This window comes from Cannabis sativa, chromosome 4 (genome assembly GCF_029168945.1).
Source record: "Cannabis sativa cultivar Pink pepper isolate KNU-18-1 chromosome 4, ASM2916894v1, whole genome shotgun sequence".
NCBI classification, from domain to species: domain Eukaryota; kingdom Viridiplantae; phylum Streptophyta; class Magnoliopsida; order Rosales; family Cannabaceae; genus Cannabis; species Cannabis sativa.
This window is the reverse complement of record NC_083604.1, coordinates 15,641,999-15,774,110: the sequence shown is the minus strand read 5'-3', so window position 1 is coordinate 15,774,110 and position 132,112 is coordinate 15,641,999. Positions and strand designations below refer to the sequence as shown.

The 132,112-nt window shown below is 32.9% G+C and overlaps 10 protein-coding genes and 1 long non-coding RNA gene across 16 annotated transcripts; 4 read left to right on the top strand and 7 right to left on the bottom strand.

Moving 5' to 3' along the window:
* Positions 1–17,620: 17,620 nt before the first annotated feature.
* LOC115713388 (mitogen-activated protein kinase kinase kinase 20-like) lies at positions 17,621–19,110 on the bottom strand. The gene has a single exon (XM_061113558.1). The coding sequence runs from the start codon at positions 18,857–18,859 to the stop codon at positions 17,621–17,623; it is 1,239 nt and encodes a 412-aa protein (XP_060969541.1). The 5' UTR covers positions 18,860–19,110.
* Positions 19,111–19,259: 149 nt separating this feature from the next.
* Positions 19,260–26,108, top strand: LOC115714886 (uncharacterized). Of its 3 annotated transcripts, none has more exons than XM_061113328.1 (10): positions 19,260–19,438; positions 19,518–19,730; positions 21,553–21,615; positions 22,369–22,440; positions 22,562–22,663; positions 23,214–23,288; positions 23,585–23,695; positions 24,191–24,307; positions 24,905–24,961; positions 25,708–26,108. In XM_061113328.1, exons 2-10 carry the CDS (start codon positions 19,707–19,709, stop codon positions 25,765–25,767), a joined length of 681 nt encoding a protein of 226 aa, XP_060969311.1. In that variant the 5' UTR covers positions 19,260–19,438; positions 19,518–19,706; the 3' UTR covers positions 25,768–26,108. The 3 variants fall into 3 exon arrangements, with proteins under 3 accessions (XP_060969311.1, XP_060969313.1, XP_060969312.1); XM_061113330.1 differs by having other exon boundaries at positions 25,656–26,108; XM_061113329.1 differs by having other exon boundaries at positions 19,266–19,438; positions 19,530–19,730.
* Positions 26,109–31,826: 5,718 nt separating this feature from the next.
* LOC115713389 (mitogen-activated protein kinase kinase kinase 20-like) lies at positions 31,827–32,684 on the bottom strand. Its single transcript, XM_061113557.1, has one exon. The coding sequence runs from the start codon at positions 32,682–32,684 to the stop codon at positions 31,827–31,829; it is 858 nt and encodes a 285-aa protein (XP_060969540.1).
* A 565-nt stretch (positions 32,685–33,249) lies between these two features.
* On the top strand, positions 33,250–34,555 carry LOC115714512 (uncharacterized). The gene is made up of 2 exons (XR_004011073.2): positions 33,250–33,635; positions 33,727–34,555. It is a non-coding gene; the product is annotated as an uncharacterized LOC115714512 (long non-coding RNA).
* A 211-nt stretch (positions 34,556–34,766) lies between these two features.
* LOC115714505 (uncharacterized) lies at positions 34,767–41,883 on the bottom strand. Of its 2 annotated transcripts, XM_030643232.2 has the most exons (11): positions 41,607–41,883; positions 41,085–41,216; positions 40,178–40,780; positions 38,777–40,024; positions 38,339–38,663; positions 37,274–37,535; positions 36,797–37,013; positions 36,356–36,720; positions 36,142–36,264; positions 35,267–35,357; positions 34,767–35,012 (listed from the first exon to the last, which is right to left on the bottom strand). In XM_030643232.2, exons 2-10 carry the CDS (start codon positions 41,166–41,168, stop codon positions 35,288–35,290), a joined length of 3,297 nt encoding a protein of 1,098 aa, XP_030499092.2. In that variant the 5' UTR covers positions 41,169–41,216; positions 41,607–41,883; the 3' UTR covers positions 34,767–35,012; positions 35,267–35,287. The 2 variants fall into 2 exon arrangements, with proteins under 2 accessions (XP_030499092.2, XP_030499091.2); XM_030643231.2 differs by lacking the exon at positions 41,607–41,883 and having other exon boundaries at positions 36,797–37,031; positions 41,085–41,346.
* Positions 41,884–51,403: 9,520 nt separating this feature from the next.
* Positions 51,404–54,632, top strand: LOC115713386 (enolase-like). Its single transcript, XM_061113556.1, has 14 exons — positions 51,404–51,540; positions 51,955–52,012; positions 52,100–52,180; positions 52,368–52,469; positions 52,556–52,636; positions 52,721–52,795; positions 52,908–52,970; positions 53,096–53,173; positions 53,408–53,602; positions 53,686–53,736; positions 53,846–53,934; positions 54,022–54,073; positions 54,171–54,227; positions 54,333–54,632. The coding sequence occupies exons 1-14, from the start codon at positions 51,404–51,406 to the stop codon at positions 54,411–54,413; spliced, it is 1,200 nt and encodes a 399-aa protein (XP_060969539.1). The 3' UTR covers positions 54,414–54,632.
* A 3,411-nt stretch (positions 54,633–58,043) lies between these two features.
* LOC115711945 (uncharacterized) lies at positions 58,044–62,538 on the bottom strand. The gene is made up of 8 exons (XM_030640141.2): positions 62,118–62,538; positions 61,303–61,812; positions 60,076–61,221; positions 59,660–59,984; positions 59,274–59,532; positions 58,973–59,189; positions 58,545–58,891; positions 58,044–58,372 (listed from the first exon to the last, which is right to left on the bottom strand). The coding sequence occupies exons 1-8, from the start codon at positions 62,235–62,237 to the stop codon at positions 58,276–58,278; spliced, it is 3,021 nt and encodes a 1,006-aa protein (XP_030496001.2). The 5' UTR covers positions 62,238–62,538; the 3' UTR covers positions 58,044–58,275.
* Positions 62,539–65,936: 3,398 nt separating this feature from the next.
* LOC115712187 (probable helicase MAGATAMA 3) lies at positions 65,937–71,683 on the bottom strand. Its single transcript, XM_030640436.2, has 10 exons — positions 71,161–71,683; positions 69,897–70,427; positions 68,455–69,816; positions 68,025–68,349; positions 67,637–67,898; positions 67,342–67,558; positions 66,897–67,225; positions 66,640–66,753; positions 66,409–66,477; positions 65,937–66,286 (listed from the first exon to the last, which is right to left on the bottom strand). The coding sequence occupies exons 1-8, from the start codon at positions 71,317–71,319 to the stop codon at positions 66,657–66,659; spliced, it is 3,282 nt and encodes a 1,093-aa protein (XP_030496296.2). The 5' UTR covers positions 71,320–71,683; the 3' UTR covers positions 65,937–66,286; positions 66,409–66,477; positions 66,640–66,656.
* Positions 71,684–75,905: 4,222 nt separating this feature from the next.
* On the top strand, positions 75,906–77,392 carry LOC133036681 (uncharacterized). The gene is made up of 3 exons (XM_061113326.1): positions 75,906–76,027; positions 76,170–76,666; positions 76,799–77,392. Exons 1-3 carry the CDS (start codon positions 75,980–75,982, stop codon positions 76,986–76,988), a joined length of 735 nt encoding a protein of 244 aa, XP_060969309.1. The 5' UTR covers positions 75,906–75,979; the 3' UTR covers positions 76,989–77,392.
* A 9,942-nt stretch (positions 77,393–87,334) lies between these two features.
* Positions 87,335–94,245, bottom strand: LOC115714517 (uncharacterized). Of its 2 annotated transcripts, XM_030643245.2 has the most exons (12): positions 94,070–94,245; positions 93,525–93,657; positions 92,325–92,885; positions 90,740–92,131; positions 90,340–90,664; positions 89,937–90,195; positions 89,633–89,849; positions 88,669–89,024; positions 88,365–88,493; positions 87,975–88,106; positions 87,789–87,887; positions 87,335–87,672 (listed from the first exon to the last, which is right to left on the bottom strand). In XM_030643245.2, exons 2-12 carry the CDS (start codon positions 93,639–93,641, stop codon positions 87,537–87,539), a joined length of 3,723 nt encoding a protein of 1,240 aa, XP_030499105.2. In that variant the 5' UTR covers positions 93,642–93,657; positions 94,070–94,245; the 3' UTR covers positions 87,335–87,536. The 2 variants fall into 2 exon arrangements, with proteins under 2 accessions (XP_030499105.2, XP_060969308.1); XM_061113325.1 differs by lacking the exon at positions 94,070–94,245 and having other exon boundaries at positions 93,525–94,025.
* A 27,454-nt stretch (positions 94,246–121,699) lies between these two features.
* On the bottom strand, positions 121,700–124,530 carry LOC115712093 (reticulon-like protein B22). 2 transcript variants are annotated; one of them, XM_030640325.2, is made up of 4 exons: positions 124,124–124,530; positions 123,689–123,830; positions 123,055–123,124; positions 121,700–122,071 (listed from the first exon to the last, which is right to left on the bottom strand). In XM_030640325.2, exons 1-4 carry the CDS (start codon positions 124,351–124,353, stop codon positions 121,941–121,943), a joined length of 573 nt encoding a protein of 190 aa, XP_030496185.2. In that variant the 5' UTR covers positions 124,354–124,530; the 3' UTR covers positions 121,700–121,940. The 2 variants fall into 2 exon arrangements, with proteins under 2 accessions (XP_030496185.2, XP_030496186.2); XM_030640326.2 differs by having other exon boundaries at positions 123,055–123,096; positions 124,124–124,390.
* Between the last annotated feature and the right edge of the window lie 7,582 nt (positions 124,531–132,112).

Genomic DNA, 132,112 nt, shown 5'->3' with positions numbered 1-132,112 from the left:
GGGGTATACTGTTACCTAGTCATGCCTTTCGGACTGAAAAACGCCGGAGCAACCTATCAAAGAATGGTTAACCGGATGTTTAAAAGCCTCCTGGGACGAAACATGGAAGTATATGTAGACGACATGCTCGTCAAATCCAAAGCATGCAATAGCCATGCAAACGACTTAGAAGAATGTTTCGAAGTCGTCCGAAGATACGGCATGAAGCTCAATCCGAAGAAGTGTACCTTCGGAGTCAAGTCGGGAAAATTCCTGGGCTTCATAGTCAGCCAAAGGGGGATTGAGGCGAACCCGGAGAAAATCCAAGCTCTCTTGGACATGCCGTCCCCCAAGAAACATAAGGACGTGCAAAGTTTGACCGGAAAGGTGGCCGCGTTGAGCCGTTTTATCTCACGATCCACGGACAAGTGCATACCCTTCTTCAACATACTGAAGAAATGCCAAAAGTTCGAATGGACGGACGAATGCGAAGAGGCATTCAAAAGGCTAAAAGACCATATGGCCAAACCTCCTATCCTATCAAAGCCCGTCCTTGGAGAAGACTTGTTCCTTTACTTGGCGGTCTCCGAACATGCGGTCAGTGCTGCATTGGTCCGGGAGGAAGAAAAGATCCAGCATCCCGTGTACTATGTTAGTAAACGCATGATAGGGGCCGAGACAAGGTACCCGGTCATTGAAAAGCTAGTATTCTGCCTCCTGATGGCATCGCGGAAGTTGAGACCATACTTCCAAGCCCATCCAATCAGAGTTTTGACCAATCATCCACTCCGGCAAGTCCTCCAGAAACCTGAAGCCTCCGGAAGACTCCTCAAATGGGCAATGGAACTGAGTCAGTTTGACTTGCATTACGTGCCCCGGATTTCTGTAAAAGGCCAAGCCTTGGCAGACTTCATCACCGAATGTAATGAAGCCGAGGCAACAGCCAATACTCCGGAGCCACCCATCCCCACTTGGAGAGTATTCGTGGATGGAGCTTCAAACGAAAACGGTTCGGGAGCCGGAGTGGCTATGATATCACCCACTGGGTTGCGGCTCCAGGCAGCACTCCGATTCAACTTCACAGCTTCGAATAATGAAGCCGAGTATGAGGCCCTGATAGCAGGACTAAAATTGGCTAAAGCTGTAGGAGCCAAGAGGGTGGAAATCTACAGTGATTCCCAGCTGGTCGTAAACCAAGTATCCGGAGAATACCAAACCCGCGGCGAAAGAATGGCCGCATACGTAACAATAGTCCGAGAACTGCTCCACGAGTTCACGGACTATAAAATAGAAAGAATCCCCCGAGAAAAGAACGCTCATGCGGACTGTCTGGCTAAGTTAGCCTCGGATAGTGAGATCGAAGAGCTGGGGGTAGTACCCGTGGAACGCTTGGCAGAGCCAAGCATCAAAGTAAAAGAGACCACACAAACGGTTGGGCAAGAACCCAGCTGGATGGTCCCCATCATAAAATACATAACCACAGGTGAGTTGCCCCAAGAGAGGGCACTGTCTCGAAAGATTCAGTATCAGGCTCATCGTTATGTAATGATGGATCAAATTCTCTACCGGAGAGGACTCAGCATGCCTTATTTAAGGTGTGTATCGGACCCTGAAGCTAGACAAATCATGCTGGAGGTCCACGAAGGGTTCTGTGGAGATCATACGGGAGGACCCAGCCTCTCAAAGAAAATATTGAGGCAGGGATACTTCTGGCCAACAATGAAAAAAGATTGTATAGACTATGTCCAAAAGTGTGACTCGTGCCAACGGTACGCGAACATACCGAGAGCTCCTCCAAATGAGATCACGGCCGATGACAAGCCCCCGGCCCTTCGCGGTGCGGGGCATAGATCTCATCGGGTCTCTACCTACGGGAAAAGGAGGAGTAAAGTATGCAATGGTAGCAGTAGACTACTTCACCAAATGGACAGAGGCTGAGCCTATGAAGACAATAACCGCTAAGAAGGCGTTGGACTTTGTTGTCAAAAACATAGTGTGTCGATACGGCTTACCTCACAAAATAGTCTCAGACAATGGAAAGCAATTTGATTGCGAGGAATTTACTGACTTCTGCAACCGACACGGAGTAGTGAAAAGCTTCTCCGCGGTAGCCCGGCCTCAAACAAACGGCCAGGCGGAGGCAGTCAATAAAATCCTAAAGGTCACCTTGAAAAAGAAGCTGCTGGCTTGTAAAAATAACTGGCCTGAAGAATTGCCAAGGGTATTGTGGGCCTACCGGACGACCCCCAGAACCACAACCGGTCATTCGCCGTTCTCAATGGCATACGGTTGTGAAGCAATGGTCCCGGTGGAAACATTATTCCCATCCCACAGGAGAACGACTTATGATCCGGCCACCAATCAGGCCCTGCTCCAAGAAGCTCTGGATCAAGTCGAAGAACTCCGGGATGAGTCCCAAATACGGATGGCCGCTTATCAAAAGAAGGTGACCAAGTATTTTAACTCCAAGGTTAAAAACAGAAAATTCGCTATCGGTGACATGGTCCTAAGAAGGGTCTTCCCAGCCACCCAAGAACCCGGAGTGGGGGTACTTGGACCAAATTGGGAAGGACCATATGAAATCGAGGACGAAATCGGCTCTGGCACTTACAAACTGAAAAGAATGGACGGAACTACTGTCCCAAGAGCCTGGAATGCCGATCACCTCAGAAAATACTACCAGTAGCGAATTAAACTTAGCTTTTGTTCAAAGGGTTTGTACCGTCCAAATGTATGCCTCCTCTATATTAAATAAAGCTGAGTGCCTTAAAAACAAAGTTTCTATGCCACTCAGGGGGGTACTAGGGTATACCGCACGGACAAACAAAAACAAGCTAAGTAAAATATCCTGACCCAAAGGGCAGGTCAAGCTAAGTAAAACATCCTGACCCAAAGGGCAGGTTAAGCTAAGTAAAATATCCTGACCCAAAGGGCAGGTCAAAAACACGCGCAAAAATAAAAGGCGTAAGTATGAAATCCTGAGCCAAAGGACAGGTTGAAATATATAAAGTGTGGAAAAAAGATCGCACATATGTATAAATAAAAAATAAAATAAAATATCCTAGCCCGAAGGTTAGGTCATACACATATAAATGGCCCGGGGACAGGCCTTAAAATTGTCTCCCCTTCAAATAAAAGCTGCCGCCTGTAAGTAAATTGTTCTAAGGCAGCAGCAAGTATGTACAAAGAAAAAAAAAGAGTTATGAAAAGAACGGGTACAATCTGGGTCAGTAATATGGCAGCTCAGTCAGCCCGCGGCGGAAGACGAGGTCCGATCCATGCCTCAAGCTCAGCATCAAGTCTCTTCTTCTTCTCCCGAAATTTGGCAATCATGTCCTCGGGTTTGGGATAGAAGGAAAGCTTGATACTCTGATCGTTGGTGGCCCAAGCCATGTAGACACCATCATCAAAGCGCTTCGGGCACCGGCACGAGGAGACGGGAGAAAGGAGCTCGGCCCTCTTGGCCTTCCCCGATAGGGCGGATCTTTGTAGTCCCGAAGCTCCTTCAACTCCGCAGCCAGAGCGGCCTTGGATTCGATATCCGACTGGTGAGTCTCCTCTAGAGACCTCACCTTGGCGGCCATTTCGTCCAAAGCCTCCCTGGCCTCCCGAAGGTCTCGCCTAGCCTTCTCGGCAGCCTCAGTCTGAGCCCTTAGCTCCTCCTGATGGTGGGCCTCCATCCTGCCTCTCCGCTGGGCCTCGGCCTGGATCATGTCCTCCGCCTGAGCCTCCCTCCGGATGGCCTCCTCCTCCCACGGCCTTGGCCCTCTCTTCCTTAGCCTTGGCCGTCGCTTCTGGCGCTCGGCGGCCTCCCGCGGTAGATCTGCACTCTCCGCCGTAAGGTCTTGGAGGACCTTCTTGACGTCGTTCATGTCCCCAAAATCGGACAGAGCGAAGCCATGGCTTATGATATTCTTGGAGAGGCGACCGGCCCTCGGTACCAAGCTGAACCATAACGGGATGTAAGGAAAAATTTCTCAAAGGAAGAAAACAAAATACAAACACCAAAAAGGAAACGCAAGAAGTTGCAAAGTACTTACCACTGTGAGGGAATGGCTGAGGTCCTGGACTTGGAAGATGGAGTTCAGGGAAGCGCAAGTGGCAAACCGCTTGGGCGCACAGCGTGTAAGCTGAGAAGCGAACTCACCGGTCATTTCCGCGGCGAAGGGAGCCAGAGTGGGCCCTAGGAGGGGACGGAACCAGTCTGCCAAAGGATCCAGGTTGAGGTTCCACGGATCATGATAGTCCGGATGGTTAATACTCGCCTCAACCTCCGCTCGCAAAATCCTCCTAAGGGCCTCCACATCGGCATATCCCCGGAAGTACTCGTCCATAGCGTAGTTGTGTTTGGCTATGCGAAGCTCCTGCCTTGCCTCATCCCCCGGAATCGGGGTAAGCTCAATGCGAGGAGGAGCAGGATTTTCCTCCATCGGAGAAACCCCGCCGTCTAGGCCATGAGCGGGAGTGTCGACCCTCCGAGGCCTCTTCGGCTCGTCCTGGGCGATCATCTTGCCCTTACGCTTGCGAATCAGAGCCACTTCAGACTCCTCCTCGTCCTCCTCTGCTACCACTGGAAGAGCTTGAGGTTCTCCAGCACCCTCGGCGGCTTCCTCCGAGAAGTCCCACCCTTTCCCCTGGCCTTCTCCCGGAAGCACCTCCTCGTCATCCACCAAGTCGATGGTTTCGGGAGGAACGCCGGAAGAAACCTTCAAGGAAGGGGCCGGGGGAGAGGGGGTGAAAGCCGGAGGAGCCACCGGAGTATGGACCCCAGCCAGCTGTTCCAGGATGGCATCCATGGAGGTACCTGTTCCAATAAAACAAGCAAGTGTTAAAAGTCCGTGAGAAACTACTTACAAAAAGGTGCAGCAAATAAACTACTCCTACCCGGACTCCCTAGTTCGGCCCTAGCAAAGTCCCGAACTTTAATGCTGGCAGCATCATCTCCAAGATAACTGTCCGAGGGCCGAAACCAGCTGGACGCTATGTAAGCCGACGGACCTAAGGGAATAGGTTCCGGAGGGCCGGGGCCCATCCGGGACCGACCTAGGTAATCTCCTAAGTTTGTAAAATAAAACTCCTTCAAATGATCCCCCCACCGGGTCGACGGCATCTTAAACCTACGGAGACGCTCGTCGAACCCTATGGGCCTACGACTGGTATACTCATCAACGGAAGGGACATATTGAATTATCAAAGGAGACTTACCACCAGCACCAGAAGTGCTAGCACCGGGAGCGCCCGAGTTTGGTTCGGGGACTGAAGGCTGAGGCCGGGAAGTCTGGTTCTCAGAAGAACCTTCAAGACGAAGGGGTCCCCCGGCGGAAGGACCTCCAATCTCTTCTTGAAGAATCTTGTCAAAAAATTTTGCCTCGGACTTCCCGCCAATGGCTTGGCTCCTCCGCACCACCGGGCTCCCCACGCGAAGCCCTCTCCCAGAGGCAGCCTGGGCACTGGAATACGCCTTCTCCTGGGCCTTCCGGTAGAGATAATCTTGGTACTTCTTCTCTGCCGTAGCAATAAGCTCATCCCGGAAGGCCTTCTCCGCGACTGGCGCCCTCACGTTAGGGCAGATAACCTTGGAAAGGTTGGAGTCATCCACGGATTGGTGAGAAAGGATAAGTTTGGCCTTTCTACAATTCTCCGTGGTGACCAGGCCCCCGACGTCAAGATCGGCATTGTCGTAGGAGGCGAAGGCTTGGGCCCTTCGAAGGAAAGCCTGAGTGGTAAGCGTCCGCTGGTAAGGTGGGATCCGCACCCACTCCGTGAGAAGCTCCGGATGGTCCACGGCCCTAAAACCGGAGGAGAAGAAAAATCGGTGGCGGTACTCCTTAACATGAGTCTGCCTGTTATACGGAACCTTCCCTTCGTTAGCAGGGTGGATCCGGAACCCATAAAAACCGTCCTTAAATTTGTCCCCTTTCTTGGGGACGGATACAAGTTCGTAAAAATATAAAATCTCCGCCGGGCTGGGAGACCCCCAGCCGCGTGCGGCGTAAAAAATAAATAAGCCTGAGAGCAGGCGGTATGCTTGAGGAATAAGTTGGTATGGCGCAAGGCCGACAAATACAAGAAAATTAACAAAATAATCCTGGAGCGGGAGCATTGCACCGGCCATCAGATGGGTCTGACTCCAGGCCCCGAAGCCATCATAGTTGAAGTTGGGCGTCTCCGAGTCACGGGGAGGCCGGTGGAAGGTCCCTGAAGTAGAAGGTTTGATTCCAGCTACGTTAATGATGTTCTCCAGCTGATGAGGGCAGGTCAGGGTCGATCGAAGCTCGGCCGCCTCCCAGCCAGTGGCGCGGGATTTGTACCCTTCCTGGGCAACAGGTCCCAGAGAAACCTCCTCCAGGGTGGCAATATTCTTCCCTTTCTTCTTTGAAGACTTCGAGCCAGAAGCAGACATGTTATGCTCTGAGAAAAACAAAAAGAAAAAACCCAGCAGTTAGGCCCCGTATCAAACCCTAAACCAGAAAAAAGGGAGTGGGGGTCCCCTAACCGCTGGAAAGAGGCCCCCTCCGGACACGTGTCACCTGGGAAACTCGAAAGAGAATCCCTGAACAAGTGTCGGGTGCAGTAAAGTCGCAGTAACAGTGGTTTTGCAAAAGGAAAAGAAAAGTCTTCCTATGCCCTAAGCAATCGCTAAACGAAGAATACACGGCCTTCTTCAAACGAAACTGTACGCCTACAACTAATACAGTAAAACGTAAAAGCAGAACTCAAAGAACTCAAACACTCACACTCCAGAAATCTCTAAGTACGAACCCAGAAAACAGACAAAATAAATGTAAGCATGTTAGTGTCTAAAGATGCGAAAAACTTACAGTTGATTGTTGAACTGGGGGTACTGGGTATGGTTGAGCGAGAGTTAAGAAGCACTGGCGAACTCGAACACTGGAAGATTACAGAGAGTGTTTAAGTGTTAAGACGGTTTGTGCTACTTTGAGGAATTTTTCTCTCTGAGAAATTCGAGCAAAGATGGTAAGGAATGGAAAGTAACCGAAATGAAGGAAAGGTGGTGGCTTTTATAGGCAAAAATGCATGAGGAACAGGCGTCTTCACCTACCAATCGTACGGTAGGGGAAACGCACGATTCGAATTCCCAACAGATCAACGGGCCAGATCAATCCGCCATTAAGGCGGTGCAAACGTTTGAGTATCCGCCTGACACCATCAATGCGCCGCATCAATCATGGGGCGTGAAACGAATCGACCTCTGCAAAAGTGAATCACTGCATTTAATGCCATTATTAGACACATCTTCACGCGCCCCCAAGTCGTATCATAAGACCGAGGAGGCGGCTGGAAACATTCCTGCGAACAAGCATATTGTCGCATTAAATAACATCATTTAATGTGCCCCCACGCGCTCAAGACTCGAGCTGGGGAAACGAGGAGTCAACTGGAGACACTTGAACAAGCCTTGGTTTATTTTTACTAAGTAAACAAGGCTTGGGGGGTAAATGTTGCTCCTAAAATCGCCCAATGTACGTGGACCAATCAGGAAGGGACACGTGGATCAAATTACTTGGGAAGAACTGCTAAGTCTTTGTATGACACCAGGAAGCATTATTCGCATGGGTCCCGGATGATGCACCCGGAGTACAAGGTACTCCCGGAAGAGAGCATAGCTTAAAGGCACTCCGGGATGCGTCAGGTCTCTCCCGAGACATCAAGTCGCATTTAATGCTGCATGGGAGGAAGCGTGTTGGGACTGTAACACGCAATAAAGTCTGACGGCACATCCCCCAAACAGCAGCGCTACAGTAATGATCATTTAAGTCTAGCGACGGCTACTCTGCGAAGAGTCACGTCAATCATAAGACAAAAAGGACATTCTCCATAAAAACCCTACAGCACCTAGGGATTTGACCATGCATCACCCATGGTATATTCATCGGAAATGCCCAACTTTATGGATACTTACAGACACATGTGTAAGTAAAATTCTAGGGATTACCCCACCAAAACACTATAAATACCCCCTCAAAGCTCATTTAATGGGGTCGGAGAATCTTGGCTGCTTAAGAGCAAACAGAGAAAAAACTCACCAAGAACATTCTCTGTATTAAAGAGAGAAACATTCTCCCAAGTGTAGAATCTGTATTAAAGATATCCATAAATATCAGTGGCTCGTGGACTAAGGCTCATTAACGCCCCAACCACGTAAAAAGTCTTCATCTCGCTTTCTTACAGCTCATTATTATATTCATATTTTATTAGTTGCCGAAAACCTCGGTCAACAAAACTAAATCAACCACAAAATAAATAATCTAAAATAATAAAAAAAAAATTAGAGAGTCAATTCATTATCTTTATAGCTTTCACTAATAAGGAGCATTAAAAAAAATAGAAAACGCAAAATCTAATAAAAAAAAATTAGCGAATAAGCATATCTTTTTTATTATTATTATTATTAAGATGCCAAGTTTAGAATGTTACAAAATTAATATAAACTATTTAAATATTTTGTTTATGTTTTTTTTACTACTAAAAATTAAGGGAAAAAAACAAAAAAATACAAAAAAGGAAAAAAAATTACAAAAATACTTTGGGCCGGCCCATTAAACATTTATACAGTCCACATACAAATATTTACAAAAATACCACATGCACTAAGCCTTCAGCTGTGCAGAGCGAACCATAAAGATGAAAATACACGCTCGTTTCAAAACTGCAAAACAACCAAAATGAAACCAAAACGAGAAAAATACAACTATTAATTCAATTGATCTGATTCAAATAAAACTGATGAAAAAGCACAATGACCACAACTATATTAAATTGAATTAAGTGTTGTGGCTTTTCAAGTTGATTTACAGTTGCATCATTATTTTATATTAGTTTAATTCAATTGTTTGCAAGAATTTATTTTGGAAATAAGAAAAGGAGAAAACACTTTGAGAAATAGTTAGTTTCTGAAATAAATTTAAACGTTTCTTAATAGTTTCATTTTAGTTTTATTATAGTTTATTAACAGCAATAAATATAAATTGTAAATAAACAAGTATACAAACTATAATAAAACTATAAAAAAACTAAAAACAAACTGACAAGCAGAAACAACTCTACGAATATAAACTACAAACATCTAAATCGAATTGTTACCTAAAAAAGAACAGCAAACAACTATACCTAATAATATTCCCAAAACACATCATACATAAACATATTAAACTATTAAAAAACTAGAAAAAAAAAAAACTAAAACCCACTGATTAGAGACACTAAAACAAAAACAAATGTTTCAAAATATCTAAAAAAAACTAGAAACACAAACAGAACATAAAACACAACAAAAATGAAACGAAAGTAATAAGAAACAAACTAAAATGCCAAACCCAAGAACAAAATAAAATTGATTAAAGAAAATTAAAGTCCTAAAAATCCAAAGAAAACCAAACGAAATTTTAAAATGAAAAACCTAAAATATCACAAACCAGAAAAAACCAAAACGATGAAATGGAAATACAAGAAAATGTTTAAACTGGGGGGAAACGAAAATGAAACCGAAAACAAACCTCGGTTCGAACAGCAGCACCAACATTATTGTTTTTCCCATAAACATCTTCAACCATTTTTTCTTGCACACAGACCTTTGTTTTCTTCTTAGGAGGAGCTCTCCCACGCTTCGTTAATGGAGGAGCAAAATCAGAGTCTTCCTCCTCAATAAAAGGACGTTTTCCCTTAGCTTTATTAGCTAGTGATTTCAAACCCATTTTGAATTTTTTTTTTTGAACATGGGAAGGAGATGAAGAAGAACGGGTCACATCCATTTTATATAAAGATTGGGAAACAAAAAGAAAGAGAGAAAAAGGTTATGGGATGGTTTAGAGGGAGTTGAAAAAATTTTGAAGAACAAAAATGAGAGGGAAAATGGTTGAGGAATCGTGGGGAGTTAAGGTTCAACAATGGAGGTTATTTGTTATTTCAAAAAAAAAAAAAAACTGAAATGAAATAAAAAAATCAAAGGAAAACAAAAGAAAAAGAGAGAGGGAAGTGATTGAGGGATGCATGATGGTTGATAGGTGAGTTGACGTGACTGGTGCATAGATGTGATGTGTATGTGGTATATGTGTAATAAAATATAGAGAAAAGGTAAAAAAGTTGATTTGACCGTGTGTAGGTTTATATGTAATAAAGTGTGTAATTTGTATTTTTTGTGTAAAAATTTCAAAAATTAATGTGTTTTTTTATTCTAAAATAGACTATTTATTTTTTTAGAAAAAAAACCTATAATAATAATCATGGAGAGTGTTATAAAATGAAAGGACATTAATAATAAATAAAGACAGTTAATTATAATTTAACTCTTAAAATTTAATATTTATATTAATTAATAAAAAAAAATACACATTAAAAAAATATATATCTATCAAATTATATTTTTATAACTGTCAACACTAATAATAATAATAATAATAATAATAATAATAATAATAATAATAAAATTAATGTAAGTTGCCTTTTCATTTTTTTTTATGTTTTTGTAATATATAGATAAATATAGATCGATATTTATATTAGTTAAAAAAATTAAATAATTAATATAACACAAGTAAAAATATAATTGATTATAAAGTTATAATAATATGATGTTAGAAATTAAATTATAACCTTTCAGGGTTTTCTATAAAAAAAAAATACTGATATATAATCACTAAATAAATAAATTTCAAGACAAAAAATATGTTACTGCATCACATTAATATACCTAATCATTCTCTAAACTGTTAATATATTATATATGAATTTCTCAAAGTAATAACTTTATCTTTTAAATTATAGACATACATCATTACCTTAAAGAATTGACTAATAATATAATTAAATATTCAATATAAAAAAAATACAAGTGTGTCGTTAAATAACAAATATAAAATTTTAAAAATATGTATTTATAATTTTTTTAAAAGGTAAATTCTATGTGTATCATTATCAAAAATAGCTATAAATAGTCTTAATATATATAATGATATATTACATCATGCAATTTAATACAATCTTTTATGAGTAAATAAGCAATATTTTTTTAAAAAATATATATAAAATAAAAAAAAAATATGATGCTTACCTCCAATATCCAATTTAGATGATAATATATATCATCAAATTGATACAAAATAGTAAAAATTCTTTTCAATTTTTGATAAAAACATATATATATATAAAAGTATAAAATTAATTATATATATTATATTTGTATCTGATTAATATATATTAGAACAAAAAAAAAAATATGATGCTTATTTCTAATGTCAGATCTAGATGATAATAGATTTCATCAAATTGATACAAAATAGTAGAAACCTTCTTCGATCTTTGATAAAAAAATATATTTATATGTATAGGTATGAGATTAGTTATATATATTATAATTGTATCCAACTAATATATATATATGTGCATATTACATAGTGTATATAATTATATATGATCTACAATTTTTTATTGAGTGAAAAACATAATTTACAACAAAAAAATTAAAGAAAAATAATATAAAAATATGATACTTACCTCCTATACCCAAAGCTAAATGAATGAATATATTATATTTTTAATTTTATTATTATTTATTTTATATTTTTCACTATACTCACGCTGCGAAGCTTGGTTGATCCGTAGATGAAGAGAGTTTGATACTGCAAGAGAGAGAAAACTGAAAAAATAATTGAGATGACCCCAAATATAAATTAAGAAACTATTTTTGTTATAATAAGAATGCAAAAAGTCTTTATAAATTCATTGAAAATAGGTTATAAAATTATTTATTGTTATAAATATTAATAATTATGTGGATGTCCAAATCTTTTATTTATTACCATGAATTGTAATGAATATTCCTCTTTTCCTTAGTTTCCCTTTTTCTTAGTTTCTTAATATCCCACTCTTGTATTTGTATAAATAGGGGTTCACCCCATTGGAATAAACAACTTAGAAATTCTCCTTCACTTTCTCTTTCTCTCTACACCTTCTTCTTCTTTCTTTTCATCTACTTTATATTATATTATATTATTTTATAACACGTTATCAGCACGAGTCTCTGCCCAAGCTTCAAGCATGAGTCTCTGCCCAAGTCCCAATGTAAGTATCTTGTTAAAGTTCTTGAATTGTTTCAAAGTCAAAATACACTAAATATATATTTATATATATACTCCTCTGACTGAAACAATTTCAAGAATCATTTGGTTTCTTTTTTCTTTTTATCTATATATCTATATATTATATATGTATGTATATATTTTTATATATTTATTATTGATTTCATATATATATATAATGGTCTTATCATTCATAATATTTACAATATATGTGTGCCTATGATATGATAGAGAAAATCTATATAAATTATACATATATCCAAAAGATTATGTATTATCGATAAAATATTGCATATATCCTAAAGATTATGCATCATCGATAAAATATTGCATATATCCTAAAGATTATGCATCATCGATAAAATATTGCATATATCCTAAAGATTATGCATCATCGATAAAATATTGCATATATCCTGAAGATTATGCATCATCGATAAAAAAAATTGTATATATCCCGAAGATTATACATCCTCGATAAAATATTGCATATATCCTGATGATTATGCGTCCTCAATAAAATCTTGCATATATCCTGAAGATTATGCAAACGTAATATTCATTATATAATTGATGGATATATAATGAAAGAGATGAATACATATATATATATATGTTCTTGTATTCTTTGAGGACAATGAAAAGTAATCTAATATCGATATAGATTTTGACAAACATTTCCTGAAGTAAATGTTTTATATTTGTCAAAAAAAAATGATTGTATTTATGTGAATACAACTAAAGAATCATTAAAAATGATTATTATTGATGCAATTTTATAGTGGGTTTTGAATACCTAAAAAGAATATTAAGAAAATTGCATTGAAACATCAAAGTATAAGAATAACAGTGAGCATGACTAATGTTATTTAAGTACATGAGACATGTATTTATTGTTCATCATTCCCTGCAGAGAATGATACGAATTGAAGTCAACTACTTTTAAAGATTCTTTGTATTAGTCATGTTATTATACACTGTTATTTCTTGCAATGTTGAAAATTATTGCATGTGACATATATTAAAGATCAAATTTTGCATACATCTTGGAGACTATGCAAAAATTGCATTCATATATTCTTTGAAAGATCGTAAAAGAAATTGTTGAATAATTTCTTATATTTTTATGAATGAACAAGTAATAAATTTTTAAGAAATTTATAATAATGTTCTACTTGTTCAACGTCATTCCCCGAAGTGAATGTAATGATTTTAAATAATCAATGACATTATTTACTACTCAAATATTTCCAGAAAAAAGTGGAAACAACCAAAAGATGAGATACCACACACAATCAAAGTGCATGAAATTTATATATCATGTGTGGAATTGAATAATAGTGGTCGCGTACCTGTAGTACGGACATACTTATAATCAAGATAAAAGTATACTTGATTATTGAATAGAATGTAAATTGTACAAATTTATTGTACATTTAGAATATTTAAATATCATTCCCTAAAGAGAATGAATAGACATGAAATTCTATTTCAAAGAATATAGATTTCACATATATTGGTAATGCCAGAAGCAAATTAATATATACATATTTTATTATTTCTTGAAATCAATAGTTTCAAACTATTGTTGGTACATGATATGTAAATATATAGTTACCATATAATTCAGTTTGCATATTCCCAAAAGTGGATATATAATTTACTAATATTTGTTAGTGATCCAATATAATCAAAGTGATAAAGAATCACAAAATGATTAGTTGAAAAGCTTCCTGAAGAAGCCTTACATACAATTGCTACTTTGAGTAGTAAAATGTCTTTGTATGTACCTAGATGTGTAACTTTTATCTAGTTATGAAAGTGATAATAAATAACTTATTATATGTACTTGTTGTACATTTAAATATATAATATATCAAGTCATGATAATTAGACTGATGAATAGTCTATTAATAAATTAGACGACTTGTTAAAAAGATACCAGGAAAAATGAATGATATATTATGGTTATATCTATTTGACCATTATGACAACATGATGAAGTTGTCATATACATTTTACATTATACAAATCATTGAATTGATGATAGTGATTCCTGAAGAAATATAAAATTTGATAAACATAATAGTGACTCCTGAAGAGTGTATATGTTTTGGAGAATAATATAATTATATTATTCGTGTATATAAAAATGAAACTTGTAATGATTATGTTGTAATGAATTTACATTACATTTTGAAAGTTTCATTGAAATACAAATTATAGTGAACCTGTAGTTCATGAATTGAATTATTTTGACATGATCAATCATATGCAATAAATTGTCAAAGAATTTGACTAAATTTTGTTGAAGAACCAAAAGATTCTTCTCATTGTTATTTATAAGGCTCAAAAGAAGAATGTGCATATATTTGCACATAGAAAATATTTAAATTATATTTCCTTAACAATCTTGAGCTATTGTTAGATTTTTATTGCATAGTTTCTTATCGATGTGATAAGATTATATAATCATGCATTTACAAAATGTGTAAATTTATGTATTTCTAATTATACACGTATGACTCATTCTTAGAAATGAATTAAGTTCATAAGGATTAAACTTGAAACTAAAGTTTATTGAACCTAAAGTTCAATGTCATATAGTATATATGAGTTTAAACAAATATTGATTCATTGTGATATACTGAAATCCCTACAGGTATATTAATATTATTAGATATCACAATTTTTAAAAATTCTCTCGATCAGGGGGAGAGAAGCAGTTGGGATGATGATAATTTTTGAAAAATGATCCTTGCACAAAGTATATAAGAACAATATAGTTCAAAATGATATATACCAACTGCAAATCAATATTATTCAAAGTTGAGATAGAATGAGTTGAAAACGCCTGAAGCGTAAATGAACAATGTATAAATTATTAATAAATGTTCATTTGATTTGCCCTGAAGTTGTTAAATCTAGAGGTACTCATGGAGATACCTTAATGTTATAAAGTATTAAAATGATAACCGTGATGAAAACGGTACTCGAAAAGACTCCCAAGAGAAGTTAGACATAACACATTTGATCATAATTGAATCCCTGAAGTGATTCTATATAGGTACCTATAAATGATAAACATATTTGAAAAATATGTAATTTAAAGAGATCTCTATAAATTATGTCAATATGGGAGGAAATTATCATTTATTGAAATTTTTGTCGGCAATAAATATTGAATGTTTGCATATGCAATAAACTAACATGAGATAGCAAGGATCATGGTATTAGATTTGTCGAGAATCATCGACTTACATTTTGATTTTTGGCCAAAATATTTTGACGCAATCCAGGCAAATTTACTCACATAAAGTGAAGTAAGACCTGTAGGGTGTGCAAATAAATATTTCTAATGAGAAATTTGCATATATGTATTTGTACATAATGAATTGTTGTACAAAGTTTGCATAGACATGAGATTGATTGAAGTAAGGCTTAAATATTGAGAAAATATAATCATTATTTGATTATAGCCTGGAATATATTTTATGAGGATTTATAAGCGTCACATAAATGTTGCAACAAAAGGTTATTTATTTGGAGCTCCTAATATAGTGAGAATTTGAAATAAGCCTTATCTAAAAATTCTAGAAGAATTTAATACATGTCTTAAGTGATATAAATTCTAAGTCGCGCGCACTATATGACAAAGATCTTTGTATGAAATAAAGACATGTAAGTAAATTATTGTTTGAAAAATACGTATGGTTGTCTATGCAGTATAAATACGTAAATTATACGTTGTGATAGACTCTTGAAGAGTTTTTGATTAATTGAAGAACAAACTTTTATTTCTTTTGTATATCGAGAAATATTAAATGTATAAAGTTTGTTATGTATCAAGAATTATAGATATATGATCATTTGATATGGAAATTAAGATCATAAAACAAGATGGAATAAATATATGGTCTTGGAGTACCATCATTGTCACAAATGAAAATTTGTAATACCATTAATGTGTTATGTTCATATCTACTTGAAATTTTAAATTTTCGTATGAACAAAGTTGTGTACACACATGAATGATACAATTAGTTGGATAAAGACTAATGTTTCACGAACCCCTCATCTATAATTTAGATGTCCATACATACTCTGTAAGAGTTATAGAAAATATATGATCAAAGATTATATATGGTGATATTTTAAAAGTGATAACAATAATCTTATGAGATCTATTATCACCAAAAGAATTATGGATCATATGTGCATGAGGGGGAGACATATTCATGTTGCACTCTTTTTCCCTTAGCTCAGGTTTTGTCCCACTGGGTTTTCCTAGCAAGGTTTTTAACGAGGCAACTTGCAAATAGTTATGAATATGAAATATATATTGTACTCTTTTTTCCCTTAGCTCAGATTTTTTTCCACTGGGTTTTTCTGGCAAGGTTTTTAACGAGGCAACTATAAATCATGTTAACATACTTGCATTTTATGAAGCAAGTAAAGAATGTGTGTGAGTGAGAACATTGACATAGCATATTCGGGAAACATATGGATTGCACTCAATAAAGAAGCATCAACCCAAGCAATTCTCTATGGATAATACTGCTTGCATCGTTCAACTAAAAGGAGGTACATTGAAGGAGATAGAGTTAGAACACATTCCACGAAATTCTTCTTTATACGCTTCAAGAAAATGCATATTGGTGTTCAACATATTCAATCAAGTGTCAATCTTACAAACTTATTCACAAAGTTATTACCAACATCAACATTTGAGAAGACGGCAGACAAGATCGAAATTCGTCGATTAGAAGATCTCCACAAATGCCTAAATGAGGGGGAGGGAGTTAGTTTACACTATACTCTTTTTCCTTTGACTAAGTTTTCAGCAAGATTTTTAATAAGGCAGCTATTATGGACATCCAAGGGGGAGTGTTATAAATATTAATAATTATGTGGATGTCCAAATCTTTTATTTATTACCATGAATTGTAATGAACATTCCTCTTTTCCTTAGTTTCCCTTTTTCTTAGTTTCTTAATATCTCACTCTTGTATTTGTATAAATAGGGGTTCACCCCATTGGAATAAACAACTCAGAAATTCTCCTTCACTTTCTCTTTCTCTCTACACCTTCTTCTTCTTTCTTTTCATCTACTTTATATTATATTATATTATTTTATAACATTTATTAATTTCTTCAATTAACCAAATAATAAAGTATGCTTTAATTATTATATTATTAGGTTGTATGGAATGGAACGGTTATATGAGAATGAAGAATTAAAGGTTATAATTTATGAAACTTCCACCTTTTAAAAAATAATTAATATATTGAAACTTCCACCTTTTAATTGAACAAATTGAATAAAACTTGAAACAATGAGAAATTAAGAAAAATAGTTTTCTCAAAAGGTAGAGCGCCACATCACCTGCTTAAACAACAGAATTATATAGATATATAGATTTTCCTTATAATAATGATTACAATGTACATACAAAAAAAATATATTATAGATAATAAAAAATTGTGGAATTGATGTTTGAAGTTGAAAAAATGAATTAATATACGAGTATAGAAATGGAATGTCAGGGACTACTGCTAAACCAAGAATCATAAAAGGGAGGCTGCTCATCATCATCGTCGTCCTCGTATTCTTCTTCATCATCATTACCATCGTCGACGTCTTCAGAGTCTTCACCATCACCATCACCATCACCATCACCATCACCATCACCATCACTATCACCATCACCATCACTATCACCATCATTAGCATGATCTTCATCAGCGTCAATATCATTGTGATTTATTTGTTGATCATTTTCTTGGTCATCTTCTGAGAGAAGAAAGGGATGGTTTAGTAACATGTGAGCAGAAGGTCTATTATTAGGGTTCATAGTAAAGCACTTGAACAAGAAATCCCAAGCATTCTTGGAAAGCCAATCCGAAGGTAAACCACTACACGGAGTGTCTATACTAATTATCTTTTGGAAAAGGCGATTTTCGGTGGGGTTATCATACCATGGCAGCACTAGTCCAGTCAACATTTGCAAAACCACACACCCAACTGCCCAAATATCACTCGCCTCTTCTTGAGTATTTTCTAATAAAGCTTCGGGAGAAAGATAATACAGAGTTCCTCCAACCTTTGACCTCCTCATGCACTCATCATCACCAGTATTACTCCTAACACTACTAGTCTTAGCCAGACCAAAATCAGCAATCTTCGCCACAAAACCATCGACGCTATAAGGACTATCATCATCATCATCAGCCACCAGTAGAATGTTTGCGGGTTTCAAATCACAATGCACAAAACCCTTTCCATGAATAAACTCAAGCCCTTTAAGAATGGAGCAAGTGTGTGCCTTCACTTCCCACTCACTCAATCCATCTCCATTATTCTTACTCTCGATCGCACTAGCCAATGACCCACCTGATGCATACTCCATCGCCATATTTACCTCCCCTTTATTATAATTATCTAATTGACCGTAGCACTTAACAATGAAAGGACTGGAACCAAGAGACTCATACACTTTCATCTCCCTAACTAGATCCTTTGAACAAGTATCATTTAGTGCAGATTTTACTGCCAAAAGCTCAGGCAAATCTTTATAGTGCGGTGGTCGAGGTTCTTTAAACTTAATCAAGTTAACACATCCAAAACCTCCCCTTCCGAGTAACTTTTCCTTCACCCATCCACCATACTTGCTACGTTTATTATTTATAGAATCTTCATCTTCTCTTTGTCTCTTATTATATTTTATTACAAAAGTACCTTTCTCTGAACGATATTCCATTACCATTCTCTTCATCTTCATATTTTATTAATTTGTTTCTTAGAAGAAACAATAGTTTATTAAGAAAAACTAATCAATGCGTACGACTAAAACTAAGGTTGATATAGCCCCACTAAACTAAAGTCTAATTACTAATTATTTGTTTAAAAAATATTGTCTCTCGTGACTAGTGACTAGTAGCTATATATAGATGTACATGTAACCTATTACTATTAGGATTAGGATTATAGTTATGTAATTTTGATTTTAAAAATGATTATGTTTTATTTTTTAATTAAATGATAGATACTTTTATTGGGATAATTTATTTGTAGTTTTCGTGTATTATGTATAAGATTTTTGCTTTTGAAATGATCATATTAGTATTAGGATTATAATAATTAATTATGTAATTTTGATTTAAAAAATAATTAATATCTTTCTTCTTCCTCTTCTTCTTCTTCTTCTTCTTCTTCATCTTCCAATATTGCAACTTCGCCAAATCACAGATATCTTTTGATTTAATTCATCACAGAGGTCAATCGAGCAATGATGTCGACGATTTTAGACTGAAGAAGCTTGCAGCTTTCCAAAGAAAGGCTGTGGAGCACGCATTTTCCTGTAAGTATCCATTTAGCTACTACAAATCTCTTGAGAAAGAGCTATTTCTATTTTCTAGTTTCCTACTTAAAAAACGCAGCTGCTTCTACAGATATGTGATTCGAGTCCCTTGGGAAAACACATATCACACACTCGGCAGCTTATAATCAGTGGAGAGAATAGTCTACAGCACTTGCTCCATCTACGAGGTCGAAAACTACGCAATCATCAAATCAGTTCTGTCTCTGGCTTCTTCTTTTGGATTCCAACTTGAAGCTCCCATTCCTCAATGGCCTTCCGGTCTCTGAAGGCTGTAAGTACTCTCTCATTACTATCCTTCCACATATATACACAGATTTTTCATCTTTTATAACTGGCAAGCTCTATCTGGGTTTGTGAGTGAGACAAAGAACGTGTTAACATTGGAATGTTAAGATTCAGAAACAGGACCTAAACATCGGCACCCACACCATACCACACCACCACCACCACTACCACTACCACTACCACTAATTCTATCTCAGACTCGGTCTTTACTCCCACTCGACGCGGCGCTCCTCTCCTCTTCCTCACTTTGATCTCTCTAAACTCTCTCTTCCTTTTCTGCTTTCTATCTGATGCGAAATTGATTCTCAGCTAAAAATGTAAGACATATATACACTTTTCTGTTATTGTGATGATGGTTGAGTAAGTCTTCTGCTTTTATATGTGAATCTGTGTGCGTAAAATAAGCTTTGATTAAGTAGCGAATGAAAAAAAAAGAAAAATAACTAGAGAGAATAATAATATTAAGAAAATATCGTGTTGGTCTTTGTAACAGTTCATAGGGATATAGTGATAATTTCAATAAGTTTGTTCTTATTTTTACCAAATGTTTCGTTTCAGACTGTTGAGACTGTATTCTATTGACTATTAACAATTATTCACTTTCAAGGTCATACATTGTTTCTGTAGATTCTATTCTGCAAATTAAGTATTTCTATTATCTATATTCAATGGTGACTGGTATTTCTATTTTATTTCACATCCTTGTTTTGATTATTAACTTCCAACTATTGAAAAGATTGAACTGAGAGTATTATTGTAAGAAGTTATCGAACTAGTTTAGAGCAGAAGCTTCAAATGAATTGGATAATCATAGATGACGAAAGATTCAAGTCTATTTTTTGTAGTAACAAAACAATGGTGAAACATGGTCTATTTCACAGGATTAGTTACCAACCAACTCAAAAAATACGCACTCACAACGATGATTAAGTACTTAGGCAGTATGTCTAGTTCTAGCTTCGAGAGTTACAAACTACAATTTAGAACCATTACTTTGTGGTGTCTTCCCTCTTTGGAAGGAATGTTGATAGAATAAAAGCTAAATAACTTGTTGCACATCCATTTAAAGGAAACCTGATAAGTGAGAATTTAATGACTGACCTTTTGCTAGTAGAAAAAATAATTGCAGCTAATATATATTTTTTTCTCTCTATTATTTTTAATTCGAATAACTTGTGGAGTAAGTTAAATAACTTGGGAGCCATTTAAATATATTGGTAGTAGGTTGAGAAAGTTGGAGTGAACATAAAAATAAACTGAATGACATTGTGTGGATTTAAATTAGAAAGAGTCACTCTATCATTGATTAATTTAACATCACTGGTCATTTATAAGACTGAAAATATTCCATTGTACTGTTATGCCCTCTCTTTTCTTTGGCTCGGTGATTGTTTCCCTGATTTTTTTTTTTGGTGCAGTATACATGTTCCCTTTTGTGTATACTTTGGGATTTGAGTTCCCTTGGCATCCTCTTAAATTTAGCACACTAAAACTAAAATCTGTAACGCTTTTCATTTCCTGCTGTGTAACTACTTTTAATACTGTTGCTGTTTCTGACAACTCATTTGATCGTTGTGGTATGTAAACAATTTTTCTTTCTTATACAGCATGTTTTAGGTTTCTTTGCTGGATTTCTAGTCTTATATACATTTTATGCTTTCCTTTGCTGCTGAGCTGGGTTATACTTCACATATTTCTGGTTGATCCTAATGGACCATCATTGTATGCTGTGTATTTTAGAGAAATCATCCAGAAAGTGGTCAAGAGCTGCCTAACAGGTTAATTATTTTACTTCTGATTCATTGCAGACTCAACTGAGAGAATTCGAGGCAACACTGAGCAATTCCCCAAAAGACCCAATTGCTCTTGAGGTGAGTCAGAAATGGTTAATTTTAGATTATGTTCTTTTGTGAGTCTCCCTAACTGTCTCTCACAAGGACACAGATTATTAATATGAGAAAAGATTATGAATACAAAAAGGGAACAAGGTTAACTAGGTGTGTCCTACAGGAAGATTGCAATATTTTATGTTCTGAAAAGTGATAAAACTTGTCTAATAGTAATAAGCTATTGTGCTGATTGTTTTATTTCATCCTAGCTGGGTTTAAAAAAGAAGTCATCTGCTTAAATCACTTGTTATTATCTGGTGAGGGTTAAATGTAAACTGAAGCCTTGATTGCTTCTTATTTCAAACCAAAACAGCTGAGATGATTCTACATCTTATATGTTTTTGTAGAAAATATTAAGATTTTCATTGCTAATTTCAAGCTGGCCAGATGTAGGATCACTGTACCCTGAGGTTGAGAATAATCCTATATTTTTTATATATATTGGACATAATAAAGACTGGAATTGTTCTTATTCTCTTTTAATAAAATTATAGTATAGAGTAAAAAGATAAAGAAAGCTGGATTAGTGTTTAAACTCTAAAAGTTAGATAAAGAATGAGAAAAATAAAAGATGCTACTAGCTGCAACATCATCTGATTTAAATTTACAGTAACAGTGCTCTGAGTTGGGTATGGTGCCAAAGGGTTTTCTTAATTTGACTGTTTGGTTTACCATGTATATTCCTGTTGTCTGTTTAGCATCATCCATGGTAAATTTGTTTTGGGCTATTTTCAGGGAGCTGCTGTAACTTTGGCTGAGTTAGGAGAATATACTCGGGCGGCATCTTTGCTTGAGAACTTGACAAAGGTTTGCTTCTGTTCTTCCTGAAGAGTCATGAGCTGTACTTGGATGATGCTGGTCAAGTGAAGGGTTCAGTAAAAAATTATGATCTAAGCTTGCTTGTATTTGTGTTTTTTGTGTTACACAGGAGAAGCCAAATGACCCTGATGTTTTGCGTTTGCTTGGAGAAGTTAAATATAAACTAAAGGATTATGACGGAAGCGCTAATGCATATGAAAGTTCTGCAAAGGTGTTATTTCTGTTTATGCAACACATTTTACTACTCTTCTTTTGCTTAGTCCACTGATATCTTTTCTTGACACCAAGTTTATCAGCATCAAATACCTGTACTTGATAATTACAGGTTGTAGATTATAGCTTATACTTTTAATTTCTATTATGTTCATTGTACAACAAAATGATATGTGATTTAGTGAATCATAATGAAAAATATCTGACCACCCCCACCCACGCATAAATTAACAAGAATAACTGCTGGATTAATTTACTTTTATATCGTTTGTTTTTCCTTTTCCATAGTACTGTTTCATGTTTTATTTATTTTACATTTTATCTTCCATTTAGTTTTCAGTTATCTTTTAGTATTATGAACAAGAAACATGTTAATGTGGTGCTCCCTTGAAATGTAATGGGAAGAGATTGAAGAACATAAAAAACATGATATTCATTTCTCAAAACTCTTTTAGGATTAATATTGATAGTTAATGAATAAGACATGATCATACTACTGAATTGGATTTAATAATATGGTCCATTGACATCTTGTTACTATGTGGCAGGTGTCTAAGTATCTCAGTTTTGAAGTTCTACGAGGCCGAGTAAATGCATTACTTGCTGCTCAGAAACCATATGAGGTTTGTTGTCACATTGTGGACCACATTACTTTACAATGATCCTTTGATAAGAATTTCATAGAAAGTAATATTATGTAGTTCTCTACATGCATGGTTCACAAAGTTTTGTCGAACTTTTTATGTATGTTATTGATTCAAGGCACTGAGATGAACTGCAAATGACTATGAAACTATTGTATCTTAAATTCAGTATGATTTACTGTCTCTCTCTCTCTCTCTCTCTCTCTCTCTCTCTCTCTCTCTCTCTCTCTCTCTCTCTCTCTCTCTCTCTCTCTCTCTCTCTCTCTCTCTTTTAGGCTGTACGGTTCCTAGTTGCTACCCGAGAAGACCTAACTAAGGAAAACTCAAATGCAAAAGCTGACAGAAGTACTGAGGACTCAGAAATACAGAAATTAGATCCTATTCAAGTGAGTTAAAGTGCTTGTTTAAATATAAATGATACCTTTAAATGAAATCACAAAATATAGGAAATAACTATGAGTTGTGTATGAAATGTGTCATGCCTCATTGGTTGCTCTAGCTGTGTCTAAGTTGTTGAATTTTTGGGCAAATGATACACATTGGCATCTTGTTAAATATACTTCTTTTTAAGTAAGCTGTTAATTATTTATGCTGCCTTTAACAGAAGTGCTATACCAATAGTATTAAAGTTTTTTCTTTTCTTTCTTTTTTGTATTGCTTTACACTCTCATTGATTTTGGTTTCCGTACCATCATTACGGAATTTATATAAATTGTATCCTGAAATGAGTTAAGAGATGAGTTACCTATGTATATATTCATGTTTTCCCCACATTTTGAATTGCACAATATCTGTATGAGGTGAACTATTTACATTTATGGAAATCCTTGGTGTTTTGTCCTTCTCTTTTTAATTGGATGTGATGGTGAGTATTCATTCAGGTTGATTTACTTCTGGGGAAAGCCTATTCAGATTGGGGTCATATTAGTGATGCTGTATCTGTCTATGATCGGATTATCTCTAGCCACCCTGAAGACTTTCGCGGTTACTTGGCAAAGGTTCTGTAATGCTACTTAATTAGTTATGATTTTTACCTTTATTTTTGGTTGCTCTTAGATGCAATTTTTTGTGGATTAGCTAACTATCCATCTCACTCCCACTGCAACAAAAAGATAGTCTTGTTATAGTTATAAGTATTTAAGTGGACCTAGACAGAGAAAATTGCTATTAGTTGCTAAGGGAAATATAAACCCAACAAACAACAGTCACATGATGTGGGACAGAATATACACACACGTCTTTCTTTTTTGATAAATTTAATTACACTAAACACAGGATTTATGTGTCAGTTATGTTAATAAAGGTATACATTAATAATAATAATAATAATAATAATAATAATAATAATACTAATAATAATAATAATAATAATAATAATAATAAGCAAAAAGTTTATCAACTGTTGTCTGCTAACTTGTAAAAGGTGAATACTCATATGCCCTAGACCTCTAGTATAGTACTAAATATTTGGTGAATACCTGCATAACATTCTCTTTTAATATGCGACTTCATGTCTGTAGTTAAAAGACCTTTCAAATTAAATATCTAGTATGAAGAGAATTTTCATTACATTATTTCTGTGATTCTTTTTCCAGGGAATTATTTTGAAGGAAAATGGGAACAATGGAGATGCAGAGAGGATGTTCATACAAGTAAGTAAAGATTATAGGTTAACACTTCTGTTTCTTTCCTACCGTAACCCTAATGGTAATCTAATGTCTAATATATTTTTTTTTAAGAAAAAAAATTACAACTATGCTAAAAAATTGCAACTATATTTTTTTTTAAGAAAAAAAATTGCAACTATGCTAAAAATACTTTTAAATAAGGTTTAACTATTGTTTAGATATTATAATAAAATCTCTCTTTCTCCCTCTCTCTTTTTATTTTTAATAAATAATAAAATCTCTTAAATTAAAATAATTATAACATTTTCTTCCAACGATGTTGAAGTAAAAAATGTTGAATTTAAAGGTTGAGAAACTAAGTGCAAAAGGATGAATAGTTTGGAAATTTTAGTTGGATGGAAAAGTAAAAAGGACTAATAGATGCAGTATTTTTAAGAAGTTGGGGATTTAAATGGTAAAGTTTTGAGATTAGGGATCCAATTCCAAGGTTAAAAGACATAATAAATTGGAGATTTTTGCTGCAAATAAGCCCCTGTTCTATGAGGTCAACAAGTTGAAGGATATAGCTTTATCACTTAACTGTTTACTTGTATTATAATGCTCTATTGCTTTGTTCTTGATATAAGTTTAAACACCTTCCTTTCTATGTTGAGACTTTTTTTTTTAAAATCATTATGTGTATACAACAGAGAAATAAAGTGTATCATAATTGCTGCAGGAAAAAAAAGTGTTATAGTTTCAAGTATAAAGTTTGTTGCTGTTATCTACAGGCACGGTTCTTCGCGCCGGAGAATGCCAAGGTACTTGTGGATCGCTATTCCAGAAGATGAGGCACCATTGTCCATTGCTGCTTCTGTCTGTCTGCGTAAAGATAATGGTATGGCACTGAGTCTCACTATTACATATCTTCGAAGAAGTATGTTTCATACTTGTGCAGTTTTGACCATGAAATTTCAGATGAAAGTTCTTCAAGAGACCATTAACAATATTAGAAAAAATTCTATTAATGACAAGGTTGAAAGTGGTTTTTTGTTATTGTCTCTTGAAGTATAAGCTGTCAATGAAGAGTAACATTAAATTTTAATTAGTAGATAAGGGAATGTATAAATTGTTTTATTAGAATCAGCTTGTATAGTTTCATAACTAAGTTTAAATTCTTTGTTTGGATGTAGTTAGAGTATACATTTCATTGTCATGCTTGGCAAGTCGCACAGTAATTAGACCGTAAATAAATACTGTGATAATTAATATTTAAAATTAATAACTGTTGAATAAATTGCTAGCAAAAATAAAAGAGGAACGATTTTACCGAATGAAAAATTCTAGGTTGAGTCGCGGATTCGGTCGCTCTTTTTAAGACGTTTGCGGCACTGCCTAGGAGTGTGCAAGCAGTCGAAATTTGCCAAGATAAAACAGTCCAGTCGTACTGTATCGGAATCCCACTGTACTGTAGAGTACCGTCGAATACACCCAAAGATTTTTGATATCGCAGATGGAATTTTAATTTTTATGAAAATTGTATTTTTTTTTTCGATATAAAAAAGATGTATTCTTCCCATCAGTTTCAATCGCATTATATAGACGAATAGATTGAAAAATCATAATGGAAAGAAGAACATTTTCTGAATCGTGGGGTATAGTTGGTTGAACGTGTCCCATTAATTGATACGACTAAGTAATCAATTCCAATTAACTACGTTTTTCAATTAAATTAAAAATAAAAATAATTATTTTATTAAATAATTTTTTTGTAAAAATAATAGAGTGCCACACCACACCAACTAACCCAACCTGGCTCGGATCGGACGGTGCACGTGTGTGGTGGGTCAAGTGTGTGAGTCCTCACCCATTCGCATAAAACTGGATACCCCTTGGGACCCAAATCCAAATGCTAAAGTTGCATTCTATATACCCTTGTAAATAAGGGTTCATATCCCATGCGGGACTCTTTCCACTTCACACACACTAGAACCCATATATTTTTTGTTAAAAGATTCATCAAAGATCCAACAATTCCCTACTTAAATTTTTTTAAGAAAATAATTCCATCTACCAGTATCATTCAATAGTAAGATTGAGCATAAACAAAAGTATTTTTCGATTTGAACCTTTGCGTAGTAAATACGATTTAGATTTTACTAGAGTAACCCGTAGTCTTGAACTCTATCTCTAACATTGTACCACGCAACAACTTTTTCAAGGGTGTAATCAAAAGCTCGTGCGTTAATGGTCATACACGTCTATCCCAGTATAGTAAACGTTTTAAAAATTTTGTTGAAATTTTATAGGAAGCGGCCCCACTCCCACATTTCACATAGGTGAGTCTATTAAGAGTACTCTCGTAGCTCGGTACTCCACTCCACTTGGAGTATAGACAGGGGCGGAGCCACATAGGGGCTGCCCCCCCTTCAATTTTTAAAAATTTTGCACTACTAAACATATATAACATATATATATATATATAATCATATATAAAAAATATTAATACATACAAGAACTACAAAATTAGTATTTACTTATTTAAATATAATTTTATTATTAAGAAAATATCTACAGTTTTATTTTATATATTAATGTAGTAAATTATTATATTACTATTTTATTAGACTTAATTAATTTGTTTTAATTTAATAATATATTTAGTAAATTATTTAATAAATAGTAGTAAAATTAACTAATTATATTATTCTTAAAATCAATATGAGTATTTTTTCTTTAAGAAATTACATATCATTATTAATTTTGGTAATATTAAATTAAACTCCGTCAAATTTTAGCGTAACACTCGTATTTTATTTTTAATTTAATGATTTGATTCATTTTTTAAAAAAATTATTGTATAAAATTTAAAAATGTAGTATTTTTTATAATTGACACACATCCTTAAAAGGTATTAAAGTCACCAAAATTTAAATTTATTGTATATTGCACTGTCGGATATTGGCCCCCCAAACTCTTTAGTTCTGGCTTCGCCCCTAAGTATAGATCTCATTAAGAGCTTTTATTAACTCATCCTTAAATCGCTTCAGGAATTTATGCTTTTCTTTTCGGATAATTATAGCATGATCTCACTTTTATCACTTCATAACTTGTTATTACCCATTGAACATATTTCCACTTCACTTCTATATACTCTTGTAAATAAGGGTTCATATTCCATATGAGACTCTTTCTACTTCACACACACTAGAACACTTATATATTTTGTTAAGAGATTCATCAAAGTTCCAACAATAACGTTTATTAAAAAAAAATTAAACTATATATTATCAATTAAAAATTGAAATTATATATAGTATAACTGGCCCATTGGGTAGTTCGCCATTGATATTGGTGAAGGGAACAAAATAATAAGAGAAAATTATATTGTATATTCACTTTTTATTTTTTATTTTAATTTTTACCTTTTTTTATTAGTTTTTAATTTATATTAAGTTTTATGGGTCATATCCTCGTTATATGCGTTAGGGGCTCTAATTTTAACAAATTATGAGGTTATATTTGACACTTTGATTATAAAAGAAAGTATTTATCAATTAAAATTATTTTGCAGTTATATTTGGTTAATGTGTAATAAAAAATGGTAGTTCTCAACTTATCTCACAAAATAATTGCACCCATTGCAAATATTTTTTTTGTTTGTTTTTTAGGAATAATTACATAATGCACTATATTTTGTAAAAATTTTACATTTTTACGTCAGATTTTTTTTATATATATTTTTACGGTGTTCTATAAAAACTACACGAAAATAATAAGAAAATTACATTAAAGTAATAGAAAAATAACATCCAAACAATATTAAAGCAATAACAAAAAATAACATACAAATAACAACAAATTAACAAGAGTACAATATAAAAATACATCAAAAGACTATTTTCTATAAATAAAATCATAAAAATCGTAAAAATATTTAAAATTTTATACAATCGTATTTTTATAATTTTTTTTGTTGTTTTTGTCTATTTGTGAATTAATTTTTTTTAAAGTAATGACCAATATCATTGATAAACTAATAATGTTCAAATAATTACTATACATCCCAAAGAAAAAAAAAAATAGAAAGTCATCAAGCCAAACAAGTTGTTCATCCATTCAAAGAGTATGCATAGTTAATCCATGTCCAGTCCACATTGGTTGTCCAATGTACATGGACTAGGAACACTCTTGAAAATTTGGATAAGAAATTTGTTGCATCCTTTAACAATGGTCTTAGATCACTGAAAAAAGAATGTCCCCTAACAAAAAGAGACACAACTGCTAAGGAGTCTGATTCAACATGTACAACAGAATTTGAAGAAAATATCCTATCCAACGTTGTTAAAATTGTCACACATTTTGCTTAAATTACTGAGAAGCTTTTATCTTCCACTCACTCCTAAGTTAACAAACGATGTTTCTTTTACTTTTTTCAAATATTTCAAATGAAAATAATTAGATGATTCAAAACTGCATGAAATACAAAGAAAGCTAACAACTAATAAAAATTATTAAAAGCTAGTTCTAATGAGAATGAAAGTACCATAAAAAAAGGACATATCTGCTAAAAATTTCGTTCTTTAGCAAAATAATCATATCATTTAAGTCACCAAAATTCTAAGACTTCCATTTTAATAACTCGATAAATACTCAAAAATTAATACGAAGTCCAAATCACAATACATATTGGGATAATTGCATAAAGCATTATTTTTTGTAAAAATTTTACATTTTTACGTTGAAAGTTTTTTTTTTTTTTTTTTTTTTTTTTTTTTTACATTTTACGGTTTTTGAAAAAAACAACACGAAAATAATAAGAAAATTACATAAAAATAACAGGAAAATAATATCCAAATAACAACAAAAAATAACATACAAATACAAAAAATCAACAAGAGTACAACATAAAAATACATCAAAAGACTATATTTTATGTAAATAAAACAATAAAATAAAATCGTAAAAAAGTTTAAAATTCCGTACCAACCGTATTTTGTATTTTTTTATTGTTTTTGTGTACTTATGAAATACTTATGAAATAATCCCAAGATTATTTATGTCATATATATATAACATTGTTTAAAAGTGATTTTTTTTTTTTTTTAAAAAAGTTAATAATCAAACTTCATTAATTAACATCCTTCAATAACAAGGATAACAAATCTGTAGGGACAATCCCTCTACTAATTATACAACCAGTTTTAAAACAAGACGCCCTTGCAACACTATGAGCGACATTATTTATTGATCGTTTAATAAACTTGACCGACACATTAACTAATTCAGACAAAATCACCTTGCATTCCTTAATAACCAAGCCATATGGAGATAACATACTGGCATTCTTCATAATTGCAGAGACAACGTTTACGCTGTCGGACTCCAAGGTAACATTTGACCATCCTTTTTGCTTAATCCAACTCAATGCCTCCTTCATGCCAATAGCTTCCACCATGTCCAAATTGAAACTCCCTTTTGTGCTAGACTGCAACGCCTCAATCAAATCTCCATCACTATCCCGAGCCACAATTCCATATCCATAATAACCCACATTTTCAAATATGGCCCCATCAATATTGACCTTAATCATTCCACTTTGTGGTTTCGTCCACTGCTCCCGACTCCCATCATTATTTTCATTGTTTGATGGAGAGTCAAAAATCTTTTCTTGAGCAGCCTTATATTGATTAAGTGTAGCTTTTGTCAAAAAAAAAAAAACATATTATGAACATTTGGATCTTTCTTATTCCACACAAGCTCATTCCTTGTCTTCCATATTACCCAACATAGAACAAAGACCCAACTCCATCTCTTCCAGTTGCCACAATTGAACACTATTTTGCCACCAATTTGCAAAGCTTTCAGCAGTAACCGCCAACATTCTTGGACTCTCGGGCAGTCGACTAACACATGCACTGTTGTTTTAGGCGTACTTTTGCACATCGGGCATAGGATATCCACACTAACATGTTTCGTTTTCAATTGCACATTTGTTTGTAAGCATCCCGAACAAGCTCTCCATACCATGAATACAAACCCAAAAAACCACAAATCTCTTTCACAAATAATGATCATCACCCTTCCTAAACCAAGAGCAGATTTATTAATATCCCCTAACCATTAAATGACGATATCAATTGAACTTGGATAGTGTAATCTATAAAAGGGTATAGATTAGGTGCGAAGTGGACAGATGTGATAGTTTGGAGGATTGATTTAGGAATTTTTTGTTTTTTATTTTAACCCAATCAATTTAGGGATTTAGGTTCATTGATTATTTTACAATATTTTACAAATATTTTAGGGTGCGAAGTGGACAGGTATTTTTTGAAAAAATATTTTACAAATTAATTAATTTTATATTTAGTTGTAATTTTAATTTAATTGGTTTTAATTTTTGTATGCAATTAATTGGTTTTTATTTAATTTATAATTTTATTGTAATATAATTTAATTTTTTTTATTTATATTACAATCTAAATATTTTGGAAATAATGTTTTTGATTTAATTTAAAAAAATTTATTCTTTAACCAATCTGAATTAGTGGCCACGTGAACTAGCAAAAGAATGACCAACTCATGCACCTAAACGGCATTAGCAAGCCTTATTCCACCAAAAAATTTACAACATAGACATTAAATTGTAACAAAGTGAACTAGTTAGATATTAATACCCCAAATTTCTCTTATAAAAATGATCAGAATGTATATACAAAACAAATATATTATAAATTTCTGTTATAATAATGTTGACAATGTACATACAAAATAAATATATTATAAATTTCCCTTATAATAATGATTACAATGTACATACAAAAAAAATATATTATAGATAATAAAAAATTGTGAAATTGATGTTTGAAGTTGAAAAAATGAATTAATATACGAGTATAGAAATGGAATGTCAGGGACTACTGCTAAACCAAGAATCATAAAAGGGAGGCTGCTCATCATCATCGTCGTCCTCGTATTCTTCTTCATCATCATCACCATCGTCGACGTCTTCAGAGTCTTCACCATCACCATCACCATCATCATCACCATCACTATCACCATCATCATCACTATCACCATCATTAGCATGATCTTCATCAACGTCAATATCATTGTGATTTATTTGTTGATCATTTTCTTGGTCATCTTCTGAGAGAAGAAAGGGATGGTTTAGTAACATGTGAGCAGAAGGTCTATTATTAGGGTTCCTAGTAAAGCACTTGAACAAGAAATCCCAAGCATTCTTGGAAAGCCAATCCGAAGGTAAACCACTACACGGAGTGTCTATACTAATTATACTGGAAAGCTGATTTTCGGTGGGGTTATCATACCATGGCAGCACTAGTCCAGTCAACATTTGCAAAACCACACACCCAACTGCCCAAATATCACTCGCCTCTTCTTGAGTATTTTCTAATAAAGCTTCGGGAGAAAGATAATACAGAGTTCCTCCAACCTTTGACCTCCTCATGCACTCATCATCACCAGTATTACTCCTAACACTACTAGTCTTAGCCAGACCAAAATCAGCAATCTTCGCCACAAAACCATCGACGCTATAAGGACTATCATCATCATCATCAGCCACCAGTAGAATGTTTGCGGGTTTCAAATCACAATGCACAAAACCCTTTCCATGAATAAACTCAAGCCCTTTAAGAATGGAGCAAGTGTGTGCCTTCACTTCCCACTCACTCAATCCATCTCCATTATTCTTACTCTCGATCGCACTAGCCAATGACCCACCTGATGCATACTCCATCGCCATATTTACCTCCCCTTTATTATAATTATCTAATTGACCGTAGCACTTAACAATGAAAGGACTGGAACCAAGAGACTCATACACTTTCATCTCCCTAACTAGATCCTTTGAACAAGTATCATTTAGTGCAGATTTTACTGCCAAAAGCTCAGACAAATCTTTATAGTGCGGTGGTCGAGGTTCTTTAAACTTAATCAAGTTAACACATCCAAAACCTCCCCTTCCGAGTAACTTTTCCTTCACCCATCCACCATACTTGCTACGTTTATTATTTCTAGAATCTTCATCTTCATCTTCTCTTTGTCTCTTATTATATTTTATTACAAAAGTACCTTTCTCTGGACGATATTCCATTACCATTCTCATCATCTTCATATTTTATTAATTTGTTTCTTAGAAGAAACAATAGTTTATTAAGAAAAACTAATCAATGCGTACGACTAAAACTAAGGTTGATATAGCCCCACTAAACTAAAGTCTAATTACTAATTATTTGTTTAAAAAATATTGTCTCTCGTGACTAGTGACTAGTAGCTATATATAGATGTACATGTAACCTATTACTATTAGGATTAGGATTATAGTTATGTAATTTTGATTTTAAAAATGATTATGTTTTATTTTTTAATTAAATGATAGATACTTTTATTGGGATAATTTATTTGTAGTTTTCGTGTATTATGTATAAGATTTTTGCTTTTGAAATGATCATATTAGTATTAGGATTATAATAATTAATTATGTAATTTTGATTTAAAAAATAATTAATATCTTTCTTCTTCCTCTTCTTCTTCTTCTTCTTCTTCTTCATCTTCCAATATTGCAACTTCGCCAAATCACAGATATCTTTTGATTTAATTCATCACAGAGGTCAATCGAGCAATGATGTCGACGATTTTAGACTGAAGAAGCTTGCAGCTTTCCAAAGAAAGGCTGTGGAGCACGCATTTTCCTGTAAGTATCCATTTAGCTACTACAAATCTCTTGAGAAAGAGCTATTTCTATTTTCTAGTTTCCTACTTAAAAAACGCAGCTGCTTCTACAGATATGTGATTCGAGTCCCTTGGGAAAACACATATCACACACTCGGCAGCTTATAATCAGTGGAGAGAATAGTCTACAGCACTTGCTCCATCTACGAGGTCGAAAACTACGCAATCATCAAATCAGTTCTGTCTCTGGCTTCTTCTTTTGGATTCCAACTTGAAGCTCCCATTCCTCAATGGCCTTCCGGTCTCTGAAGGCTGTAAGTACTCTCTCATTACTATCCTTCCACATATATACACAGATTTTTCATCTTTTATAACTGGCAAGCTCTATCTGGGTTTGTGAGTGAGACAAAGAACGTGTTAACATTGGAATGTTAAGATTCAGAAACAGGACCTAAACATCGGCACCCACACCATACCACACCACCACCACCACTACCACTACCACTACCACTAATTCTATCTCAGACTCGGTCTTTACTCCCACTCGACGCGGCGCTCCTCTCCTCTTCCTCACTTTGATCTCTCTAAACTCTCTCTTCCTTTTCTGCTTTCTATCTGATGCGAAATTGATTCTCAGCTAAAAATGTAAGACATATATACACTTTTCTGTTATTGTGATGATGGTTGAGTAAGTCTTCTGCTTTTATATGTGAATCTGTGTGCGTAAAATAAGCTTTGATTAAGTAGCGAATGAAAAAAAAAAAAGAAAAATAACTAGAGAGAATTATAATATTAAGAAAATATCGTGTTGGTCTTTGTAACAGTTCATAGGGATATAGTGATAATTTCAATAAGTTTGTTCTTATTTTTACCAAATGTTTCGTTTCAGACTGTTGAGACTGTATTCTATTGACTATTAACAATTATTCACTTTCAAGGTCATACATTGAAACGTTTGTTTCTGTAGATTCTATTCTGCAAATTAAGTATTTCTATTATCTATATTCAATGGTGACTGGTATTTCTATTTTATTTCACATCCTTGTTTTGATTATTAACTTCCAACTATTGAAAAGATTGAACTGAGAGTATTATTGTAAGAAGTTATCGAACTAGTTTAGAGCAGAAGCTTCAAATGAATTGGATAATCATAGATGACGAAAGATTCAAGTCTATTTTTTGTAGTAACAAAACAATGGTGAAACATGGTCTATTTCACAGGATTAGTTACCAACCAACTCAAAAAATACGCACTCACAACGATGATTAAGTACTTAGGCAGTATGTCTAGTTCTAGCTTTAAGTTTGGAGTTTCTTTTATATAGTATGCTTGCTTGCATTAGATGCATACAATTGACTTCCCAATCACAAAGACTATGCCAATCAAGTCCCACTAGTGCTGCAGAGAAAGGAAAGAGTCATTTCATAATTTGGTAAAGGAAAAAAAAAATAATAATAATTTTAGAAGATAATGCAAATTAGTTCTGAGCAACATGCATGGATACAATATAAGAAAAGTGATATGGTCTTAACTTAAAAATATAAATGACTAACGTTGTTATAAGTGTGTGCAATTTAAATGAATCTATTATTATTACTCATGTAAATATAATGTCATAGTCAGAAAAGTAATTCAAAATTCATTACTGTTACCTCATCAATGGAATTGTAATGCTAAACTCTTCTCCAATAATGGAAATCACTCCTTCCATAGAAGTTGTCATGTTCTTTTCGACCTGTTCTTCTGGGATTCATTTGGGAATGCATCAGCATCAATACATAAAAATGTTTAAACAATCTTATTTTCTTGCATAAGAGTTTTGAATCCCCTACCATTTCTAGATAATATAACTTTCTTTTATTTAAAATGAGGAGCAAAAGCTACAATATTTATTTATGTAACACCATCACCAACCGAAAATGTAAAAATTGTACTATATTTGACCAAAAAAAAATAATTGTGATATATTTGTATTGATTTGAGAATCACTAAAATGTACTATTGGTGTCTAACACCCTACTCGGTATCATACCGCTATTGATTTAATTAAGTATTGGGTCCCATATAACTTAAGAAAATAAGTTTCAGAGAATATCGTTAACCAATCATGCGGCGCCACCTATAGAAGGTGCTAGACACCACTTGTACCCAATAGCAATGTTTATTAATGTTTAGCATTGTGCTCCAATATACAATTGTAAAACTTGATGCAAAATTTAATATTTATTATTAAAAATAAAAAAAAAAATATAAATAGTTCATAATTACTATAACTAAGTATACTATTAAAATAATAAAAAATGCATAAAAGTAAATATAAAACCAGTGGTTTATGGTGATGTAAATTTTGTGTTATAGCAAATATTGTACTAAATTTGTTCACTTTTTGTTATGGGCCAAATTTACGTCACCTTTTGGCGCACCATTAAAAATATATTTTTCATGAGTTATATTTTAGCATTGTATCACTTATTTGATGGAGACGCTCTAAGAATGTATAACAATATTGTCTCATAGTGGCACTCACCTATTAGTTCTTGATGTGTCATCCCTTAGGCTCAGTGCATCCAGTGAATTGGACAAGTACTGCACAGAATTTGCTTTATAAGAGCTTGGTTCTACTGGCCATCTCATTGGAACCACCAAATTCCTGTAGAAATTTCAAACAACAATAGCTCACTTATTGAAAATGAGTCTGAACATACAAAAAGATCAAAGCTAGTGTTTGAAAAAATTCATACCCTTCATTAGATATGTGCTTGCAGCGAGTTAGCTTGTCCACCGTGTAGTCTTTATAGAAAGTGTCAAGCTTCTTTGATAGCTTCGGTAAGTCAAGTAATGGCAAAACATCCCAAACCTTCAAAACCTGAATGTCATGAGACCTTTCCCTGATAAAGTCTACAGCCCAGATTAAGAAACAATTTTTGTTAACCATGTAATGCTCAACAAATAGGGAGGAACTTTCACCATGCACAACATGGTTTTTCTCTCCTTGTGGTTGGCGCCAACCACTCGAAAGCTTCTCCAGCAGGCTTAGTACTTTCTCAAACAACTCGTCGTTTCTAGCTCTTCTCATTGATGTCCAGAAGGAATTAGTGAAGCAAACCTACATTGAAGTGGATGTAAGACTTGATATTCGAGTTGTAAAGAGGGCATATATATTAAATAGGGACCGGTAATACCTTCCATTTGGCGTTTCTAAACAGAAGTGAATCAGCATTAGCTAAAACATCGTGTTGGTTAAGCTCAAGCAAGGTAGCTATAATAGCATTTGTTAAATTTTTGTCCTCTTCGGCATTGTGAAAACAATTGCGCTCCTTAGCATCAATTACTAGTTTCTTCCAAACAGAGCCACTCTTTACCAAAGTTGTTCCACTCCCCACTATCCAAAGGCAATACCTACACCATAACATATAGCTATAATATTTGTATATACCTGTTTCAATACCAACATCCAATGAAGGAGAAACATAATAGGATGATTTTCTGCCATTAGTGTTTAGTCTTCATTATTCTGTTAAGTGCATTTACTTTTGAAAGGTAGTTGATTATTTTAAAAATTAAAGCTAGAAATGTCATGGGGAATAAGTTGCAAACTCAAATGGTAAAGAATGATTAACTGCATTATGAGCTTATGAGAGTGTATGCAAAAGTGTTACCTTGCTCGAGTTAGAGCCACATTTGATCTCTGACGATTGGAAAGAAAACCAACTGATCCATTAACATTACACCTAACTGTAGAGATTATTATTATGTCTTCTTCTCCACCTTGGAATCCATCAACAGAACGAATGCTTAAAGAAAAATCACTTTGAGCATCTGAACTATATTTTTTCCCAATCTTTTCACTCATTACATGTACTTGTGCCTTGTATGGTGATATAACTCCAACTCTAACCTTCTTCTTTGTGCGACTAGATTCTTTTCAAAACAAAAAATAAGACAACCATTATTCTCTTGATATATCCAAAGTTCAAAATTGTTGTGAAACAAACACCTCAGCAAGAACATTCAAAGACAAGAATTACTCAATGAAACCAATTAGAGATGTGTAAGGAATGACAGCAAGCAATAACAATAGCAAAACAGATTCAAACAATCATAATGAACACATGATTTTAACGAGGTTCGAACAAGGTAATGGTGATTCAACTTGCCTACATCCCCGGCCAGAAACAGCCATAACAGCGCTGAGAGATTCTTTTATTTGCTGATGGACAAGAAGAGATTACAAGTGTTCAATAACACAGCTCGAGAAGCTTAGCTTCTGGTACAAACAGTTACACTAGTGGTGATAATCATTCAAGATACATCATACCATCACAACCTCAAGAACACACTACTCTCTCTCCCTCTCTTTTCTCTCTAAACAGCACCTTCTAATCCTCTCTCCTTTGATCTGATTCTCTTGATGTGTTAACCCTTAGCTAGTTTTGAATGTGAGTCTTATATAGGCAGGACGCGAGCACCAACTGTCATAACAGACAGTTGGTTAAGTTAGTTGAGCTAGGGGTAGAATAGGGAGAGAATGATATTTGGCCAACAAACACAACAAAAATAATAATTCAAAACAAAAAGTGCAGAAAACATCTTCAGCTAATCTAATCCTACAGAGAAATTGGCCTTGTTTTCCTGTAGGATCTTAATAACATTAGAAATTATAAGGATATAAGATAAGTGAAACAAACTATGATTTTCCTGCCAGAGATAGATTGTGTATTTACCTTTATAAATACTTCCAATTATATCAGAGACCACAGCAACCTCAACCATGTTCATTCTACTGTGCTTGTAATCAAATTCTTCTTTTCCATGTGGCACATTAATGAAGGAGTAAGTTCCATACATTTCTCCTGGAAGAAAACGCCTACTGTAAGCTCCATGTTTAACATTGTGACCATCCAAAATCTGATTATTGTAGAACTCCCTATTCGGAAATAAGCTTATTGAGGGATGCATCCTATGCTGGACATTGAGAAGGTATTTCTTATGGTCAAGAATAGTTAGCCTCTCAAACAAACTTCTTCCAAAATTGGCTTCTTCAGAAATCTAACAGCAACCGTGAAATTCCATTATTACACAGGTGAAAACATTAAACAATTAACCAAGAAGTGAAAAAACATACAAAGGAAATACAAGTATGGTAGTAAAGCTCAAATTACCTCGCTTCTAACCATTGCAGGGAGTTGCCTTTCGTCTCCAATGAGAATAGCATGACGCAAACCATGAAGCTGCAAGGGAATGGCTGACTCACATTCTTTTAGCTGAGCAGCTTCATCGATGACCAACATTTCTGTACTGTCCAGCTTAGCAGAACTAGAAACAGTACAGAACACCATGCATGCATTTTGCAAGCAGAATTTTCTGATCATCATCATAATGTCCATAGAAAAGTCCTCTGTAGAATATAGAGGAGGAAAGTTTTCAGGAAGTGATTGTAGTGTTTGCAGGTTCTTTGTTCTTGCCAAATTGAATTTGACAAAGTTGTAATCTTCATCCATTGTAGACTTGTTCATATTCTTTAATACATCACCTGAAACATTTTGTACCAGATTTTGAAAAGATTTGAGAGAGCGGTATGCTTCAAACATCTTCTCCACTTCTTCAAGTGAAATTAGAGAGGTAGGTAAGTGTTTATACAAATTCTCAACGCAAAAGTACAGCCTTTCTGCAAAGCAATTGAACCTTTCCCTTACAAAATCCTCAATAGTCAAAGGAGCTTCCTTGTCCTCATTGTCCTCTTCTTTATTTCCAGAGTGGCCATTACCCTCCTTTTCTTTTTTGCTTGATCGCTTTTCTTTCTGTTTACTTCTTGATTTTGACTTGCTCTTATGATTTTTCTCTGCTTCCTCATTCTTCACGGATTGCTTCGCTTTCAAGTATAGAAGATATTGTTCATCAGGGTCCTCTAGCAAAGAAATCATGGAAAGTAAATTGTTGTTCCATCCAGATTGTCCAACATAACACTGATAAAGTATTTTGACACGATGATCAAGAAAGACATGATAAAGTTCTTTATGATCCTTAATCTTCATTCGCTTCTTATTTCCAAACAAAACTACATCTCCTAACCCGTATCCATTATACTTCGATGACTCTGCAACTCCTTTCACAAGCCGCTTTGTTACCTCTAACACTGCAGTGTTTGTTGGAGCACATGTACAGGTTCTACATCTTATCTTAAGGAGAGAATGCAATAGAAAACCAACTGTCTTAGTTTTTCCTGTCCCTGGAGGCCCCCAAACCAATTTAACAGTGTTATGATGATTACATTCTCTAGTCTCAAAACAGCTCCAAACTGCAGCTTTCTGGGACTCATTCAAATCTGAATTGCTGAGACTGGCCTTCATAGCTGAATATGCATCACTGCATTTTTCGTCAGCACAACAGAGAGTACAATTTTCTGCCTCCTGCAAAAACCAGATCGAAGTTATGCTTGGGAATAATAGAAAGAAGTATAAAAGATCTTAAGTTAATTAACACACACACACACACACATATTCCACAATGACATAATGATGTGTAAGTGCAACATAAAAGCAAGCAAAGGGTAACTATCTTACAGAAAATGGGGGATGCAGAACTTGTTTAATGAGGTTCATATTTCCTGTTTCTGGATCCGAATGTAGTGCATTCCATATACGGATATTTGTAGTCATGTTCATCAGCTTAACAGCAAAAAGGGTTTCCCTCTTTCTGTTTTTACCCATGTTTTCTTCAATCAGAATAGGTTTTGACGACGAAATTGAAAGTACAAGACAACTAGACTCATCCCTTAACCTTCTATGCTGCACAAAAGCAATGAGGTAAGGTCTTCTTGGCCGATCCAGATCATTGATGCATTTTGGTCTTACATTTGTTATGGCAATGAGGTCTCCTACAACAAGATCATCATCCTCATCCTCATCCTCATCCTCATCCTCATCCTCATTGTCTTTATTACTTTTCTTCTTTTCCTTACCATAGTTCAATTGAAGAATGTAAAACAAGTCATGAGGAAGTTCAAAATCATTACTTGGTTCAATATCCACAATTTCATAACAGAGTGACTCTGACAAAGTTGCTAAGTTTGAAGACAGATCCGATCGAGTTTCTTCTATAAGCGGAGTAGTGAATGATTCCAAGTATTCACTTGTTGAAGAGAAGGTTTGAGGAATCTGCTTCACCTGTGCTCCCCAACAAGCTTAGATATTTCAATCATAAAAGTATTCAAACTTATCCTCACATAACACATACATATCATTATTAGCTATAATGCTCTCACTAGAAAATGACAACAACAGCTAAAACAAGAGTACTTTGATATAGATACATATTTATAAGAAAAGTGAAAACTCTACTTCATTCCAGGATGGAAAAGAAAAACATCTCATATTATATGAAACAAACAATTGTCATAATTAAAACCACCATCATTAATCAAATCCATTAAAACCCTTTTTGTGTAACTATAAACTTACATAATATTACCTGGGTTTTATAGAGATCATTGTTTAGAACATCTTGGATGGACCAAGAAAAGACATAATCGATTAAGCTGCTTCTCATTTCCATTACTGTTAACTAGTTGACCCTTTTTCTTCCAGGTATCTTCGTACAGAGCTATAAGGCAAAAGAAAGATGAGTGAGAGAAAATAATCCAAAGATGACTTACCACTGAAGGAAAAGAACTCTAATTGGAATTATTCATACATTTTTATAACATACAACAGTTACTATTACTACACCACTACTAAGCAATGTTCTCCTTTATGAAAACCATGAAAAAGAGACACTCCATTATCAAAACATGCTTTTTTGCTTTACACATGGGAAGAACAGAAACACGGATTTTAAGCATTGGATCATAGAATCAAATGTCTTTTTTTTTTCCTAAAAAAAAAAGATTTGCAAGTTGACTACATTCAATTGACAGTAACATATGCTATTAAATATATATATATGGGAATCTTAGTGCTAATTATACAGTGGTTTATAAAATTTAGAACTTACCTTAGTTAGAACGAGTAGTAGTCATTTGAAAAGGACCAAACTCTGTTCAACTATTCATATTTGCGATGTACAAATAAAAAACACAGAGCAAAACAGTAGAAATGGTACAGTAATTTGAGTGTTGAAGAACTGAAACAAAATTCCACTGATCAAATTTTTTCAGGAGAAAAAAAAACTGATCAAATTCCAGTGAACAAAATACAATTGTTTAAATTCATATTGGAAGTTGAAACTAATTAGAAATATCCTTACCATTTACCAAGAGGGCTTTAATTAGGGTTCTATAGTTTTTTTCATTTAGGAAGTGTAAACGTTATTCTTTTCTGGTACGTATAACAGTTACCTATTCTATCCAAATTAGCACGTCCATCAAAATTGAGCGGGAAAATTTTACTCATTAGTAGGGGTGTACATCAAACCGCTCAAACCGCTCAAACCGCCCGCACCGCACCACACCGCAAAAAAAATGCGGTTTGAAATTCTTCGCGGTGCGGTTGCGGTTTGAATTTTTCCCAAACCGCGCGGTGCGGTGCGGTTTGCGGTTTTGAATTATTAAACCGCGATTCAAACCGCACCGCACCGCATCTTTTAAAATTTCAATTTTTATATTTATTTTATTAAGCCCATACATATGAGCCCAACCCAAGCCTATAAATCTTAGGGCAAAATCCATAACTCTTCACAAACCCTCTCTTCTTAGCAACAAACCCAAGTCCATACATGTGTATTAAAATTTGGAGTTGGAAGTTTGTGTTTGTTTTATTTTTAATCTATTGATGTAAGTATGTTAGTTGTACATTTATATTGTTGTTAGAACTTAATTAGTTTCAAGTTTGTTATTTTGATTTAAGTGTGTTGTTGAAACTTTAAAAAGATTATTGATTTATTGTTGTTGTTATAACTTTTATTAGTCTCAAGTTTGTTGTATTTTCTTAAGTGTTTTGGAATAATTATATTAATGATAGTTTAATTATTTTATGATTATTTCAAAAAAAAAAATTGTGATAGTTCAAACCGCATAAACCGCTAAAACCGCACCGCACCGCATCATTTTTTGCGGTGCGGTTTTTGCGGTTTTTTAATATCGCGGTGCGGGTGCGGTTTGGAAAATTAGAAAAACCGCATGTGCGGGTTGGTTTGAAAAAATGGTTAAAAACCGCACAACCCGCACCGCGAACACCCCTACTCATTAGTATGCAAGTTCCCAAAATGTAGACATTCTTTTTTCTTTCTTCTTTTTCATTTATTTATATTTTTTTTTCTTTTTTTTCTTTTTTTCATTTAGAACTCCAATCTTTAATTAAACTCTTAAAAAATTCTTTTTTTTTTTTAAGAGTTTAATTAGTTAAGAAAAAAAAATCATATTTTATTTTTTTCTCCAATCAACTTTCTTTTAGAAAAATTTGCACTAGGAGCGACTTAGAACTTTCGGCTTAGGCCTAATATCCTTTTGAGAAGGATATCTTTAATGAATAACTATAACGACACATTTACTAGATTGTAATTAGAATCCAAAAAAGTGAATGAAAGAAAATGAAAGTACAAACAGAATCATTATTTTATTATTTTGTTTACAAAATTGATGAGAAAAAGAATTAGAATTATTTTATTTTATTTACATAATTAATAAAAATCTTCTAAATACTTTAAATTAATTAAATTATCCTTTATAAAAAATATTTATTTTATTTTTTTATTTTAAAATTAAATGATAAAAATAAATAAATAAAGGGCTTTTTTCATAAATGTACAACAAAAATAATATAATTAAAAAAAATGTGCAAAAAAAAATTATTTTAAAAACTTATTTATATATTTTGAAAACTTATTACATCAAACCATACATTTTAATCATTAAATAATAAACAATGTTTATTAAAACTCAAAATAAACAATTTCTTAAAATTAATTAAACAGTTTTATAAAAATAAACAAGTTAATTTTTTTTTATTAAAAGATAAATGTTTATTATCTATTTTAGTATAAATTATTATAATTTAATAAGATTTTTTTTAATAAAATACAATATCAAAATTATAAACATTAATGTATATAAATATAAATCAATACTTAAAATTACTAAAAATAAACATGACACATAGAGTGATATAATAAACATATCTGAATATTATTATTTTGTTTATTAAATTAGTATGTTAAATAAATAGAAAACAAAATAAATATATATATACAAAGTATTTTATATTATTAGTATGTTTATTATAATTGTAAACATAGAAACAGACATAGACAATTTATACTATACTAAAATAAGTATATTTTTTTCTATTGTTTCTATATATTGATTATTTTCTAATGAATTAGTGAACGAATTTTCTATTGAAGTATAATTCTTACATCAAAAAAATAAATAAACAAACATAACTTTATAAACTTCAAAAATTATTTAATTAGAAAAAATAAACATGACACAATAAACAAAGAAAAAGATAAAGATAAACAAAGTTTTCATATATATTATTTATTTTCTAAAAAATTACTAAAAAATAAACATAACACACATAGAGTGATATAATAAACTTATAAGAATATTATTATTTTATTTATTAAATTAGTATGTTTAATTAATAGAAAATAAAATAAACACATATATAAAATATTTTATATTATCGGTATGTTTTTTATTATAATTGTAAACATAAAAATAAACATAGCCAATATTACCATATATATAATAATTAATAATTATTACCATATATATTATAAGAGATGAAAAACCGTGTTTTTGCAAATGTCAGTTGTATATACGAAAATATAAAAACTGTAAGCGTTTGCAGCAGCAGAAAGTAATTCTGCTACAAGAAATCGAACAAAAGCGTAATATAAAATATTTGCAGAAAAATAAATAACTTGACACAAGAGATTTGTACGTGGTATCAGTGTTCTCCCGAACACTCCTAGTCCACGGGGCCACGCCCAGAGAATGAAATCAATTAATAAAGTATCAAAATTACAAAGACAATTGACTTAAACAAGTTTAGACTCCCTCTAAAGTATTGCCGAAATCCTTTGTAATCCACTTTATGAATCTGACTTCTTGAAACACCTTCAAGCCCGAACTCCCTTCGTCTTTGAAGTGTGAGTGCTTACTTCCTCCCGAAGTAAGGCTTTAACAAGTCTTCTCCCGAAGACCAAGTGCTTACTTCCTCCCGAAGTAAGGCTTTATCAAGTCTTCTCCCGAAGACCAATCTCTTGTTCAGTCAAGTAGTTCTTCACAACCTCTAGGATAGAGTAAGAACAGAAATAGAACAACTAGAACCTAGGTGAACAACTAGGCTCTCACAAAACAAAGAAATACTCTCTTATCTCAAAAGATAAATGTAAAAAATGAATAATGGAAGAGGTAATTCGAATGGTTGCTCTCTAGGCTCTATTTATAGATCATAGAAACCAAAGAGGCAACCACAAGTTCGAATTAGCAGCTGTACAAAAACTTTCCAAAAGAAACACGATCTGCTACATCAGATTCGGATGCTGACGAAGCAGATCTGCCCAGAAACGGGAAACTTACTCAAATCGGGTCTGATCTTCTATCAAAGCTTGATTCCTGCCAAAAACAGATTAGATATTCTGATTGTATCAAGATACAATCGAAATTAATAAGGAAAAGGCAATAATCAAGGTTTCCCTAAAAAAGACAACTTTCCAAAAGAGAATTCCTTCTCTTTTGAGAAGTTTTCAACAAAGGAAAGTTCAGCTGAAAGTGCAACTTTCCAAACAAGGAAAATGGCAACTAATAACCGAATAAAAGAGGTAAGATTTCGAAAATGAATGCATAGCAATCTTACCATAAAAAGGAAAAATTATTTTGTCACCTAACTTGCCAAAAAAGGACTTTACAAAAGAAATTGAAAAAAAAGTTTTTAATTATATACAAAAATGCATGAGAAAATAATAATAAATTTTTTTGCACATATTTTATAATTAATTAAAATAATGTATACAAAATTGTAAATGCCCATAAATAAATTTATAAATAATTATATACTATTGATATATGTTTTTTTATCAATGATATTATACTTGTGACAAATGTTGTATACTTAAATACCATAATAGAAAATAATATTTTATTTCTTAACCAATAATATTACATAATAAAAAAATTAATAAATATAATGAACAAACATAATATAATACTCAAAAAAAAAAAATCTATACACATATTATTCAAATAGATAATATAACTAAACTTAAAAAAAAAAAAAAAACAATATTGTTCTAATAGTTAAACACTAACACAAACGCATAAACTATATAATTATGCATCATTTTGCAACACATTCATAATATAATACATTTCATTTCATCTAGTATGGCATAAAATACTCGCATCAATAAAGATTCTTTAGCTAATATGTTAGTGGCTTGAATACACGCATAACAGTTAGGCCATTGATCTTGCTTATTTCATTGTAGAAATTGTCTAGCATCTCAGTTACTTTCTTATCAAATATTACATCGATCAATCCTTGAAGTTTCAGGACAATTTCAAATAAGAATTCTGCCAATGCACCAATATTTGTGGAAATACATCCAGGAACTCTTTTACTACTTTGACAAAACTCAAGCCCAAATATTTCAGGTCTACTGGAGTCAATCACAACTGCTAAAAATCCTACACATCCACTGTACAGTAAATCTTTAGCCTTTAAAACTAAAATGATCGAAATCTGAGAACCCTGAACAGACCCGACATATACAAATGGTTATTTGCCCTCTTGCTAAAAAGTTACCATCTTCCATTTACTATCAATACTAGCCAAATATTTTGATAGGAAATCCATCCCAAGTATAATGTCGAACTCGGTTAATTCCAACTCCAGTAGGTCAGCACTTAACTCCATGTTTTCAATTCTAACTGGCATAGACCTAACCCACCTTTTGGGGATAACCAATTCTCCTCTAGGTAGTAGGGTTCCAACCCCTATTTCAATAAACTCACAAGGCCTAACTGTTGGAAATTATTTTACCAGGATCTTAGATCTACTCACAAGTATGTTGATTAACACCCTAAATATGAACTTTCTAAAACGATGAAATAAACACATATAAAGTTTAGTAAACCTTACATTGTGTGCAGCGGAATAATATGACTCCTTCCGTTCAGATATCTAGCCCTTGATTCCTTTCTGTAGGAGAGCATTATCAATATCTGAACCTGGATCTCTTTCTCTGATTCTTTAGTGTTGCAACTCCTTCTTGCTGAAAGTCTTTCTTCACGATCTTCCTCATTATGGTTGAGGTATCACTTGCTGTGTGTGGGCATTACTCTCACACTAAGAATTTCGAAATTTAAGAGGGAAGAAAGAGAGAGGGAGTGGTCGGCCAGATAGGGAGAGAGAAGGCTCAATTTTTCTGAATCAGAAGTGTCAGAAGAAAAGTGTAATTTTCCTGAAGCCTTCACTATCTATTTATAGCATTCCACTAGGGTTAGGTTTGAATTATTTGGCATTAAAATAATGAAAATATCAGTTTAAATTGCCAACAAAAGTGGTCGGCCATGCTTAGTGGATTTGGGCCTCACTTTTTGCAATTTTGCAGTTTTACCTTTTCTGCATCTAATTTTCTCAAAAACGCCAATTTTCTAATTCAACTATTTAAATGCCAATTCTAACTATTTAATAACTATAAATAATTATTAAATAATATTTTCATTTATCATATTTATTAATTGAACCATACAAAGTATCATAATTAACAAATATGCCCCTATAAACTCTTTCTTTACAATTTCGCCCTTACTTAGTGAAAATTTCACAAATAGACATAGTCTAAATTGAGAATTATAATTGATTAATCAAAACCAATTACATGAGTCTTACAAGCAATATTATCTCAACTAGTGCGGGGACCATGGGTCTATATAACTGAGCTTCCAATAAGTAGATTAAGAATTTATTACTAAAATTCACTAAGTTATTAATTCTTCGTTGAATCCACGCATAGAACTTAAAATTGCACTCTCAGTATATAGAATGCTCTATATGTTCCACCATATAGACACATCATTAGTTATCCATTGTTATAATCCTAATTTGATCAATGATCCTCTATATGAATGATCTACACTGTAAAGGGATTAGATTACCGTTACACCCTACAATGTATTTAGTCATTAAAACACTTAACCCGGTATAAATGATATTTCAGCTTATGTGAAATGAGATCTCCACCATTTATTTTTGTTTGGTCAAGCTCGAAGGAGATCATCCTTTACTTACTATTTGTCAGATAGAAGCTATAGATTCCATGTTCATGTTAGCGCTCCCACTCAATTGCATTACCGTGTTCCCAAAATGTACGTATCACCCTGACCTAAAAGTAGGCTTAACTAACAAATCAAAGAACACAAATAGCCTCCTGAGATTGAGCCTAATCATAACAGGATTAAGATCATTTGATCTAGGATCAACTAGGCGATATTGACTTGAATAGATATTACGGTAAGTTTAATAAATCTAAGTCAAAGTTCAATATCGGTCCCTTCCGATGCATACTCCATGCATCCAACCTGAGCTTTACTTTAATCAATGCTCTGGAAAGAACATAGCATTTCTCCAAATGCAAGTAAACTCTGTTGTAGATTATCATATCAGTAAAACCCTATGTCTGATAAATCTAAGAAACTTTATTCACATAGTCATGTTTACTTTCTAATGTGTTGACAGCACAATAAACAAGATCAAGTATGTGAAACGGGTTTCAGATGAATTTATACATTATATAATCATGAAATAAATCACGTGAACCATGCAACATTAAATGTTATTTCTGATCTATATTAATAAGTTAATCTGATTATATTGAAATGAGTTTTATTTAGGGCATAAAACCCAACACTAACTAGTTTATTAATTACTGTCGATGCCATATATGAGTGTGTAGCTCCAGAGTCAAACAATACAGTAAAATATGAATCATTGATAGGAAGTTGACTTGTTACCACAAAAGGGCTGGTTGCAACATCAGCTTGGGTAATGGCAAACACCCGAGCAAGTACGGGTTTCGCCTCTTGCCTCTTTTATTCCTTTTTCATCTGAGGGCAGTCTTTCTTAAAATGCTCGACCAGGCCACATTGAAAACATGTCGTCCGATTGCAATCCTCGGGATGATATTTCTTACAACAAGGGCAATCAAGATATACAAAATTAAAGTCCACCTCTACCTTGGTTCCCCTAAAACCTTTTATTCTGACCCGAGCTACCTGATGTCGGGAAGGTCTTTCTCTTTTCATTAACATTGGAATCACCACCATTGTTACCATATCCAGAAGTAGGAAGGGTGGTGATCCCACCAACACTTGGAGTCCCTTGGGGCTCTTGAAGAAATTCCATCGCACCCTTAGCTCAAAGAGTTTTCTCAACCATCTCAGCTTAGTTTGTTGTATCATTTGTAGTAATCACCAATCATGCCTAATCTTGGCATTCAAACCCGCCAAGTATTTTTCCTTCTTACTGAAGTCTGTAGGCACTATGCCCGAAGCCATCTTTGCAAGTCGATTAAACTTTGTTGTATACTCTGTCACCGACATGGTCTTTCCCTGAACCAGTTCATTGAACTCTTTCCTTTTAGCACTTCGAACAGCCTCATTATAATATTTGGCGCACCATTTTGACATGTACAATCATCCTCGAGCTCTGGACTCACTGTTGTTTAGCCTTAGCCTTTCCTTTACCTGTACATGGGAAACAATATCCGTGAGTCAACAGACTCAGTAAGAAAAGCCTAAAACATATAATATATTTCTAACTTGTATTTGGGCGCTCATACACCTATCCACGAGGCTAAACAGATGATCAAGAATGTTCTTAATAAAAGTACGACCTTTGTACCACATGCACTAAGTACCGCTACTGTACTAGTGTTGGTAGGGCTGAACCGTACCTCGAGTACCCCTGTGTGTTGTACCACATACACTACGTACTTAACTGTACTAGTGTTGGTAACACTGGATCGTACCCTTTGAACATCATATATTGTACCAATGCCCTCAGTACCGCCACCATACTAGTGTTGGTATATGAATCACATACACAACTTGGAATTTACACACATACACATATACATATATATATATATATATATATATATTCTATGCTAGTCTTACCTCATTTCCAAACTCAAGTGTGCAGGTCGACATGAATGGAAAATCATGTGTTGAATGGAGGCATTATGGCACAATCACATAAACAGGTAAACAACTTGCTAAAACCCTTTTCAGAGACCTAAACTCAAAGCTAAAAGTTTTCATATTGATAAATAACAAGGAAATACCTTAAATATCGAGGAAACATCAAATTAAGGCTCTAAAATTGCCCAAATCGGTAAATCGGATTCCCCAAACAAAAAAATGGTTCCTAGGGTCCTTCCTAGAGAAACGGTTAACAGGTTCTACAGAACTAGCAGAATCGGTTAACCGGTTCCCTGCACAAAACCCTCATATCTCTTTCAAAACATTCTCAAACTCAACCAAACTTTTTAGAACACCTATAATATCATCCTAGAACAGATTTCAAGCAAAAATAGTAGCAATTATTCATAGAAACTCAAAGCACCATTGTTGAGCCAAGTTTGTGTTTTCAAACTCAAACTTGCTCAACCACTCCACAAACCAACAAAACTCACCCAAATAAACTAAATTCAACTAAAATATAACTCAGAAGTCGAACCAGAACAAGGCATAGATCAAACAGATCCTAAATTCCATATAAGCAAGATCAAACCTAACCAAACTTCGAAAACTCAAACAAAGAGAGTGAAAGAGCTTACCTCTGGTTTCTAGTTGCCAAATCCCCTAAAAATCTTGCTAAAAAACTGAGATTGAATGAACCAAAATCTTTTATTCCCGCTAGTTTTGCTTCAACCGTAGGAAAGAAAGAGAGAAAGAGCTAAAATATTTTGTTTTGTCTTATGTTAGGTTAAGGACTTAATTAATTCTTATGAAAAGCTAATTATTAAACTTATATCACAAAAATGGCCAGCTTCCATATAGTGGAATTATCCACTTATCCACTTATCCACAAAGCCAAATATCTAATTTACCCTTCATTAATGCTTAAATAACAAAATGGTTTAGGGGTAAAATGGTCGATTACCAAAACCCTGCCTAATTCCGATATCAAACATATCACACATAATTGTCCCGTTAGATAAAAGGTTCTAATCTCACTTATGTGACTCTAATGGCCATCCGTTACATTTTCTATCGTCACCGAGCAAAAATCATAAAAATTATAAATTTCACATATAGTATAAATAATGCACTTAGAGTTTAATAAAATCTCAAAAATTCAGAAATTATAACTCTAATACCCATTTTCTAAAAATGGAACCCACAACATAAATATTCATATGTAATTATAAGATAAAGATAATTAATGTTAATTGCCCTACTAATCCATATTTTAATCATGTGGTCATTATAATATCGTACTTTACTCGAGCTCATCCGTTTTTCTTAAATAGGTCAACCTATTTTCTTATACGAACTCAAATTTATACTCCACACATATATATCTATTCCATATAAAGTGTGCCTATAAAATTAAAATTCTTGGTTTTTGAGAAATTTAAGGGTTTTTTATTTAATAAAATAATAAAATATTATTTATATATAATAAAATAATAATAAAACAAATCCTATTAATATTTGAAGTGATATTAAATATTCTACAATCACACCCCATTTAAAAAAAAAAGGTCACTTGAATCACCTCTGCCGCCAACTAAATCAGGGTTATGACTCAAGAATGGGCGACCTAATTTATCAAACAATGAAGATAAGGAAAAAAGGAAAATTTAAAAATATCGACAGCGACGAGGATGATGATGGAAAGAGAGCAAAAGTATCCGACGGTGAGAAGAAGCACCGTGCTCAAGGCCACACAATGCCAACCATGGACATGGCCAAGTTCTTCGCTTCACGAGGATTAAAAGCCACCATTCTTACAACCTCTTACTACGCACAAAACTTTTCTAAAACAATCGAGAAAAGCAGAGCCTTTTTAGGCACACAAGTCGAAGTCCTTACAATCAAAATCCCTTGTAACGATGTTGGATTACCTGAAGGGATCGAGAGTGTTCAAATGGTCTCTTCACCCGAAAATACTCAAATTTTGATAAAGAGAAAGAAAGAGAGTGTTTGGCTATGATTTGTCTTGGGATTTTGGGATTTTTGAGTTTTTTCCCAAATTTTGATCCCAATCTCAATCTCAATAGTCAATATTTATCATATATACATATACAGATACATATATATATGTATAATTAGTTTCTCTTAGCCATTAAAGCTAACAATTTAGTACATTGATTATTATTTTTGCAGAGATAACAATGTGAATGAGATGAATTTTCAAAAGGGTTTTGTTCTCTGCACTGTGGTGGTGGGAATTTGATGAGAGTATGAAATTGGTGGTGTAATATGCTTATTTTTGTAATTTGTATTAAAAACGTTATTTGCATCTTTTCAGCTTGGCGCAAATGCCATATTGGCTGTGTCTCTTGCACTCTGCAAAGCAGGTGCCCATGTTGCGAAAACCCCCCTGTACCAGGTATACTATGGTGAACTTTAAAATCTAATGATTATGCTGTTTTCAATGAGGTCTCTCATCATGATTTCGTTGGAAGTCAAGGAGTTGAGCAACGAAGTTCAGACAAGTATATTTTGATTTATGATAAATGCATTTATTTTTTATCACTAAATCTAATATCTTTATTACCTCTTATTGTTGAACGCAGCACATTGCAAACCTTGCTGGAAACAAGAACTTGGTTTTGCCTGTTCCTGCTTTCAATGTCATCAACGGTGGATCACATGCCGGAAACAAACTTGCAATGCAGGCATGCCTTTTGACTGATTTTCATAGAATTCATTTTTGTCATGAATGGTTCTTTAGTTAAAGTATCTGATTTTTATGTTCTTGCAGGAGTTCATGATTCTTTCTGTTGGAGCTTCCTCATTTAAGGAGGCCATGAAGATGGGAGTTGAAGTATATCACAATTTGCAGGTAAATTTTATATTTTGTATTTTTAAGGACTTGTACTTTTGTCTATAATTGTTATTTACCAACTTCTGTTTTCCCCTTTTGTAGTCTGTAATTAAAAAGAAATACGGTCAAGATGCAACTAATGTTGGTGATGAAGGTGGCTTTGCACCTAACATTCAAGTGAGATTCTTAGAATTGCATATGCACTTAATTCCTGAAAGTATTCCTCAAATTATTTCGCTTCTCTTTTACCAGCTTACTAATGTCCCCTTTTTTTTTTTGGTTGATTTAGGAAAACAAAGAAGGTCTTAAATTGCTTAAGACTGCCATTGCTAAGGTTGGATACACTGGCAAAGTTAGTTTCATTTCCAGTAATACTATATAAAGAAGATCATAATGATTTTCTTATCTATATTGACTTCAAAATCACAAGATATTTATTCAGCTTAACTGATTAAGAATATGGTTTCTCTCTTGTAGGTTGTTATTGGAATGGATGTTGCTGCCTCAGAGTTTTATGGATCAGATAAAACCTATGACTTGAACTTTAAGGAGGAGGTGGGTAACATGTCACTGTAAATGTGTTGTAGTTTGTTTTAAACAACCTCTGTTGTTGATTTAGTTAAAAATGACAACCTCACATGAAGCAAAAGTTCATTTTATTTTCAAGATTGTGAACTCCTAAGGCGATCACTTCATGGAGTGGTTTGACTGATTAATTAGTTACCTTTATTCCTATTGAATATTTTGTTGCAGAAGTTTTTGATTTACCTTCATCTTTCTTTTCTTCAGAACAACAATGGCTCCGAGAAGATCTCAGGAGATGCTCTCAAAGATCTCTACAAGTCTTTCGTAAGTGAGTACCCTATTGTTTCCATTGAGGATCCATTTGACCAAGATGACTGGGAGTACTATGCCAAGATGACCGCTGAATGTGGTGAACAAGTACAAATTATAGGAGATGATCTTCTTGTCACCAACCCAAAGGTTTACATTTGTTACCTTTTATTATATTTCAGTTCTTTTTAAAAATAAAAAATCTAACAGTTTTGTGCTTCTTATTCTTTCAGAGGGTTGAGAAGGCAATCAAGGAAAAGTCTTGCAATGCTCTTCTTCTCAAGGTACTCACCAAATTTTGTTTAGTCATGACTCATCCTTGAGATGTGTTGATTCGAGTTCTGTTGAAGTGGTATAATTTGAAGTGAATAACCCTGTTGTGATTTGTTTCAGGTTAACCAAATTGGGTCTTTAACAGAGAGCATTGAAGCTGTAAGAATGTCTAAGAAAGCTGGTTGGGGTGTTATGGCAAGCCACCGCAGGTTAGAACATCAAACCCTGACAAGCAGCCTTGCTAATTGAGTCTCTTTCTTGATAATTAATTTAATTATTGCATTACTTGCTTGCAGTGGAGAGACTGAGGACACCTTCATTGCTGATCTCTCCGTGGGTTTGGCAACGGTAACCATCTAACGAAATGCTGTGTTTGAATGAATTAAAACCTTTTTCCAGTCTTCAATTGGCTATCTAACTACTTTTCTGAAATCTATTTCTGTAGGGTCAAATCAAGACCGGAGCTCCCTGTAGGTCGGAGCGTCTTGCCAAGTACAACCAGGTTTGATCTTCTAATCCTTGTAAACTGTATCTTTCTCATATGTTCAATTTGTTTGTCTATTCTTCACTGTTTTCTCACATCTTCCTTTTGATTTAATTCTTGTAGCTCTTGCGAATTGAGGAGGAGCTCGGTTCAAAAGCTGTGTATGCTGGAGCTAAGTTCCGCGTCCCAGTTGAGCCCTACTAAATTATGAAGCGTTGATATCTTTTGCGGGATCCTAAAGCAATGGAAGTTGACTTTCCAGTGATTATGTAGAACGATTTAGGCTTCTGATTTGATGATACTTGTTTTTTTTTCTTGCAATATTGCTCAGAAAAGTTTTGTTTTGAGAGCTTTGAACAATGTTCAACTGATATTTATGCGGATGCTATCAGTTATTGAGTTGCATTTTGATTATTACAGTTATGAGCTGTTTAAATCCATTTCACCATGCCATAACCTTTTGTTTTCTTAACGATCTTTAATTTGAGTTTCTATTTCTACAGTTCTTAACTATAATTTTGAGCGTATAAAAATGAACTATAATTTTGAGGGTATAAAAATGATTCCAAATGGTGTAGAATGTGATTAACGCATATAACTATCTTAATCTTTTCTCTTTTATTGTTAAATGAACTATAATATTTTAGTTAAATGCTAATTTTGATTATTAATTATAATTCATTTTAATCTTTTCTCTTTTATTGTTCTTAATAATTGTATAAAGAAAAACTCTTATTGATAATATTGATGATATAAAAATTAAAAGTTCTGTAAGAGCTGTTTTTGTGATTATTAAATTTTTTTTTTATCTTAACTTTGCATTTATTATGTTTGTTGTGTTTATATTTTTGTTCTGTCAACAATGTTGGGAATATTTGTACTGTTTTTCTGGTTTATTAATTTTGATACAGTGAACACTATTGTCTCTATCAAAGAAAATGAAAATTGAAATCCACCAATGACTATCATTAGTTTTCTTATCTACAATTTTTAGACTAATGCTATCTTCAATTATCAACAATTTAGAGATTGAATTTTAATTTTCTTTTTATCTTACCCCCAATTAAGTAATGTTTCTTTAAGTATTGGAACATCAATTTTTAGTTTATTTTTGGATTACCTTAATAACATATTTAAATCATTAAGTTTTCTTAAACACTAATATATTGCATTCAGTATTCAATAATAATCTCACTTTCAAATAATATATAAAAAACCTAGCATAAAATTTAATATACGTGCCTCGCACATAATTTTTTGCTAGTATATATATATATATTTTATAGCTTTCATTATTTTTATATAATTTTTCAGCAACCCTTACATACAATCATAAAAAAAATTATTATAATTATTATAATTTAAATATTTACTAATAAATATTAGCATTTTTAATTCATAACTTTTTAAAATAAATTAATATGATTTTTTTTTTTTTTCATTTTTTATAGTTTAAATTATAGAATTATAATAGTTGGTGTTATATTTGAGTTTTATTATCATTTTAGTTTATAAATAATCGATAAATAAGTATTTATTATTGGTGAGAATTATAGATTTTATTTGTTTTTATAAAATTTGTGCAATATGATTTTTTTTTTCAAAAAAGTTATTTTATGAGATTTTCTTTAAAAGAAAAAGTTAAAAAAAAAAAGACAATATAAGGTAATTAGTTACCATAAAGTTTTTCACATACTGTTTAACTTCTTTTTTTTTTTTTCACATAATAATATTTTCGAAAAATAGTCATATTTTCGTAAACTGCCAAAAAAAAGGATGTTTTCAGTTTTAACCAATAAAAGTAACAATATTACAAAAAATACTTTTAGCTGGCCAAATAAAAAAATATACATCCCAATTAAAAAAAAATTACACAAATACTACTTACACATACCTTTAACCCAGGATCTATGCATTCTAGGCAATTATCACGCAACCATCGCGCAACCATCGTGCAACTACGCAGTAACCCAACGCAACGGAAACGAAAATTCAATCAGAAAGAGAACCACCATTAATTCTGGTGACTTCACCTGAGAAGACGACCAGAATCAATCAAAACAGAGACTGTTTCAAATTCATAAAAGAAAGTGTAGAAAAACTATTACGAAACTAAAATTTAACTGGAAATCCATTTAATTTGCATAAAAATAAAGTTCTGACTTCATTTTTAAATCCATAAAGGCAGATCTCAAAAAGTTGAATTGGAGTTCCCAAACAATCCAACTCAAGTATAATCCCAAAAAAAAAAAAATACATCAATACTATAGTAAAATGTTTATCCTGTTGTATTTTGTTGTTTTCTAAATTTTTAATGGTGAATTTTGTTCATATTAAATTATAAAAAGACATATAGATAGAGTTATGTACATGAAAATACTGTTCTGGTTTTTAATGTTTCACAACAGTTGCATTACAGTTACATAAACGTTTTGCTAACAGTTATTTCGTCTGATTGAAACCTTCGTTTGATGCAACCTTTGGTTAACCACCCAGCAACCACCCAGAAACTTTCTTCTAAATGAAACCTTCGTCTGATGCAACCTTCGGCCAACCACCTAGCAACCACCATGCAACCATCATTTGATTGAAACCTTCGTCTGATGCAACCACGCAGCAACCACTCTACAACCATCGTCTGATTGTGTAAGTGATGATAGTGTAAGTGGTATTTTGGTAATTAAAATTACATAAAAGATATAAATGTTGACTTTACCTTATAGAGGTATTTTTGTAAATAAAATATCAATTTATATTTTTTATGTAATTATTCCAAAAAAAAAAAACATAAAAATAAAAAGGGATAATTACATAAAACACCAATTTTTCTAAAAATTTTACAATTTTATGTTCAAAGTTGTTGTTGTTTTTTTTTTTTTTTTTTTTTTTTTTACATTTTTATGGTATTCTATAAAAACACAAGAAAACTACATCAAAATAACAAAAAAACAACAACAAAATAATATAAAAAATAAAATACATATTATAAAAAATCAACAACAAAATAACAAAAATACAACATAAAAATACCCCAAAATAACGTATTTTATGTAAATAAAATTTAAAAAACCGTAAAAATATTGAAAACTCCGTACATGCCGTATTTTTGTAATTTTTGTGTTGTTTGTGTATTTTTTTTTTAAATTATCCCAATAAAAAATCCCCCAATTATTATTATTATTATTATTATTATTATAATAATCATCGAATCATCAAACTTTGTAAAAGTCGTACTTTTTGTCTAGTCTATTTTGCGTCTCGTACTTAAATTTATATTTTCGTATCGTGTCGTGTTAATTTGTAGCATATATCGAGTTGTGTCATGTCCAAATTCATATTTTTCGAGTAGAGTGATTCTCATACTGATTTCTAATGGCTTTTATTTACTATTACTATATTTTTACCTTAAGTTGAGAGAATTTACAAAAAGTGAAAATTCTTATAATTGTTTTGGTCAAACTTAACAAAAAAAATTCTTTAATGGGGTGGTAGCCCAAGTGGAACTAATACCATATTAGAATTTGGAATAAGATAAATAGGGTCTATCTCAAAACTAATTGACAATGAGAGGAGTAGCTCATTCATGTTATATATAATAATTTATTTCCACACATTAATAATGTGGAACTAATTCTAATAGTATGTTTCTTTTGTCTAACACGTATATTGGTCCCAAGTCCCATGTTTTGTAACTGAATTGTTTACCATTTTCTCTGTTCTTATAATTAATTATACAGCCAAAATTTCCATTGTGAATTTGTTCCTTTTGAACATAAATAATGAATATTGTGATACTTGTACTGATAAAAATGAAGAAAATCAAAACAAAGGACATGTCTAACAAACACAACATAGTGTCCTTTATTTTAAGTAAATGTCATTAGTAGGACTTTCAGTTTTAAATTTTGTGCTTCGCTAAACTAAGTCCGTTGCCTAAATACAACAGTACATATAATAACAAAAGGAAAGGAAAGTACACATTGAAATTCAGTAGTCATTATAACAAGGATAGCCTTTCCCATTGGCAATCTTGACTCAACTCTTACTTGTTGATGATGTTTCTGGTTTATCCTCTAAGACTCAATGCAGCAAGTGGATTTGACAAGAAGTCATCAAGATCTTCTTCATCGGAATTTCGCCACATCATTGGAAACACCAAATTCCTATATCAAATAAGCAAATGAAAAATTATGTATTTTCCAAGTACCCTAAACTAATTTTGAACATTTTAATGTTTGATCACCTAGAAAATGATAAGAAGTAGGCAAAAAAGTAAAAGCATACAGAAGTTTTATGAGCTAAAATGAGTTATATATGCATGAAAAGAATAGGTACCCCTCTTTCTTTTTGTACTTGCATCGATGCATTTTATCAGTTGAAAAGTTTCCATATAGCATGTCAAGCTGGTTTGTAAGTTTTTGTACACCAGATTGGACTAAGACATCCCAAATCTTCAAAATCTGAACTTGATTTGAATCTTCTTTAACATGATCAACACTCCAAACAAGGTACATTTCCTTAATAATGTAATGCTCTACAAAATGAGATGAAGTAAGGTTGCTGTCCTTGTGCTCTTGACGCCAACCGCATGAGAGCTTCCTCAACAAAGAAAACATTTCATTGCAGAATTCTTTGTCTTTAACACTTGCCATGGAACTCCAGAAAGAATCATTGAAGCATACCTATATTGAAAATATACAATATTGGTGATGAAAATGAAAGTAAGCTCAAAAAATTGAAAGGGTTTATAATGATGAGCAAACCTTCCACACTGAATCTTTGAAAAGAAGTGGATCAAGATTTGGTAAAAGATGGATTTGGTTTGACTGAACCAAAGCACTAGTAATAGCCAGAGCCAAGTTCTTGTCCTCATCAGCATTATGATAACACATTCGCTCCTTAGCATCGATCACAAGTTTTCTCCAAACAGTGGAGCTGTTAGCTAGTGTTGATCCATTTCCCACAATCCAAAGGCAGTGCCTAGATCATTATCAGCAAAGCTAATTAATCCACAAAAGGCATGTTTCAAAGTTCTAACATTTACTCAGTGTTTGAAAGTGTTACCTTGCACGAGTTAGCACCACATTTGCTCTTTGATGATTGGAGAGAAACCCCACTGATCCTTTACCATTACTCCGAACAGTTGAGATGATTATAACATCATCTTCACCACCTTGGAATCCATCAACAGAGCGAACACTCACAGAAAAATCACTTTGTGCATCTGAACTATACTTGTTTCCAATCATTTCACTAATTTCAAAAACTTGTGCCTTGTATGGGGAAATCACACCTACACTGACCTTCTTTTTGCCTTTAACTTCTTTAAGACCGAAGATGAAAAAGGCAGAAAAAGAAAGCACTCTATTACGGGTCTTACTATCATAAGAACCGAAAAATATTAAGAAGTTTAATATGACAATATTTCATGAGAAAGTGAAGGAAAATACCTTTATATAGGCTATCAAGTATCTCAGAAACAACAGCTACTTCTACCATATTTTTGCTACTATGCTTGTTATCACAAGTTTCTTTCCCTTGTGCCACATTAATGAAAGAATATGAGCCATACATCTTTCCCTGAAGAAAAGTTTTGCTGTAACTTCTTAACTTCACGTTATGACCATCCAAAATCTTGTTGTCATAAAACTGACTATTTGGAAATTGACTAATTGCTGGGTGCATTCTATGTTGTACATTGAGCAGGTGTTTCTTGTGGCCAAGGAAAGACAACCTCTCAAACAAACTTCTTCCGAAATTGGCCTCTTCTGAAATCTGAAAGAAGCAATAAGATCATAAGGACATTACAATAAGATCATAAGAGAAAAACATCATAACATTATAGGCTCTATAAGGCTTAAAACACCTTGCTTTTAACCATTGCAGGCAATTGCCGCTCATCTCCTATGAGAATAGCATGACGAAGTCCAGGAAGTTGTAAAGGAATTGCTGATTCGCATTCTTTAAGCTGTGCAGCCTCGTCTATGACCAACACTTCCAAAGGACGCATTCCTTTGTTATGAAGTTCAGCAGAACCCGAGACAGTACAAAATACTAGGCATGCCTTTTCCAAGCAAAAATCCATTACCTCTTTTGTAGAAGAAAAGTCAGGAACAGAAAAAGTGGAAGGAAGTGATTCCAATTGACAAATGCAATTTTCCCTTGCAACATTGAACTTTTCAACGATGTGATCGTCATTCATTACATTTCTCTCAAAAAGAAGTTTCAATGTTTCACTTACAACACCATTGAACAGCACCTCAAAGGACTTTAATGACTCAACAGCTGCTACCATGGACTTCACAACTTGTAATGATATACAAGAGGTTGGTAGGTGTGTATACAAGGAAACTACACAGATATTTAATCTTTGTAAAATGCAAGAAAAATTCTCCTTGAAGAACTTACCAAAACTCAAAGGCCTAGAATTACCACACTCATCTGAATTTTCCTTCAAGCCTTGAATTTCTCTTTCTTTCAAGTACAAACGGTACTTATCCACAGGCTCCTCAAGCAAGGAAATCATGGAAACCAAGCTATCTTTCCAGCCAGTTTTTGAACCAAAACAATAGTTAAACACATCAACTCGGTTTTGAAGAAACACACTTTGTAGTTCATCGCGTTCTTCAATATTCATTCTCCTCCCATTTCCAATCAAAACTATATCACCAAGTCCATAAGTATCATGTGTAGAAGACTCTATAACTCTTTTGACTAGTCTCTCAGTTACCTCCAACACTGCAACATTGGTAGGAGCGCATGTGAGTGTCCTGCATTTCATCCTTAGAAGGGTATGCAATAAAAAGCCAGTTGTCTTTGTTTTTCCTGTCCCTGGAGGCCCCCATATAAGCTTCACACTATTCTGATGATGACAATCTCGAGCCTTAATGCAGCTTAAGACCGCCTCTTTCTGCGATTCATTCAAATCAGACAATTTGATTCTGATCTTCACATCAGAATAAGAAAATATACTATTTTGCTCAAAGTGGCACATCATACACTTTTCTTCTTCCTGCAAAAATGGGACTAAAAATCAGAAATAGAAGTACTGTTAGTGGCTGCAACATCAAACAGTTAGTGGCTAATAACTTACAGGGAAATCAGACTTTATAACTTTATCAATAATCTTCATATTCCGCTCTTTAGGATCAGAAGTTAGTGCTTGCCATATTCGAATATTAGTATTCATATTGATAAGATAAACAGCGAAAAGAATGCTGTTTTCGAACAAGATTGGCTTAGACGATAGCAGTGTAACAACATCATCTTTCACTCCTTGAACTGAAGCAATGACAAAGTGTCTATGCAGATCATTAACTGATCTTGGTTTAACACTTGTTATTGCTATCAAGTCTCCATTTTCAGGTTTGTATGCCTTAGGATGATTCTTCATTTCATTGCTTCTCAATACTGCTTTATAGAAAAAGTCTTTGGGAGGATTGTACTGTTTGGTTTGCTTCACAGACCTTATTTCACACCAAACTGAGTGAGCCACTGCTTTCACTCCTGATGACAAATCTGCATGTGTTTCTTCCACTAATGGTACAATGAAGGCCTTAAAGTACTCTGCTTTCGACCCAAATGTATCGGGGATTTGCTCAACCTGCATATATCCAAACTTGTTCAAAGTTAAATACAATAATTAAGTTAAAAAAGACAGCTAAAAATGTAGATTTTGTGCCCAGGAAAAGACCAAATCACTCTTTTTTTTCATAACAAGTCAAATTCTCACGTCTTAGAACAAAAATATGAAAGAATTACCATGTCTTCTCATGATTTTGCACTTAAAGAAATAAACATAACATAACCTTTCTGGAACTGAAAGCTTACATATGCCTCACTGGAAGTCATGATATATACACATACCACATGTTAATATATATACATATATAGATGATATATAGTTACCTGGTTTTTATATAGATCATAGTTGAGGACATCCTTGATAGACCAAGAGAAGATAAAATCAATCAAACTTCTTCCGGTCACAACTCTCTTACTGTGTGAGTTATTAGTATTAGTCTGCATATTTTAATCTTCAAGGTGACACTGACCAAAAGATTAATGTAACGAAACAAAGAAACCTGCGAGTAATAAACAAATTTATGAAGTCTCTTAAAGGATGTAATATTAAGTACTTTAATCCAATACTTTTTTATAATAAGAGTTCATGCACATTTCTTTTTAATAAGCCATTTATATACACATTCATTATATTTAAATATTTATAGCAGGGAATTTGGAAATGTAGAAGGCAGATTTTGATTCCTCAGATCAAACACTAAACACTAAAAAGTCTCTAAAACATAACAAGTTACTTGAAATGAAAGTAATAAAAAGAAAGAAAAGAAAAGAAAAGAATCAAAGCTAGGAAGGACGCCTTTTCATTTTCTTTTTTCTTTTTCCTTTTGCTGTACTACTTTAATAATTTAGTTGTCTAGTTAGACAGCTTACTTCCTCTCCTGGAAAATACTAGCTATATATAGTACATATATGTATAGACATACATATATACTACTACTTTATAAGAATGGCACTGCTTGATTTCCAGAATGGAAAACGTAGGAAAAGAATATAGAACATATAAATATATAAATGTATCTAATATGTATGTATGTATATATAATTATGCATGAAAATAAAGTTGGTTTATTTACTGAGAGTAATTATTATTATTAATAATAGTATGTAGCGTAGCCTAGCTAGGTATTTTGGTAAGAGTAATCGACGTAGTACCAACTTTTGGTATTCATGTTTGATTAATGCATACATTATGTTTTAGTAATAATTAATTGATTAATTAGAGATAAATAGCCACAATGAGCACAGGGAATACCAAGGGGTTTTGTCTTCCATGGTCATTTTATGTTATATATATTATTATATAAGATTAATTAGTAATTTTGTTTCCTAAACTTCTTACAATACTCATACTTGTTAAGAATTCCTTGAACTTTTACATTCACAGAAATTTAATTCTTATGTTAAGTTCTATTACATTATTCCGTTTAAATGCTAATACGTGTCTTTATAAATTAGCAATTTTACCCCTAAACTTTGACAACTATCAAATCATATTCCCTGAAAATAAAAATGAGAAATATTCAATATTTTTTTAGTAATCTTAAAAAAATAATTTATACCTTGAAAAAATAATCATTTTGAATGATAAAGAAAATTAAAAAAGAAATTAAATTTAAAAATTAATTTAGCGATTTAAAAAATTATTTATTTTTTATTGAAAAATTCATTTAAATATGAAAAATAAAATATATTAAAAAATAAATTTTTATCAAAATTTAATTTTACGGGAACAAACTTGAGTCTATTTTATTCTTCTCAAAAAATATAGATTTGTTCAAGTAAACATAACATTTTTTTAATTTAATGTCTAACTTTTTTTTAAAAAAAAAATTATATTTTTATTGAATTTGTAATTATTTTTCTTTATTTGTTAAGATATGATTTATAAATATAAATAAGTTTGATTTTTTTCTTCAAAAAATTTAAGAACAACATAAACTTTACTGGGTTTTTGTTGTTTTTACTAATTCGGTTTTTTTTCTTTTTTCTTTTTTGGGATTGTAGTTAAGCTCTGATTTTGTGAGTGGTAATGTTGTATCGTTTGATGACTCTCTTGACTTATTTTGTTATTGTTTTAATGTTGTTTTACTGTTATTTTCTTTCATTTTTTAATCACATTTTTCTAAATATTATTGTATTGCTCTATTTTTAATAGTAATAGGGAAAAAATAAAATTTGTATGCAAGTTATTTTCTTCAGTATCATATACTCCAATATATGTTCAGTTTTTCTCTGTTGTTCCACTGTTGTTTTTTGGTTGTTCTCCTTCTTTTTATTTTTGATGTCTTCTCTTGTATGTTCTCTTGTTGTGCCCCAGCTCCCCACATTTGCTGCATTTGGTAAGTTGTTTCTTTTCCCAGCTAGCTTCCATCCTCTTTTTTTGTGGTCTTCTAGATTTTACCACTTTAATGGAAGGTAAGATTATTACTGTACATGATTCTTTCATTCTGGTTACCTCAAACAAATATTCAGTGGTTGGTTTAACTTGTGTAATTTAAAACTAACATTTGTTAAACATACGAAACAATAGTGGAACAACCCAAAAACAACATTAGAAAAGTCACGACAGCCCCAATATTAATAGTTTTAATGTTTCTGCTTCATCTCACCTGATTTAATGGTTATTTTTTGGTTGTTCTGGTGTTGTTGTGATGGTTTTGTCTGTGGGTGTGAAAGATGGAGATCTCTTTTTTTTTTATTATTTATTTTTTATTTTTGGTGTTTACAATATAAAAGAAAAAAAAAGTCCCAAGACACTATAAAAGTTATTTTTGCCATGTGGCAGTATGTTTAGATTATTTATTAAATTTTTAATAATTTTGGTTTGATTTTTTAACATATGTGTTTATAAATAAAATAAAGTTGAAATTATATATTTAGGAATATTTAGGTTTTTTTAAGTGAAATTAATATGTTTTAATTAATTTAATATTTTTTATTATTGTTTTCAAAATTAATAGAATATTATAATTTTTAAAATTATTATTTTTTAATAAAAAAGGGCAAAATTTTGTATTGGTCAAAGTTTAAGGAGTCAAAATATTAATTTTTAACAGTAAAAGAAACAGAATCTAAAGAACGAGTATAATTATGTAACTGTTATATTTTAAAGAGAATTTTTAACATGTCGTATATTTTAGAAGATAAAATCAAGTAGTACTGAAAGTTTAGGTTGCAAAAAATACTAATCTTTTATTAAATCATATTTAGTCAACTCAAATACATATATTCTGTGTTAAATTGGAATTATATAATAATTCAAATAATAACTTAATATTTTTTAAACAAATACCTCTAAAATCATATTTATTAATAAAATATATTATAAAAAATACAAATATTACATCAGTAAATAAATTTTATTCCAAAACAAATAGGCTAATTTGTAATTTTTTCCCACACATATTAAATCGCGATCTCTGAACTATATTTTATGTTAAAAATTCCCCCTAAACTTTTGACAATATTTAATTTGTGGTATTCTATTTTGTTCCGTTCATTTTAATAACGGAGTGCTGACGTGGCTCCTATTATGCACCACCCAGTAGGAGAAGAAGAATAACACCCCCACCCACCACGAGAAGACAAAAAAATTTAATTATTATAATTGAAAATAGATTGGTCCAATTGATAAGGTTTTATTTAGGGGTGTTCATCAAATCGCTCAAACCACCCGCACCGCAAAAAAATGCGGTTTGAAATTCTTTGTGGTGCGGTCGTGGCTTGAGTTTTTCTTAAACTGCGCGGTGCGGTGCAATTTGCGGTTTTCACTTGTTAATATGCGGTTCAAACAATATCGCACCACACATTATAAAAATACCAATTTTTATATTTGTTTAGGTACAATATGTGAATGTCCAGCCCAAAGCTCACTAATTGTTGTATCGTTGAAACTTTTTCATATTTATTTTCAAGCCTTATAGTATTTTTGACAAGTGTTGCTCAAGTTTTGTTGTATTTGTGATAGTTTAATTATTTGGTGACAGTACACACTGCAGAAATCGCAAAAACTGTACCGCACCGCACTATTTTTTGCAGTGCGATTTCTGTAATTTTCTAATTTCGCGGTGCAGGTGCAATTTAAGAAATTGAAAAAACCACATGTACAAGTTAGTTTAAAAAAATAGTCAAAAGTCGCATCACTCGCACTACGAACACCCCTAATTTTATTAATAAAGTACCATATAAGGTGCAAAATTTGTATTTTGATAAAAACACAACTTACCAAACAAGTAAATCTAATCATAAATTTGCTAGCTAATTTTTTGTTTGTTTTTTTTTTTTTGTGGGGTGGGGGGGCGGTACAATAATAGATGTTTCATTTGGTCCAATTATCAACTAGAAGAACATATTTAAGAACATAACTATTATATACAATTTAAGGTCAATAATGGGTGAAGGGTGATGGAACAAATAATGATTAGCATGATAAGTTTGCTAGTACAAAATACACCCATCATCCTTGTCTACAATCCATATAAAATCTTCGTATCCTGGTTCACCAAGGGAAAAAAACAATGATACCATTAGTTACTGTTACCATGTCCATTGAAGACTTACAAAATTAATCACATTGGTCTCAATAGCTCTTCTTGGATTAAAGAGAAAATCTTACCTTAAATCACCTTTGTGTGCAAACTTCTATCCTTGGTTTTCTCTTTTAGAACTTTTAAAAGCTTTGAATCTGACATTCATCAATTTATGGTAATAATTTACCAATTTAATTTAGACAGACTTGACATGAATTCTAACTATTTTGGGTTAATGCATTTAAAAACTGTTACCACTTTCTTTTACAACATTGGAAAATTTGACCAGGTTTGATGGAACATTAGAAACCACTGACCTATTATTTTTTGAAGTTCATGTTTCTGGTTCATCCTTTAGATTGAGTGAAGCTAGTGAATTTGATAACAAGCCAACAGAATCCACAGGCCATTTCATTGGAACATCTAAATTCCTGTTAAAAAAAAAAGAGTTGGTATTCAACACCAAAGTTAAATCATTGCATGCCTATGATACAGATGGACATTATAGTGTAAAATTTTAGTATGAGCCTTTCCAGAAAGTTACTAAAAACAGAATGACATAAAAACTGCATACCTCTCTTTATGTTTGAACTTGCATTGACTCATTTTATGAAAGGAATAGTTTCCATATAGTAAGTCAAGCTGTTTTGATAGTTTTGGTACTTCAGAATGAGCCAAAACATTCCAAACCTTCAAAATCTGAACTTGATGAGAATTTTCTATGAGAAGATCTACAGTCCAAACAATACACATTTGCTTAACCTTATAACACTCTACTAATTGGGATGAAGCTCCTTTGCGCCAGCCACATGAAAGCTTCTCCAATAAAGAAAGTATTTCCTTACAAAGCTCGTAATCTTTAACTCTTGTCATCGAAATCCAGAAATCGTCATTGAAACAAACCTGTGTCAAAATTATAGGACACAAACATGGACTCATGGAGTGGTGAATAGGCAATCATAAGTACATAAAACAGACTTAGATTGAAAGAAAAAAGGTCTATCAAAATGAGATTATACCTTCCATCTTGCATCTCTAAACAGATGTGAATCTAGATTTGGTAAAAGATGGATTTGTTTAAGCTGAACCAAGGCAGCAATGATAGCCAAAGACAAATTCTTGTCCTCACTAGCATTGTGAAAACAACTACGCTCCTTGGCGTCCATGACTAGCTTCTTCCAAACACATTCACTATTACCTAAAGTTTCTCCATTGCCCACAATCCAAAGGCAGTGCCTAGACAATTATGAATGTGTCAGTGAACTTAAACCACTTACCAAAAATGTATTTTTTCTTCTAGAATTTGTGTGTTACCTTGCACGAGTTAGCGCCACATTTGCTCTTTGACAGTTGGAAAGGAACCCAACTGATCCTTTAGCATTGCTCCGGACAGTTGAGATGATTATAACATCTTCTTCACCACCTTGAAATCCATCAACCGATCGAACACTCAAAGAGAAGTCATTTTGAGCATCCGAGCTGTATTTTGTTCCAACTATCTCACATATTGCATAAACTTGTGCCTTGTATGGTGATATAACACCAACTCTAATCTTTTTCTTTGTTTTTTTAACTTCTGAGAGATCAAAACCAAAATAATAATAATAAAAAAATCTTCTTCTCAATATTTGATCATTCATCTTATTAAAAAAAAGAAAGAAAGAAAGAAAGAAAAGAAGAGTATGCATCGGTTATTACACACCTTCATAAAGCTTTGCAACTATCTCAGAGACAACAAAGGCCTCAATTTTGTTCTTGCTACTATGCTTGTTATCAACAGTCTCCTTTCCATATGGCACATTTATGAAAGAGTAGGAGCCATACATCTTTCCTTGCAGAAAACATTGACTGTAACTCCTTTGTTTAACATTCTGACCATCAAAAATCTCATTGTTATAAAATTGCTTATTTGGAAAAGAACTTATTGAAGGATGCATCCTGTGCTGGACATTGAGAAGGTGTTTCTTATGGCCAAGGAGAGCCAATCTCTCAAACAAACTTCTTCCGAAATTGGCTTTTGCTAAAACCTGATACAAGAAGTTTCATAATGGACAGAATACATAACATGAACACAGTTGACATAATAAACAAGAAAAAAGAAATGAATCAAATTACTAAAGCTTAAATAAAACCTGGCTTTTAACCATTGCTGGTAATTGCCGCTCATCGCCTATAAGTATAGCATGACGAGTTCCAAGAAGTTGTAAAGGAATTGTTGATTCACATTCTTTCAACTGAGCAGCCTCATCTATAATCAATACTTCAAAAGGAACCATTTCTGTCTTGTGTAGTTTAGCTGAGCTTGAGACAGTACAGAAAATCAGACATGCATTAGCCAAGCAAAAATCTTGAATCTCCCTTGTATCATAACTGCTATTAGTAGATTGAGGCACAGGAAAAGTAGAAGGGAGTAATTTTAGTAGCAAAAGGCTCTTTTTTCTTGCAGCATTGAGTTTTGTTGAGCTACCACCTCCACTTACTACATTCTTGCTCAAACATTTCCCTAAAGCTCCACTTGAATCTCCAGACAACAACTTTTGTAAGGATTTGAGATTATCAACAGCTTCTGACATCATCTTCACAACTTTTAATGAAATAAGAGATGTTGGTAGGTGCGTAATCAAACTCTCGACACAAAAATATAATCGTTCTGCAATGTAAGAGAATCTCTTTTGGAAAAACTCCTCAAATGTCAAATGTATAACATGTGTTTTTTCTTTAAGATTTTCCTTTTCATATGAAAGATCGTTCACTCCCTTCCTCTCCTCCTCATGCTTTGATTCTTTTTTCTTTTTGTTGTCTTTCATCTTTTTCTGATTCTTCTTGTTTTCTTTCAAGGTTTCTAGTATAACTTGCTTCAATGGTTTCTTATTTATCTTCTCTTGATTCTTTGAATCTCCAGTTCGTGTCAACTCCTCATCATTGTCATTTTCTTTCAAGTCTTCCACCACAGTTTCTTTCAAATACAATTGGTACTTTCCCTGAGGATCTTCAAGCAAAGAAATCATATAAAGCAAATTACTTCTCCAACCACTTTCTGAAGCAAAACAATAATCAAGTATGGCAATACGGTTATCTAGAAACACATCATGAAGCTCGTCGCGTTCTTCAATCTTCATTCGCTCCCCATTTCCATACAAAACAATGTCACCAAGGCCATACGTACCATACTTAGATGACTCCATAACTCTTTGTATGAGCCTCCCTGTTACTTCCAACACTGCAATATTTGTAGGAGCACATGTAAGTGTCCTACATTTCATATTAAGCAAGCAATGCAATAAAAAACCGACAGTCATGGTTTTTCCTGTCCCCGGCGGCCCCCATATGAGCTTCACAGTATTCTGATGAGAGCATAAACTTGTCTGAACACAACTTAAGACTGCTTTCTGTTGGGATTCATTCAACTCAGATGATTGAATTCCAATCTTCGCGTTTAAATATGCAGTGCTGCAATTTTGTTTAAAGTGACAATTCACACACTTTTCTGCATCCTGAAAATATTGAAACTAAGATCAAAACATAAAAAGTTCTGAATTCAGCAGCATCAAGCAAGAATTGACTAACATCTTACAGGAAATTCAGGCCGTAGAACATTCTCAATGATCTTCATACCGCGGTCATTAGGATCAGAAGTTAGTGCTTGCCATATTCGAATGTTAGTTGTCATGTTGATGAGATATACAGCAAAAAGAGATGAATTATTCTTAGTCCTGTCCATATAGTCTTCGATAGGCTTTGATGAAAGCACTGTGAGAATAAGATCATCTTTCACTCCTTGAACCAAAGCAACAACATATGACCTTTGCAAATCAGCAATGCTTCTTGGTTTAACACTGGTTATGGCAATAAGATCTCCATGTTGAGGTTCATAGACCATATGATCATTCTTGTTTTCGTTACCTTTCAATATAAGTTTGTAAAACAAGTCTTTGGGAGGCTTATATGCATCGGTAAAAGTGAAAGACCTTATCTCACAGCAAAGGGGGTGAGACAATGATTTCACACTTGATAACAAGTCAGCATGTGTTTCCTCCATTAGAGGAGCAATGAATGAGTTTAAGTATTCTGTTTTTGAAGAGAATGTGTGGGGAATCTTGTTCACCTGCACAAACAACATATTTCCCATGTTTTTTTCTTCTCATATTACTCGAAAACAAGCATATATCATCAACTTCCTATTCATTATTTCCATAGAACAAAGTTTATTAATCAAAAGAAATAAACAATCATTATTTTTAACAGAGTAAAGTTTCATATGAAAAAGAGAATGATAAACGTGATCAAATTCTATAAGCTTCCATATTCCTCTGTATAAACTCTCTTCTGAAAAACATATGAGATTCGAGAGGTTTTTACTTGCCAAAAATATTACAAAATCGATATTTTTTAGGGAACAAAAAAACAAATGGGTCAAAAGTACGGTCAAAATTAAAACGAGAAAATGACAAACAATATAGTATTTTTTTTTTGAGTGAAACAAACAATATAGTATTAAATACAAAAGAATACAGTATACAATTTTTTATGTGAATTATTATTTATATTACATTTTCATTTAATATTTTTATGGAAAATTTATTTATATTTATGACTTAGATTTTGAGGATATATTTTTATCTTTTACTATTCCTAACTCTTTGTTTTCTTTTACTGACAAAAAAAAAATAGCAATAATTTTTTCTATGAAGAATTTCACAATTTTAAAAAATTCATGGTACATTTTCCAATTCAACCAAAAAGAGATGTTTTTACAAATATCCCTCTTATGATCAGAACATGCATGGTTGATGACGTGTATATGTATATATATATATATATATATATATATTACATACCTGGTTTTTGTAGAGATTATTGTTGAGAACATCTTTGAAAGACCAATCAAAGACCAAATTGATTAAACTTCTTCCGGGAACATATCTTATTTCCTTCTTGGTGGCGTTATCGGATTGCATCTCTAATAATTTTGTTCTTAAAAATTGATCACAGACCATAAAAGAAAGAAAGGAAAGAGAGAAGAAAACGACAAAGAACGAAAATTAAGAGCAACAAAATAACAAGGATCACTTGCCATTGAAGAAAGAAAGAACAATAAGTAGTAGAATCATATACCCAATAGTTATACTAAGGACATCGAAAAGTCACATTCTATAATAATAATAATATATATGATTCTTTTTTTTTTCTTTATTTTGCTTTGGAAAATCTGATTGTTATTTCTTTCCTTCCGCTAGAAGTTGGAATACAAAAATAAATGGAAATATAAATGGGTTTTAGTTATTCCTTGCAAGAGAAGTTGTAATTGTAAAAACAAATACATTTTCCTTCATGAGATGAGAAGAAGTATATACATTGGTCGAGGTCGTTTGATTATGACATATATAAATATATATATATTTATATTATTATTATCATGTCAGAGTATGTCCTTTGATTCCTCGGATCACAATAAAGTGTGGAAAGAATGTGGAAATTTATCATAAGTTGACTACAAGTCAATTGAAAGAAAATATATGTAAAAAAGAATCATGCCATGTGATGTTTTATTCCTGTAAAGAAAACTTAATTATATAATTCTATACAAATTAGGGCTTTTTATATATAAACGGTTATAGTTAACAATTTTTTGCAAATATATGATTCTATGTTTTGTTTTGTAAAAATATAGTGGTTAAAGAAATAGATTTATGATTGGGATTTCACACTGTGAAAAGAAAACAAATGGTAATTTTTTTGACAACTATTATTTGAGCTATTGGTCTTAAGAACCGATGGTTGCAATTTGGATTGTGATTAAAGTTGTTTGGGTTGCGATTTGTAATGTTAGGTTTATTATGATTTGGGTTTCGATTTGTGTGGTGTTTTCACATCCTTTAGTTTTCTTTTTTATAAAATGGGTTAAAAAAAATGAAACGAAATGCCTATATTGTAGTAGTGTCTGGATTTTAATTGGGAAATTTACACCCTATACTGATTTTTCCCAATTTATTTCATTTTTACTGTTGCACGGAAATTGCAACATTTATACTGTTTTTTTTTTTAAAAAAACTTTAGCCGCTTGATGTGAGTGGTGTTTGTTTTCATTGCCACTTGTCACGATAGGGTTTTGCCACGTTTTTTTTTTTAAAAAAAAAAAAAATTAATTGTTTTGATTTGACGGTTATGTGTTCTGATCAAAAAGTGTTGTTTTTTTGTATTTTTCTTTTATTTTTTTTATATTATTTTCGAATCTAAATTTTGTAATTGGTATTCTCTCTCACCTCAACTGTTCATCTTCTTCCCCATTTTCAGTTTGCTTAGACGGTTGTTATAGTGGGTAGTTTTTTCATTTTAAAAAATTTCAAATCCCATCCCACTATCTTAAACTTCCCTCTCATTTTCCCTCCCATTTTTATTATTTTTTTCTATAAATACCTTCATAGTTCTTCATAATGGCCGTTACTCGTTCATCACCATCTCCGGCCAAAGTTACAAAACCCAGAAAACAATCGCAGAAAACCAGACCCAAATCAAAAATGGGTAAAAAAAATCTGAAAGAGAACCCTCCTAGCCCCACTTCCCCTTCTGTTAAAAGAAAAACCATTGCTGGACCTTCGAAGAACACTCGAGGAAAAAGACCTCGAACTGTTGTTGAAAATTCGGACTCAGATTTTGAGTTGGATTCTGAATTTCTTAAGTCGCCTGTTTCTGTTAAGGTATTTTACTATTTATCTGTTGTTGTTTTTGAGGTTTTTTGTTTTTTTGTTAAATTCGCTATTTGAGGTTCATATATCTGGGTATTTGTTTGTTTTTGTTTATGTATTTGTAATTGTTTTATATATATTGTTCGATTTTATTTATGTGTTTTTGTCAATTTTTTATTTGTTGTTTTGTTGGTGTTGTTATTTTTTATTTTAGGGCAAGGGTAAATCCCCTGTGAAGGTGGTTCCATCATCAGGTGTTTCTGAAGAAATTCTGTTAATAGGATTGTTGAGGTTTGTGATGTTATGCATTACGTTCTATGTTTTTTTGTTGTTTTTTTGTTGTTGTTATTTTCGTAGTGTTTTTTGGTGTTTTATCAGTGTTTTCATTGTTCTGTTTTTTAGGATTGGGAATGCAAGTACACTCGATCTCAATTTTATCATTCTAGAGTAGTAACATCTGGTTATTACTCTGTACTTGGTGACATTAAGAGAATTTTAACTGAAAGCCAATTGGAAATTTTTTCAAAATCTGTGTTTGGTTATTTTCTTCGAATTCTCGAGTACATAATTCATTACCAATTGCTGCATTGTTTGCTGTTGAGGGAGGTTCAGCAGCCTAATGGGTTGGAGTTTTGGGTTTGTGTCCAAGGGAAATACCTTAGGTTTAGTATCGAAGAGTTTGCGTTGGTCACGGGGTTAGATTGTCATGTTGATTCTGATTTTTATAAGTTTAAGCAAGATGATAATGAATTGGTCAAATCTTGTTTTAAGGGGTACAAAAAAATTACCAAGGCTGCTATTCAGACTGCTTTTATTGCTGACAATCTTAAGGATAACGACGATCTTGCAGTCAAGTTGGCTGTATTGTATTTTGTGCAGTGTTATTTGTTAGGTGGTCCCCCGGGTAAAGTTGTTTCGTTTGAGGAAATAGATGTTGTGGATAGTGGTCGATATAATGAATTTGGGTGGGGCAAGCATTGTTTTGATATCACTATGCATTCTTTGAAGGGTAAGATAGATTCTGGTTATAAGAGGGTAGTTCGTAGTGACGAGGATGGTGGGTATTACAGGTTATTGGGTTTTCCTTTGGCTATTCAATTCTGGTTTTTCGAGTGTTGCCCGTATGTTATTGGGAAACTATCCTTGTACTCAAATGTTGGCATTCCAAGGATTTTGAATTGGCCTAAATTACCCAAGGACAAGGAGGGTATGGTGAAAATGGATGTCATGAACACCCTCATTTTCGATCGGTCTTTGAAAGAGGTAATCCTGTTGTTTTTTATTATTTTTTCACTGTTGTTTTAATATTGTTTTTGTATACATTATTTATACTTTATGTTTTTATTGTTGTTGTTATTTTATAATTTCAGTTTCATGTGCATATTGTTTTTTGTTGGCTTTTGTTGTTTCAGTTAAAATTAAGAAACCTCACTCCAACTTCCGTTGAGAGATTGAGTATGAGCCTCACTGATTTTTTCTGTGGTGAGACTACTCCCGAGGCTGTGAAATTCAAAATTAAAGGTGGTTCCAAGCCTGCTGGTCAACCTGGCTTGATGGGTTCTTCTTCATCAACTGCTCATGAGAATGTCTCCCGAGTTGAGTTTGAGGAATTTAAAAAGTGTTTATCTGTTGTTGTCAGCCAGCAAGGGATTCTTATGAAATCTGTTGCTGAGATGAACAAGAAGCTGGACATTCTTATTGAGGTTTTTTTTTGTAAATTGTCATTACTTTTTCTGTTATTTTTTTAATAGTGTTTTTATGTTGTTTTATACAGTTACTTATTTTTTTTTCTCAGTCATCCCAAGGTGGTCCCACTCACAATGGATCTCAGTCTGAAGATGCTCTTCGTACTTCAGAAAATGAGGATGATGAAGATTCCACTTCGGAGGAAGACGAGGATGATAAATTCGACGATGACAAAGGAGATGATCATCATGACGATGAAACTGATGATGATGATGATGATCTGGGTGGAGATGGTGTTGGTGCTGGTCAGGATGAGGCTCACACGGGCGATGTTCGTAACGATGAGGGTGTTGTTGTCCCCGCGGTTGTTTTGAGGGATGATGAAATGCAAGGCAAGGTCGATGATGCCAAGAATTCTGAAACTGTGGAACCTATTGCAGATATCAAACAGGTGTGTTTCTTGTTTGGACATCATTTTTGGTTTGTGCTTTTTTTTGTGTGTTTATGTGTTTTGTGTTTGTTTTAATAGTGTTTTACTGTTTTTTTTTGTTATCAGCCTGATCAGTCTCAAGGTGGGGAGGAGAACATTGATGTTGATGCAACAATTGCATCTGCTGTTAAAGCTGTGGAGAATTTGGTTTGTGTTTATGTTTTTTTTTTTTATATTTGTATTTATTTGGTATTATATTGTTGTTTTTATGGTGTTTTAATTGTACTGTTTGAAATTAAAACATAAGTCTTTTTATTTATCCTTTCTCTTTTTTAGATTGGTTCCTCAACTCATGCCCCTGCTCCTGTTGACACTTCTGAGAAGACTAATCTTGAAATGGTTGTTTTTCAAGAGACTCCTATTTTACGTCCTCAAAAGAGGGATCGGAAGAAAGGAGCTGTTTTGAAATCCCCATTCATTGAGCTTGCTTCTGGTGCATCTAAATCAGGTTCATCCTCGGTTTCTCCTGATGATTCTGTGTATAAGGTCGTTAAATATGTGCGTGGTTTGTGCCCGTTGGACAACAAGATTGGTGAACCTGTTGATCCGCAATTGGAAGCTGATTTTGTCAAGTGGGTTGATTCAGGTCTTAGAAAGCACAAATCTAAGTAAGTATTTTTGTAGGTGTTTTCAGTTGTATATCTGTTATTGTTTTCTATTTATTTTTATTTTTTCATTTCTGTTTTGATATTTTTTTATTTGTTTTTTTTTAGCACAACAACTAATGTGTATTGTAAGGGTAAGGACACTATATTTCCGCCATTTCGTTTTGGTGTTGAGGACATCAGCAACAAGATGTGGTTTCACAACCTTGCCTACCCTAATTGTTTCCTTACCAATTCTGTAAGTTTTTATTTTATTATTATTATTATTTTACATATTATTTTTTTTATCTATTTTTTTTAATGTTTTTAAGTGTTGTTCTGTTAGTTTTTCATAAGTTTGAATGTTTTTTCACTTACTTTTTTTTTATCTGTTTGTTCAGCACATTGACATCATTTTCTATTATCTTCGTAAGAAAATAATGTACTCAGCCGAGCCGAAAATCAAAGTCACCACAACTGATTGCCTCTTTTGTTCTAGCATAAAAACTTTGTATGAGAGGTTTGTTGAGAAAAACAACGATATATCGGTGTTGTCTCTTTCTCACAATGTGGCCCAGTACATTCAAGGTGGTAAGATATTATGTGCCACTCCTTGGCATTTGGTTGATCATGTTATTATGCCTATCAATGTAAAATTACAGGATCATTGGATTTGTGGTCGTCTTAACATAGTTGACAGGCGCATATATCTGTACAATTCACTGCGTTCTGGGAGGTATATGACTGATGCCAAAGAGGCTTGCAAGCCTTTCTCTGTTATTTTACCATATTACTTCTCTATGTTAGACTTCAAAGGCCTTCGCAACGAAACTAAGTTTAGCACTATGGAACCGTTTCCTATTGTTGCTGTTGATGGTTTACCCGAGCAGGTCACAGCGTAAGTTTTATGTTTAGTGTTCAATGTTTTTTCACTGGTTGTTTGTATTTTTATTTTTTTGTTGTTGACTTTTGTTTTTTATCAGTGTTTTCATAGTGTCTTTTTTTGTGTTTTATTGTTTTTTTTTTCCAGTGATTGTGGTGTTTTTGTTGCATCATTTGCTGAGTATTTCATTGATGGCAAACCCATCCCATCCTCTGATTTTGATGTGGAAATTCACCGCGATCGTTTGGCTGCGTTATTTTATCAATATGGGATGAAGAAGCAAACTGAGAACATTGAAAGTGAATCCGAGGCCCCTCCCAGCCTTCCCAAGAAGTGATTTGCTTTTTCAATCAGACTGTCATTGTTCTTATAGTTTTTTAATGTTGTTGTAATGTTTTTCATGTTGTTTTTCGTAAACAAACATTGGTGTTCTGTTGTTTTTCCTTACGCTTTGTGTGGACAATATGTAATCTTTTATTTTCGTATGTTTTTTCTTATTATTTTTATGTACAAAAAAGTTGGTATGTTAAAGTTGTTTGTTTTTTCATTTCAGATCCATTCTTTTTTTGTTTTTTTTTTTCTTATAGTTTCTCTGTTTTTTGAATCCAAATATTCATTTCAGTATTAAAAACACAAACTGTTTCAATAACAAACTTCATATATATATTCAATTTAGTATCCAACATCTTTTAATATCCAATCTAGAGTATCAACAATTCCCAATGTAATCAATGTTTTTCAAATAAAAAGCGTATTCCACGTGTATTTCGTAAATTTAAATTCCTCAATATCTAATTCTCATAAGGTATGTGTAGTTTTCTTTTGTTTTTCCACCTTTGTTGTTGTTGTTGTTTTTATTCCCTTCTACGTCTTCTGCCGCATGTTCTTTTGTTATGCCCCGAGTTCACCACATTTGCCGCACTTGTTGTGTTGATCCCTTTCCCATCCGGCCTTCCTTCTTAATGTTTTTGGTCTTCCTGATTTTACTCTTTCATGTGGAGGCAAGGCGTAATATTTTTCACTTCTTCCGGTACCTCCCATTCACTTTGGTGTCCTATTGGGTAAACTGTCCCTGAATAAGTTGCCAGCCAATTTTTTTTTGTGTAGTAATCTGAACAGTAGGTGTACGGGTCCATGTTCATCTCCCTCATCACGGCCCATTGCGTGCCCGCATGGCATTTCATCTATTTGGAACTGTTGCACGTGCATGTTCTTTTTTCTAGGTCTACTTCCCACGATTCTTTCATTCTTGTTACCTCAAACAAGTAATCCGTTGTTGCTTTAACTTTGTTTTAAATTTTATTGAAAAAAAAAATCAAACATAGCTGTAATTCCTACAACAACAATACAAAACTATTGAAACAGCACTACAACAACACTACAACACTACAAAAAAAAAACATAATTAATATTTTACCTCCAGATTCAATGAGTATGTGTAATTTTTCAACAGTATGTCTTCTCCAGTTGGTGATAGCTTAGTGAAGGTGTTTTGTGCTTTTGTCCTATTAGTATGCGTCCATTGTTGCACCAATGCTCTCGAAGCATTCTAGCGGCGTTGTAATTGGTAGCTCCTTGCCGCCAAATTTGCGGCGTTCGGTGATTCCGATATGTTTGAGGTCATTGTGGAATACCTCTTGTTTTGGCTATGAATTCTTGACCACTTTTCATACCCGATTTTTTTGAGGTAAGGTCTTATGCGTTTGTCCAATCCATCCAATTCAGCCATGTGGAACTCGAATTGCTTTTACGTGTAGGCTTTCCTTTGCTCCAAAGAATGGCGGATTGTATTTGGCGGCATGTTGTTTGAAGCTTGTTTTAAGGTTGCTCAAAATGTGGTAACCGATAGAATCGTGTGCAATTTACGGATATATTTCTCTCGCCGCTTTGATGAGGCTTTCATTTCTGCGAAATTAGGCATTGGTGTTCCCGTACACCATACGCTTCTTTAAATTTTTTGAAGAACCATTTCCAAGATTGGTCATTCTCGGAATACGCAACACAAAACGCTAGTGGAAAAATATGACTGTCTGCATCTTGTGTGCATGCGCACAACAAAGTTCCCCCATAAGCTGCTTTGAGGAACGTTCCGTCCACAACAACTATCGGTCTGCATGCTCCCCACCCTTTTATGGATGCATCCAACGCCATGAAAACAAAGAGCAAGCTGTTGTCTTCTGCCGTTTTCAGATCCACAAATGATCCAGGGTTTGTTTTTTCCACCATGTGTAAGAAACTCGGTATTAGGCTGTACGAGTCACTAGCATTTCCTCTCAAGTCGTTTCGCATGTTCCTTACTTCTCCAAGCTTTCATATAGTTCATTTTGATGCCATATACGTATTTCAACTCCCCTTTTATGTCCATCGCTGTTGCCTTGGTCTTTATGTTCAAGAACTTCGGTTTTATGCATTCCCCTATCAGTTTCGATGTTGCTTGCCTTTGGTCTTCATGCCTTATATTTATGGGGCATGTGTGCATATTTGAGAACCTATTGAAACAAAAAAAAAACAACAAAAAACAACATTAAAAAACTATTAAAACAAATCGTTGCGAGATACCAATCATGTGTATTTCAGTACAAATTGTGAAAACAGGTCATTTGTTAAGGATGCCAACAAAAACAACATTAAAAAACTATTAAAAACCAACCTCCTGATTATGAATGTGTTTGTTGGCCCATTTCTCGATGCTCTTAGTGACCAATTGCAGCTTTCATAAACACATTTCAGACTGTATTCTTGAGAGCAGGACTTCCACACTTTGTACTGAAAGTTGTTTTTGATTGCGTAGTAGCTGAGGACATTTTTTAGAGTTTCTTTGTCTTTGTATGCCTGTCCTTTTTCCACTTCGGGGTGTTGCTTGTCTGTTATTAACTTTGCATTGTTGATGTCAATTTACGGATCCGGTTTTTTCTTGGTGTTTTCAAGTTGTTCTACCATTTCTTCAAAGCAACTTGATTTGCATAGTCAATTATGTCGAATTTGTCCTCCTCATCTTCTATTGTTTCTGACTTTTCCCCTTCTACCGTTTGCTGTCCCGTTGTGTATGATTCTGTTGTTGTTATGTTGTTTTCAAGCGTTGTTGTGTTGTTTTCGATCATTGCAACATTATATTCATTCGGTGTTGTTGTGGATATCGAATTTGGTGTTGCAGCACGTGTTGTGTTGTTGTTTTCCTGGTTCACACATAGTGGATATGTCGTGAAATCTGTTTCCTTCATTTTCAATTCCAAGTAAAAGTAGAGGCTTCGATCGTTGCATATTTTGATCGGTGGTATTCCTTCTTTAGCTTGGTACTGTATTTGTAGTGTTGTCTTTGGTGTTTTCGCACCCCAATGAAGTAACCGATATTTGCGGTAGCTCTTCGTACTTGCATTTTGTTGGTATGAATTCTCCACTAGCCACATAGTTCACATAATTGTGATCTTCATTCCATTGTCCATTGCTCTTGATGAGTACTGGTAGACGTTCCATTACCTGTCATTCCAGGGTCTTATTTAATGTTAAAACAATTGTACAACAACAATAAAACAATAGCAAAACAACAAAAAAAAAAATCAACAAAAAAAATAAAATAACAACAATAAAACAACACAAAAACAACCAAACAGAAATACCCATTATTTTTTTTAAGTTTTTATTATTATATTTGTCTGATACATATATGTATGAATGTTGTTCTAGTACTGACCGCAAAACAACATTTGAACAACCCTGATGTTGTGTTTGAATAATTGTTCCAATTTATCGATTTTTTTTTTCGAAATCATTTTGTGTTGCAAACGTCAAATTAACAATAGAACAACCCTCATTTATGTTTTTGCATCATAAATTAAAGAATATCACAGTTGTGTTTTCGTTTTTTTGTTTAAAACTTCAGATCTAAATCCTTTTTTTTTATTTTTAATTTTTTTTGGTTTCTTAAGAATTAAATTATTTTTTGGGTTTGTTGTGTTTACCTCTGTTATTTTGTTGGGACGGTTTCCTGTACGTGTTGTTCTTCAATTCTGATTCCTTTTAAAAAACTCTTCGCCGGATTTAATGGTGTTTTCTTGGTGATTTCCGTCTCCGGCGTCTGCTCACACACGAACAAGGTTGTTTCCCGTGTGTTTTGCTGTTCACAGTAGAAATGAAATGATGTTGGGCTTGGGCAGTACAAAAGTAATGAAATTGGGCTTGGGCAGTACAAAAGTTGTTTTTGCCGTGTCCCAGTAAAAATGTAAAGTTTGTGTCAAAAAGCAGTATTTTTGTAAAATTCCCTTTTAATTTTAGCAGAGAAACCACGAGGCCCACAACAAATGATTGGCGGTGATTTAGGGTTGCGATTCGGGTTGCAATTTGAGTTGCAACTTTAATTTTTATTTTGGGAAATCAATGGAAGCGATACTACGATAGAGAGTAAACTGGAATGCCATGGACGAAGACTAGCAACAACAAAGATGGTGATTTAAGGTTGTAATTTAAATTTGTACTCTCAAAGAATATTCCTCAGCTAGTAGAGAAAAGAAATGAAGAAAACTCACTGAATTAGAACGTGAAAGACAAAACAAGACAATGAAACTCAAGCCAGTAGGAGCACTGATACTGGTGAGGAATGTAGGCCCTCGAGTTGCGAGGTTCTAAAAGAATTGGAATAGCCAAAAATTGAGGAGAAATAAAAGAAAAAGAGAGAAAGAGACATTGAATTAGATGAAGAAAAAGTAAAAATAAATCATTTTAATTTTTAACTTAAAAATAGAAAAGATAAATTATAAAAATAAAACACAAAAGTAAAAATTGTAGTAATAGAAAAAAATATCTAAAAAATTGTAGCATTGGTGATTATTGTGTACACTAATACAGCTGATTATATAATATATTAAAATATAAACACAAATATCATCATATATTAATTACATAATATTCTTATCATTATTCAAAATTTAAATTAAATTATGAGAAATTTAGATTTACATGCTTAATGTAAAACATGGACCCAAAATAATTGAACCATAATACACATAAAACAATATGCTAATCTTTTAAATAGGTTCATAAATTGCCCATGCCATTTCAACTTCTCCCCATTCTCTCTAACTCCCTTCTCTCTCATCTTTCTCTCATTCTTCGTGTTCTCTCTCCTGTCCAAAATTACCACCGCTCTTTGACGACCCTAAGACCTCCGTGAACCCAAGCCCCATGTGAACTCAAGCCCCCTTAAAAGTCACCTCAAATACTTTTTTTCAGGTCGCCTAGACTTTTAGCGGCGACAAAAATCACCCTTAAAACAGTGAGTGGGAAAAATCCTGCCTATATTAATGTCACCTCTAATATTGTAAAGTCGTCTCAGAAGTTTTTAGGGGCGATTTTTGTCTCTCCTAAAGCTGCAAATAATAATAATAATAATAAAAATTTTAAGAGTGACAACTCATTGTCACCTCTAATTACTCTATTTTTAGGGGCAATCTATGTCACCCCCAATTTAGTCACCTGTAAAAATTAAACTTCTAATAGTGTGATCCCAAGCCACCCACTCACTTGACCAAAACTCGCAAATTAGGAGAACCCACTCGAACCAAAAGCTCAATCGAGGCTCGAATCATTGTCTGAGCTCTGCCATCAACTCTTGAACCCAGGAGAACCAAAACCTAGTTAAAGGTTAGATTTTTGTACATTTTTTTTTTCTTAATTTCTCTTTTTAGTTTGCAATAAATTGGTTTATTTTAGCTCAGCCTGTTGTTTTAGAAATGAAATTTTGATTAATGCGTGGATATGAGTGTTTTTATATGGTTATTAGCTGGATTTTAACACGTTCAGTTTTTTAGGTTTTTAACAATTTGCGATATTTACTGAGTAATTTGCGATAATTGATAATTAGCTATGTATTGATTAAGATAAATGAAAGGTATTGGTCTGAATCAGGGTTTGGCAATTTTTGTGATTTTTTAGATGTTGTACGATATGTTTTGCGATGTCATTTATGGTTATGGTAATTTTGACTTTTGGCAATAGTTTTGGACATTGTACGACTATTCTTGCCACTATTTTATAGGAACAACTAACAAAAATAAAAGTCTACCTTGGGAAGCACAGAGTAAAGGATAAAACAAGATAAGTATAGAATATAAAAGGACAAGTCATTGAAAATGGTAGATAATGAGTTCTTTAAGAGCTTGCAAATCATTGATCCACATACTTGTGAGTATGTTAAAAGACTAAGGGATATGATCAAAAGGCGATTCATCTCAAAATATTCATGAACGACGCGTGAGGATTGACTCTAATAAGCACAAAGGACTCAATTCTAAGTTTCAGGAAAAATATTTTAAAGAGGAGAGAGAGATGAGACCTAAACTAGTTTTTTAGAAGAGATAAATTTAGATGAAGAAAAACCCTTTCTATAACAATGATGAAGACACCAAAAAATTTAGGAAAGATGGAGGAGATGTGTAATATCCCAATAAGCATAATGGTAAATAATTAGGGTTTATATTTATATCATGGGTTAATCAGATAATAAGTGGAATTATAATCCTATTAATATATTTCAGCATAAAATTTAAATTTTGCTATAAGTGAGTAAGTAAGCGTAATTTGTTAATTACGGAGATTTATATAGTATGTGTGAATGTAATATGAGCTATATGTGGAATAAAAAAAATTCAGGTTTGACGACCCTAAAAACACGATAAGTAAATATATAAGCGTAATTTATTAATTACGGAGATTTATTTGAAATACGTGGATATAATATGAGCTATTTGTAAAATAAAAATATTTTCAGGTTCGACGACCCTGGAGACTCGATTGGAGGCCAAAAATATCACAACGATTTTAGTTAAAAATATTGATGGGATTATTAAGATAAGTTGATTTTAGAAATATTGAGATATTTTGGGGTACTCGAAGTTGGCCAAATACACTAGAGTAGAAACTTCTTAGTAGCTAAGAAATAATAAGATAACTATTAATAATAAAGTTTTTATTAATATTATTGTTAATATATTATTATTATATTATATTATATTATATTATTAATAATATATTATTATAATATTATTATATATATATATATAAAAGTTTATTGTTTATATATATTAACGAAAACAACGAATAAAACTTCGTTCTTCTTTGTTTGTCAAAATTTTTTCTTCTTATATCTATTTTTTTTCGATTTCCAATCAGAAACATAGCAATCTAAGCTCTGGTAGTAGCGGGATAGCAAATCCTTGAAGAGGAAAAGCTTAAGGTATGGTTTAATTATATTTTGAGCTAAAAACAATTAATTTTATTTAGGAGTTTTGTGAATTAAAATAGTTATGGACATTCTGACTTCGTAGAATTATATTTGATGCCTATGGGACTAGTATCGATGTTTACTTGTTGAATTTGAGGTTATTTTGAGTTAAAAATTGAGTTTTGAACTTTTTAAAGCTTAGTTTGAACGTTAATGGCATTTTTCATTTAAGGGCTCGATTTTAATTTTTGAGTTTCAAAGTTTTTAGAAATTCCTAAGAGATCAGAAATTATATTTTTGTCATAACTTTTGACTCGGGTGTCCGTTTTAGACGTTCTATGTATCGTTTTGAAGCTTGCAATGAGCTCTACAATATGGTGTATGTTTTAGAGCCAAAATATAACTTTTATTTTAGTATATTTATACCGCGGTGTTTGGTAGAAAACTCTTGATTGTCTTATGTGAATATTAAGCAGTGTTTTGGGATAAACACTTATTGGTTTACCGTTGTTGTAACATAAGGCCGAGATCATCGAGGATAGTTCTCTACTTGAGTTAGCTGAAATGTATGAACCTGGATTAAAGGTAAAAAAAGTATATTGTACTACATTGTACGTTGTATGTAATACAATTAATATTGCAATGAATTGATTAATATTGAGATATAGTTAATATTGTTATATAATGAAAAGATTGATTGGTTGAGTATCGATAATGTGATGATATTATGCATGTGATACATGATTAGGTAATGCGATTTTCTTGGTGACGTGCTAGGCGTAAGTACGGGCGTCAGTGATATATGATGAGTACCGAACGTAGGTACGACTCACCTGATTAGGTGATACAATTTTCCTGGCGATGTACTGGGCGTAAGTACGAGCGTCAATGATATATGATAAGTACAGAGCGTAGGTACGGGCTCACCTGATTAGGTGATGTAATTTTCCTGGCGACGTACTGGGCATAAGTACGGGCGTCAGTGATATATGATGAGTACCAAGCGTAGGTACGAGCTCACCTAATTAGGTGATGCAATTTTTTTGGCGACGTACTGGGCGTAAGTACGTGCGTTAGTGATATATGATAAGTACCGAGCGTAGGTACGACTCACTTGATTAGGTGATGCGATTTTCCTAGCAACGTACTGGGCGTAAGTACGGGCATCACTGACATATGATAAGTATCGGGTGTAGGTACGGGCTCATCTAATTAGACGATGCAATATATTGGTGCCAGATTGTGGCACGGGCTCACCTGATTAGGTGATGCAATTATATGATACATGGGTGCAGGATTTTGGCACAGACTCACTTGATTAGGTGATGCAGCTATGCGATATATGGGTGCCAGGCTACGACACGGGCTTGCCTGATTAGGTAATGTAATACAGGATTATCAAATTAAAGAATTGACTTGCCTGATTAGGCAACGTGATGGTATGAAGATGGTTGTTTAATGAGGTAACATATATATATATATTATTTCTATGATTAAATGAATATGAATTCTATTATTGGTATAATGGTTTTGTATTACCAAATATTTGTATACTGATGTTTATTCGTGGTAGATGTCAGTAGTGATTTGAATTTCATCTTATGAACAATGTGTGATGGTTTGATTCTTATTGTGTATAAATGACAATATTCGAATAATAAACTATATGATTGTTATTATTACTTATTGAGTCCTTGTGACTCACGAGTGCTATGTGGTGCAGGTAAAGGCAAAGAAAAGCTAGATCAACCATGAGGTGACAGTTTTCTTTAGCAATGTATATATTGACATCACTGGCCTGCGTGCCGAGTTTTCAGGAGTTGTTTTGGACTGGCTATATCTGTTGTGTATTTTAATTTTGTGTTTAAATGGTTGTCGTATACATTTCTTTAGCAAAATTTTTTATAATAGAGATCCTTGGAACACAATTTTTATGCCATTATAATGTCTGTTTTTAGTATTTTATTTCAGTTAAGTTTTAATATTATTACGGTTTTTAATAATTAATTAATATAGTAGTATTAAACTAGTTTATAAATTCACACACGTGGCGTCCCTATAAATTAGGGCGTTACAAGATGTTTCGCCGTTTTAGGACAATAGTGGTGCGATACCAAGGGTAGTAACGGTGCGATCTTGGAGACAATGAGACTCATGATAGAAGATGGGTCATCTTTTGTTGAGGGAAGACGATAGCCATTTATTTCTAATCATTCCAAATCCTACCTTTTTGTTCGGGACTAATAATCCTACAAAAAGTGGTCCCATATTTATATGGAATGGGAATAAGAATAAGAATGGAATGAAATGAAATTTTTATTCTTTTGTTTGGTAAAGACTATGGAATCAACAACGGAATAAGAATTATCATGTTTGGTATTGTATGGAATGGAATAGAACTTTAATTATTTTGACTAAATTACCCTTTAATTTTCAAAAATTATATTTGTTTTATTAAATTACCATTATTTTATAATTTGAACAAATAAATAATATTCTTAGAAAAAAAATATATTTATCATGTGATGGAAATGTGCACATTCTTAAACCTAATTACTAAAAATAAAATAATAAAATTACATATAAATATTAAATAATTAGTATCAGTACAAATTTCATTCATCTAATTTAATCATCACACATATATTATATATCTATATAATTATAATTATGTTAAAATTTTTAATATAATTACATAAATTTAACATTAGTAATATGATGGTAACATCCAAAAGAGTGAGAAGTGGAAAATGATTGATAAGGTAAAATAGACTTTTGTTAGTATGGAATTAGCTTTCAAGTGATTTTATAGTGGAAAAGCAAATCCCTAGTTTAGGTGAATTGTAATTCCTTTGGAATGGGCTTTCAAGCTCTAATAAAGAAACCAAACACTTGATTGAACTCTCTTGGTGGTGTTTGGTTACTAAGTAAAAATGGAATGGAAATGGGAATGGGAATAGGAATAAGAATGGAATGGAATGGAATTTTTATTCTTTTGTTTGGTAAAGACTATGGAATCAACAATGGAATAAGAATTATCATGTTTGGTATTGTATGGAATGGAATAGAACTTTTATTATTTTGACTAAATTACCCTTTACTCTTCAAAAATTATATTTATTTTATTAAATTACCATTATTTTATAAATTGAAAAAATAATTAGTAATATGATGGTAACATCCAAAAAGGTGAGAAGTGGAGGAGGATTGATAGGGTAAAATAGACTTTTGTTAGTATGGAATTAGCTTTCAAGTGATTTTATAGTGGAAAAGTAAATCCTTAGTTTAGGTGAATTGTAATTCCTTTGGAATGGGCTTTCAAGTTCTAATAAAGAAACCAAACACTTGATTGAGCTTTCTTAAGGAATAGCAAGTCCATTCCAATGCTCATTCATGTGAACAAAACACCACCTTAAGGAATAGCAAGTCCATTCCAATGCCCATTCATGTGAACCAAACACCAAGGATAGAAGGAAAGAAGCCTCCAATAACTCGGCGCGTATTTCATTATATACTTACTTTGTTCAAAGAGCAATACTGGTCATCTATACAAAACTTCAATGTATGGTGGAAAAGTCAATCTGACTACCTAAGCTATAATTCCTTTGAGTCTAATGTTGGGTTAATTCTGAAGGGAACAAAATGACTGTTATCTTTTCTTCTTTAAATTCAATTTAATGTCATTTCACAGCAGGGAAGATTATCTTTCAGACTGAGCAAAGCCATTAATTTTGACAGTGACTCAATGGGATCAGCTACACTGCAACTTCTGTCCATTGGCCATCTCTTTGGAACAACAAAATATCTGGAAAATTTAATTAGATGGTAGTTAATGCTAAAGAAATTATGCATTGTGCTCCAAAATTAACTTTCAAAAAAGTCATGGAACGTACAGCAGGAAAAGTAGATGGCAAAACTGACCTGTCAACTGTTTCTGATATTTCTGGTTCTAACTCCATAAGATCATCTTCATTGCAACTTGAGCTTCCTACTGAGCATTTCAATGGAACAACCATATTCCTAAAAGAAAGAGAAAAAAGATGTTAAAAGCTGAAGCAAAATGTGTTGTGCTCGCATATGAACTCATTCTGCAGCTTCAGCACTCACCTGTTAGTCGGTAATGATGTTTTCAGATCATGCTTTGAACTGAATGAAGCCACAAATCTTGATGATAATTTCCCAGGATCAGTATCAGCACAGCTTGTGTCCACTTCCTGTCCCACTGGAGCAACCAACTCCCTGTAGAGATATTCAAAGCTTAATATTTTGATGAAAATAGAAAATGTCAGGTATCCGATCCACTTAGCAAAGCCCTTGCTAACTTTACAACCTTTTGAATACAAGAGGCTTTCATATTATTACCAAGATAGTCTCAAAATTTGATCAGTGAAAGCACCACATGTCTAACGACTCTTGAGGAAAGTTAATAGATATTTATTGCAAAAATAAACACTAGTAGCGTTCTCCTTCATCTCATGTATTAGTCAATCTACTAACCTTCCATAGGTTGATGATGTTTCTGGCATGTCCTTTAGAAACAAAGGCATTGACTTTGGAAGTAACTTCCCAGGAATAGTTTCAGCACAACTGGAATTTATTGGCCATGTCATTGGAACAACCAAATCCCTGTAGAAACTCAATTAGATGACTTAAACCACACTGGAAATTAAGCTTGACATAAAGGAAAGAAAAACAGACCCCAAAGGAAAAAAAGAGTAATAAAAATGTAAAAACTATTACCACCCTACTAGTGAAAAATAGAAAATGCAACAGAGAATGAAGTATAATTAAAAGCGTGTACCCCTCGTAGCATTTGTACTTGCACCGATTCAACTTATCTGCTGAATAACTTCTGTGTATAAAATCTATCTGCTTTGACAGTTCTGGTATTTTGGATAGTGGCAAAATATCCCAAACCTGTAAAATCTGAATGCAGTGCGAGTCATCTTTCACAATATCTACGGTCCAAACAAGATATAATTCCATGCTAACCAAGTAGAACTCTAATAATTGGGAGGAAATTTCAGCATGGTCCCTCTCAATGTATATGTCACGCCAGCCACCGGAAAGCTTCTCCAGTAGAATAAGCACTTTCTTGTAGAACAAATTATTTTTAACACTTGTCATTGATTGCCAGAAGAAATAAGTGAAGCACACCTACATTAAAATGAAAACCAGAGGTCAACCATTACCTTTCACAGAGTAAGAAGCCGAATCACAATGAGTTTGATTTAAAAAAAAAAAAAGAAAAGAAAAGCAGATAATGGTCCTACTAGACCATTGTACTTCTGTCCAGTAAGCCAGTTTTTTCTTTGATTAATTGCTAACAACAAAATGTAGCAACAAACAATTACCGTAAGATTGATCTTTCTTTTTTTAAGATACATCTATAGGGGGTGCTTGAGCCAGGACAACTCACCCACCCAACCACATGGGTTAAGTTGCTATTATAAGATTGACACTCACTGACATTCTGTTAAAAAAGAAAGGATTGACACTGACAAACCAAAACCAACCTTTAGCACCTTGATTTTTTGTAAATCCCGCCTTTCTAGTTACTATAATGCAAAATGAGTGAATCTCACTATGCAAATGCAAGTATAAAACAAGATATTTGTCTGCTGCAACAGGAATCATAACTTTATAGCCACACAAAAACATATATAGAAAAAAATTAGAAATTTAGAGCATAGAGAAAAATGAAATGAATTACATTTTCGCAAAATGCATTTACTTAATTAAAGTGATGCAAAGGATAGGCATACCTTCCATCTCGCTTTCTTAAACAGAACTGCATCTAGACCAAGTAACATTGAGATTTGGTTAAGACCAATCAGTGCAACTGTAATAGCACGTGCCATGTTCATGTCCTCCCAAGCATCATGGAAACACCCTCGTTCTTCTGCATCAATGACTAAATTTTTCCAAAAGGTGCCACTCTTACGTAATGTTTCTCCACTCCCCACTATCCAAAGGCAATACCTGCACCATATATCATGGATTGGATATAATGAAAAACTACAGAAAGTCACTATAAACATTTTGCATAAATTATAACCAAGTCTTAACCTTGCTCGTGTTAGTGCCACATTTGCTCTTTGCCTACTAGATAGGAAACTTAATGAGCCAATCCCATTACACCTGACAGTAGATATGATTATAATATCCTCCTCCCCACCTTGGAATCCATCAACTGTGCGGACACTTACAAAGAAGGCATTGTGGGGATCTGAAGTATACTTTCTCATTTTCTCAGTAAGTGCATGAACTTGTGCCTTGTAGGGTGTTATCACACCTACTCTGACCTTCTTCTTTGTCAAAATAATTTCTAGAAAAAGCAAATAGAAAATAAATATTATTCCCTAGTCCTATCTTATCACATGTTCTAAGATCATCTCACAGAGAAATTTCCATTAAAAATGTAGAATTATGAAATAATATTCAACTAGTTTAGTATATAACTTAGACGTACGTTTATGAAGGCTTTCGACCATCTCCAAGATTACAGCAACCTCAACTATGTTTTTTCGACTACGCTTGTCATCAAATTCCTCCTTTCCATGTGACACATTTATGAAAGAATATGAGCCATACATTTTTCCTCGTAGGAAACTCTTATTATAGCTTCTATCTTTAACATTCTGTCCATTCAAAATCTGATTGTTATAGAACTCCTTATTTGGAAATAGGCTTATGGATGGATGCATCCTGTACTGAACATTAAGAAGGTTTTTCTTGTGTCCCAGGTACGCCAACCTCTCGAACAAACTTCTTCCAAAATCAGCTTCTTCAGAAATCTGAAAATGGTACTATTGTTAAATTCAATGATTCTATAGATATTTAAGGCTTTAAATAACACACACAGTAACAACCTGGCTTGTAACCATTGCAGGTAGTTGCTGCTCATCTCCTACTAGTATAGCATGACGGAACCCATGAAGTTGTAAAGGAATAGTTGATTCACATTCTTTAAGTTGAGCAGCTTCATCTATAACCAATAGTTCCAAAGGTTTCATATCAATGATGTTCAATTTAGCAGAGCCCGAAGCAGTACAGAAAATGAGGCATGCCTTTTTCAAGCAGTATTCTCTTATTACCCTTTTATCACGAGTATATGGAAAGCAAAACTTGGTAGGCAGTGATTCTAGAATAAAAAGGCTATTAACCTTTTCACGATTGAGGTTTGTAAATTGACTGCCTCTACTGAAGGCTTCCTTTAAATCTTCGTTGGAAACACCATGCAAAACTTGTTGAAATTTTTTTAGAGATTTCTCAGCTTCAAGCATATTCTTTGCCACTTCTGGTGAAATAACAGATGTAGGCAGGTGTGTACGCAAAATCTCAATAAGAAAGCACATCCATTGTCTAACAATATCAAACCTCTTCTTTACAAACTCCCCAAAAGTCATAGGAATATCATGTACTTTTTCCCCTTCTCTTCCTTTCTTCTTTGCTGGAACATCATTCCTATTATGTCCCTCTTGCTTTGATTCTTTTTCTCTCAGTAGATGTAGCATAGTGTTCGGTCTTTTATCGGTCTTGTTTTCTTTCAAGAACCTCAAAATGAACTGCTTCATATCTTTATTGCCTTTTTTGACTTCAACAGATTTATCACTATCATCTTTTTCTGTATTTCTTTCAAAATCTTTATTTCCCAAATTCACACATTCTTTAATCAAATTACTATTATCATTCTTCATGATGTCTTTGTCTTCCCCTTTCATCTTTCTCAAGTATAATCTGTACTGTTTGTCAGGTTCCTTAAGCAAACTAATCATGTCATGTAAAGTATCTCTCCACCCGAAATTTGGATCAAAACACGCAGCAAGTATGTCTGCCCGATAATCAAGAAAAACACGATAAAGTTCATCATAATCATCAATATTCATTCGTTTCTTATTCCCAACCAAAACTATATCTCCTAGCCCATACATCTCATCGTTAGCTGAAGCTACAACATTTTTTACGAGTTGATTTGTCACCTCCAGAACTGCAGTGTTTGTTGGAGCACATGTGAGTGTTCTGCATTCCTCCCTAAGCAACAAACTTAAAAGAAAACCAACTGTCTTTGTTTTCCCTGTTCCAGGAGGTCCCCATATCATTTTGACAGTATTTTGATGGTAACACTTTGTAGCTCTAATACAGCTTAAAATTGCATCTTGTTGTGAATCATCCAAACCCGACTTGCGCATTCTGGCACATACATCTGGATTCATAGCACTGCAAATGCTATCAGATTGGCAGATGGTACAATTTTCTACATCCTGCAAGAGTTAGATATAATTTTGTTCTGTGTCAATAACACAAATTAACTATCAAGATTTAGAATCATTATAACTTTTAAGTATGATATCTGTTACATGTGATTTTATTCAATATTAAATATGTTAAGTCATGCATTTAGTGTACACATATTTATGATATTGAGATGCAGGCAAAACACGAAAAACATCTTACGTAAAATCCAGCTTGCAGAACATTTTGAATGATGTTCATGTTCACTGCTTTCTGATCGCAGTTTAAGGCAGTCATTATACGAACATTTGTAGTCATATTGATCAACTTTACAGCAAAAAGCTTTGTCCTCTTCCCATTCTCTTCCATGTGATCTTCATCAACCAGGGCAGGCTTTGAAGATAGTATTAAAAGTTTAAAATGATCATCTCTCTCCCTCACCCTTTTCACATGAGCAATGAGATAGGATCTTTCAGGCCGGTCAAGATCATCAACACATGTAGGTCTTACACTAGTGATGGCAATGAGATCTCCAACTTCAGGCTCAAATGCATTCATATCATTCTCATTTTCCATGCTTCTTTCCACTTCAATTTTGTACAGCAAATCTTTAGGAGGCTTAAAATCCTTAGACCGCTTCAAAGATTTTATTTCAGAGTAAGGTGCATCAGACAATTCTTTGAAGCTTTTAAGCAATTCAGCATGTGTTTCCTCTATCAGAGGGGTGATGAATGAGCTCAAGTATTCAGTTGTTGATGAGAAGATATAGGGAATCGTCTTCACCTAATTAACAAAATGTTAAGGATATAGTCCATAAGTTTAAAAACACATCTATCAAACTATCAGTGTCAATTTAAATGAATAAAGAACTTAGGTGGCGATTGGTTGGAAAGAATGAAAACATAAAAATGGGAATAGAAATTGAATAAAATTTAAAATGCATTAAAAAAAGTGATAAAAAAATTATTAAATTTTTTCTCATCATACGTCAGAATGGTCTTTCTTTCCACTTCAAAATGGAATAGTCATTCCACCAAAACTCATTCCATTAGAATGACATTCCCAACACTTTAGTATGCAACCAAACAAAGGAATGGAATGAAGATTGTTTCCTTTCCTTTCCATTCCATTTTATTACCTCCAACCAAACACCATACTACAAGAACCTAGTTCATGATTGCAACTTTTGTGTCAAACTAACTTCAACTTTTCCACTGACATTATTTTTTAAGTATTACTAAACAGTATTCAGTGACACATTGATAGAAAGAAAATAAACAATTCTATTCATTTCAGTATTCTGTTTAAATATAAATAAATAATGTAAATAGTACAGGCATATTACATATTGAATTACAACCGCCCACTATGTTTTTTTGTCTTTTTTTTAACCCAAACAAAAATGCATGAAATAGAGTATACCTGTTCTTTATAGAGATCACCATTGATAACATCTGCGATGGACCAAGAGAAAACTAAATCAATCAAGTCTTTGCTTCCAACTACCATTTCATTATAACCATTACAACTCTCCATCATTTTGAAGCAGTCACTTCTGCGTGAAATAATAAACACAAGAGTGAGAATGAAGTATGAACAGTCAAATCCCTTGGGATAAAAAAAATCATAAAAATATATAAATAATAACAAAAAAAAGAAAAATGCACCCATAACCCAAGTTCAGTTCTAATTACAAATGCAAATAAATAAATTTCAGGCTAACAATAATAACAGTAATAAAATGATGCTTTAAACTTTTCAAAACCCTGCCTTTCACAACAAAAAAAACTTGCTTCCCCATAAAAGCTGGAGTAGCAAAAATGTGATCAGAGAAAAATGGGTAATGAAATCGATTATTTAAAGGACGTAAATTGAGTACATTAATATTAATATATGTATATAAATAAATACATGATATTTTGATAGATAGATGAATAATGATGAGAAAGAAGAAGAGATTAAAGCACCTTACGCCTTGCGGGTTAAATTTGGACTGATGCTTCTTCTATTGTGAAAAACAGAAGAAACCACCCATTCATCGCTTTACTTTTAGCAGCAAACCGCCATGTATTTTATTGGGGTAAGTTTAAATATACTGTTTTTTGATGAGTTAACCAAAAATAGTTTTATTTTAAATTTGAATTGAAATGTGCCTACTAACTCCATTACAAATTATTTCCTCACAGCTACATAAGTTAGAGTTAAATAGAGAGTCAGAGTATCGTTAGATGATAAGGGCATAATTGGTAGAGTTGTTGAAAAAAAGGGTAAAAATGAAAAATATAGAAAGAGCATGTAAAAATTAAACACAAACAACTTAAAAGAAGTACCATCTAATTATTCCTATTTTATTATACACTTTTTACTCCCTCCACAGCCCACGCTCCACTCCACACTAGTCATGCACATTTTCCCCGGGATGGGGACCCACCCCTAAAGCTAATGGAGTAGAGATTTCTCGTCAAAGGGGAATGTGGTGGGAACGGGTATTTTTCTTCTCCCAAAATACTAAACAAGGTGGGAATGAAGATGACAATCCCATTCTCATGCGAATTTGCTTAATATTTTATATATTTATAATGTGTTTGTATTTTTTTTTTTAATATATTAGTGTCATAGTGTGTAAGATTATGAAGAATCCAACACCTGAAGGAGAATCGGGGTCAAATCTTGATAATACTTTACGACAGAAAGGAACAAGTGTTAGAGATCTAAGCGGAATGAGACATATTATTTCGCTGCCACTAAGGTTTTTTAACTTTATATGTGTTTAATTCCATTATTTTAGATAATTCATATTTAGGGTGTTAATCAACATACATGTATCTAGATCCTAGTAAAATAATCTCCAGCAACTGGCCTCAGAGTCATGGTAATGATTTAATTTCATGAATAATAGATTTAAAATAATGATTGTGATGATTTGGATGTGTTCATATTGGTTTAAGGAAATTTGAAAAACTATACTTTAAAAACCCTAATATTTTATTCTTAAACCAATACATTTCAAAATAAAACATATATGACACTTTTATAAAAAAACTCAAGAATAACCCTCACATAACACACAACCCAACTCTCTCTCTCTTCCTATATCTCTCTACCTTCTCTCTCAACCCAACTGAACCCTCAACCCCCTCACCACATCGTACGAGCCGACCCAGCCCCCTCACCCCCACTTCGACCGAGACGACTCCGACGGAGACCCACAACCCCGATCCGACCGAGACGACTCCCACGGACACCCACTAACCGAACAACCTTCAATCTCAAACTTCAACCCACAACACCATCGGACCCAACCCACATAACCCATCGGACCATCGGACCCCCCACATAACCCATCAGACCCCAACCCACATAACCCATCGGACCCCGACCCACATAACCCATCGGACCATCGGACCCCAACCCACATAACCAATCGGACCATCGGACCCCCCACATAACCCATCAGACCCCAACCCACATAACCCATTGGACCCCAACCCACATAACCCATCGGACCATCGGACCCCCCACGTAACCCATCAGACCCCAACCCACATATACCCACGAGACGACCATCAGACTGTTGGGTTTTGTGCCCTAAATAAAACTCATTTCAATATAATCAGATTTACTTATTAATAAAGATCAGAAATAACATTTTATGTTGCATGGTTCACATGATTTATTTCATGATTATATATATAATGTATAAATTCTATTTAAGTCCAGAACATATGAATTTGTTAATGATTATAGTGTTGTCAACACAGTGGAATATAATCTTAATTATATGTTCGAAAGTTTATTCCCTGATTTGTCAGTTCACTGGATTTAGACTGGCATGATAATTAACGATAGGTATATTTACACCTTGGATAAGTGTTATGTCTTTTCCAGGGCATTGGCAAAGTTTACCAGTATCGGATGTATGGAGTATACATCGGAAGGGACCGATATTGAACTTTGATTAGATATATTATAATTTACCGTAATATCTATTCAATTCAATATCACCTGTTGATCCTAGATCAAATGATCTTAATCCTCATATGGTTAGGTTCGATCTCAAGAGTATTATACATGTTCTTTGATTTGTTAGTTAAGCCTACTTTTGAACAGTCAGGGTGATACGTACATTTTAGAAACATGATAGTATAATTGAGTGGGAGCGCTAACATAAATATGGAGTCTATAACTTCTATAGAAATTTAGAAGTGAAACGATGATATCCTTCGAGCTTGGCTAAACAGAGATAAATGGTTGAGATCTCATTTCACTTCGCTGAAATATCATTTATACGGAGCTAAGTGTTTTAAGGATAAAATACATTGAAGGTGTAACGGTAATTTAGTGCATATTCAATGTAGATCATCTATTAGAGGGTCATTGATCAAATTAGGATTATAACAATGGATAATTAATAGCGTATCTGTATCGTGGAACATATAGAGCGTTCTATATGACTGAGAGTGCAATTCTAAGTTCTAAGTGTGGATTCAATAAGGAATTAATAAGTTAGGGAATTTACTTGGTAAATTCGGTTCGACTTATTGGAATCTCGGTTATATAGGCCCATGGTCCCCATACTAGTTGAGACCATACTGCTTGTAAGACTCAGTTAATTGATTTTAATTAATCAATTATAATTCTAACGTTAGACTATGTCTTGTTTATGAATTTTCACTAAGCAATGACGAAATTGTAAAGAAAAGAGATTCTAGGTTTATTTATTAATTAAGAGACTTTATATGTCTAAATTAATAAATATATTAAATGACAATATTATTTAATAATTAATTTTTAGTTATTAAATAATTAGAATTGGCATTTAAATGGTTAAATTGGAAAATTGGTATTTTTGAGAAAATGGGATTGAAAAATGACAAAATGGCAAAATTACAAAGTGAGGCCCATTATCCATATCATGGCCAACCACTATGCAAGTATTTTACCATTTATATTTTCATTATTTTAATGTCATATAATTCTGACCTAAACCTAGATGGCTTATAAATAGATAGTGATGGCTTAGGAAACTATGAACATGCATCTTATTCCTTTCAGAGAAAAACCTAAGTCTCCTATTCTTTCTCCATAGCTACCACCCTCTTCTTCTCTTTTCTTCTCTTCAATTTCGAAATACCCTAGTGATAGAGTAGTGCCCACACACATCAAGTGGTATCTCAATCATAGTGTGGAAGATTGTGTAGAATCCAATCAACAAGAAGGAGAATCAGCATCAAGGAAGGAGAGAAAGAGATCCAAGTTCAGATCTTGGTGATGCTCTGCTACAGAAAGGAATCAAGGGCTAGAGATTTGAACAGAATGAGTCATTATATTCCGCTGCACCCAATGTAGGGTTTCCTAAACTTTATATGTGTTTATTTCATTGTTTTAGAATTCATATTAGGATGTTAATGAAACATACATGGTAGTAAATCTAGATCCTGGTAAAATATTTCCAACAACTGGTATCAGAGCCATGGTAATGATTTACTTTCATGAAATATGAATTAAAACGATGTTATGTGTTGATTTGGATGGTTTCATGTGGTTTATGTGTTAGTTGATGAATGTATGTGTTGTACAGAATTTTTTTCATGAAAAATATTTTTTTTTTATTTTTGAAAATATTTTATTTGGATTCCTTGTGAAAAATTAAGCAATTTTTCATTTTTACGGAACTCGATTTCGATAAAAATTGCAAAAGTTATGAATTTTGGAAGTTTCGGGTTGAAAGGGTGTCGAGGGGTGCACGACGCACGCACCAGTCACTGGGACAAGGTGCTCGTGCGCGCGCGTGCCTCAGACATCTCATTGTCTGAATGCGCACGTGACCCTACTTGTCCGCCCGTGCCTATGCTGCACCTGCCGAAGTTTGCCGCACAGGGAGGCTGCAAACTCCCCTGTCCGCGCGCTTGCTTGAGCAATTGCAGCCTGTTTTGGGCTACACGTGCAGCCTTGCTGCCAGCAGTCCCAAAACCCGATTTTTGTGGGATTTTTCCCCAAAAATCTGATTTTTCCAATTTTCAAACTGCAAAATTAAAATAAAATTTTATTTTTAATTATATTTGAACTTAAATATCATATTTTTAATTGATAATATTTATTTTTCAATAAATTATTATTAATCATGATATTTTGAGGTTTAAATTTAAAAATTAATTATTTTATTTTTTAAATTATGGCCAGATTTAAAAATTTATTAATTTCTTTAATATTTATATATTATTTAATTATAAGATTAGATATTTTGATATTTAACATATTTTAAATTAAAAGATAACTTTATCTTTTTTATTTGAAATATTATATTAAAATTACAGTAGAACTTCTATTTAAGAATACTCTATTCAAGAATAACCTCTAATTTGTTATAAAAAAAATCAAGTCCCAATTTGGGCCAGTTTTAAATAAGAATAACCTCTAAATTGTAATTAGTTATACATTTCTTAAGTCTCGTATTAACAAAGTACACCTCTATATAAGAATAATTACATCTTAATAAAATATATACATATATTTTGTAAATTTGTTTATGTAAAATTAATAATTTTATTTCAAATTATAATACATGTATGAACATTATATTTACTCTAAAGTAATTTTAATATAATATAGTATTAATAATTATTTATTGTTATTATTATTACATTGATATTTTTTTAGTTTTTTAATTTTTTTTTTTCTAGTGTAACTCTATTTAGTTATAACCTCTCAATTAGAATATAATTTACTTGGTCCCAAGTGTATTCTTGGATAGAGGCTCTACTGTATCTTATATGACAAATTAAATAATTAATAAATTATGTTTATAGATATTCTAACCATAATATTTTCAAATTCAAAAATTTGTTATTTTGTTAAATATTTAATTATTTATAAATTATAAGTTTAAAAATGATATTTTTTTTCTGTATCTTTTTTTTTTCCTTATTGGAAATTTATAAATTTTATTTTAAATATTTAAATAACTTAGATATTTTTGTAGAAATTTGAATAATGCTTAATTTGAGATATTTTTACATATAATTATGATAATTATTGTTTATTTATTATTTTTATTCTTAAAATAATAACTATCTAACCATATCTATTTTAAAATTAGTTTATTTCATTATTTTAATTTTATTAAATTATAAGATTTGAAAGTGATATTGAAGATTTTTTTTTCAAATCATTGATCTTATTTGATATTTAATTTAATTTGATAAAAATAATTCAAATAAACCTAGATATTTTAAAATTAGTTTTCATTTTTTTTGAATTTAAATTTTGATATTTTTAAGGTTTGTTTTAACAGCTCTAAATTTTTTAAAATTTAGTTGGTTAGTTTAAGAATAATAATTTAATTATATTAATATCTTATTTCACAATTGTTACATGGACAATGTTTGTTTAATTTTATATTGTTTATTCAAAATTTTTTTAACAAACATATTATTTATTTGATCTAAATTGCTATGATTAACTTGTTGACAGATCCAATGATCTGATTTTAATCATAGTCCAATTGTCAATAGATCTTATGAATAATTTGTAACAGGTAAATTTTGTACTTCTTTCATCTGTGTAAATCTAGTAACATGATAGGGCCCATCCAAATCATTTGACCTGTGTGAGCCTATATGTTTGCTATTGGGCTTAGATGCATTTAGGAAGCCCATTTAAGTTTTTACTAAGTAAATGGAGTAGGTTGCTAAAATAAAATTTGACATAAGTAATTTTATTTAGGCCCAATTAGATTTGGGCTTATTCAATGAATAACAGTTGTATATTTAAAGGTTAAATTCCTCTCTTTTGGGCCTTGTGTGAGAGTTGGGGGCCAATAGAAGTGGGTACGACATACTGAACCCAGCTCCCCCTCACATGAACTACCCCAATTGTGAAGGCCCATTTGCCTTATTTAAATAATTGTATTAGGTTAATTATATTAGTCTAACCTAATTAAAATTGAATTAGCAACATAATTAACTTTTAAAATATATGAATTTTTTTTCATTTAATATTTTAAAGTTAATTTTAGAAAAACACTTAGTTAATGATATATATTCTAAATAGTTATTTCTAGTACTAATTATATTTTCTAATATTTAATTAGGAAAATATCATAGATTGTGACATTAATTGTTTAATAATTTATTTTTGGTATAATCTAATATAAGTATATTTTCATAGTATTAAACTAGAATTAATAATTAAGTCTCCTCTATGCTTAATTATTTATTTCTTGAATTTAATACATTTAATTAAATTAAAAATTTAAATATCTAAGTTGATTTTCATCATGATACTTAAATATTATTATTTTCATGTTATTTAATTAAAATTAAAAATTATTTTAAGTTTGAAATCTTATTTCAGAATAATTAAATTTGAATAATTTTCAAAATATATTTTATTTTATTTTATTAATCTTTTTCCCACAATTTCGAAATTTGCATCACTTTGATGTAGAAATTTCGAATTTTATTTGAAAAATAGATTAAAGTTGAAAATTATTTATTTTAATTTTGGACCAACTTAAATCAGTGATTTTTTTTTTCATTTAATGATTAATTAAAATAAATGAACTAAAATATATTATAATTAGAAAATGAATTAATTAGTCAATGAAAGTCTAGATGGATATTATTTTTGCGTGAAGTATTTTTCTAGTGTATTTAATTAAATAGCAAATTAATATTTAAGTTGATTTTCATCATGATACTTAAATATTTAAATTTTTCTTAAATATTTAATTAAATAGGAAAATTATATTTTTGTTGTAAATTAATTTTATTAATTAATTTTGGGCCAACATAAAATTAGAATAATTTTTTCCAGAATTTATTTTTATTTTATTTTAACAAGCATTTTTGAAAATTGTATTCTTATATATACTTCAATTTTTCGAAATGCAATATATATTTATAGAAAATTAAATTTGAGTTGTAAATTAATTAAAATTAATTTTGAAACAACTTAAATTGAATATTTTTCTAAATATTTATTGGAAATTATTACTAAGATGAAAATAATTCATGTTATTTTCATATCCATCTAAGTATAATTTATAAATATTAAATTAAAATTTATATTTAGAATTTTTCATTCTAAATTGGAAATTTTAATTAAATAAATATATATTTAAAATAAATATTAGAAGAAAATACACTTTAAATAATGAGCTTTATTATTATTAGGATATTCGATCTCCATTGTTGGTTTTACATAGCTATTGTTTTAGTGAGTAATCCGCCCTAATGGAGGAACGTTCATTAGCAAGTTAGCGCCGTTTAATCTCGAAAGATAAGTATTTTTGTAAGTTTTTTATATTAGTATTGATCACCCTAATGGCAGCGACTGTATAAGACTTACAAGAGTATGAAACAATGGTGGAAGCTCATAAGATAGAATAGCCTTGACTCTCGCCTAAACGGGACAACGTTGGATTCCAATCTTGATTGAATAAAAGGTTGCTAGAATGTTTATCATTTTAGATGAGCTAACAACTCTATTCAATAGATGGTATCACTGACTCTCGCCTAAACAGGACACTGATATCAGTTTGTTGAAGACCTTGGAAATTATTTAGGATTGTATGTTTTAGTATTTTCACTTGTCATTCCTACTTGCTATGTGTTTAATAATTTCTGAATTGTGTATGAATTTATATTGAACCATGTTATTTTCTGTTATTAAATTGTAGTTTAATTTCGAATCTTTATTGTTGGTCTAACTTGGTTTGTTGTTCTAATGGGATAAATCCCTAATGGATTGTCAACATTAGACAAACATAATAGTGTTAGATCTCGAAAGATAAATATTGTAAATGCAACATCTAGTTGTTCATTAATTGATGACACCTTAGACTAGTATTTACAATATGAAACAAGAAGATTGTATAAATAAGATTACTTTGACTCTCGCTTATCGAAGCATCGTTGGATTCTTATACGAAATTATCCTAATTCCTCTTAGCTTATTCATTTTTGAATTAGCTCAATAACATATCATTGGATGAATGGTATATAAATTATTTCATGTCATTCTATATTTTCTCTTAAGAAATTAAATGACGCATATGATTATATTCCCGAAATTCTATCCCAAAATGATATAAATCCTCAATCTTAGAAATCTCCTACTTGTATAGGCAAATCAGACTTAGAGTTAAATTAGTAGTGGTGGTCCAAGAAAGAATTACTCATTATACAGTTACACTTTCACAAGTGTTTAATAACCTTTTTCTATCAATGGATTCAAACTGTATGGAATATGAGTTTAGTATTCTGTGACCAGGATCCACTTGCACTATTCTAATAACTCTTTAATGTAACTAAACCTAAGTCATCAAAAGACTACAACCACATTTTTTTTAAATCTAGGGCATTTGTATCTTGTTCATAGTAGTTTTGACAAGATCAATCTCTTCAAAGAGTTAATATGCCTATATCCACTGAAAGTAAGTTCATCTCATTCGCAGATGGATGTACATTCAAGGGTGGATATGATTTTTTCGTTATATTCTTAAAACAATCACTCTAGATTTTACCTTATGCAAAAGAAATTTTAAATGTTTGAAAAATTTCATGAATTTTTAGCAATGGTGACAAACCATTAAGGTAAGTGGTTAAAAATCTTGCGAACTGATAGGGGTGGAGAAATAGTTAGTAGATATGCAGTTCAAAGATCATTAAATTGATTTTTGAATTATATCCAAACTTACCTCCCCAGCAGAAATTCGATTTGCATATTGATGATTAGTTACTAGTCGTTGCCTAAATCCTTCTATGGTAATACAATTTCCAAATGATGCAATGGTTGTATACTTAATGTAAATCATTACTAGATTCATGGATGACCTAATCAAAATCTTAAGAAAAGCTAGATCTGTTAACCATGGTTTGCATGTTTGTTAGCTATTCTAAATGATTAGGGGTGGACCATCCCATAGTCATTAGATAAGAAAGTGTTTGTTTAAGCAAATACTACTTTCTAAGAAAATGACTAAGTCTGAAAATAAAGTAGCAAATAAAGGAGATATTTTTTTTTATTATTCCAAAAGTGTGTTATCATCTTATTCTACATATGATGATCCCACTGCCTCTGTTGTCTTGACACAACCGAAGAGGTCAATACCATTTAGTTCTCTTAGACATAATTCACGGTACCTTGTCGTAGTGGGAGGGTTTCTAGGAACTCACCTTCTTATGACTTGGAAGACACTAGTGATTAAAATCCATTGTGAGTTTAAACTTGTAATGGATTGTCAAAAAAATAAGAAACTAAGAAGAAAAGCCAAGAGAATTATGGTTTAATCCATTCACATGGAGTAACCTAAAGTTTTCTATTACAAGGACATGAAAGGAAATTTTAGTTTATAAGTCTATTCAATGGACTTAACAAAACTTCATGTTCCTAGTATTATAGGTTTGAGTTTATCTAAACCTATGGCTTATGGTATACCTGGTTAATTACTTACTCTAGTGCAAGCAGCTTACTTTAGTAAGATGCTGAAGCATTTTCTTTTCTAATGGCAATCTATAGAAGCTTCTCGACTTCTAGACAGATTTTATTTATCTAAGGAAAAGTCTCAACTATTCCAGAAAAGATAAAGTCATGAAATAATTTCTTAAACCAACAGTGAGAGGTCTCAGATATGCTTTAGTATGCCTTAGACTAGACACCTGCTGTTGAGTGGGAGTAATGAGTAGGTATCAGATTAATCCAGGAAAGGAACATTGGAAGACAATCAAGTAAATCTTAAGATTAAGAAGAGGAACTATATGTTAGTCGATAAGGGTGTGTTTAAAACTATTAGACTACACCACATCAGATTTCGAGACTTGCCTTTGTGCTAGAAGGTCTGCTGATAAGATGGTTATTATTCTAGGGTGGAGTAGTGATTTTGGAGAACTGTAAAAACCTATCTGAAGTCTCTAGGTCTACTAGAGAGAGACGGAATGTTAAAGATGCAGGAAAGGTGCTTATTCAGCCTAAGGAAAGTTCTATACACTTGTGGCACCGTTCAAACTTGTCTTAACTACTAGTGTTATTTCCTGATTAACCAAAAAGTAGTTGCCAAAAGTATAGAATCCAGTATCCCAAGAGAGTAGACAGATAGAGAGGAATTTCACAATATCAAGGACTTTGTGATTAAGGAAGAGTAATGGTGGAGAAAAGGTTGTGGTTGATACAACCTGTTAGATCCTATTACGAGGAGTATACTACTACTACACTTGATTTGTGTATCAAGGTGTTGAGATTATTTGAAATGCACATTTTGTTTTATATTAGTGCAAGTGGGAGTTTGTTAGGTTTTGTGCCCTAAATAAAACCCATTTCAATATAATCAGATTTACTTATTAATAAAGATCAGAATTAACATTTTATGTTGCATGGTTCACATGATTTATTTCAGATTATATATATAATGTATAAATTCTATTTAAGTCCAGAATATATGAATTTGTTAATGATTATAGTGTTGTCAGCACAGTGGAATATAATCTTAATTATATGTTCGAAAGTTTATTCCCTGATTTGTCAATTCACTGGATTTAGACTGGCATGATAATCAGCGATAGGTATTCTTACACCTTGGATAAGTGTTATGTCTTTTCCAGGGCATTGGCAAAGTTTACCAGTATCGGATGTATGGAGTATACATCGGAAGGGACCGATATTGAACTTACATTAGATATATTAAAATTTACCGTAATATCTATTCAATTCAATATCACATGTTGATCCTAGATCAAATGATCTTAATCCTGATATGGTTAGGTTCGATCTCAAGAGTATTATACATGTTCTTTGATTTGTTAGTTAAGCCTACTTTTGAACAGTCAGGGTGATACGTACATTTTGGGAACATGATAGTATAATTGAGTGGGAGCGCTAACATAAATATGGAGTCTATAACTTCTATAGGAATTTAGAAGTGAAACGATGATATCCTTCGAGCTTGGCTAAACAGAGATAAATGGTTGAGATCTCATTTCACTTCGCTGAAATATCATTTATACGGAGCTAAGGTTTTAAGGATAAAATACATTGAAAGTGTAACGTTAATTTAGTGCCTATTCAATGTAGATCATCTATTAGAGGGTCATTGATCAAATTAGGATTATAAAAATGGATAATTAATAGCGTATCTATATCGTGGAACATATAGAGCGTTCTATATGACTGAGAGTGCAATTCCAAGTTCTAAGTGTGGATTCAATAAGGAATTAATAAGGTAGGGAATTTACTTGGTAAATTCGGTTCGACTTATTGGAAGCTCGGTTATATAGGCCCATGGTCCCCATACTAGTTGAGACCATACTGCTTGTAAGACTCAGTTAATTGATTTTGATTAATCAATTATAATTCTAAAGTTTGACTGTGTCTATTTTATGAATTTTCACTAAGCCATGACGAAATTGTAAAGAAAAGAGATTCTAGGTTTATTTATTAATTAAGAGACTTTATATGTCTAAATTAATAAATATATTAAATGACAATATTATTTAATAATTAATTTTTAGTTATTAAATAATTAGAATTGGCATTTAAATGGTTAAATTGGAAAATTGGTATTTTTGAGAAAATGGGTTTGAAAAATGACAAAATGGAAAAATTGCAAAGTGAGGCCCATTATCCATATCATGGCCGGCCACTATGCAAGTATTTTACCATTTATATTTTTATTATTTTAATGTCATATAATTCTAACCTAAACGTAGATTGCTTACTATAAATAGATAGTGATGGCTTAGGAAACTATGAACATGCATCTTATTCCTTTCAGAGAAAAACCTCAGCCTCCTATTCTTTCTCCATAGCCGCCACCCTCTTCTTCTCTTTTCTTCTCTTCAATTTCGAAATACCCTAGTGATAGAGTAGTGCCCACACACATCAAGTGGTATCTCAATCATAGTGTGGAAGATTGTGTAGAATCCAATCAACAAGAAGGAGAATCAGCATCAAGGAAGGAGAGAAAGAGATCTAGGTTCAGATCTTGGTGATGCTCTGCTACAGAAAGGAATCAAGGGCTAGAGATTTGAACGGAATGAGTCATTATATTCCGCTGCACCCAATGTAGGGTTTCCTAAACTTTATATGTGTTTATTTCATTGTTTTAGAATTCATATTAGGATGTTAATGAAATATACATGGTAGTAAATCTAAATCCTGGTAAAATATTTCCAACACGGACCCCAACTCACATAACCCATCGGACCCTACCCCATGTACCCCATCGGACCATCGGACGACATCGAACCAATAGGAGGTCAGATGTCTTCAACCTCAGATCTGAAAAAACCCAAAACCCACCGAGGAAAAACTAACCTTCGACATATTCGCGACTGCAGGTGGTGGTCGTGCGTGGTCGGGCGCTGCTGTCGGTGGTGGTGGGTGGTCGCCGGTGGCCGGGAGTGGTCGGGTGCTGAAGCCGTTGGTGTTTGATGGGTTTGGGTCGGGCGTGGTCTAGGTTTCAACGAGAGGGAGAGAAAGAAATTTTGATTTTTGTTTGGGATTTGTTTTTCAAATGGGAGGGGTATTATGGGAAAAAATTAAATGTAGTCATATATGGGCAATTTTAATAGATATAGATTTAGGGAAATGATTTTAGAGTGTTTTATGGATAGTTTTTCAAATTTTCCTTGGTTTATATGCTTATTTAATGAATGTATGTAAATTATAATTTTTCGATGAAAAATATTTTTAGTTTCATCCAGAAAGTTTTTTATTTTGGAAAGTAGATGAAAAATTAATGAATTTAGGCTTTTACATAATGTTATTTAGATTTTTATTAAATTAGTTATGATTTTTTAAAGTTTGAAAACAAAATATCTAAGGGAAGGTGCACATGCGCAAGCAGCTGTGGGTGTCACTCGGTCATACCGAGCTTCAGACAAGCCCATGACCGAGTTTTCTTGGACAAGGATTGTCTGAAGCCCTAGTTGGTTGAGAAATCCCCCCCAAGTAGGCTGAAAGCAGCCTTTTCCTCGCCCATTCCAGTCCCATTGCGCGTGCAATACTCCCATGTGCAATCTTAGTTTTATGATATTTTGAGTTTTCAGAATCATTTTTCAATGAAATAAAATTCAAATTTCGGTAGATTTTTGTGTAAAATCTAAATTTTTAAATAAAAATCTAATTATCATATTTAAATTAATTTTTATTAATTTTTTAATTAATTTAAATTAGTTTTAGATATTAGTAGCCTTTGAATTTGAAAAATTGAATTTTCCGCAAACTTGCCTTTATGGTTATTTTTGAAATTTGATTATTTTTTATTTGTTTTATTAATTTTAATTATAAGATCAGATATTTACTTATTTTATTAATAAAATTTGAAATAATCTTATTTTGACATTAAAATATTAATAAAACTTCAAGATGATCTAGTTAGAATTTTAAATTACTAACCATATTTTTCAAAATTTGTTATTTTTAAAATATATTTTATTAATTTAAATTATAAAATTAGAAAAATGTTAGTTTTAAAATTTTATATTATTAAATATTTATCTTAATTAAAAATTTACATTTTTGTTAAAATAACATAATTTTTTTTGAAAAGTTGTTAATTTTGGTTTGAATAGATATTTTAGGGTTTCCTAACCATAAAATTTTCAAACTTAGAATATTTTATTTAATTTTTAAATAAAATTGATAATGTCCTAACTTTAAAATTATCTTATTTTTAAATTTTTATTTTGTTAAATTTAATTCATTAAATTATAAGATTTGAAATATAATATTAGAAATATCTCAATTTTAAAATTAAGATATTATATTATATTATCTTATTAGATATTTAATTAATTTAAATTAAATTTTAATAAACTAGATATAAAAAAAATAGATATTTGAATTTGTAATTTATATTTAAGATATTTTAGAGTTTGTTAGTTTTTTTTAAATATTTTTCTAACAACCTAAATTTAAATTCTACTTAAGATATATATTTTTTAAAATAGAAATATCTTAACCTACTTTCCAGATATTTGTTATATGTTTTGTTTGTTTATTTAATTATTTATTCAAAAAAAAATTTCAACAAAACTATTATATATTTGATTTAATTTTAATCATAGTCAATTGTCAAGAGATCATATAAATTTGTAACAGGTAAATCTTGTAATTTCTTTCATCTGTGATAAAATTAGTAACATGATAGGGCTCATCCAAATCATTTGACCTGTGTGAGCTTATATGTTTGCTTTTGGAATTAGATGCATATAGGAAGCTCGTTTAAGTTTAACAAATGGCCTGGTGCGCTGGGTTTTACTTTTCTGATTCTGTTTCCGTCTCGACCGTTCATCTAGTTTTCACAATAATTGAGAGCCATGAAGTTAGAAAAGTCAAATTCATGACTTCATATTTTCACATTTCCAACAGGGAGTTTACTTGGAAATGGGCAATTTCGAGTCTTGTGTTTCTGTAAAATAATAACATCTCTAAGAACTAGTAATCAACTTCACTAAAACATAGAAATAGACTATGTGATGTCAAAATATCACTTAGGCATCAAAAAATACATTCACAACATGTTTTTCCCCTCACCCAGCTTCCAGGCTGACATCACATGTCAACTTGGGCGTTGGATGTGAACCTAGTCGCTGGGCTCAAAACAACCTTCAATAAATTGCAATAACTCACTCAATATTGATCCGATTGATGCAATTCAACTTGCGTTATGAAGCTAATTCAATACACTATCAAGTCATGTATCACACTTCAATTCTAAAGCTATCGACTCTAAAGTTTACCCCCAAGGGAGTTACGAATTTAAGCTATAGCTTACTCGAAGCAGGTCCCGCTGTCACGACCCGAATTTCAAAAATTGACGATCAACCTCCAAAGTTAATTTTACCGTTAGATAATCATCTACGATCAAAAATAGCCAATTCATATTTTTTTTTTTCATATCTTTGAATTATTTTATTCCTATCTTTAAGGACCTTCTTCACCTATAAAATGAGAGCTCCTCTAGCTCATATGTAACATCCCCGCTTCAAGTCTCCACTAGGCCCTTACACCCACAGACTTATGACTCTTATACACAAGTACGCCACTCTGGGTGCTTTATGGACTGACGACTGACCCTACAGACCAACACAACTATTTTCAGTGTGCTTTGTCCTCACTCACAAGCTTCCTGAGAAAACTTCCCAAGAGGTCACCCATCCTGAAATTGCCCAGGTCAAGCACGCTTAACCGTGGAGTTCTTTCGTGATGGGCTACTGAAAAACAATATGCACCTTATTGATATAAGTAGTACCAATCAATCTATTTAAGCTCTCTTCAATGTGCAGTCCCATACCTACACAGTCTCAAAATCATCACACTTGACCTTCCCCAAGTGATGTGGGATTGCACAGCTTACCCGGTATTTCCCCTTACGGATCACGGGACTATTGACTGTCACAATCACCCCCCCTTACGGGGTCCGACGTCCTCATCGACCACACTTTCGGCTGGGTCAAGGCTCTAATATCATTTGTAACATCCCTGCTTCAAGCCTCCATTGGGCCCTTACACCCACGGACTAATGGCTCTTATACACGAGTACGCCACTCTGGCTGCTTTATGGACTAACGAGTGACCCTACAGACCAACACAAGTGTTTCCAGCGTGCCTTGTCCTCACTCACACGCTTCCTGGGAAAACTTCCCAAGAGGTCACCCGTCTTGAAATTGTCCCAGGTCAAGCATGCTTAACTGTGTAATTCTTTCGTGATGGGCTACCGAAAAACAAGATGCACCTTGTTGATATAGGTAGTACCAATCAATCCATTTAAGCTCTCTTCAACAGTGCAGTCCCATACCTACACAGTCTCAGAATCATCACACTTAATCTTTCCCCGACAATGTGGGATTGCACAACTTACCCGGTATTTCTCCTTACGGATCACGGGACTACTGACTGTTACATCATATTTCACATTCAAAAAAGTACCCATAAGGTCAGCGCATCTCTCTCTACAAACTAGAGCTTTCGCACTTAGCTAATTTTCTAGTAATCTCGTGAGAAATAAAAACTCAAAGTCCATGTAGTTCCATTACCATCGCAACATAGGGAGTGAACTACTATAAATTGTGTGTCTCTCTAAATTATTTGCTTACATTCATTATACATCTCGTCAATCTAGCGAGTTGGTGTTGTTTGCTTTTCAGCATCAACACCGATCAAAGAGGATATTCTAGTTGACTTCATGTGGCAATAACAAATCTATTTTCTTCCTGTTAATATATTGTAGTAAATTAAAGAGGACCTCTAACTAGGCCTCTACTTGTAGTAAATGTATCCAAGTACTCACTTGCTTATCTTACTCTAGTTGACTTCATGTGGCGGTAGAAAATCTATCTTCTTCCCTTTAATATATTGTAGTAAATTAAAGAGGATGTCTAAGTAAGCCCTTACTAGTAGTAAATTTATCCGACAACCCACTTACTTATTTTATTAATAAAATGTTAAGTTTTACCCTATATGTGACGTTCATCACGCTCAACTCACTTACTCTATATGTTCACAATACTTTGAGAATTGAAATTGTAATGATCGCTTTAGTAATTTGAATTAGTAAAGATAATTAGCATTAATATCTGTTATTTTTATAATTATTTATGAATTTAATTATTTGTGGATCCCATTATTATTATTGAGTATTAGAGTTATCATTTCTCAATTCAAGAGATTTTATTAAACTCTAGGGGTATAATTTGTCCTATATGTGAATTATGTAATTTTTGTAATTTTGCTCGGCGACAACGAAAAATGCAATGGATGGCTAGTTTGATCACATGGGTAAGTTTAGAACCTTATTTATTAGTGGGAAATATTGTAGAGAAAATAAAATATCGGGATTAAGCAAGGTTATGGAGTTTGACCATGTTACCCCTAGCTTTAGAAATATTTAAGTTTTAACCTAAAGGGCATTTTGGACATTTTAAATGGTGGATTGGTGGCTGCCTAGGGAGGTGACATGTGGCCTCTTTTGTTTCAGCAAGGATTTGTTGGGTTTTATGCCCTAAATAAAACTCTATTTCAATGTAATCCAGATTATTCAATATCAATAAAGTAACAGAAGTATTTTTCATTCATTTGTGTATGTTTTGGTTCACTTAATCAATTGTTTGTCTATTTGATTTATAAATTCATCCAAACTCCTTTTCACATACTTGATCATGTTTATTGTGTTGTCAACACGGTGGAAAGTAAACATGACTATGTGAATAAAGTATTCCTAGATTTATCAGAACACTGGGTTTTACTGATATGACAATCTACAACAGAGTTTACTTGCATTTGGAGAAATGTTATGTTCTTTCCAGAACATAGGTTAAAGTAAAGCTCAGGTTGGATGCATGGAGTATGCATTGGAATGGACCGATATTGAACTTTGAAATAGATTTTGAAACTTACCGTAAATATCTATTCAATTCAATATCATAAGTTGATCCTAGATCACATGATCGAAATCCTGATATGGTTAGGCTCAATTTCAAGAGTGTTATTCGTGTTCTTTGATTTTTTAGTTAAACCTAATTTTTGGTCAGGACAATACATACATTTTGGGAACACGGTAGTGCGATTGAGTGGGAGCGCTAACATAAATATGGAATCTATAGCTTATATCTGTCGAATAGTAAGCAAAGGGTGATTTCCTTCGAGCTTAACCAAACGAGATAAATGATTGAGTACTCATTTCACTTAGTTGAAATATCATTTATACAGGGTTAAGTGTTTTAAGGATAAAATACATTGTAGGGTGTTACGGTAATTTAGTCCCTTTACAGTGTAAATCATCCATATAGAGGATCATTGATCACATTAGGATTATAACAATGGATAACTAATGATGTCTCTATATGGTGGAACATATAGCGCATTCTATATACTGAGAGTGCAATTCTGAGTTCTATGTGTAGAATTCAGAAACAACAAAGAAGGACTATCGGGCTCAGATCTTGATTATACTCTGCTACAGAAAGGAATCAAGGGTTAGAGATTTGAGTGGGAGGAGACATATATTCCGCTGCACCCAATGTAAGATTTCTGATACTCTTATGTGTTTAATTTTCTATCGTTTTAGAAGTTCATATTTAGGTTGTTAAATCAACATACTTGTGAGTAGATCTAAGTTCCTGGTAAAATAACTTCCAACAACTGGCACCAGAGCCATGGTAATTGATTTGCTTGCAAGAAATTTGGACTTAAAACGATTTGCTTGTGTTTTGGATGGTATCATGTTGCTTTGTGTGTCATATTGATGTTTGATTGTTGTTTGTGAATTCTGGGAAAAATAGTTACTTTTCTATCTCTATAATTATTTTTGTTGGATAGTTTGGAAAATTCTATGCAATTTACTTTTTTACAGAACTCGATTTCGATTTAATTTGAATTAGTAATGAATTTTTAAAAATTGGAAAAATCGGGGTGATGAGCACCCTCATCACGCGCGTGGAATGGCTGCAAGCAGCCTTCCTGCGCCGTGATTCCTCGGCGTGCACCCCAGATACGCGCGCGGATGAGCATGCATGGCATGCCATCCGTACAGTTCATCATTTTTTTCAATTTTTTCGATTTTTCATGCTATTTCATGGAATTAAATTCCGATTTTTTGTGTAGTTTTGTATGTTGATTTTTGTTTTTCAAATTTCAAATCTAATTATCAGAAATAAATTAATTTTATTTTTTAAAATTAATTTTAGATATTAGTGTAATTTGATTTTGAAAAATAGGAAAAATCAAGTTTTGCTTACTTTTTTCTTATTTCCTTTAAAATTTGATTATTTTATTTTTTTTAAGGTCAGATATTAATTTATTTTTGGTAACTTGACCTTAATTAGAATAAGATCAAAATAATCATGATAATTTTAAAAGAGGAAATAAGGTATTTTTGTTAACTTTTAAATTTTGTTATTTTTAATTAAATTAAATTGTAAAACAAGAAAAGGGTATGTATTTACCATTTTCTATTTTATTATTTAATTTATTAAATAACATGAAATTTAAAAGGAAAGTTAGCAATTTAATTTTGAAATGACATTTAGGTTACCCAAAACCTAATTTTTCAAAATGGTAGGTTTAATTTTAATTTTTTATTTTTCGAAATACATGTTTAAAATTAAATAAATCCTACATCCAACTATCCAAATCTAACCTTGTTGCAGGAGTATGTGTTTTAGATTGTTTGTAAGTTTTCTAAAACCTATTATTGCTTGATCTAAATTGCCTTGGTTAACTTGATGATAGATCCAATGATCTAATTTTAACCAATGGTTCAATTGATGATAGATCAAGTAAATAATTTGTAACAGGTAATTTTTACAAACTTCTTTCATCTGTGTATGACCTAGTAACATGATAGGATCCATCCAAATGTGTATGCCTGTGTGAGCCTATATGTTTAATTTCTGTTATAGATACATATAGGTTGTTGTTGCTAAATAAAATATCATAACTGATAGATTTTATTTAGGCTCATTTAGTAGTGAGCCTATTCAATTAATAACAGTTGTTCATTTTAAGGTTAAATTCCTCTCTTTTGGGCCTTGTGCGAGAGTTGGGAGCCTTAGAAGTGGGTACGACATACTGGACCCAGCCCCCCTTCACATGAACAACCCCAATTGTGAAGGCCCATTTGCCTGATTTGGATAACTGTGCTAGGTTAATTATATTAGTTTGACCTAATAAAAAATTGATTAGCAACATAATTAATTTCATTCTTCCTTGAAATTAATTTAAGAAAAACATAGTTTGAATAGTTATATTCTGGAAAACTATATGTATTTTTCTTGTGTTTAATTAAATATGGAATTATAACCATATAAATTCTTTCTGAATCTTAATTTTATAATTTCATTAAATATTCCTATTTAAGTTGAGATTTAGTTAAATCTATCAAATCAACTTAGATTTGAATATTTTTGAATTTCCTATTATAAATTAAGTTGAGGAATTTTAGGAATTGGTTATTAAGATTCTTTAGATATTTTTTAAGTTGATATTTTATAAATATGGGAACTTAAAATGGAATATCTTCTAAATTAAGTGGTTACTACTTAATTGGTAATATTTAATTAAGTCATTGATTGAAGAATATTTAAGTTGGGTATTTAGATTTTTCTAAACAACTTAAATAAGATATTTTTCAAAAAATTATTCCATTTTTGAAATTTAATTAAAGTTTTTACTTTAATTTGTAATATTTCATTATTGAGATATGGAATATAAATGATTAAACAAAATACATATTTTTTTTAAATAATGAGCTTTAATCAAGAGAAATTCGATCTCCATTGTTAGTTTTACATAGCTATTATTTTAGTGAGTAATCCTCCCTAATGGAGGAACGTTCATTAGCAAGTTAGCGCCGTTTAATCTCGAAAGATAAGTATTCTTATAAGTTTTTTATATGGTTTATGACCACCCTAATGGTGGCGACTGTATAAGACTTACAAGAGTGCGAAACAATGGTAGAAGCTCATAAGATAGAATTGCATTGACTCTTGCCTAAACGGGACAACGCTGAATTCCAATCTTGATCGAATAAAAGGTTGCTAGAATGTTTGACATTTTAGATGAATTGACAACTCTATTCAATGGATGATGCTTTGACTCTCACCTAAACGGGACACTGTATCAGTTCGTTGGAAACCTTGGCAAATAAACTATGTTAGATTTAGTATTTTTATAACATATGTGATTATTTGTTTTCTGAACATGTGTATGAATTTATAGAACCAAAACCTTACTTCTGTTTATTGATATGTTGTAGTGCCAATATGAATAACCCTCATCCCGATCCACTCCTAGTTAGTATCTTTGCAAAAGAACTCAATAGTGTGAAAATGCATCCTGGTAGTTGCATTAACTCGCACCTATTGTTGATGAATCTGAAATTCCAAAAGGCAAATCTACTAGGAATTGATTTATCAAGGGAACAATGGGTAAGACTCATACTTAATAGTCTTCCTCAGGAGTATGATAGTTTTGTTCTATATTACTTATTGAACAATCCTCACTCCTCCGACATGGACAAACTCGAGACTGAGTTGAGGGCCCATGAGCGGAATCTGATTGCAATGGGACCTCCTGGTATTGCAAACTTTAATCAGAGGAAGAAGATTAAGCATGAGGGCTCTAACAAAGCTGCTTCTTCAAGTACAATTATCAGACATCATGTTCTATGTGCGAATTGTAATGGAAAGGGACATAAAGAAGAACAATGTCCCAGGCTTCTAGACAATTCAAACGAAGGTGATGCTTTTGTATTTGAATCATGTGTTTTAGAGAACGACAAATCCACATGGATTGTTGATTCTGGATCTACTAACCATGTATGTTCTTCATTGCAGCTGCTTGAAACTTGGGAGAATCTTCACCCAGATGAGTTAAAGCTTAAGGTTGGAAATGGCGAGTTGGTATCAGTTAAAGCAAGAGGAACAACCCGAATCAAGTTTAATTTTAAGAAGTTTTTACTTTTAGAGAATGCTTTATATATTCCTAATTTTAGTAGAAACTTGATTAGCGTTTCATGTTTACAAACAAAATTTTATATATTGAATTTTTCGAGTTCAAATTGTTCAATTTCTCATAATGGATTTCATATATGTGTTGCAAACATAGAACAAGGGCTTTATGTTTTAAGACCTGATACTCAAATCTCACTAAATACTGAACTTTTCAATGTAGCTAAACCTAGAAGCCTTAAGAGAAAAGAGATTGATAATGATGATCAAACTTATCTATGGCATTTACGTTTAGGTCATATAGGCTTTGATAGACTCAATAGGCTAACCAAAGACGGTCCATTGAAAAATGTCGTCTTAGGAGAACTGCCAGTTTGCGAGTCTTGCCTAGAAGGAAAAATGACCAAACGTTCTTTCTCTGCGAAGGGAGAGCGTGCCAAACAACCCCTAGGGTTAGTGCATTCAGATGTTTGCGGACCGCTGAATGTAAAAGCCAGAGGAGGTTATGAGTATTTCGTCACTTTCATTGACGATTTCTCTAGATATAGTTTTCTTTACCTAATGCAAAAGAAATCTGAAACGTTTGAAAAGTTTCAGGAATTTCATGCTTTGGCTCAAAACCAATTAGGTAAAACATTAAAGATCTTGCGAACTGATAGGGGTGGAGAATATATGGATATGCAGTTCAAAGATCATTTAACTGAACTTGGAATTGAATCCCAATATACTGCCCCAAGCACTCCACAGCAGAATGGAGTTGCAGAAAGAAGAAATCGCACTCTCTTGGAAATGGTTAGGTCTATGCTGAGTTATTCAACTCTGTCTACGTCCTTCTGGGGATATGCTATTCAAATGGCAAACGACATTTTAAATGTTGTACCATCTAAAGCAGTCCCTAAGACACCCGTCGAACTATGGAATGGTCGTACACCTAGTTTACGCCATTATAGGATTTGGGGGTGCCCTGCTCACGTCTTGAGAAAGAAAGAAGGCAAACTGGAATCGCGAACTGAAGTTTGCATGTTTGTCAAAAATTCTAAAGAGACTAGGGGTGGACTATTCTATAGTCACAAGGATAACAAAGTGTTTGTTTCTACAAATGCTACTTTCCTTGAAGATAACTATATGAAAGACAACAAACCGAAAAGTGAAATTGTATTAGAGGAAATGCTCACAGATACTGTTCCTTCAAATGTACCATCCTCTTCTACTCAAGAAGAGGAACATCCCACTCCCTCAGTTGTAGCAACTGAGAAAACTACTACCAAAGCTCCTGTTCAGAAGGTCACCGCTCCTCGTCGTAGTGGGAGGGTTTCTACAAAACCATCTCGTTATGGCTTGGATGGTGAAATCAATATGGTCGTTGGTGACGGTATTGATGACGACCCATTAACCTATAAACAGGCAATGGCAAGTCCGCAACGGAAGCGATGGTCAGCCGGCATGGATTCAGAAATGGATTCCATGAAAAAGAACAAAGTCTGGGAATATGTAGAACCACCTGATGATTTTCGTCCAATTGGATGTAAATGGGTCTACAAGAAGAAAAGAGGTGCTGGAGGCGAAGTCGAAACTTTCAAAGCTAGACTGGTCGCCAAGGGTTATACCCAAAGAGAAGGTGTGGACTATGAGGAAACTTTTAGTCCGGTTGCCATGCTCAAATCCATCCGAATTCTTCTCTCCATAGCTGCCGCTTTAGATTATGAAATTTGGCAAATGGATGTCAAGACAGCCTTTCTTAATGGGCTTCTTGAAGAAACCATCTATATGGAGCAACCAGAAGGTTATGTTCTTCCTGGGCAGGAGAATAAAGTTTGCAAATTAAATAGGTCCATATATGGACTTAAGCAAGCTTCTCGCTCATGGAATAAAAGGTTTGATGAGATCATCAAAACCTACGGCTTTCATCAGAATGAAGATGAACCTTGTGTTTACCAACTCAAGGAAAACCAAGTAGTAGTATTCCTGGTCCTTTATGTTGATGACATTTTGATCATTGGCAACAATGTCAAGAAAATGACTCACATCAAGGAATGGCTTGACACTCAATTCGACATGAAAGACTTGGGTGAGGCAGCCTATGTTCTCGGTATTCAGATTATCAGAAACCGGAAGAACAGATCCCTTGCTCTCTCTCAAACAGCTTACATTGACAAAGTTCTAGAGAGATTTTCCATGACCAATACCAATGGGGCAAATATGCCCTCTAGACATGGTATCCGTCTATCTAAGGAACAGTGTCCTACTGATCCTCAAGAGATAGAAGACATGGCAAAAATTCCTTATGCTTCTGCAGTTGGAAGTCTAATGTATGCTATGCTATGCACTAGACCTGACATCTGCTATGCAGTTGAAATGTACTGATTTGTTTTATATTAGTGCAAGTGGGAGTTTGTTGGGTTTTATGCCCTAAAGAAAACTCTATTTCAATGTTATCCAGATTATTCAATATCAATAAAGTAACATAAGTATTTTTCATTCATTTGTGTATGTTTTGGTTCACTTAATCAATTGTTTGTCTATTTGATTTATAAATTCATCCAAACCCCTTTTCACATACTTGATCATGTTTATTGTGTTGTCAACACAGTGAAAAGTAAACATGACTATGTGAATAAAGTATTCCTAGATTTATCAGAACACTGGGTTTTACTGATATGACAATCTACAACAGAGTTTACTTGCATTTGGAGAAATGTTATGTTCTTTCCAGAACATAGGTTAAAGTAAAGCTCAGGTTGGATGCATGGAGTATGCATTGGAATGGACCGATATTGAACTTTGAAATAGATTTTGAAACTTACCGTAAATATCTATTCAATTCAATATCATAAGTTGATCCTAGATCACATGATCGAAATCCTGATATGGTTAGGCTCAATTTCAAGAGTGTTATTCGTGTTCTTTGATTTGTTAGTTAAGCCTAATTTTTGGTCAGGGCAATACATACATTTTGGGAACACGGTAGTGCAATTGAGTGGGAGCGCTAACATAAATATGGAATCTATAGCTTCTATCTGGCGAATAGTAAGCAAAGGGTGATTTCCTTCGAGCTTAACCAAACGAGATAAATGATTGAGTACTCATTTCACTTAGTTGAAATATCATTTATACAGGGTTAAGTGTTTTAAGGATAAAATACATTGTAGGGTGTTACGGTAATTTAGTCCCTTTACAGTGTAAATCATCCATATAGAGGATCATTGATCACATAAGGATTATAACAATGGATAACTAATGATGTGTCTATATGGTGGAACATATAGAGCATTCTATATGCTGAGAGTGCAATTCTGAGTTCTATGTGTAGAATTCAGAAACAACAAAGAAGGACTATCGGGCTCAGATCTTGATTATACTCTGCTACAGAAAGGAATCAAGGGTTAGAGATCTGAGTGGGAGGAGACATATATTCCGCTGCACCCAATGTAAGATTTCTGATACTCTTATGTGTTTAATTTTCTATCTTTTTAAAAGTTCATATTTACGTTGTTAAATCAACATACTTGTGAGTAGATCTAAGTTCCTGGTAAAATAACTTCCAACAGGATTAATTTCCTAAGCTTTAGTTTATTTGAGGAAAATTAAGGAAAGAAGGAAAATTAGAAAGAAAGACTTTTCTCTTGGAAACTCTCTTCCTCTCTCTTTCGGCTGAGACAAAATCAGGGGAAAGGCCAGCTTTTTCTCCCCAATTTTTTGGAATTAAGATAAGGATTCAAGTGGTCTTGGAGTTAAGGTAACCCTAGAACCTATGGTTGTGTGTTTTAAAGCTTTTACTTTGGTTCATGTTATGAATTTTGTGAAATGGGGGCTGTTAGGGTTAGGTTTGTTTAAGGTTTGATTTTCTAGGTTCATTTGAGTTGAGTATAGCCTTGAGTAGCTGGTTTTGATGTTTGGAATTTGTTTTGTGCAAGTTTAAGCTTTGAGTTCAAAGCTTTGATCTCTAATGGCATAATTTGTTTCAATGAGTTTTTCTGTGAATTGCTGGCTAGAATATGTTGTGTATAACCTAATTAAGTACTCTGGAAGGTTTGGTTGCGTTTGGTGGAAGATTGAGCAAGAAACGAAAATTTTTGGGGTGAACTGGTGTAAACCGGCTAGTCGGTTTCACCAGACCTCTCTAGCTGGTTTTGGCAGGGTCCCCAAATGCTTCGTTTTCTTGATTTTTGTCCATTTGAGTGCCGTGGTTGGGTGTTTCCCTAATTCTAGAGTTTGAGTAACCTCTAGGGGTATATCAGAACCTAGGGTTATGGGTTTCCCGGGATTAGGGTTTTGATCTTATAACTTACCCGGTTTCATAATGTGATTAGGACACCCATCTAGCACGAGACTTTCCGTTCAGGTCGGCCAGCACACTTGAATTCGAAAAAAAGGTAAGAACTGTATATAATGTGCGATATCAATATCTGAGTGTATGTATATGTTAAGTGTATATGCATGCTTAAAGTGTTAGTTGCACTACCAACACTTGTATAATTAAGGTATAGAGTGCATTGGTATAATGAATGTTATCTGGGAGTACATTACAGTGATACTAGCAACAAGTACGGAAAAGTACTGAGTGAGTGTGTGGTATATCACTCAGTGGTACTCAGGGTATGAAACAAACCCTACCAACACACGTACAGTGAGGTACGTAGTGTATGTGGTATAGTGGCTACACCCTTGTAAATAGGTGTATGGGCGCCTAAATACAAGTCGGAAATTATATGATATGTTATATGCTTTTCTTACTGAGTCTGTTGACTCACAGTTCTGTTTCCTTGAGTAGGTAAAGGAAAGGCGAAAGCTGAACATGAGTGAATTTGAGCTGGATGAGGTTGTACATGTCGAGGCAGCGCGACCTGGAGTGTTCGGTCTCGGGACATCTGGGGTTGTATTTTGTAGTCGCTGTGCGACCTGAATAATATGTATTTTGGAATATTATGTTTTAAAAGTTTGTAAACGGGATCCCGGTACTTGTAAATAGTTTTGTATATTATAAAGTTTATTAATTAATATAAAAGTTTTAATTTGGTCGGCGTAACAATAATGACATTATATCTAGCAACAAGAAGAAGGAAAATGATTGAATAAAGGAACTCCCGAACCCGAACATTTGGCGATCTCAGATGTGTCGATATCAATGGTGACTCATTATTTCGATGAATCATTTCTTTGGACAAAAGAAGATTATGTAAACACTTACTCAAAATCTCACTTATCAGATTCCATTGTAGAAGACAGAATTTTTTTTGAAGAATTCGCCATGATATATCTAATCCATGCATAATATCATGAAAAATGGATACAAATTTTGGGCTGCTACTTAGTATCGGCAATAGGTATGAAAAAGTATCTAAAAATATCAAATTTAGATATTTGTATCCTGTCGAAGTAAGGAACCATGGCATATATGTTTGGAATATATTCTATTTTGAGAGAGTTGAAAAAACACTATCTCGTTGAAAGGTTCTATACATCTGCCCTTTCTCAAGGCATTTCTTTAGACAAAGACTCCGTTTTTTCCTCTTTTCGGATGGTAAATATTTCTTAAAACATGGAGTGTAAATCAAACCCATATTTGAATTGAAATTGAGATATTGATGCAAGTTCTTCTCTTTTGAATCACAGATTAATATTTGAAAGAGGTTGACAATAAATTCTTTCAAAATTGACTATTTGTCCCCTTGATAGAGTACTATTTTATTCTCCTGAGACTATTTATATTTTAAAGTCACTAGAGCTCCTATAAATAGCCTCTTCTTTCCATGGAAAAGAGGTTAGAAAATCATCGACACTCAAAGCAAACAATATTCATATTTCTACGTTAGAGACTAGTTCATGTTCTATTATTTACTTTGATATTCAACCCCTAACTTAGTTGATAAACCGCCACCATTAACTAAAGGTAAAATATGTTACAAAAAATTTATAAATACACTATTTATAACAATAGAGTTCAAATATTATTTTTTTTTCTCCTCACCTCACTTCTTATATCTATAAAAAATTATTTCCACCAAAAAAAATTATAATAATTAAGTATTTTCTTTTTCCAAAAACATATGTAGTATTTATATATTTTTCTTTAAAAAGGAAAACTGGAAAAGTTACCCATGATGTATGCTTGTAAAAATAGTTAACGTCTCGAAGCAAGACAGCAAATTTTCACCATGAGAAATCAAACGCATATAAAACCTGAATACTCAATTAGCTTGATGGATTTCTCCATGAATACAGTTGTATCGTGTTTTAGATCCTAAAAGGGGCATACCAAAATATTTACAAATCATTTAACTATATATATGTAATACTCATCCTTTTGGTGTTGAAATGGTGGATACAACAACAAATATAGGGTCAAGAAAATAGTACTCTACAGAGTTGGAAAAATTGTGAAAGTAAATTACATTTCCTCTTCTTCTTCTACAGCATTCTCTGTACCAGCACCGTTACTTCTTCTTCGGAACCGAGACAGAGGCATGCTGACTGACTGAGAGTTCTCAGCCAACATGTAAAGACAGAACAAACATAAACCTGATTCATGAATAAACATTATCCAAATGAATCGTAAATATATTAATCTAATGGTTACTTTGTCACAATTTCATGATTTTCAAATGCCTCTAGCAATCAATAAGATTCTAACTTGGGTTATACGTAGTAATGAGTGAATGTATTATATACCAAAATATAAAAAGGAAAATGACTTTGAAATCAAGAGGGTCAACATAAAGCTTCCATGACAAGTAGGCAAAAAGATCGATGTTTTCACATTATTAGCAAGTTCTCAGTTACTCAACGAGGACAAACTCAATGATACGGCACTATAACCAATAGACTCAAGATCTGTAGACAGATTACCAATTTACCGATATTTAACAGCATTAAGTCGTGGTAAACTTGATAAAATCTTTCTCAAAGTAAACGTAAGGCTGTTAAAGTTTTTACCAAGTTTACCACATGACTTAACACTGCTAAATATTGGTAATAATTTCTAATGATCTTGATTTAGCAGTCAAGCAACTAATAAAGAAAGCATGAGTGAAACCGAAGGCCCAAGCCAACCTAATAAAAACTCACTTGAATCTTACAAATTGGTCTATAGTCTACACAATCTACGAATGTAAAGGGACATGTTAAAATTCAGGTTCAAATAACTCTTGAACCAAAAACTACTGTTAATGTCAGTACTACTAATTCCTCTACAGAGAAGAATATCACTCAGAGAAGCAGTTCTATCGTCATAGTTTTATAATATAATTAAGCTGCGCCATGAATCATGAAAACATATCCTATATCTACTAGTACAATCTAAAACTAGGGAAACCAACACAAAGTAACTGAAGAGTGTTCTTCCACATAAATACTTTACATATGAAAATGGAAAATCATTAATCAAATGAAAAGAAAAAAAGTTTCACAGAAGAACACAATCTAAAACTTTATTCGATATAAAAAGTTACTGGCCCACTAGTACATCAACGACACTAGGATTATAACAGAAGTACCAAACTTACCAGCATAAGCAACTGTAACACCAGAAACCACTCGTCCAAAAGCTGACAAAACATAAAGACATAAGACGACCTGAAGAAATAGACCAACAAAAAAAATAATAATAATCAAATTTCCATTATACTATTATTAAAGAATGCAAAAAACTAGTGTAGTTTTCTTCTCAAATGCTGATCATATCTCCACAGAAATTCAAAGCCATCTGCTCTTTAAGTAAATCATTTCAAGGATACAAGATGATATATCAGCAGTCAAAGGGCCTGAAATGAAATATTCATGATCCCAATGTGGAATCCCATTAAAATAAATTATAACTTTGGTTCAGCTACAACTGAGCAAGTGGCAAGCAAGTGCAAAGGGCACATTCAAGGAAATATTGTTGTTGATGTAAAAACAAAAGTTTTGGCAGACTATTAGACAAAGAATGAGCAATAAGTGATTTTTCTCATCTGAAGCAATACAAAAAATGATTAGTGCCAGTGCTACACAACTCTTAAAAACCCTCAACAAAGAAGAATCGTAGTCAATGTTGACCAGTAACCATGATCCAAAACGAAACAAGAGATGCACATTGGCATGCCCAGTAGTCAATTACATTGTCCAATAATTCCATTTAGATTCAATATTGAATAATACCTTAAGAAAAAGTCTCTTGTCATGGCCAGTAGCCGCAACCCTCAGCACAGACTCTGCTGCACCAACGGTATTAGCTAAACACGCCACAACGGTATTGGCAGTGTCCTGAGAAATCTGCCACTCCAGTGGATCCACGGGTACCCTATACAAAATTTTAATACATTAAAATACACATACATACATATAAACACAAATTTAATTCTTTGAATTTTGGTCCTATAGCCAAATGGGGTTATTCAAGAAAAGGTCATCAATCATCACTAAGAATGACATGACCCATATAACCGTGAATCATTATTACTTAGTTTTGCAAGTTTTTGCCGGCTAATTAAATTCAAGATTCTAACTTTCAAATTCTGGTACGGGAAGAAGAAATTAAAGAAAACCCCTTATACAACTTTCAAGAAACAAACAGTAAAGAAAGAAAAGACGTACGAGATGTTGATTTGGCGGAAAAGGAAGCCAAGAATGGCGAGAGAGCAGAGGAGGACGATGATGACATCGGAGAAAAGAGTAAGAAGGCTTTTATCCTTATAGGCACAGTGGTAATAAACCAAAGAACCACATACCAGTAAGATTACCGGTTTCCCTATTTCTGATCTGCAATCCATCTCTCTCTCTCTCTCTCTCTCTCTCTCTCTCTCTCTCTCTCTCTCTCCAAACATGTATGTAGAAAGAACTTTGGTCAATCATGCTTTGGTCAATCATGCGTAATTTGGTCAATACATCAAAAATTATTTTCTTTGCAATGAAAAATTAAGAATTTTTAATTGTTAGCAAAAGGAAAATTAATAATTTTAAATTATTAAAAAATAATTTGTCAAATATTACTTTTTTTTTTTAATGAAAGTCAAAAGTTTTATTAAATAACTAAATATGCTATTAAAATAGACCGAAGAAGAGGGGGAACATTGCTCATAGTGAAAATACGATCAGACCAATAACAAATACTGCGAATAAGATAATGTAGGGGTGTTCATTGGATCACATCTAATGGATTTGGACCCATCCAATCCAATCCAATTATTTATTGGATATTGGATTTTTCCATCCGATCCAATCCAATTGAATTGAGTCATCCGACCCGATCCGATCCAATGGATGTATTGGATTGGATCGGTTCCATCCATTGGATGCTTTAACTTGTTTTTTATTAGATTGGATTGGATCCATCCAATGGATCCCATGGATGAATCCAATCCATTTTAACCACTATTTAGGCTAATTTCATTAAAAAACATATATATATATGAAAAAATATAATTTAAAACCTAATAATCTAACATATATAATAAAATAATATATAAAATATCAAATAAAATAATTAAATATATAAAATTATAAATATTAAATATGATTGGATGGACATTGGATGATATTGGATTGGATTGGATCGGTTATCCACTGGATCGGATGTCTCATCTAACATCCGATCCGATCCAATTGGATTTTTAAAATTTGCATCCAATCCGATCTAATTATGATTGGATATCCGATTTTATTGGATCGGTTGGGATTGGATCGGTCGGTTAAAATTGGATTAGATGACTTTCTGCACACCCCTAAGATAATGTGTGACTTTATTAGTAGATTATATTAACATTATTTAAGAAGTAAAGTAACAATTTGCACTTGCATCATGAGCAAAGAGACCAAATATAGAAAGCAAATCAACAGACTTATGGAGAGCCTGAATAGTAACAACATAATCAATCTCCACTACCACATTTGATAAGCTTTTCTTTTTTATCCAGTTGAGGGCCTCTTTGATGTTTACCATTTCTGCTATAGCGAGTTGACAACCACCAAGGGGATATGTAGAAAAAGCTTCAATCAAAGAGCCATGATAGTCTCGAGCAATGAAACTAGTATCAAACACATTATTAGCTTCAAAAGTTGCACCATCCACATTAATCTTAATCATGCTTTCGACAGGTTTAGTCCAATAATCCCTACTGCCTTCAATGTTAGTTCATTACAGTAGATGTAACGCCCTAGCCTCTAAGGACGCTACTTGTGCGCTTTCGTAAATTAATTTATAATAATAAATTAACAATTTAATTAAAATTCGTAATTTAAATAAACTTAAATTGAAAAGGTTACATCGGTAAATATTTAGTTTTGGGGATCCCTGTTACGAAAGTTTTACAATAAGTTTAATACAAATTTTGTATCTAAAATACTATACAAATACAACACCAAAACCATCCCTTGACAACTCGGCTATGCAAGCCAAATAGGTCGATATGTATACTTTCTGAAGAAAATTGTTGACTCATGGCTGCCCTAATTTACCCTTACCCTTGCCTGCACCACAAAGCACATGTGAGTCACAAAGACCCAACAAGAAAAGTAAATGCAATAATCACATGCCAACCATACAGATAATTCCAAACAATCACAGATAAACCGTACAAATAATCATATATGTATAACAATCTAAACTACACAAATATCTGTTTAATAACACAAGTTATATTTGTTACTTCATAAAGTAACTATTTTCTGTTGTTGCCTAATGAGGTAACCCTGATAAGCCTAACCAAGCATCTAATGTCACTACCGTTACCTAATGAGATAACCGATAAGTAAGAAACCTAACAACAGTCTCAATTTAAAGTAATGACTCTTTTTTGCAAAACAATAATTATCGTATCTTTATAATAGATAATAATCAAATCACAAGCGATAATAATCGTAACTTATCTTGACTTGCTAAGTGGTACGAATGCAATTTTCTTACCTTAAATCCCTATTCAGGTGTGTCAGCCAACTTGAGCGGAGAATGAACGATGATCCCAGGCCCTATGCCACAACAATGGTAAATCAGTTACCAACTTGATCTAACCCGTTCTAAGTCTAAAACACAAAACCAGAAGTTTTCCTATCGATAAATAGCATGAAAATACCCTAAATATCGAGAAAACACAAAAAACAAGACTTTAGGAAAAAGTCCTTGAAGAATTGTAGGTCGTTTCTCCAAAAATGGTAGGCCATTTTTTCGGGACACAGCTAGAAGAAACGGTAGACCGTTTATGAGAAAAAGTTTGTCATTTTTGTTAGGGTTTATGCCCTGAAAAGCCTATTAAGACATTTCTAATTATTAAATAAAGCGTTGAACATTTGATATATGTGTAAATGTTAAATTATTAATATTTATTATTGAATAATTTATATTAAATATTGAAAAATTTCTTATTCATATATGAGGTTGTGGCTTGTAGCTGTACAAAGAACTAAGACCAGTTAGCTATGAATAAAATAGTCAGCAACATACTAAAGTTATAAAATCTTTAATGAATAGTTGCTAGTACGATTCACTCATGTCTGTTCTTCGGTACAAGTAATCTTGGTTCGAATTACGGATGTAATGAGACATTAAAGTGAAGGTATTGTATATAAAAGAGATTATATATGACAAGGACCGATATGAATAAAGTTGTCTTTATCAATATGCCATTTATCATAAAGACCTAATTCATATGATAACGATGATCAATAATAGATCGGCCTAAATCCTAAGTTATCATGAACTCCTATTCATGTTATTAGTTTCTTTAATTCACTTGTTAAAGGTTCTCAGAGAAGATGATTCTTACAACTTTTGTTTAGGGAATCTAATAATATGGATGGCTGGGAACATGATGTACAATTATAGAATCCTAACTTTCCTAACAGATCAAATGTTGGTTCCCTTTAAGTGTTAACTCTAGAACTGGAATGTTGTGCACAAATTCAGATGGGATCTTGAATTATACTTCCACTAGTGAATTAACGGATCTAAAGGATAAAGAAGTAATTAGAAAAGGTAAAACGGTATTTTGACTAAAACTAATTACAAACCAACACATGGAGGGCTAATCACTAGAATTGATTATATTAATGGACACTGCAGTTAAACTCAGTAAATATAATTCTATAATTACTAAGAGTACAATTTTATATTTATAGTGGAGTAATCATGGAATTAATAAATAAGGGATTATTTGGTTGATGAGACTTAATAAATAATCTAGTTTATTGGAGCTTAGAATTATAGGTCCATGGTCCCCAAATTGCCACCTTGAAATACTGTCAAGGGTAGGGATAAAGAGTTGCATAAAGATGTTCGAAGAAAATTGATTTTGAATTAGCAAAATAGTAATTATTTATTTTTGTAATAAATAAATATTTTTTAAAATTAATTAAATAGGGGAAAAGACAAATTATAAAGACAAAATTTCTCGAGACAAGATTTGTCAAGACAAAAGTTGTCAGGATAAAAGACACCAACCTTGTCCTAAAGTCAATAGTAGGTGCCTAGCTTGTTCCTATCCATATGGGATTTTTCTTTTTAGATTAACTAATTCAATTAGGTAAATATCTAATTTAGAAAGTAGTTAAAAATATTTCAAGATTGTTAAGATATTCTCTCAAGTAGTTGAGAGTTTCCCTCATAAATATCAGTAACCGAATTCGGTTATAGATATTTATTTATTTAAACAATTAAATAATAATTTAATTAAAGAGATTTAACTACTATAAGTGGAAGTATGATTTGAGAAAGATTCATTCTTTTACACTGTTAATTTCGAAATATATAGAGCAAAAAGAAACTAATTTTACTCTCTATTGTTCTTGCTCATGTGTTGAGAACTCAACAAGAGTAAGATTAAACACTTTATCCTAATAACCCACACTATTCCGTGTGTGTGGTGGATTGATTTGGAAGACAATAGTGTGAGTCTAAATTGTATATTCTTCATCAACTGGATTAAGGGATACAACATAAGAGAAGTTTCGAGGATACCCTTATAGGCTTCAAGAGGTATACATTATACTCTAAACTTATTATTTTTATTATTTTATTTTAATGTACACACATATAGAGATGCTAGGGTTTATGGTACGATGATAATCAGATAATAAGAAACTCTTTCGTTGTGTAACTGATTTAGTACCATAAAATCAGCAATTGATATCAAGAGCAGTTTCATGAATGTGTATACATTAAATGATATATGTATGTGAATGGATGATATTTTATTGTAAATGTATGAGAGGTGATGAATCATTAATTATATAATATAATAGGGTGTAGTTTTTGTGGTTATTTTTTTTTAGAAAATAATGTAAGCCAACATAGAGAATAATAATTTTTATATAATTTATTTATTTTTTGAAATTTAATTTTACGTAAAAATTATTCGTTGTAATGTTCATAGCATGTGAGCTTGGTTTCTAATCTTGAAACTTGGCCATGCACATCAAAAACATCATATGCATGTGTGCTCGGGCTCATGGAGGAACCCCGACCATGCTCCACATCGTGTACCATGCCCACGTGAGAAATTCCCATGCATGGGATGCATGAAAAAGGGACGTGAGTCCCTAGAGGAACAAGTAAGCACAGTCGGGTCCAATTGGACCCATGCTACTGTGCATGTGCGACGTATGGGGCACGAGCCCGTGAGGGTTCAAGGGAGGTCGAACCACCATTGAGCACAATAGGGACCCAATCCCTTCCTCCCGTGCTTGGCCTCCTACTCATGTGACTAGACCCGTCCGAGTCCCATACTGGTTCAACCCATTTGGGTCGTACGATCTCCCCATGCTCCTCATCCTCGTGGCCACCGGCAACCGCCGACCAGGTGGCTATCAAGCCATAGACCACAATGGTTGATGGTGGTGGTCGGCCCTATATTTTTTATACCCCACCCGACTATATATATATATTTTTGTATATATATATAATGTATATATATCATGTATATAATGTATATATAGAGTGTATATATAGTGTATACACTATAAATTATCTATTAATTATTTAATGTAAATAATTGAGATTATTTTGGGATATTTATTTGACTCAAATTCAAATAAATATCATGGTTATTATTTGAATTTTAAATTCAAATAATAACTATCCTAATTATTAATTAATAAAAAATAAAACAGTTTTCTTATTTTTAATAATTAAACTAAAATAAGAGAGTTTTGTGGGATATTTATTTTTTAAAATTCATATTTAAATTAAATGAATATAATTAATTTTATATTTAAAATTCAAACATAAACTTAAAACAAAATTAAGACGAAAGTTGTCTTAACCTTTAAATAAATAATAAGTTTTATTATTTTAAAGCAAGACTAATAGATAATTAATTTGTCTTAAATAGAGTATTTATTTAAGAATTAATTAATTAAAATTATTTTAGTTAATTAAAAAGGATTTAAAAATGTGTATTAAATTAAAAGTTAATTTAATAATAATTAATTAAAATTATTTAATAATTAATTAAAATTATTTTAATTAATTTTGAGGCTTACAACGATCCTACATGTTATCTTGATTTTTGTCCACCTGACGTGGCATGTTTACGTAGCCAATATTATTGCCACATGGCAGTACAACTGTTGGGTTTTGTGCCCTAAATAAAACCCATTACAATCTGATTAGTTATCAATCTAAGAAGTTTGAAGTGATTTATGTTTGCATGATTTTTTTTATGCTTATGGTTTAATATATTTAATATATATGCACAAAATCAGTTAAGTCCAGAACATATATTTATTCACAATTACAGTATTGTCAACACAGTGGAATATGATTGTGATTATATGATTCAAAAGACTAAGTCCCTGTTTCATCAGTGTGTTGGATTTACACTGATGTGATAATCAGCGATGATGTGTACTTACACTTGGAGTAAGTGTTATGTTCTTTCTAGGACATTGGTAAAGTATACTAGTTTCGAATGTATGGAGTATACATTGGACTGGACCGATATTGAACTTAGTTAAGATATTACAAACTTACCGTTGTATCTTTCCAAGTCAATATCACTAGTTGATCTTAGATTAAAAGAATCTAAATCCTGATATGCTTAGGCTCAACTCAGGAGTGTTATTCATGTTCTTTGATTTATTAGTTAAGCCTACTTTTGGGTCAGGGTGATACGTATATTTTGGGAACATGATAGTATGATTGAGTGGGAGCACTGAACATAAATATGAAATCTATAGCTTCTACTGGTGTATAGAGTCAAGTGATGATTCCCTTCGAGCTTAGCTAAATAGAAGTAAATGGATGAGCTCTTGTTTCAGTGACTATTTCTTAGATCACTAGAACATCATTTACAGGTAGCTAAGTGTTTTAAGGGGCCAAATACATTGAGGGGTGAAAATGGTAAATTTATCCCATCTCGATGTAAATCATCTATATAGAGGATCTTTGATCACATTAAGATTATAACAATGGTTAAATGAGATAGCATATCTATATCGTGAAACATATAGAATGCTCTATATAAGTCTGAGAGTGCAATTCCAAGTTCTAAGAGTGGATTCAACAAGGAATTAATAAGTTAGGAATTTACTTAGTAAATTCGGTTCGCTTATTGGAAGCTCAGCAATATAGATCCATGGTCCCCATTCTAGTTGAGACCATACTGCTTGTAAGACTCAATAATTGATTTATGATTAATCAATTATAATTCTAAAGTTAGACTATGTCTAATTTGTGAATTTTCACTAAGCAGGGGTGAAATTGTAAAGAAAAGAGATTCTGGGTTTATTTATTAATTAAGAGACTCTATATGTAATACCCGGAATTAAGAAATGGATTAGCAAAACCCTAACTAGATAATTATGTATAATTGAGGAATTATATTATTATATAGTTCAATATATGTGATTTTACATGAATTTTAATATATTAAAGACCCCGTTGGTGAGCCAGGGGCATTTTGGTAATTATGACCCGAGAAGGGTAAAATGATGAAATTAATTTAATTACGTGCTTAATAGAACTATATTATTATATAGTATGCCTGTGTTGTCTTTTCAGGTGTGTTCTGACAGGTTAGCGCGGTATAGTCACAACCGGGAATTTCGGGCCGAACTGGGTTCGGGCCCGAAATGTAAATTGGATTGATTATTTGGCATTTTATTTAATGAATGATAATCTGAAATTTATTTGAAATTAATTGAGTATTGAATGACTATTTTACCCTTGTGAGGGTGTATGTGGGTATTTAAGCCCTAAGGGCATTTTGGTCATTTGACCCCTAATTACTATGTTTGGAAAATGTGATTTTTGAGGAAATGAAATGTTAATTTCTGGTGGCTTTCTCCTCTCAACCGAACCCTCTCATCCTCTCTAACCCTCTTCTCCTTCAAACTTGATTTTTGAGAAGAAAGCTTGATTTTTAGCTTGGTTTGGAAGCTTGATTTGTGTTGGAAGCTTGGAGCTTGTTTGAGCAAGAGATTGAGGTAGTTTCTAGCTGAAATTATATGAGTTGTTTGTTGAATTCATGGCTGAAATATGGTGATAAAAGCATGCTTGAGATTGTTTGTTCTTGGTGTTGCATGCTTAGTGAATTGGATGTTTAAGCTTGTTAATCTCTTGATTTGTGTAGGATTGAGCTTAGAGTATGATTC

Excerpts from the sequence above, each read along its gene's own strand:
- LOC115713389 (XM_061113557.1), bottom strand. The coding sequence starts at position 32,684 with ATGGCGATGGAGTATGCATCAGGTGGGTCATTGGCTAGTGCGATCGAG.
- LOC133036681 (XM_061113326.1), top strand. The coding sequence starts at position 75,980 with ATGTGGTTTCACAACCTTGCCTACCCTAATTGTTTCCTTACCAATTCT. Across the intron at positions 76,028-76,169 it reads ATTGTTTCCTTACCAATTCT|CACATTGACATCATTTTCTA; the intron begins GTAAGTTTTTAT and ends CTGTTTGTTCAG. Across the intron at positions 76,667-76,798 it reads TTACCCGAGCAGGTCACAGC|TGATTGTGGTGTTTTTGTTG; the intron begins GTAAGTTTTATG and ends TTTTTTTTCCAG.
- LOC115712187 (XM_030640436.2), bottom strand. The coding sequence starts at position 71,319 with ATGGTCTGTGATCAATTTTTAAGAACAAAATTATTAGAGATGCAATCC. Across the intron at positions 69,817-69,896 it reads TTCTACGGCCTGAATTTCCT|GATGCAGAAAAGTGTGTGAA; the intron begins GTAAGATGTTAG and ends CAATATTTTCAG. Across the intron at positions 67,899-68,024 it reads AGTTGCAAAGCTTTATGAAG|AAGTTAAAAAAACAAAGAAA; the intron begins GTGTGTAATAAC and ends TTGATCTCTCAG.
- LOC115714886 (XM_061113328.1), top strand. The coding sequence starts at position 19,707 with ATGGCCTTCCGGTCTCTGAAGGCT. Across the intron at positions 22,664-23,213 it reads CATATGAAAGTTCTGCAAAG|GTGTCTAAGTATCTCAGTTT; the intron begins GTGTTATTTCTG and ends ACTATGTGGCAG. Across the intron at positions 24,308-24,904 it reads TTCGCGGTTACTTGGCAAAG|GGAATTATTTTGAAGGAAAA; the intron begins GTTCTGTAATGC and ends TTCTTTTTCCAG.
- LOC115713386 (XM_061113556.1), top strand. The coding sequence starts at position 51,404 with ATGAAGATAAGGAAAAAAGGAAAATTTAAAAATATCGACAGCGACGAG. Across the intron at positions 52,181-52,367 it reads CGAAAACCCCCCTGTACCAG|CACATTGCAAACCTTGCTGG; the intron begins GTATACTATGGT and ends TGTTGAACGCAG. Across the intron at positions 53,174-53,407 it reads ACTTGAACTTTAAGGAGGAG|AACAACAATGGCTCCGAGAA; the intron begins GTGGGTAACATG and ends TCTTTTCTTCAG.
- LOC115714517 (XM_061113325.1), bottom strand. The coding sequence starts at position 93,773 with ATGGGTGCATTTTTCTTTTTTTTGTTATTATTTATATATTTTTATGAT. Across the intron at positions 90,196-90,339 it reads GGTCGAAAGCCTTCATAAAC|AAATTATTTTGACAAAGAAG; the intron begins GTACGTCTAAGT and ends TGCTTTTTCTAG. Across the intron at positions 88,107-88,364 it reads ACATCATCAACCTATGGAAG|GGAGTTGGTTGCTCCAGTGG; the intron begins GTTAGTAGATTG and ends ATATCTCTACAG.
- LOC115711945 (XM_030640141.2), bottom strand. The coding sequence starts at position 62,237 with ATGCAGACTAATACTAATAACTCACACAGTAAGAGAGTTGTGACCGGA. Across the intron at positions 61,813-62,117 it reads ATGATCTATATAAAAACCAG|GTTGAGCAAATCCCCGATAC; the intron begins GTAACTATATAT and ends GGATATATGCAG. Across the intron at positions 61,222-61,302 it reads TTATAAAGTCTGATTTCCCT|GAAGAAGAAAAGTGTATGAT; the intron begins GTAAGTTATTAG and ends CCATTTTTGCAG.
- LOC115712093 (XM_030640325.2), bottom strand. The coding sequence starts at position 124,353 with ATGTTTGGAGAGAGAGAGAGAGAGAGAGAGAGAGAGAGAGAGAGAGAG. Across the intron at positions 123,831-124,123 it reads TTCCGCCAAATCAACATCTC|GGTACCCGTGGATCCACTGG; the intron begins GTACGTCTTTTC and ends AATTTTGTATAG. Across the intron at positions 122,072-123,054 it reads TGTTACAGTTGCTTATGCTG|GTTTATGTTTGTTCTGTCTT; the intron begins GTAAGTTTGGTA and ends TTCATGAATCAG.
- LOC115713388 (XM_061113558.1), bottom strand. The coding sequence starts at position 18,859 with ATGAAGATGAAGAGAATGGTAATGGAATATCGTTCAGAGAAAGGTACT.
- LOC115714505 (XM_030643231.2), bottom strand. The coding sequence starts at position 41,168 with ATGGAAATGAGAAGCAGCTTAATCGATTATGTCTTTTCTTGGTCCATC. Across the intron at positions 38,664-38,776 it reads CTGCAATGGTTAGAAGCGAG|ATTTCTGAAGAAGCCAATTT; the intron begins GTAATTTGAGCT and ends GGTTGCTGTTAG. Across the intron at positions 37,032-37,273 it reads GTGGCTCTAACTCGAGCAAG|CTATATGTTATGGTGTAGGT; the intron begins GTAACACTTTTG and ends CAAATATTATAG.